This window comes from Tenrec ecaudatus, chromosome 16 (assembly GCF_050624435.1).
Source record: "Tenrec ecaudatus isolate mTenEca1 chromosome 16, mTenEca1.hap1, whole genome shotgun sequence".
NCBI lineage: Eukaryota > Metazoa > Chordata > Mammalia > Afrosoricida > Tenrecidae > Tenrec > Tenrec ecaudatus.
Window position 1 is genome coordinate 24,710,218 of NC_134545.1, and position 140,225 is coordinate 24,850,442.

The 140,225-nt window shown below is 51.3% G+C and overlaps 4 protein-coding genes and 1 pseudogene across 6 annotated transcripts; all 5 read left to right on the forward strand.

Moving 5' to 3' along the window:
* Positions 1-1,118: 1,118 nt before the first annotated feature.
* TBC1D10A (TBC1 domain family member 10A) lies at positions 1,119-39,243 on the forward strand. The gene is made up of 9 exons (XM_075534081.1): positions 1,119-1,383; positions 28,207-28,306; positions 32,950-33,057; positions 36,085-36,191; positions 36,791-36,905; positions 36,991-37,056; positions 37,492-37,681; positions 37,782-37,936; positions 38,560-39,243. The coding sequence occupies exons 1-9, from the start codon at positions 1,175-1,177 to the stop codon at positions 39,001-39,003; spliced, it is 1,494 nt and encodes a 497-aa protein (XP_075390196.1). The 5' UTR covers positions 1,119-1,174; the 3' UTR covers positions 39,004-39,243.
* A 1,899-nt stretch (positions 39,244-41,142) lies between these two features.
* Positions 41,143-65,404, forward strand: CASTOR1 (cytosolic arginine sensor for mTORC1 subunit 1). Of its 2 annotated transcripts, XR_012780397.1 has the most exons (15): positions 41,143-41,358; positions 41,941-42,011; positions 43,105-43,298; positions 43,383-43,515; positions 43,769-43,892; positions 44,239-44,352; positions 44,526-44,608; positions 44,703-44,797; positions 44,885-45,905; positions 46,778-46,899; positions 46,973-47,205; positions 48,919-53,590; positions 54,738-54,873; positions 57,213-57,323; positions 61,601-65,404. XR_012780397.1 is itself a non-coding variant. In XM_075533376.1 (9 exons), exons 1-9 carry the CDS (start codon positions 41,246-41,248, stop codon positions 44,951-44,953), a joined length of 996 nt encoding a protein of 331 aa, XP_075389491.1. In that variant the 5' UTR covers positions 41,143-41,245; the 3' UTR covers positions 44,954-45,919. The 2 variants fall into 2 exon arrangements, 1 of the variants encoding a protein (XP_075389491.1); XM_075533376.1 differs by lacking the exons at positions 46,778-46,899; positions 46,973-47,205; positions 48,919-53,590; ... (1 more) ...; positions 57,213-57,323; positions 61,601-65,404 and having other exon boundaries at positions 44,885-45,919.
* Positions 65,405-66,356: 952 nt separating this feature from the next.
* On the forward strand, positions 66,357-68,850 carry OSM (oncostatin M). The gene is made up of 2 exons (XM_075534509.1): positions 66,357-67,373; positions 67,857-68,850. The coding sequence occupies exons 1-2, from the start codon at positions 67,278-67,280 to the stop codon at positions 68,433-68,435; spliced, it is 675 nt and encodes a 224-aa protein (XP_075390624.1). The 5' UTR covers positions 66,357-67,277; the 3' UTR covers positions 68,436-68,850.
* A 19,377-nt stretch (positions 68,851-88,227) lies between these two features.
* On the forward strand, positions 88,228-94,200 carry LOC142429131 (leukemia inhibitory factor-like). 2 transcript variants are annotated; one of them, XM_075534117.1, is made up of 3 exons: positions 88,228-88,367; positions 89,819-89,997; positions 91,087-94,200. In XM_075534117.1, the coding sequence occupies exons 1-3, from the start codon at positions 88,349-88,351 to the stop codon at positions 91,495-91,497; spliced, it is 609 nt and encodes a 202-aa protein (XP_075390232.1). In that variant the 5' UTR covers positions 88,228-88,348; the 3' UTR covers positions 91,498-94,200. The 2 variants fall into 2 exon arrangements, with proteins under 2 accessions (XP_075390232.1, XP_075390231.1); XM_075534116.1 differs by lacking the exon at positions 88,228-88,367 and having other exon boundaries at positions 89,385-89,997.
* A 2,083-nt stretch (positions 94,201-96,283) lies between these two features.
* Positions 96,284-96,660, forward strand: LOC142428553 (nucleoside diphosphate kinase A pseudogene; annotated as a pseudogene).
* Positions 96,661-140,225: the final 43,565 nt, after the last annotated feature.

Below are 140,225 nucleotides of genomic sequence, written 5' to 3' on the forward strand. Positions count from 1 at the left end.
TGGGTTTGTTTTTCCCCCGTGTGAGCTGTTGGTATGAACTAGATTCAAATCCTGACTCTACAAGCTAGTAGATCTAGACCTTACACAACTGACTCACTTTTTAGCATCACAGTCTAACTGTAAATAGTTCTATCAAGAGCTAAAAGTTTGCAAGAGAACGATGCAACCAATTTGGAAAGCAGTTTGCCCTTTTTCTGAAAAGCTTCAAACAGTTAAGGAATGAACTAATAATTCCACTCCTTGGGTGGGATCTGCCCGAGAGAAATGAAACTATGTCCACACAAAAACTTGTGCCTGAATGTTCCTAGCAGCTAAAAGGTGGAACCGCTGTGGCGTTTCTTTGGGGGACATTAAAAATATCCTAAATTAGATTACGGTGATGGCTGTACAGCTTTGTAAATAGCCTAAGGGTCATTGAGTTGTACACTTTTAAAAGGGCGAACTTTATAATCCAATATATCTAAATTGACGGGAATTATATCTCAATAAAGCTGTGGAAGAAAAAAATTGAAAGTAGGTCGATCTTGGGGCAGTGCGTGGCTCAATAAACGTTGGTCATTATTCTTAATAATTAAATGTTCACAAAGCAAATTTCAAGCTCCCAGAGGAGCGCTGAGCAGGGGGTCGGGGCGGCCCAACTTTGAGCTCAGGCTGGTTCTTGGGCAAGTCCCTGAAGACAGGTATGTGAGTCTCCTTCGAGCGCGTCGGAAATGAACGGGTGAAACAATCCCCACCCGCCTCCCTGGGGCCTCCCTGGGGCCTCCCGAGGCGCGGAGGCCCAGAGGCAGCTGCAAACCTGGGGCTACCCGCCTGTGCGCGGCGAGGGAGGCCGGAGACCCGCCCGGGGGAACCCGGAAAGACTGGGGGAGCTGGTCCAGGTGAGCGCTGGCGCTCCTGATTGGCAGCTGGGCGAAGGCGGGATCCGGGTGACGGCTGCCCCGCCCCCTCCCGTCGAGCCTGTTGGCGCCATCCTGGGGAAAGTGGGCGGGGCGAGGGGGGTCCGGAGCGCCCATTGGGCGTGGGCGGGAGAGGGACGCCTAGAGTCCCGCCCCCGGCAGTGCGGTGGCCAATGGGCTCGGCGAGTGGGCGGGGCGGCGGCGGCGGCGTCTGCAGCTGCCGGGTGGCTGAGGTGGCTCAGGCGGCCGCGGAGGCTGAGGCGGCGGGCGCGGCCGGGATGGCGAAGAGCCGCGGAGAGAACGGGCCGCACGCGCCCGCGGCCGCGGGCAGCCTGTCGGGCACCCGGGAGAGCCTGGTCCCGGGCCCCGACGCCGCGGCCGCCGACGAGCTCAGCTCTTTGGGCTCCGACTCGGAGGCCAACGGCTTCGCCGAGCGCCGTATCGACAAGTTCGGCTTCATCGTGGGCTCTCAGGGCGCCGAGGGCGCGTGAGTAGCGCGGGGGCCGGGCCAGGGGTCGGGCGTGCTGCGAATCGCGAGGCTCGGGGCTCGGGATGCGCATAGATCCGCCTTCAGGACTGACCGCCGCGCCACTTCCTAAGCAGGGGGTGACCCCCCAGTCCCCACCCCATTGCCCCCTACACCACCGCCCTCCGCGGGTCGACTGACCCCCCAAACCGACATCAGACCTAGGAAGCGACCGACGGATCTTCTCCCCTCACCGCAGACGGGCAGACGACAGTGCCCTCCTCCCACCTGGGGACCGACTGACGGTCACCTGCACAAATCCCACCCCGATCCCAGGCTTTGCCACACTGGGCACCCACTCAGGGCTGACAGACAGGCACCTCCAGGAACGCACAGAGCCGCAGATTCCCCGTGCCACCGCCCCACCACTCCGCTCTAGGGGACTCCCACTGTGGTCACCCAGATGGCCCCACCCAGGACTGACAGTCCCGCCCGGTCCTGGGACACCCCCTTCCCTCCCTGCTTCTTACTAGTAGGAGAGAACATCAGCCTAACTCTAGGTGTGCTGTGGGGCTGGGCACCTTCCCCCCACCCCCAAACTGCTCTGGGGGAGCAAGCAGACAGCTGGGTTTCTGCTCCCAGAGCATCTAGGTCCCCCGCCCCCAGGGCCCAGAGGCCCTGGGCTGGCAAGTCAGAAATGTGAGTCAGGGGAGTGGCCCTCTCTCCCAGAGCTGGGCACACTCTGCCCCCCAAAGTCCTCAGAGCCCAGTCCTTAGCTCCTGTGTGCATAGGCTGGCGGTCCCCTTAGAAAAGGTGGAGGCCAGATCCTGCTCGAATCCAGGCTACCTGGTCACATGAGAGGGCCCCAGACAGAACTGATAAGTCTCATCTTATGTCTCTGTCAGCAGGGAGTCTCACCAGCCCAGCTATGATTCTTCCTCCTGGTTCTCTGACCCCTTGTGACTGTCCCAGCTCCCCCAGCCTCTCGGGTGGCTTATGGACATGCCTTGGACTCCATGCCCCACAAGCTGCTCTAAACAGGCCACTTCCGGAATTCCCCCCCAGCCAGAAAGCCTCTTCTGCATCAGGCCTCCTCTTCCTTGGAGAAATGGAGTCCCCACCTCTAAGGAGAAGTCCCTCCCACCTACTGACTTCGCCTCCTCCAGCCTCTCCCCATGTATTCATAGGAGCCTAAGCCCAGTCCATTCCAGCAACCTCACCCTGATCTTTGTCACAGTTCCCCAGAGATTAGTTTGTGAAAGCCCAAAGGGGACATGGGGTGTGTTTCCGAGTTGGGGAAGAGTCATCAGGGATGAGAGCCCTGAGAGAGGTGGAGTCTGGCAAACCGGGAATGGTGGTCTCAGTTGCATTTGTGGGTTCTTAGGAGGAAAAGCCCAGATGTGTGAGTAAATTCTAAGAGAATTCATACTACCTCTGTCTTGGGGGCAGTTAGTTAGCCAGAACGTTCTTCGGGTGCAAAGCAGTGTGATACAGTGAGAAAAGGACTTTGGAATCACACTTACTGGCTGTGTGACCTTGGGCAAGATCATGAGAATCTCTGAGCCTGTTTACTCATTGTTAAGGGTAACCCTAACACCGACTTTCACGGTTACTCTGGGGAGTCCGTAAGGTCAGGTGGGAGAAGGTGTCTAGCACAGTGCTTGGACTAAGTAGTTTTCTCTCTATGGTTCAGAGAATTGAGAAAAGTGAGGGAATACCTCTGGTATTTGTGGACAGAGAGAGACCCCAGTGGGAGCACCTCCCTTTGGCTGTCATCCGCAACCAGGCCGCCAGACATCTGTCTTTCCCAACCCCCAGCCACAAACCCGGGATGTGGCTCCGCAGACGCCTCCTACATCACTGGTGTTTGTAATGCTGACCCTGAAGCCGGGTCCCAGGTCTACTCCTCTCGCCCTGCCACAATTTTCTTGGCCTTGTTGGTCAACCTAAATTCTCTGGTGTCTGCAACTTGAATGCTCCCCGCTTACCTTAATATTGTGGTTCCAGAAAGGCCAAGAATAAGGCCCTGCCCAAACCATAAGAGGGGAAGTTACAAAGTTTCAGGGTGACTGCCCTAAGCCCAGTCTCGTGTTTGAGGTTTCGGAGCCCATGTGCTCTCCCCAAGAAGTGAAACATTAGCGCTGATGGCAGCAGTGGAAATGGCGGGGAGACTCTGGCTCCAGATTAAAGGTCCAGTTCAGCCACCACCCTGGTCCAAAGGTTGTCTCAAGACGGTCAGTTTGGGCAGTTGCTAGGGGTTTGGGGGTGGGGGAAGGAAGCAGGACAGAGGCCACCCCAGCTCAAGTGCCTGGTGTGAGGAGATTGTAATATCAGATTGTTTGAGCTGGAAGGAATTTTAAGAGATTGGCCAGGGTAGGCCTTACTTATGGTACAGATGAGGAAATCGAAGCTAATAGGGATGGACTAGCCAAGGAAGGCGCATTTTGTCATTACCAGTTCATTAACCGATCAACCTCTGGTCTGGGACCTTTTTTCTCCTCAGCATCTAATGTAAGACTTGTAGCAGAGTAAATACCCAATTAGTATTTATTAAAGTTAATAATGCTTCAAACATTCCAAGTCAGAAATCTGTGACCTTAGAAATGGCTGTCTTTATATAGACATAAATCTATTGAGGCTTGAGAGAAGTGATTAGCCTCAACTCTTTATTCTCTTAGGAGTGAAAATAGGAATTGGACCCAGATCTCCTGATTCCCAGTCCTGGACTTTTCCCACTTTCTTGCTCTGTCCTTTGTGCTTACTGTGCAGGGAACCTTTGGTGGGACTGAGATGGTTATGAACTCTGGGATCCCTTGGGTGTCTGCTTCCTGTGAGAGGAGGGAGGGATCAGAGCTGGGCCCAGAGAGAAACATCTGGAGCAGCAGTCTTGCCTTCTGCAGTTCATCTTCCCATCCTCTAGGCCCTCCACTCCTCCTAGCCAACTCTGATAGCCCCAAGACTTTGGAAATCTTAGAACTGGCTATATTGGTATCTCTATAGTTTGGGGAAGGATTTCTGTGGCATAGTGGGTTGCTCATTGGGCTGTTTACCACAAGGTCAGCAGCTTAAACCCACCAGCGCTGCACGGGAGAAAGATGAGTCTTGCTACTCCTGTGACGAGTTGCCGTCTGGAAACCCACAGGAGCAGTTCTACCCTGTCCTGTGGGTTCGCTGTGAGTCAGAATGGACTCAGTAGCAGTGAGTTTGAGTTGATACTATGCTCTGTGCCAGTTTTTGTTGGGGTGAGGCCAGGGCCATCTTGGCAGGCCTCCCTGTCTCCCCACTACTTTCTCCAGTTTGTAAGCTCAGAGCATCTTCTTTTTTTTGAGCTATTATAAATCCCAGGATAGCATAGAGCTGGCAGTGCAGTGGTCCCTGGGTGGCCCATCTAGAAGGAGGCAATGGTATATGTGGGTCCCTGTTCTGTGACTCTAGACCATAGGCCCTCCCATTCTCTCTCCTCTTTCCCTTCCCTAGCCTCAAAGGAAAATCCGGTTTGGTGGCCCTGTGGGTGTTCTAAGGCTTCAGACAAGACCTGACTTGGCAAGGGTGGGGGCCAGTGTGCCAGCTGCTGCCCTGGGAAGGTGCCTCTGTGTCCGCCTGCTTGGAAACCCTAAGCTGTGGGAAAGAGATAAGGCGGTGGGGCCTGCTTGATGTTTTGTCCGCTCAGCACCTGCAATAGGACCTCCAGAGGCCAGTCTGGCCTGGCCATGGTCCAGCCACCCAAGTGGTTTACACTGAGCTAGGGGAGAGAAAGTGCTCTCTCCTTGACTGAGCTCTGGAACCCGACTGTCTGTGTGCCCTTCGACATGTTGCTTCACTTCTCTGAGCCTCAGTTTCTCACCTGTATAGTATGCTAATACTGGCATTTTAGAGTTCATGTGAGGTTGAAGAGAGTTTATGTTTGTAACTCACTCAGTGCCATTGAGTCAACACTGACTCAGGGACCCTATCATAGGACAGACAGGGTAGGGCTGCCACTGTGAGTTCCCGAGACTGTGACTCTTGATGGGAGTGGAAACCCTCATCTTTCTCTCTGAGAAAGGCCCATTGAGGAAGATCTGTAAGGAGCGACCCCCAGGGAGAATGGCCAGAGTCGGTCTGGTTTTAGCCATCCCATAAGCCAGAGTCCACATTGCTTTCGTCTTGCCTCCAAAATGTTGCATTGCATTAGGGCTGTTTGACTTTGCTAGGATTGTGCTCCTTGTACAGGTGAGGAAACCAAAGCTTAGAGATTACTTATAGTCAGTAACAGAGCCAGCTCGGAGAGGATCTTCTACCCTGTGCTTCACCTGCATGGCACTCTCCACTCTATTCTGTCTCGCTCATCAATCCAGTTGAGCCTCCAAGACATGTTCAGCAGAGCAGATTCTGTCTCGTACCCATGGGCAGTCCCTAGCTGATTCCTCATTTAAACTTTCAGGCAGCACACCTGAGGGGAGGAGGCCGCCCTTACCTGCTTTGCTTGTTCTGGGCCTATTTTCTGTTCTCTTGGGTCCCAGCCAGGGAGAAACTACCTTGACCACCTCACTGGCAAATCAACCTCCCAATGCTTAAGCAAGCTCCTTAGAAGCCAGCAGTCCAGGAGTTGGGGGGCAGCTGTCTACTTTGGGTTTCTTTATTTCACCTGTCTCCCTTTTCCATCCCTCCTGCCTGTACCCCACTCTACCCCATTTCATATCCCATTCAGCTGCACAGAGGGCTGTACAGCTTCAACAGCAACCTGGCCGCGAATACCCAGTCAGCTCATCCACCCAAGTAGTGAGCTTATCGACCAGTTATTGAACACCTCCTTTGCCAGACCCTGTGACTGGTACAAGGAATACAGACCTGAATATGACATCTGTGTCTTGTTATCTTCAAGTGGTTCACAGACCAGCTGCAGAGTAGACTCATAATATTATCATTACAGTATTGAGTGATACAGTCGTTGAAGTGTATGGGTGTGCTCAGAGTCCAGAGCAGTGGTTTTCAACCTTCCTAATGCCGTGACCCTTTAATGTAGTTCCTCATGTTGTGATGATCCCACCCCAGTCATAAAACAATTTTTGTTGCTACTTCACAACTGTAATTTTGCTACTGTTGTGAATCGGGTGACCCCTGTGAAAGGGTTGTTTGACCCCCAAAGGGGTTCTCGACCCATAGGTTGAGAACTGCTGGTCTAGAGGAAGCAGCAACCAGTGTTGTTTACAGAACAACACTGCTCCAGGAGGACCCTTAGTTCTCGAGGGCTGCTTCAGAAATACCACAAGTGCATGGCTTTAACAAACACATTTATTCTCTCAGAGTATAGAAAGGTTAGAAGTTCAAACCCAGGGCACCGGCTTTAGGGGAAGACTCTCTGTTGGCTGAGAGCAAGTGCTTGTCTCCCTTTAGCATTCGTGGGCCTGGTGTCCCTTGGAGACCTCTGTGGTCTCTGGGTCCAAAGGAAGTGCTCCACTCCGGCTCTTTTTTTCTTGGTAATATTGAGATGTCCCTATGATCTTGGCTTATTTGTTAATCTCTTTTATATCTCACATGAAGTTGACTCAAGATGCAACCCAATCTTGTCCATTAACATAATTGCCTCGAATGCATAAAGGTGTGATGTTTTACAGTAGAATAATTGCCTCGGATCATAAATTGGAGGAGTTTGACTACTAAGAATCATGGCTTAACCAAGTGGACACAGATTTCATAGGGGACACAGTTCAGTCCCAAACCGAAGGGAATGTGCCAAGTGCCCCAATAGTCAGGTGTTTGGGAAATGTTGTGGACCAAGCGTACAGGTGGCAAGAAGATGGGGAGGCCTGGGAAGCAGGTTGGGCAGACTGCTTATTCTTGAATGTCAGCCCGAGGCCTCGTGTGTTTTTGTGGAGCAGAGGCAGAGGGTGGCAGGAACACCAGTTAGAAAAGTCCAGGATGATGGTAGGCCTGGAAAAGGTCTGGAGCTGTAAGGATGGAGAGACTGGCTAATTGGCTGTGTGGACTGAGCAAGAGCTGGAAGGCCCGAAAGCAATTCTGACCTTGTAGTCTCTGTCCAGATTGTATGGTAGGGCAGCCTGTAAGGAGAGCTACTTTTTTCTCCAAGCAGAGAGGAGTGAGGCCTAAGGGCATGGAACACCTACCTTAGGGGGTTGCAGCTGGAGAGAGTGGGTTTGGGCCCTGGGGACAGCTTGGGTGGGTCAAGGAGAGGCTGATGGCCAGCTTGGCCTAACCTAGTCATTCTGGTTCAGGGCCTGTGAGAAGGCAAATCCTCAGTATGTAGCGGTACTGCCAGTAGTTTCTCAAAGAGATGAAAGATTTTGGCTAGAAATAGGGATTTAGGATTAAGAATTGCGGCCTTCAGTATGGGATTACAACTCAATGTAGAAACAAACAAAAAACCAAATTCGGTACCCTCGAATTGATTCTGACTCATAGCTACCCTATAGGACAGGGTGGAAGTGGTCCCATGAGTTTCTGAGTCTGTAACCCTTTACGGGAGTAGAAAGCCTCATCTTTCTCCCGTGGAGCAGCTGGTGGTTTTGAACTGCCAACCGGTGGTTACCAGCTCCAAACCCTCACAACTGGACCAATAGGTAACATTATGATAAATGGAAAAAGATTGGAGTTGGCAATAATTTCATTTTACTTGCATCCACAATGAATGCTCATGGAAGCAGCAGTCAAAGGATCATTACATTGGGTAAATCTGCTGCACAAGAAAGCCTCGTTAAAGTATTGAAAAACAAGGATGTTACTTTGAGGACTAAGGTGTGCCTGATTCAACCCATGACATTTTTAATAGCTTCATATCCATGTGAACGTTGGACACTGATTAATAAGGAAGACCAGAGAAGAATCAATGCATTTGAATTACGGTGCTGGCAAAGAATATCAAAAGTACTGTGGACGGCCAAAAGAACAGACAAGTCTGTCTTCAAAGAAGCACAGCCAGAATGCACCTTAGAGGCAAGGATGGCGGGACTTTTTCTCATATAGTTTGGACATGTTGTCAGGAGAGCACTCCCTGGAGGACATCATGCTTGGTAGAGTGGACGGGCAGTGAAAAAGAGGAAGGCCTTCGACAAGATGGATTGACACAGTGGCAGCAACAGTGGACTCAAACAGAACAATTAAGTGGATGGTGCAGGACCGGGCACTGTTCCATTCTGTTGTACATAGGGTCGCTATGAATCAGGGCCAACTCAATGGCACCGAACAACGGAACAACCATGTAGACAACAGCACAGGGGTCGGCATGGCAGTTCCAGCTCCACCATGGGGCCCTGGTAGCTTATAATTAGCTCTTCATGGGTGTGGGTCTTTTAGGCTCTGGCCTACCAACCTGGTCCCTCAGAGAATTTTCAGCTTAGGAGGGAAACCAGACATTCCACAAGTGGTTATAGATGTGGCATATGTACAAAAAGACTGTGAGGATTAGAGAGATAACTGGATTGGGAAGAGACTGTAAGCCAAGATGGCTGAACAGGAATGGGAACATCCTAGTGCTGGAATTCACTAGTCACCAACCCAGGTGTGCCCTTGAGAGAGCTGCTTAATCTCTCTGTGCCTTCATTAGAAAACCAGGCCATTTTACTAGGATGATGTTGAAGAGCACTTATGCTTCCAATGTCTTGTACCTGACCTTGGTGTATAGGAAGATTACTTTGAGAAGATCTTTCTGAGGCACCATGTAAGGACAAGGAGTCAGCACGGCATAGCCCAAAGAGGCCAGCGCTTCCAGCATGTTCTGTTCTCGCTCCCTTGTGTGGGCCCAGTCGCCCTTGCTTAACTGAGCATGTAATCAGAAAGTATTGAAAAGCAAGGTTGTTACTTTGTGGACCTGATCCCCCCATGTGCACCTGATCCGACCCATGGTATTTTTAATAGCTTTATATCCATGTGAAAGTTGGACCACCCTTTGCAGCTGGGCTCACAGGAGCCCCGGTAATGGCTCAGAGATGATTTTACTCTGCTTACCAAGAAGGAAACTGAAGGTGGGACCCAGGCTTGTTCCTTCCAATCACCCAGCTTGGTAAAGCTGGCGACCCCTTGGTGGCCCCCCTCTTCTTCCTGTCCTAGCCTTAGGACTTCAGCCCAGCCTGAAGTGTCTGCACTTCTCCAGATGTCTTGGGTTGTTTTTGTGGCTGAGCTATTAGGTGACAGTGGCACCCTTAAGCCTATAGAAGGCCGGAGATGGATGACAAATATCCTGTCCCTGGTTTCTACACACAGCCCCTCTCACGGGCAGGGTGGCTGGGTAGTGACTGGACCAGGAGCGCCTCCTCAGTGTGCTCTGTGATCTGGGTTTTGTGTGACCAGATGCAATCCTGCGCAGACAGCCACTTCTGAAGATGGGTCCGCTCTCCCGGGCTTCACAGAGAAGGAGAACCTACTGTGGGGTCTGGGAGAGCCCAGAATTGAGAGACCACTAGATTTGGCCTTGAGTCCTGGCCCTATCACTTTGCAGCCAGAGGGTGATTTTGGGAGTAGGGTGGAACAAGGGTTAGGATTTCGGGAAGCGATATGTAAAACAAACATGCTGCAATATAAGCACTCCCTGGTACAGTTTGGGCCCCTGCTACGTTGGTGATGGAGAGCCAGATTCTCTCACAGGTTCTGCCCTCCCACCCAGGGCTGTGGGAGTCAGCCGGAGTCAGTCCCACTCAGCCTGTGGTCCTGGTCTACATGGCAGGTTGGGAATTCCCCATCAGTTGCTTATTGAGTACTTTGAAGCAGATAGTATGCCAGTTCTCTGGGGAGGCTGTTTTCCCCTACCCCATCTCAATTATCTCTGGCTTTCAATGATCTCTGAGGTGTACTGATCACCGGAATCCCCATTTTACCAGAGAAGTAAAGGGACTTGTCCAACATCTCATAGTTTGTTACTCCAGTCCACTAAACCCTAAGCTCCCTGGGAACAAGGTTTATGCTTCTCCCTGCCTACAGTTAACAACACTCAGTGCAGCAGCTGTGTAACAGCAGGAGAGGAGGGGGGTCATAGGAGTTAGACTAACTGGGCTCCCCTTCAGTACAGCCGCTGTCTCACTCACTCACTCACTCACTCAGAATCCCCAACTGCCCACCCAGTTACTGGTTTGTTTCATCATCTGCACATGGAGGAGACTAATTAGAAGACCTGTCTCATAGCTTGTGGTCAGGATTAAATGCAATGATGTAAGCTAAGTGCTGAGTATAACGTCTGGCACATAACAAAGTGTTACAACAGACATCAGTTAAGTTAATTTAATATTACAGCGGTAATGTTGTAAAAGGCTTTCCCCAAGCACATCTCTGGGCAGCCTTGTGTAGCACAGTGAGAAAGATCTCTCACCCGGCTATCAGGCCTGATAGGGAGTGCCCTCTATCAAGCTCAAACTGTGCGGTCCTCGTGTGACTGCAAGGCAAAGGGCAGTGTTCTCACCTCACTGCTGAGACAGCTGGAACTCAGAGAGTGCTGGAGGTCACAAAGCTCACGGTCCATCAGCCTGGTTCCTCAGCTCCCGCTAGGTACCAGCCTCTGTCCTAGCCCCTCCACACACAGCCATGGGTGTCACTGGGAGAGCCCTGCCCTCCAATGCCATACCTTCCCTCTGAATGCTGCCTTGGCAGAGCGGACAGCTGACCAAGAAGCCAAACCCACTCACTGGACTGTCCCCATTCCCCAAACAAGTTGTGCCCTCTCTTGCTTACGCTGGGCATTCTGCCCACTGTACCTGTGCCTCTTTCTCAGCCTGGCCATTTCCTGGCACCTTCAAGGACCACTCAAGAGACGACTTCCCTTTAAAGCTTTCCCCAAACCTCTCAGCCTTTTACCCAGGAAGCTCATTGCAGATTCCCAGCACCCTGTCAAGCCGTCTAAAATGTGCACTTGTACGCATGCTTCCCCAGCTGACTCCTCTGCCACACTGCCTCCTTAAAGGCAGGCACAAGGTTTTCTCCGCCTTTCTGGATGATGCAGGGCCTAGAAAAATGTGTGTGGGATATAATGATGTGCTGGTTGCATAGTCTTTGTAGAGAGGAAAGGGAGTTCTGAATAAGGTCTTGGAAGGGCGGGGGGGGGGTGGGTGGTGGGATTGAAGCAAAAGTGGAGGGGCTGGGAGGAGGCAGCTCAGAGAGGTACCTATAGGTAATAAGGCCAGGGGAGAAAGGAGGAGGTGTACAGGGCACAAAGGGGGCTGGAGAATCAGGATCTGAGGTTTCGATTGGACTAGGAGGGCAATAGGGAGCCTTGAAAGGACTTTAGGCAGAGGCCTTATTTAAGCAGGGAGTCAAGATGACTTTGACTATATCCCCTAAGGCCACTACTGATTTGGTAAGGATAGGTGAGGAGGGCCTATTCTTAGATTTAGAGTCCGTGGCCCCCAGGCGCTTGCAGTGAGATTGGGAGTCCAGTCATGGAAATGCAGGGAATTGGAAGCATTACTCTGCCTAGAAGGGGAGGGAGTGTCTTCTATTGTAAGTAATCACCCCACCTTTTCTATGCTTATCAAGGAGAGCTGTCATGGGGTTTCTCCCTTGGCCAGCTTCCTTCCCTAGCTAAATGGCTTTGAGGAATTCCTTGCTTTTGTTTTATTTTTCATTGTGATTTGGGTGAAATTTTACAGAGCAAATTGGGGTTTCCATTAAACAATTCATAATTTGTGTGTGTGTGTGTGTGTGTGTGTGATATTGACTGCAGTCCCCACAGTGTTACAGCACTCTTCCCACTTCCTTCCTGTGTTAGCCGTTTCTCTTCCTCCTCCTTTCCTGTCCCTTCCTGCCTTCTGGGCATTGTGTCTGGGCAGGTGCTGCCCTGTGGATCTCATGGACGATTGTTCCAAGGAGTGCTTATCTTCCTGGTGTTATCTTTCCACTTATTTATCATTTGGCAGAAAGTTGAGCCAGAGGATGAGCTCGGTTCCAGGCCTGAAGGGTGACTAAGTAAGGCTGTACTTTCAGGGTTTCTACCAGTCTGTCAGACCTGTCAGCTTGCTCTTTTTCATGGATTTGAGTTTTGTTCCACACTTTTCTCCCATTCCACTCAGGACCTCCTATTGTGATCCCTTTCAGAGCTTTCAGCAGTGGTGGTCAGGTACCATCTAGTTCAGGGGTCCTCAAACTTTTTAAACAGGGGGCCAGTTCACTGTCCCTCAGATCCGTTGGAGGGCTGGACTATAGTTTTTTTTAAAAAACTAAGAACAAATTCCTATGCACACTGCACATATCTTATTTTGAGGTAAAAAAATGGGGCAAAAACACCCAGTGGGCCAGATAAATGTCCTGGGCGGGCTGCATGTGGCCCGCGGGCCGTAGTTTGAGGACGCCTGATTAGTTCTGCCTTTCGGCTTTGAGGGCTGGGGTTGACATGCTTTATTAGTGTTTTGGACTAATTGTGTCTTTATGTCTTAGATATTCTTCACGCTGTTTGGGACAGGGAGAGGCTAATAGTTGCCCCCCAGATGGCCAAGGAGTGTCTTGCTAGAAAGAAGCCAGCAGTGCTGGTGCCTGAAGGAACCATTTCTTCCATCTCATTTCAAATAGGGTGGAGCTGAGTAGAGTGGAGAGCTGGGCAGTGGTCCAGGGCACCGAAGCCAGCAGAGGGTGGAGAGAACCTGTTTACCATTGTGCACTGACCCAGGGAATCCCTCCTGGGAAAGGGAGGCAGGCCCAGAAATAGGCCTTGCAAGTTGGAGAGAGGAAAGCAAGCCAAGCTCCTTTCTCCCAGACATGGAGCCTGAACATGGCTAGCCCCTCCAAGGCAGGGCAGCCAGGGCCATAAGGAGGAGCACCAGCCTGTGTACAGCCCTTTCCACACTGGCCTGGGCAGATCACCCTCTAGGCTGCAGCCTTCCCAGATGTCTGCGGGGGTAGATTCATTGGAGCCGCCCACATCTCACCGGACTGGGCTCCCAGCCCTGACACTCAGTTTCAGCCCCCTCTCCCACAGCAGAAAACCCTCTTTCTACTTCTAGTTGTTGTCACCTCTTAGAGCAGCGAGCACCTGGAGTTGTTAACCAGGTTGCAAAGTAGCTCAGCCTTTTGTTTGCTGACACTTGTCTTTTGTGCCCTGGGTAGGGAGGGGAGCTCCCCAACTCTTGCTATTCTGGATCAGTGACTGGGCGAGCTCCCTCTGCCATCTACGTGATAGTTTTTACCCTTGGTTGAGACTTTGCAGGCTGCCTCCTCTCCATCCTGGAGACCCAAATGTAAACAAGAGGCCACTCTTGCCCTTCTCAGCCCAGAGGGTGCTGGTGGCTCGCTCCGGGGCAATAAAAAAGAAGGAAAGGAAATGGGACAGGCATCTGGCCCTGTTATGTGTGGGCACTTGACGTTTATTAGATCCCTTGGGTGTTCATGTGCAGCCTTACTTCTAGGCTATGTTAACGTTGGGCAGATTCCTCAGCCTGGCGGAGCCGTAATTTTCTTGTCTGGTAAATGGAGACAATACAACCACCTTCCTTAGATGATGGTGTGGGTGAGGACTACAGTAACGCCTACCAAGTCCGTGCCTAGTCCACAGCCTGTGCCTCAGCTCCTCTTGCCTCTCTGTGATCCCAGGTGGTGGCCTTGCCCCACCTTACAACCTGCCCCCTCGCACAAAGCTGTAAAGCAGTAGAGCCCCTGTTAGAAACCCAGATTCACAGCTAGGTGTTTTAAGGAAATTACTTCCATCTCTGGAGCCTCACTTGCCTCGGAGTTAAAGCCCATTGCCCTTGAGTCAATTCTGACTCACAGTGACCTTGTGTAAGGTTTCTGAGGCTGGAAATCTGTATGTGAGCAGATAGCCTCGTTTTCCTCTCTTGAAGCGACTGAGGGGTTTGAGCCACTGACCTTGTGGTTTACAGCACTGACCTTGTGGTTTACAACCCAATGCTTACCTGACAGAGCCACCCAGGCTTCCGGAGTACCGTGGGGTTAATCTGCTCTGCCAGCTGCAGAGGGCAGTTTATGTGGATTAGTTAGATGAGAAAAGGGATGTGAAAGTGCTAGGTAATCTACACATACCAACCACTTTAAAAGACAACACAAGAACTTGTTGCTTAATAGCTCTCATTTGTTCAATAATCCCTATAAAAATATGAGAGGGTTTCAGAATGTTCATGGAAGAATTCCATTATCTTTTAATTCCATTTCTCCACAAACTTTTGGAAGCATCCTCATATGAGGCCTGATTTAAAGATAAGGAGCCCCCAGGGGTAATGCAAACAGTTAAGTTCATGGCTAATAACGGAAATGGTGGTGGTTTCAACCCACCCAAGGGTAGGGTACCTTGGAAGGAAGGTCTGGCTGTCTGTTTCTGGAAGGTCACAACCCAGTTCTACACTCACACATGAGGTTGCCATGAGGATGGAGTTGACTGGATGGTAGTTGCTTGGGTTGGGTTTATTAAAGAGGAAGAAGTGGGTGCTTAAGGATACATAGGTTGACTTCAGAGACCCCGCTCTGCTTATTCTCACCCTGCCCACGAGGCTTCGCTGCTGCCTCAGCTTTCTGCCTAGGGTGTTAAGTGATGAGGCTTGGAAGGCTGGAGAAGTGAGTGAGGCTGGGGAGGAGTGGGCTAGAATGGTTCCTTGGGGCATAAGAGTCTGTCAAGCTGGAGGGACGGAGGTATGCTTGGGCAGACAGCAGCTGTTTGGAAGGAGGGGACAGAGAGCCCCAGTCCATGGTCTCAGCAGCTTTGAAACCTGTCTTGACCCTCAGCACTTAGGGACAGCTCCTCCATTTAGGTTTGGGGAGAGGGCAGGGGTAGCCTGTGAGCTTGCAGATCAGGTAGTCAGTGGAGTGTCATTGCCTCCTTGGGCCATGGCTTGGCCTTGATACAGCATGGCACACCCTGGCCAAACCTGGCTCAGCAAGGGAGCCTGACAGGATTCTCCCTGACTGTCCACTTTTGTCTCTTTTGTTCCTCTCCTGCTCAGGCAGCCAGGGACCCGCTCATGACCCATGTTTGATGTTTCCACCTGTGCTTCCCGCTGTGTCTGTGCAGAACATTGGCCTCATTGAGCATTGACTGGGCTTGGGCAGGCTTCTCAGGACAGTCCCAGTGCTGGGGCTTGGATATGAGGGGTAGAGCCACCCTGCACCATCTGGAGAAGGGCCCAATTTCCCCAGAGCATTCCCTGTAGGTCAGGCCACATATGAGTCACTGTGGCAGAGGGGAAGTCCTGCTTCCACCAGCCACTTAGGAGCTTGCTGATTTTGCCCCAGTCGTATTACAACCTGACTTCTCTGAATTGTCAAGTTTCTCCTGGGCCAGATGGAAATAATAATCTATGGAAGATTTGCCTCACTAGGTGATTACAAAAACAAAAACAAATGAACCAAAGCCATTGCTATGGAATTGATTCTGACTCATAGCGACCCTCCAAAACTGATGTTTTCTCAGAAACAGAGTGCAATATCTTTCTCCTGGGGAGTAACTGTGGACTTCAGCTGATGACCTTGTAGGTAGCAGGTAGCAGTTCAATGCCTAACCCAGGAATCCTACCAGGAATCCTTAAGGCACCTTATCCTGCAACTGCACCCCCCTCCATAAAACCCCACTGCAATCAAGTCAATTCCTATTCTTTTTTTTAAACCATTTTATTGGGGGCTCGTACAACTCTTATCCCAATCCATACATCCACCCATGTGTCAAGCACATTTGTACATTTGTTGCCATCATCGATGATTCTTAAAACATTTGCTTTCTACTTGAGCCCTTGGTATCAGCTCACTTTTCCCCCCTCTATCCCCTCCTACCACCCATGAACCCTTGATAACTTATCAATTATTGTTATTTTGTCATGTCTTACACTGTCCAACATCTTCCTTCATCCACTTTTCTGTTGTCCATCCCCAGGGAGGGGATTATATGTAGATCCCTGTAATCGGTCCCCTCTTTCTACTCCACCTTCCCTCCACCCATTCTCACCACTGGCCCTGAGGAGTTCATCTGCCCTGGATTTCCTGTGTTTCCAGTTCCTATCTGTACCAGTGTACATCCTCTGATCTAGTCAGATTTTTAAGGTAGAATTGGGATCATGATAGTTTTAAATATGTTTCATTGTTGCTACACTGCACCCTCACTAACTCATCTCCTCCCCATGACCCTTCTGTAAGGGGATGTCCAGTTGCCTACAGATGGGCTTTGGGTCCCCACTCCGTACTCCCTCTCATTCACATGATATGATATTTTGTTCTGATGATGCCTGTTACCTGATCCCTTTGATGTCTTATGATCACACAGACTGGTGTGCTTCTTCCATGTTGGCTTTGTTGCTTATCAGCTAGATGGTCACTTGCTTATTTATTTATTTTTAAAAAACATTTTATTAGGGACTCATACAACTCTTATCACAATCCATACATACATCAATTGTATAAAGCGCATCTGTACATTCTTTGCCCTAATCATTTTCAAAGCATTTGCTCTCCACTTAAGCCCTTTGCAACAGGTCTTCTTTTTACCCCCTTCCTCCCCACTCCCCCTTCCCTCTTGAGCTCTTGATAATTTATAAATTATTATTTTTGTCATATCTTGCCCTGTCTGATGTCTCCCTTCACCCCCTTTTCTGATGTCCATCCCCCAGAGAGGAGGTCACATGTAGATCCTTGTAATCGGTTCCCTCTTTCCAACCCACTCTCCCTCAACCCTCCCAGTATCGCCCCTCACACCCCTGGTCCTGAAGGTATCATCCGCCCTGTATTCCCTGTGCCTCCAGCTCCTATCTGCACCACTGTACATCCTCTGCTCTATCCAGACTTGCAAGGTAGAATTCGGATCATGGTAGTTGGGGGAAAGCTGTATTCTTCATCGGTGCTACATGGCACCCTGACTGACTCCATCTCCTCTCCTAAACCCCTCTATGAGGGGATCTCCAGTGGCCAACAAATGGGCTTTGGGTCTCCACTCTGCACTTCCCCCCTCATTCACTGTGGCACTATTTTTTTCCCTGATGATGCCTTATACCTGATGCCTTCGACACCTCGTGATCGCACAGGCTGGTGTGCTTCTTCCATGTGGGCTTTGTTGCTTCTGAGCTCGATGGCTGCTTGTTTACCTTCAAGCCTTTAAGACCCCAGACACTATCTCTTTTGATAGCCGGGCACCATCAGCTTTCTTCGCCACATTTGCTTATGTACCTGTTTGTCCTTGGGGATCGTATCTTGCAGGTGTGCACCCAATGATATGATTTTTTTGTTCTTTGATGCCTGATAACTGATCCCTTCAGAACCACGTGATCACACAGGCTGATGTGTTCTTCCATGTGGGCTTTGTTGCTTCTGACCTAGATGGCCGCTTGTTTATCTTCAAGCCTCTAAGACCCCAGGTGCTATATCTTTTGATAGCCGGGCACCATCAGCTTTCTTTACCACATTTGCTTATGCACCCATTTTGTCTTCAGTGATCGTGTCCGGAAGGTGAGCATCATGGAATGCCAGTTTAATAGAACAAAGTGTTCTTGCATTGAGGGAGTGCTTGAGTGGAGGCCCAATGTCTATCTGCTACCTTAATACTAAACATAAATGTATGTACATAGATCTATTTCCCCATCATCATATATAAATATATTTACATATGTACAAGCCTGTATTTAGAGCTCTATAAATTCCGTTTGCCTCCTAGTTCTTTCCTCTATTTCCTTTTACATTCCTCTTGTCCCACTATCATGCTCAACCTTCATTTGGGTTTCAGTAATTCCTCTCAGTTACATTGCCCTTGATCAAGCCCTACCAGGCCCCTTACACCCTCCTGCCATTGATTTTAGATCACTTGTTCCCTTGTCTCCCATTCCCTGCCAGAACAGTTGGCCGATTTGTTTTCTCCTCCAGATTTTTTATGTAGCCTATCTTATCTAGATAGACCTGCAGAGATAATAATATGCACTAAAACAAGACAGAGCAAAAGAAAGCAACACAAGAAAACAGCAATAACAACAAAAAAGAAAAGCCTGTAAATACTTTAAGATCTGTTTGTTGACCATTAGGAGTGTTTTCTGGTGGAATCTGATGGGGTGCCACGCCCTGGCCCCAAAGTCTAGTTTTGGTACTCCCTCGGGACTTCCTTGCTCTGCTCCCCTTGCTGTTCTGTTTCACGCCCTTAGTGTTTTCCTCGGTGTGGTGGGGTCAGATTGGGCGTATTCCCACACAGTGTCTCCCGTGTTGTCCCCTGTAGGGCTGTGGGTCAGTGAGGGATGTCGTGTCTCATAGTGGGGCTGGCCATATCGTCCTCTCTGTGCATTGGCTGCTCTGAGTGGGGATATTGTCCTCAAGGCTTGGTGGGCCCAGGATGTGCTCTACTCTCTCTCCCTCTGGCTTCATTTGCTCCTATTTGCTCTGGTCAAACATGTCCCTCTCTCTGAGCTGTAGCTTCAGTGCTGTCCTTTGAAGTAAATTCTTCTGGGGGGAGGGACAGCTGTCCACATAGTTGGGATTGGGGCCCCTCAGACCTCTCCACTGCTTCCCTACTCCATGCCAGCAGCAGAGACTCTTGTTGCTATGTCAAAACCAGGTATTTCAGGGCTGGTGGTATATGCTATTTCTTTCATCCTTTGAAAGCCTAGGTTATGTCATAGGACACAGGGCAGAAACCATCCAAGCCTCCCTGAAGAAGTTCCTTGAGGGAACTAGCAGGGAATCTAGCAGAGTATTGTACATTTTAGTAATAAGGCCTTTGTCTGTCAATTCCTATTCTTAAAGACGCTGTAGTTACCATTTCTGAGACTGTCTTTAGGGGAGCAGAGAGCTTCATCTGGTGAGTTCAAACCACAGACTATAGTTCTGTGCTTATCCCACAGTGCTACCAAGGCCCTTTTAGGGCTTCTTAGTGGAACACAAGTGAAGTTGCTATAGGCAGACGTGGCCTGTAGCCCTGAATATAAAGCCGATGAAAGTAGTCAGGTTATGGTGAAAACCAGGTAGGGATCTGTTAAGCGCTTGTGAGGGGGATGGTGGGAGTTACCGAAGAAGGTCAAGATCTGGTGCTCTGAAGGAAGGAACTGTGCTGATTGACGTATGCAAGTTTTGGTGAAGTGCTCAGGTTAAACTTCATGTCTTAACCCATTAGTGTCAGTGCTAAAATCACTTTTTAGGAGCTATGACCAGCACTGAAAAAATAAAAATGAGGAGGGCAATGAGTGTACAAATGTGCTTTACACAATTGATGTATGTATGGATTGTGATAAGAGTTGTATGAGCCCCCAATAAAATGATTTTTTTTAAATCAATGGAATATAATGGAGAGTTCAGAAGGAGAACAAAACATAATCCTTTGAATTTCAAAAAATAAATAATATGAAAATTACACAAATAATATCAGAGTAAGTTGTTTAATAAAATGTATTTTCCATTGTATATACACCTATGTATAGGTTCATTGGTAGAATCCTCCCCTTCCATGTGGAGACCCAGGTTGGATTCCTGGCCAGGGGACCTCATGTGTACATAGCTACCGCCATGTTTCTGTGATGCTGAACAGGTTTCAGTGGACAGCCAGACTTGGGCTAGGAGGAAAGGCTTGGTGACCTCTTTCCCAGAATCAGCCAGTGAAAACCCTTTGGATCAAAGTAGTCTCTTATCGCAATGGCTGTAGTTCATACTCAGGCTTGGGAATTGTTTCCTTCACTTATGCATGTTGTCACTGAGTTGGCGATTACGTCAATGGTGTCTAACTACAGAATGTGTGTGTGTGTGGGGGGTGGGCGGGGTGTCTCAGTATAAAATGTATTTTTTTTATTAGGGATTGTAGTATAAAAATGGCGTTCTAACTCAGGATAAAGTTTTTAAGTTGAAGGCCAATTAATGAAAGCCTCCTGGAGGCTGAGGGTTCACCCGGAGAGCAAGAGTCAAGCACGTGGACTGTGGAACCAGTTAGCCTGGGTTTGAGTCCTAGCTCTGTCACTTACAGCTAGGGCATGGCCTTGAGCAAGTCACAAGCGTAAAACTTGTATTCTACTTATGTAAAATGGGAATAATGACATTATGGTGCAGTTCTCCATAACACTTGGATCTCTGTGATAGCAGCCAGTGTTTGTGTAGATAATGCAGATGAGGCATGTAGGAAAGGAACTGGTAAACAGTAAACATCCGTGCTCATGGAAGCAGCAGTCAACAAATCAAAGACATTACCGCATTTGACAGATCTGCTGCACCAGGCTCTTTAGAGTGTCAGAGAGCAACAATGTCACTTTGAGGACTAAGGTGCGCCTGACCCAAGCCATGGTATTTTTCCATCGCCTCACATGCACGTGAAAGTTGGACGGTGAACAAGGAAGACGGGAGAAGTATGAAGCATTTGGATTTATGGTGTCAATACTGGAAAGAACCATGGACTGCCAGAGGAACAAACAAATCTGTCTTGATGCCAGTCCAACCAGAATGCTCCTTAGAAACGAGAATGGTGAGATTTTGTACATGTTATCAGGGAAGACCAGTCTTGTGGTTGTTAAAGTAGAGGGTCAGAAAAAAGAGGAGGACCCTCGCTGAGGTAGATGTACACAGCGATTGCAACAGTGGGCTCGAACAGAACAGTGACTGTGAGGCTGGAACAGGACCAGGCAGCATTTTGTTCTTTTGGACATAGGGTCACTCACTGTAAGGCAGAACAACTTGATGTGCTGAATGGTAACTCCACTGCGTTTGTTGCTGCTGTTGTTGAAGGTAAGGTTTTTGTTGTTATGTTAGTCCCTGAGGGGTTACTGTCACTAAGAAGGGCATTCCAGGTAGGGACGGGTAGATACCAAGTGACAAGCCTCTGTGTGTGTCTGGTGTGAGAGGGAGTGTTGAAACTATAAGTAGAAAATAGCCAGAAAAAATTGGCATAGATTGGTGTTTTCATTATCTAAAGTGCTGCTATATCAAAAAGGACCAAGTGAGTGGCTTTGACAAAGAGAAAATTATGTTCTTACAGTTTGTTGTTGTTAGATGCTATCAAGTCACCTGTGCACAACAGAAGGAAACACTGCCTACTTCAAAGCTCCACCCTCACAATTTAGGAAGCTGGAATTCTGAATCCAGGATGCCAGCGCTAAGGGAAGACTTATCGCTTGGCCTTCTGCTCCCGGGCAGTCTTCATGTGACTTTGCATCTCTCTTCTCCCATCTCTGCTGGTTAACTTTCATTTAATGTCTTATATCACAAAGAGAGTGACTCACGACATATGCTACATTAATACTGTCTCATGTACATAACAAAACATTCCCCAGTGGGATTATGCCACGTACATAGACAGGAGGAGTCCTGGCGGTGTAGTGGTTACGAGTTGGGCTACTAACTCTGAGGTTAGCAGTTCAAAACCACCAGCCAGCTCCTCAAGAGAAAGATGGGACTTTCTACTCCCACAAAGAGTTACAGTCTTAGAACTCGCGGGAGCAATTCTACCCTGTCCCAGAGGGTCACTCTGAGTCAGAATTGACTCTGTGGCAGTGAGTTTGGTTTATAGATGGAGACTACGATTTCCAACACATTTTTTGGTGTGTGTGTGTGTGGGGGGTGGGGTTGGCACAGTTCAATCCATAACATTCTTTGTTCCCTCTCAAATCTATATCCTTCACACATGCAGAACACATTCTTCCCATCACATCATCCCCAAAGTCTTATCTCTAAGTCAGGAATCTCATCTTCTGTATCCTCTGAGTCAAAATGGGTGAGGTATGAGTAGTCTATCCTGGGGGGAAATTCTTCTTCATCTGGAATACATGTAAGCTGTTTTCAAAGTGCACTGGTGGAGCAGGCACAGGGGGACATTGCCATTACAAATGGAAGAAATTAGAGGAAAAGAAGGGAGACAAGGCACAAACAATTTCAAAACCTTATAGAACATATGGCATCAGTTCTCAGAGCGTGAAAATATTCCTCTGTTCTCTGAAACCACCTGGGCATCGGCTCAATGCTCCATACTCCGAGTGTTTGCCATATTCTCTAGACTTTGATTGGAGACCCTGTTAGGTCTCTCGGCTGGGAAATACCTCGGTTCTTGGCTTTGCACGAGAAAGAACTCACACTGAAGTCTGCTTTGTGATCTTAAGTGGGTTTTTATAAAGGACGAAGAAGTTTCAGGTTTTGCTGTCACTGAACACGGGCAACTCACGGGACTGCACACCCACACGTGGCGTCCTGAGGCCCGAGAGACCGCGATACTGCTGAGGAGCACTGGTGGTGGTCTCCAGGTTCCGGCCTTTAGGGCCTTCGGCAGGGTGACTTGGTCGACGGTACTGGTTGACCCCATTGACTGAATTAAGCCCATCTGGCGTAGTGTGGGTCCACCCCCTGGTTCCTGTTTCTAGCTCCCTAACAACCCTTCATCCCGATGGCAACTCTGCTCCCTTTGCTTTGGCTTTGGGCAGCCCCATTCTCCTCCTCCATCTGAGTGGTGACCGCTGCCCCCACCCCAGGAGTTCCCATTCTCCTGCTGCTTGGTCATGGCAGTCCTACTTCCTCAACATGGGGCAGCAGCCCATCCTCTGAAACCACAGTGGCAAGCGCCCCACTCTCCGCCATCTGGGAGACCAGGGTACAACTCTTTCTTCCCGGGTTCCTTCCCACAGCTCTGCTGTTCCATGCTGTTCCAGGGTTGGTCCTTTTCCTTTCTGGGCATCATCAGATGGGACTCTTTTGGCTGTTCATTGCCTAGAATTCCAAGAGGCAGTCAGCATCCTGACCCGCCTACCTGCTTTTCTCTCTCGATTCTCTCCCTTTCCCTTTCTCCCCTCTCCCTTCTCTCCTCTCCTCTGCCCCTTCACCCCTCCCACCTCCTTCTCTGTCTCCTTCACCCTTTGCTGATGGCTTTTCTGCTGTGGTAGTCAGTCACAGGTTTTATCTTTTTATCTTTGGCGAGCATTCTAAGACACGTGTCCTTAATTTGTGCAGAAGACTTTTCCAAAGCTTTAAATTCGGTTTTTATTTTGCACAGTACATTTTAAATCCATCTCTTTCCTGTCACAGTTTACTATAGGCAGCAAGGAGAAGCCATACAGCCCTTTTAAGATCTTGCTCAGAGCTCTCCTCAGCCAGAACTTCAAGTTCATCACTTTCAAGTTCTATCTTCCGCCAAACATTTGAATGTGATTCACCCAAGTTCTTAGCCGCTGCATAGAGAGCATCGCCCTTCCTCCATTGCCCAATCACGTCCATCACTTTCTTTTAAAGCTTCCCCAGAAGCATGTGTAGTGCCCACATTTCTGACAACATATGTGTTATCTCAGACGACAGGCTTTCCCTGTGGCTCTCCTCACTTCCGCCTGCTTCCTCACCAGAACTGCCTTTGACATCGTCCACAATTCTAGGACTGGTTTCTTAGAAACAATCTAGGCTTTTAATATTAGTTCCTTTCAAGCTCTTCCAGCCTCTATCCGTTAGTCAGTTGTAACGCCACTTCCACATTTTATTTATCCATTAGAACAGTACCCTATTATTCTTGCTACCGAACTTGCCTTCGTAGAAGATACCAGAAACGTTTTGGCATAGTGGGGCGTTTTAGCTGTGTGGTGCTGCTGGAACAAAAATCCCACAAATGGGTGACTTTAACCAAACAAAGGTATTTTCCCACAGTTCTCAAAGTCAGTATGGAGTGCTAGTTCTAGGGTGCTCTTTCTTTGGGCTCTGAAGGAAGGTCCTTGGCTTATGTTTGTTTTTCCTCGGCAGGGTCATTTTAGTCAGGTGTCCCAAGGCACCTATGCCTACTTCCATCTTCAGATGTTTATCAGGTTGCCGCTGCTGTGTTCTTCCCCCCCCCCCCCAGACTAAATCCTTGAGCCCAAGGACTACATTTTATTCTCCTTCACATCTATCTCACTATCCAGCAGATGGAGTGATTCATCTTAAGCTTTCAAAACACATTTCTTAAAAAAAAATCATTTTATTGGGGGTTCCTACAACTCTTATCATAGTTCATCCATCCATCCATTGTGTCAAGCACGTTTGTGCATCTGCTGCCATCATCATTCTCAAAACATTTGCTTTCTGCTTGAGCCCTTGGTATCAGCGCCTCATCTTTTCCCCTTCTTCCCCACTTCCTCATGAGCCCTTGATAATTTATAGATTGTTATTTTGTCATATCTTGCCCTATCCGGAGCCTCCCTTCCCCCCCTTTTCTGCCTTCCATCTCCCAGGGAGGAGGTCACATGCGGATCCTTGTAATCAGTTCCCCCTTTCCAACCCACTCACCCTCCACTCTCCCAGCATCCCCCCTCACACCCCTGGTCCTGAAGGTATCTTTTATTATTTTTTTTAAAGCTTCTGCCCCTGGGAGACCTTGATGTGGCTTGGCATCTCCTCCCTTCTATGCTTGCTCACTTGCTTGTTAATCTCTTTTCTATCTTGTAAGAGATCAACTCTATTCACCCTACACTAATCTTGCCTCATTAACGTAACAGACAACTCATCCTAAACGGGGCTGATAACCAAGGGGGGTGATAACCAAGGGTTTGGAGGTTCGGATTGACAGCACATATTTTCAGGGGTGGAGGGAGCAGTTTAGTCTGTAACACAACAAAGAAGTTCCACAGTAGGTGGCTTCACCCGATGGTAATTGGGCCCCACCCTGGAGGTAGCTAAGCAAATAGGCCATGAAAGAAGGTTTGCATTAGACTCTTGGTTGTGGAGACTCCCTCAGCCTCCTCTGCTGTTGGAAAAGAAGCCAGTCAGCTGCCATATTTCCTTAAAATGGAGCTTTCACTTGACATGCACATTGAAAGTAGCGGTAGTGGGATTTTGTTGGCTTCTGAGCTGGTTTACGCCAAATCTGTGTAGTTTGAAATCAGTGGTGGCATAGAATCCAGGAAATATGGTAGCTTGTTTTGTACCCTACTGAAATTCCGGTTTGAGGTTTAGTGTCAGTGCTTTGAAACTGCCAGAGTTGTTATCTGGCCTCTGTTAAAAGCACACTTCCGTGTAACCAGCTTCTGTGGGGATCTGCAGTTTGGGACAATGGGTATCTCTCAGGCCATTGGCCAGATCTTATCCTCAAAGCCCATCTGAGGAGTTGAGTTGTCAGTGGGCACTTACTTAATCACAAGTGAATTCTTTGGAAACTGGTAATCCCAGCCTTCCCCTCCACCAGGCCTCAGTTTTCTTGTCTGTTCATTGGATTGGATCAGATGTTATCTACTATTAAAATGGCTAGAACTTCCTGTTGAGTCAGTGTTAGCACCCCTTTCTCTTAATTAACTCAAAAGCTCACCCTCTGGCTTGTGGCAGAAGCAGAGCATTGTAGGTGGTGGGAGGCAGCCTGGCCCGGGATGCGTGGGCCTTTGGCTTCCGCTCTCTGCATGTTTGGGTGTTGCCTGGAAACGTGTGTTCCTTTGTATAGCACCTGACCCAAAAGACTTGAGGCTTGAGCCCTGTTCTTTCTTCATCCACCAGCATGGGGGTGGGGTGGAGGGTGGAGAGGATGGGGGGTGGGGGGGACTAGGGGAGTGGCCTTGGGCCCAGTTCTGCTTCTAGGTTGTCCGAGGGCAGCAGGCTAGAGGCTGGTGTTCTAGAGGCTAGTGGTTTGTGTCAAGGGGGCCAGCTCGTCTCAGGCTGTAGATACTTTAAAGCTGCTCTTAGCCGGTGCTGTTCCTCAGATAAACCCTCCCTGGAGGCAGAGGACCTGCCCTCCTGTGTGTCTCTGAGGCCGGGGGCGGGGGGTGTTGCCAGGGCCCCTCCCTCTGCTCTTCCAACCAGTCAAAGTCAAAGCAACAAGTTTCCTTCCGGCCTGGAGAGAACAGGGCCTGAGCCCAGCCCTCCGGAGCCACGTCCTGTTACTGAGCACCTCCTCGCCTCCAGCTGCCTTGAGTATCTTAGCCTGCTCTGGCTGCCCCTGGGATGTCCAGACCCCTGTGCCAGCTCTTGGCTAGGCCCTGCCCTCAGTCTGGGTTTTTCCACTAATTTTCTGATTGGCTGTGAGCAAGGTCCCCTCCCTAACCTTCACTTTGCCCTTCTGAGCTTCTGTTTCCATATCATTAATATTTTATTTTGTCAAGTATTTTTTTAATAAATCATTTTATTGGGGCTCCTTACAGCTCTTAATAACAATCCATACATCAATTGTATCAAGCATGTTTGTACATGTGTACAATATGTACGTATGCCATCATCATTTTGAAAACATTTTCTCTCTGCTTGAGCCCTTGGTATCAGCTCCTCTTTTTTCCCTCCCTCCCCCACCCTCATGACCCCTTGATAAATTATAAATTATTATTTTCATATCTTACATTGCCCGCTGCCTCCCTTCACCCATGTTTCTGTATTCGTCCCCCTGTGTGTGTGGGGAGTTGTTATACATCATTATTGTGGTCTTTCCCCTATTCTAAGCCCCCCCACCTTCACCCTACCCTCTTGGTATTGCTACTCCCATTATTGTTCCTGGGGGGGTTTAATCTGTCCTGGATTTCCTGTGTCTAGAGCTCTTCTGTGGACCAGTACATGCTCTGCTCTAGCCAGATTTGTAGGGTAGAACTGGGGTCAAGATGGCGGGTGGGGAGGAAGCATTAAAGAGCTAGAGAAACATTGTGTATTTCTGCTACACTGCACCCTGGCTGGCTCGTCCCTCCCTTGTGATGCTTTTTGAGGGGATGCCCAATTGTCTACAGATGGGCTTTGGATCTGCACTCTGACCCCCCTCGTTCGCTTTGATATGATTGTTTTGGGTGGTCTGATACCTGATCCTATTGACACTTTGTGATCACTCAGGCTGGTGTGCTTCTTCCATGTGGGCTTTGATGTTTCCCTGCTACATGGCCACTTGTTTAATCTCAATCCTTTAAGACCCCAACGCTATATCTTTGAATAGTGGGGCACCCATCAGCTTTCTTCACCACATTTGCTTATGTACCCATTTTTGTCAAGGATTTTTAATTGAAAAAGCATATCTGTAAGAATAAGAAAAGGTTTCAAAGATTCATGATCTACTATTTTAGAATAGTTTTGAGTGTGTGAATATGTGTGTATAAAGAGACACACACACATACATGCATTTTTTAAAACTGTAATTGCTCTATAGTCTAAAAAAGAAAACACAAGTAGCATGCTCAGCCTCCCCCTCCTTTTTCCCAATTAGTGTGTGAACCCATGGGTTCCCAGAGAATCAACCCTTGGAGGAAGCCTGCTCCCTGGATAACTGCCCCCCCCCCCACGGTCCAGCACCCCCCTCTGTTAGCGCCCCGCTCAGTCTGTTAGTGCTGCTCAGCCTGCCTGGATGAGTCTGGATACGGAAGTGTCCTGTCCCCTGTCCTGTTACCCCTCCTACCTCAGTCAGCACCCACTAGAATGGCAACTCCATGAGGGCAGGGAATTTGTTCTGGTCCCCAAGTGCTTCTCCACAGCTCTTCTGAGACCCTGGCCTCAGGACAATGCATGCCACGTGACAGTAGATGTTGAATGAAGACAAAAGGGGGTGTTTGGCAGGGCTTTGAAGTGTGTGTGTAGGATGTTGATAGATAACAGCTTGGAGAACATTCCAGCAAAGGGCCTGGCGTGAGGAAAAGGTCAGAGGTGGGAAAGGGGAAACTGTGAGTGACTAGCTTTCCTAGAATGAGAGGTGAGCATGTTACTTGTCTGCTTGTTTGACTGGTTTTTGTGCCCGATCCTGCTGCACCTTGCACACAGGCTCTTTGAAGAGGCCTTTTTACCAAGTCCAACCCAGGACAGGTATGCACAGGCTTCTGCCCCCGAGAGGCATGGCGAGGCCTGGCCCTTGGCACATTGGGGGCATGGGTGCCTGAACCCTGTGGTTTTCTGGCTTGTACCTTCCTGGCAGGGCCAGCATTCAGCGCTTCTCGACTTGAGGGACTTGATGAGCTAGTAGTTTCCAAGGGAATGGCGGGGGTGGGGGAACAGGGAGAGGAATGGTGGTCCAACCAGGCTGATGGCCAGGGCCCAAGCCAGGGCCTTTGCTTTTCTTGGCACCTCTGATGGGCCCTGCCCTCTGCTCCACAGGCTGGAGGAAGTTCCCCTGGAGGTGCTGAGGCAGAGGGAGTCCAAGTGGCTGGATATGCTCAACAACTGGGACAAATGGATGGCCAAGAAGCACAAAAAGGTGAGCAGCCTGGGCCTGGGGAGGTGGAAGCAATCGAGGGCACCTCATCAGTTCGGAGGAGCAGGGACTTCTCCAGCAGCCAGACTGCCACAGGTGTGCCCCCATTTGCCCTCCAAAAGGGGGCCAGAGGTGGCTCGACCCCCACAGATGACTTTAGATACACTTAGAACTTTGTCCGAGAGCCAGATTTCAAAGTTACTTTTAGCCCAAAGCCCTCGTGGACTATTTTACTCCAACCCCCCTGGGAGAAATCCTTAAGTCAGGGCGGCCTGTATCGGGCCAGTGAGAGCTGATGCGTGTTGAACACAGCATTGCTTCAGGAACTTGCCTCCGACAGTCCTTGGTGTGCCACACTGAGGTGGGTGGTGGTTGTAGCCCTTCTTCATAGGTGGGGTGGAGATTAAGCAACCTATAGAATGGAACGGCTTTAATCCGGTGCCTCAGCATGCTGGTTTCTCTCTGGCCTCCTGGCCAAAGCAAAAAGGAAGACAAGTAGCTGTTCACATTTAAAGCACCATCATCTTATAAAGATACAAACATTCAGTGGTATTTTTGAGTCTGGCTGTCTGTAGGCAAAGGCACCCTGGTGGCATAGTGGGTTACAAATTGGGCTGTTAAAGGCAACATCAGCGGTTTGAAACCACCAGCCATGCCACAGAGAAAAGATGAGGCTTTCTACTTCCATAAAGATTCACCGTCTCAGAAACCCACAGACGTAGTTCTGCCCTGTCCTACAGGTTCCCTGTGAGTCGGCATTGATTCGATGGTAGTGATTTTGATTTGGTCTGGTCTCCAGAGGCTAGTCCTTCCTGTCCCCTGACCATAGCTTGCTAGCCCACCACCAAGCTCTTGACTACCCTCTGAGGAGCTCGAGCTGGCTGGACAAGGCCTGTCTAGAGACTCCTAGCTTAGAATTCTGTTTCCCCTTATTGTTAGCTGACACATTAGTCTGACCAGCCTGGCCCAACCATGGGCAAGGAGTGACACCAGAACAGACAGCGTTTTTAAAATTTGGGTGAACTGGAGTGATAGTTGGAACAGGAAAAATTACCTTTGCCGCCTCTCGGTTGCCTGGCAACCAAGTCTCTGGCCCACAGAGTGGGCAGCATTGGGGTCTGGCTCAAAGTTGGTGACTGGCCACAAGAATTAAAATGTCAAATGCGTGTTGCTTCCATCTCCACCTCAGACTCTTGAAAAGGCTCACTGTGCCTCTCCTAGTCGGGGCTCCAGCTTTTTCCATTCCAGTCATCGTTCCTAATCACTCACATTGTGAAAATGCGGGTCTCTTGTGGCGTCAGGGCCTGGCTGAAAGCACAGGCCACCAGCCAGATGTAAGGTGAGCCAGCTCTACACCCTTCCTCTTGTCTCCTCCAGAGCTAGCTGTGTGACTCTGGGCAAGTCACTTCCTGGCTCAGCCTCAGTTTCCCTTGTAGAGCAGGAGAGATAATTCTGCTGCATGGCTCCCGAGAGGTGGTGACTAAAGTGCCAAGGAGAAGAAAGGCCCAGCTTGGACCCCCCACCCCGTGGCTGTTCTCTGCTCCAGGCCGCAGTGTCCATCTTGGCGTAATAGAAAACCTTTCTCTTGTTCGACCGAGCTTCCCTCCACTGTTTCCTGTCTGACACTGGGGACTGCTCTCCTGCCTCCTCGCCCTTGGGCTCACTCCACAGCTGTCTCTTGTGGGGACCTGTGGCTGCCAGGGATGTATGGCTTTGGCCTCGCCCCAGGCTCTTTTGCACACAGATTCCAGAGGGGAGCCCTGGGAGCTCTCAGCAGGGCAGTCAGCAGCACTTCCTCTTCCCTTTCGCTTCCCTGCCCTGTGGTGAGAGCCTGAGGGCTGCCCTGCCCAGCAGAACCACAGGAGTGCTGCTCCCCACCCCACCCAGAGGCCCAAGCCCTCTGCTCCCTGGGAAGCCTGAAGCCTGGCCACTGCAGGGCGCCACTGCTGCTGCCGCCTCCCCTTCAGCCACACTGGCAGACTCTGGGAGCTCATGGGCCCTCTCTTTGTTTGTTCAGGAAGGGTAATACCTGTCTCAGGAAGTGGGCCCAGACCCACGCCTTCTCCTGGACTCATCCCAGGACCCCAGAAGAAGGCCAGGCCAGCTGGGTCTGAAATGCTGTCTTCCCCTGGGGCTCTGCCCCAACCCAGCAAGCAAGGGTGTGGCCTCACTCAGCCGCTTGCCCACACCCAGACCCAGAGGCTGGTAATCCCTTGGCTTTCTGCTTGCCTGGGCACTTTCTCATTCTTATCCCTTCTGATTCTCAGGGCCGCTCCCACTCCCTCCCTAGGACAGGCCGGTAGCTCTCCTGAAGCCTGAACCCCACGGGGTGGTGGAGGGATACTAGCTAGAGAGGACCTGCCTTACTCCTGACTCTCCAGCCCCCAAAGGAGCTCTCTGATCCCTGGCATCTGTGGGGCATGGCTGCGTCAGGATTCTCCTTTACTAAATGTGTTCTGAGGCTCCCCCTGGATTGTGATGAGGAGGGCCTGTCCAGAGGAAATGGCTTCCTGAAGGGAAGACCCTGGTCCCATAGCAGCAGGAAGCTCCCTGGCTTTCCCGGGCTTGCCTCCATGACAGCAGCTGCCCTTCCCCCCACTACCCTCTGCCTGGCTGCCTCTTTCCAGGGTCTTGACTCCCTCTGACCCTTGGGAAGTTTTCTCTTGCTTTTCTGGTCATCGGGAAAGCCAGGACTTTGTGCCCCTCCTCTTCCCGGAGCTTCCACAGAGACTCTTTGAGGGGGTTTCCAGCAGAGCTTAAGGCCCTGGGCTTCTGTGGCAGCCAAGGAACTGAGGTGGAGACGAAGCCATCATTTCCTGAGCACACGCCATGGGTCAGAGCTGCCACAGAGCCCTCTCAGCAATCACACAGTCGTACAGCTGAGATGTGATTGGCCAACCCAGCTGTCGTTTGGTAAAGCTGGAGAAGCTGGAGTCAAACCCACGGCCCTGTACTCTTCCCCCTACCCTGTGCTCCCCATCTCCCTTCATCTCAAGCCAGGCCAGGGGACAGCAGGTGTGTGTGTGGTGGTGGTGGGGGGGGTCGCGTCCTTGGTCAATGCCTCTGGACCTCCCCTCCACATTACATTGGTGTGATGCTTTCGTTCCTGCCCTTACTTTCCTTGACCTTTGACTTTGAGATCAGCCTGGATGGGTGGGGTGGTGGTGAGAGTGAAGAAAACACAGGTCTGGATCCCACCAGCCTGAGAGTGCAGCTAGTGTAACCCAAGTTATGTTATTTAATGTTAGGGAAATCCCTGTACACAATACAGTTAGCCGAGAGTACACTACGTAATGCAGTCTGTGGAAGTTTTATAAGTTGCTACATTGCTCAAAAGGAGATCATTTGGATGCAGATGTCATCTCAAAGGACCAGGCAATGCTGAGTCTTCTCTTATTTCCCTGACCTTTAGTGATTAAAAGCTAGTGAGTCAACGAAGACATCCTGAGACTGGCCCGAGACTTAAGGAACCTTATTGTTTGTTCTGTTTGCTTGCTCATGGTCAGCAGCTATTTCCCATAATTACCCTGAAACCTGGATTTCTAGACAACATCCATACGTGACTCCCAAAGTGAACCTTCCGAAGCCAAAGGAATATATGCTCTGTGTTGTCCTTTCAGACAGGCCACCCAAAGGCAGTCTGTTTCACACTGCTGTGGGCTCCTCACGGGTGCACCTTCCCCTTAACGGTTAACCTCTCTTTTGCCCCGGACTTGGAGCTGTGGAATTGGCTGCCCACCTCAGGGTGAAAGACCCGCATTTCAGGCGCCAGCAGGAGGCCATACTTTCCCACCCCCTGCCTCAGTTTCCCACATCTATAAGACTTGGCGGTCTTCCACTTGGGGTGTTGAGGCCACTGCCTGCCTTCTGTAAGAAGAGCTAGCAGGCCCTGTGCAGCCACTCTGGGTCATAAGCCTCCCTCCCTGCTCCCCTCACTCCCATAGACAGTGAGTGCTGGGGAGGATGGGGCTGGACCCAGGATGCCAGGGAGGCCTCTGTCGGATGGCCTTAAATACACTGGTGGCGCAGTGGTTGTGGGCTCCCCTGCTGAACCAGCAGTTGCTGGTTGGAAGCCACCAGATGCTCACTGGGAGAGAGGTGTGCAGTCTACTTTGGTCAAGACCGACAACCTTGGAAACCTGTGGGACAGTTCTCCTCTGCCCTAAAGGGTGGCTCTGAGTTGGAATTCAACTGGATAGCAATGAGTTTGGGCCTTTTGGTTGGCCTTCTAACCCTTACACCCTACCCCAGCCTGCCCAAGCCCCACACTTCTGCCTCGGCCAGTTCCCCTGACCGCAACACTGCTAGTCTCTCCCTGGAGTACCCACGGCCATGCTGGCACCCATGATTCCATTTGGATTTTTAAAACAGGGGGTTAAGGTTGTCAGTTGCCACTGAACCAGGACCAAGGGGACCCAGCCAATACCTGCAGGCAGCTTGCCTACGTAGTTGCGGTCACACCACCCTACCTACCTCACCCCTGGGACCTGCAGTCTACAATAGTAGGAACATTCTTAGCCCTTGTTCTGCTCTTGCTGACCTGCACCCTGAGACCCAGCACACACTAGCTGGGGGTGCCCTGGTGCCTCTGGAGGAGCTGCCTGGGTGGGTGGGGCATGAGCACAAGCCCTCCTTTTGATTTCCAGATCCGCCTAAGGTGCCAGAAGGGAATCCCACCTTCTCTTCGAGGCCGGGCGTGGCAGTACCTGTCGGGAGGCAAGGTGAAGCTCCAGCAGCACCCTGGGAAGTTTGACGTGAGTTCCTCTTCCTCTCCTCTCTGTTGGGCTGGATTGTCTAGAGCAGGTGTTCTCAAACTACGGCCTGTGGGCCACATGCGGCCCGCTGGGTGTTTCTGCCCCATTTTTTAAAATTCAAAATAAGATATGTGCAGTGTGCATAAGAATTTGTTCATAGCTTTTTTTTTTTTGAACTATAGTCCGGCCCTCCAACGGGTCTGAGGGACAGTGAACTGGCCCCTGTTAAAAAAGTTTGAGGACCCCTGGTCTAGAGAAACACATACAGTGATGCTCAGATCTGTATAAGAAAGAGCTTTTTAGCAAGAAGTAATTAAGACGGCATCCCAGCACAGACATGCTGGCCATGGTCATTCTTCAAGGTCCGTGGTCCATGAGGTCCATGGTCCGTGGTCCATGAGCCACTTCCACCAGCTCACTCTGTCTGTTGCGCCTGCCCCATTGTAAACCTCTCCTCTGTTCTAGAGCCTCTTGGTGCCCACCTGGACCAGGCATCTCTTCCAACCTGCTCTCTGAGGGAACTGTGGGTTCCCCGGTCATACCGGTGAGAGTGGCCAGAGTTTCTCCCAGGCCCTTGGGGCTGATGACAGGCAGACAGTGAGACAGAGCTGCCAGCTCTTCATGCTTCGGTGAACACTCTTGTCCTGCCAAATCTGTTCTCTGAGAAGTGGAGGTGGGGCAGGGCCTGGCTGGGCAGGGCCGGGAGGGGCATGGTAGTGGGGCATAGAGTTTGTTGACCAGGAGAGAGAAAGAGCTGCTGATGGAGTCATGCTAGGGCAGGCCCCAATCAGGGTGGCTCTGCTGTCGCTCAGAGCACAAATGCTAGGCTCCCCGAGTGGCCTCTCAACTCCAGACTCTTCCTCTGAGTTGCATGTCCCTCTCATTTCAAGGAACTGCGGCCTGGGTGGAGGGGGAGCTTCCTCCAGTGGTGCTTAGAACCCCAGGTCCTGTCTTCTGCCCTGAGGCTGCCAGAGGACCGGCCTGAGAGTCTAGCAGAGACAAGAGAGCCAGCGTAGCTCAAGCAAATGTGAACCCACCCTAAGTGGGAGAGCAGAGTGTGGAGCTGCGTGTGCAGGGGCAGAGAGAAATGGGCCGCTGCCATGGGTTCCTGGACACAACTGGGTGATTTAGTCAGTTGGTTTGTTGAGAAAGGCCTTGTAGATGGGAAGTAGCATGTGCAAGAACGCTCAGTGGTGGGTCCCCACAGCAGGCCGGAACCCAGACAGTAGATTCGGAAGACACCTGGTCGAAGGATTTTACCTGTCGGCAGTGATGGCAAGAACCACTGGGTAGCAGCACTTGGCCCTGAGGGGGTAGGAGGCCAGACAGGGTGAGATGCTGCCATGGGTGTGTGAGCCTAGGGGTAGGGACACGTGAGGGGGCTGGTGGTGCCAGCATGTGCATGTCCCCGAGCCAGCTCCCCAGGCTCTCTGTTCACGTAACATAGCCAGGTGGCTGCTCCCCAAGGCTCGGGCCTGTGGCTGGAGGCTCCCTCTCTGGCACATGTTCGTCTCTGCTCCTTCCCCAGGCAGGGCAAGCAGGCCCTTCCCTGTCCTTTCTTCCTTTACCTGATTTTTCACTCTGGCTTCACCTCAGGGTGACACCAGCTCCTCTGGGGCTCTCACTGACTCTGCAGGCCCCCAGGTATCCTCTGCGAGCAGCCCCCACCACTCACCTTTCTCCGCACCCCATCTGCAGGCCTTTGGCTGCCTCTTCTCCTTTCTCACACATCCGTGGGTGGTCCTGCACCGTGGGCTGCTGGCATGCCAGGAGAACACGGCCTAGGACCTGGCACTGGGTTCTCAGGACCCCAGCTCATGGGACCCATCAGGAGACTGTGTCTAGAGGTCCTTCTCCCCTTTCCAACAAGAGCAAACCTGCTATGTACTTAGATAGACACCCGCCCTAGGCCAGATTTGAGGGGTAAACACCCCCATGAGCCCCAGTCTTGAAGGTGTGTGCCTCTCAACCTTGAACACGCCTTTGCTGTGTCCAGAGCGTCAATCTAGTCAGTGCCTGACACCCTGGTTTCTTTAGTTTTATGCTGGAGAGCTTTGTCCAAAGTCACCTCCTGGGAGCAGCCTTCCAGCACTGCCTAGCCCTGCTGTCACCTCACCCTGCCCTCCTCCAGGCCCCGCCACTCTGTCTGGGCTGGACATGAATGCATCCAGGTGGAATCTATTGATCTTTTGAAGTGTGCTCTTCAGGGGGTTTTAATACATGTAACTAACATGCAAATCAAGACCTGAAACATTTAAAATGTAATGATTTTCTGTTTGTAATAGTGCTTGGGGTTGTTGTTGTTTTGTTGTTTTTTGAATGGTACTTAATGCTAAAATGTATATAGAAGTTCAAAGAAAAAAAGTAAAACTTCCCTGGGACCCCAGCCCCAGGGATGGGTCCGCCTCCTACACCTGTCTTGCACTGGCACGGAGAGGTGGTAACAGGAGGCACATGGGTGCTCAGGCGCACGCCTGGCTTCCAGCCCCAGCCGACACCATTTTCCTAGCCATGGCACCTTGGGCAAGCCACTTTTCCTGGCCCTGCAGGCTCTTCTGTCGTTGAGGCGAGGGCTCAGGGAAGGCCTGGTGTGGTGACCGGTGGGAGCTTGGCTTCCACAAGTTGCCTTCTGCCCTACGGATGTGATGACTCAGGGCCTTCCTAAAGGCCGTGCGAAGAGCCCAGGGTCTGTTCATTCCATTTTCTACCACCGTTTGCGAAGCCCCTTGGATGTGTTTACCTGCATCCTGAGCGAAGTGTTTCCACGTGATTTCCAGCCTGTTTGTGTTGTTCCCGTGGGCCTTCCTGAAGCCTGCCTCACCCCTGGGTTCCCAATCTCTTCTCGTATTGCTCCTTTGCGCCTGCCACCGCCTCTTCTGCCCTGGGAGGCTGAGACCTGGACTGGGATTAGATGATTGGATGGGCCCTGCCCTAGGTCTCCTCCAATTCCTTGGACAGCTTCATCTTGCCAACAGAGGCCGTCCAGCCTAGCCTGGTCCCTAATATGTGCCTTGAATTTGCATTTAGGAGCTGGACATGTCGCCCGGGGACCCCAAGTGGCTGGACGTGATTGAGCGTGACCTGCACCGGCAATTTCCTTTCCACGAGATGTTTGTGTCCCGGGGAGGCCATGGGTGAGCAGGCTGGGCCTTGTGGACAGAATGGGGGGAGGAGGTGTTCTCGTGGACCAAGAAACAGGGTGCCCCAAACTCCACCATTGTTGGTGTCACACGTGTGGTTTGTGTCTAAGGCCCTCTTAGCTCTCCTCTTCCCTCCAGAGAAACTGGCATGTTTCCTCTCTGAGGGCTTCTGCTCGCCCACCTAGCCCTCTCTCTTCTGGGAGCAGGCTTGGGTCGCAGAGAAAGAATTAGAGTTTGGCTGGAGAGCTGGGTGCTGTGTGGGAGGGGAGCGATGAGGGGGGCAAGAGGACCAAGATAGACAACTGGGACAAGGCTAGCCCAGAGCTGGCAAGGCCAGGCCTGGCCAAGAGGCCACACTGCACACAAGGGGCCTGTACTTTCAGTGCCCCCACACCACCCCTTCTGGCCAAGTGAGAGTCTGTGCTGCAGAGGAGACAGACCCTCTTAGGAACCACAGGCAGGGATACATGCACCTTGAGATGCTTTCTCCCTTCACTCCCGAGACCCTGGCCAGGGCAGTGCTTGTAGTCACTTGTGTGGTTTGTGTCTAAGGGGGTCACACCTGCACTGTGCCCTGTTCCCTCTCTCCCCAGCCAGCAGGACCTATTCCGGGTGCTGAAGGCCTACACGTTGCACCGGCCTGAAGAGGGCTACTGCCAGGCCCAGGCGCCCATTGCAGCCGTTCTGCTCATGCACATGCCTGCAGAGGTAGTGCCAGACCTGGGTCTGGACATGGGGGGCAGGCAGGGTGAGCCACCAGCATCAGGGCCTCATGTGCCCATGTCACCCACAGCAAGCCTTCTGGTGCCTGGTGCAGATCTGTGAGAAGTACCTGCCTGGCTACTACAGCGAGAAGCTGGTGAGTCCAGCGGCTCCATCTGGGCTGCCCGAGCACCAAGGCCCTTCCGGCCCGCAGGCCTTGGCGTGGGTACTTCCTCTGCCTGGAACTCTCTTCCCGCTCCTCCAGCTCCTTCCCCTCAGCGCCAGCTCTCAGGAAGCTGTCCTTGACCCCTGGCATGAGGCCCTCCCACATGTTCCCTCAACCTTTGCCTTTATTCCCTTTTCTGCTGTGTTCAGGACTTTTGGCCCCATCCTCTTGAGCCTCAAGCCCCTTTGCTCATGTGACTCATGTGTGTCTGCCCTGTGTGGGGGACTGGGGTGTTGGCAGGGTATCCCCTGCATCTCACAGAGGGTTGGCCCCCAGCAAACTCCAGAGGAGGAAAGCCAGCCTGCCTGCCCGCTGGGTGGGGGAGCCTGGGGTGGTCCTGCTCATGAGCATGGCCTCTGCCCGCAGGAGGCCATCCAGCTGGATGGGGAGATCCTTTTCTCGCTGCTGCAGAAGGTGTCCCCCGTGGCCCACAAGCACCTCAGCCGGCAGAAGATCGACCCGCTGCTCTACATGACTGAGTGGTTTATGTGCGCCTTTGCCCGCACCCTGCCCTGGAGCTCTGTGCTGCGCGTCTGGGACATGTTCTTCTGTGAAGGTGCTGAGCCGGGGCTGGGGGGTGGATATCGCCCCAGCCCACACACAGGACCCGTTTCCAGAGGGACCCTCTAAGGGCCCCACCGCCCTCCCCCTTGCAGGTGTCAAAATCATCTTCCGGGTGGGGCTGGTACTGCTGAAGCATGCGCTGGGTTCCCCTGAGAAGCTGAAGGCCTGCCAGGGCCAGTACGAAACTATCGAGCGGCTGCGGAGCCTCAGCCCCAAGATCACGCGGGAGGCCTTCTTGGTCCAGGAGGTGCGAAGCAGCCCCTGCCCTTTGCCACCCACCATCAGCCTTTCGGAGAGGCCTGGGAACCGGTTGGCCCCAGGATGGTGTGGGTGGATATCCTCTTCTGTCCAAACAAAGCTCTTCCAAATGAGGAGGAAACCACTGCCCATAAGGCCTCCTCTGCCTCCTTGCCTCCCATCCCGGCACCATATGAGTTTTCCTCTGTGACTTTGTTTCTACTTGGTTACCAGTGGCAGCTCTCTGAGTTAAGGCCAGGGCCAGGCCCGGGCAGGGCTGGCCTCGTTGGATAAAGCAACCAAGCAGCAAGCAGCACGTTGCTCAAACTAGCAGTCACAGCCTTGGGGTGACCCCATCTTCCACCCAAGGGACTGGGGGTCACAAAGGGATGGTGGATCTTGCCTCAGTGGCCAGCTGCCCTGACCAGGGATGGGCCCCTGTGGGTCACCCTTCACCTCCCTACCTGCCGTTCAGATTCAGTGCTTGTGCCCGTCTTCTCTGAAGCGCACAACTCTGGTCCTTAGGACCACTGTAGGGAACAGACCACCCATCCTTCCTGGCCAGGGAGGGAGGATGTTGTTGGAGGTGGGTAACCCGCTCCCCATGCCCACCTGCCCCTTGCCGCCCTACAGGTGGTGGAGCTGCCTGTGACAGAGCGCCAGATTGAGCGAGAGCATCTGATTCAGCTGCGGCGCTGGCAGGAAACGAGGGGCAAGCTGCAGTGCTCCTCGCCCCGGCTGCACGGTGCCAAGGCCATCTTGGAGGCTGAGCCTGGCCCCCGGCTGGCCCTGCAGCCATCACCGTCCATTCGCCTGCCCTCCGACGCCCCGCTCCCTGGCTCCAAAGCCAAGTCCAAGCCTCCCAAACAGTCGCAAAAGAAGGAGCAGCAGAAGCAGGCGGCAAAGGCAAGCCAGCAACTGGACCAGTCCCCAGCCCCAACTGAGGTGGCCACTGCTGCGGGAGATGCATGCCCACCACGGGACATACCCCCAAAGGACCCAGCCCTCCAGGACTCAGTCCACCACCGCTCCCAGGAGAGTCTGACGTCCCAGGAGAGTGAGGATACCTACTTGTAACCCCGGCAGCTCAGGCTCCGGGCGGGGTCTCTCCACACCTCCGTGGTTCACAGACAGACACTCCAGGGCTGACCCCCTCTCAGGGCTGGGTGCCGGCTGGACGGGCCTTCACAGAATCTGCCTGAGGTTCCTTATTTATTTTCTCCAGAGTGGCGCGCAGGCTGGCACTAGGGCAGGCAGCACTGCGGACCTCCAGCGGGGTGATGCTCCCCAGGGCTGGGGCACTTTTGGGAGGAGAGGGTGGGGTGAAGGGTGGGGGGTTCTCTTTGTGTAATATAACGTGGTTTTGTACATAAATAAACAGCCTTGTGTAGAGTGCAGGTGTTCAGCTAGGGGCCGGAACGGAGTGCCACCCGGGGCCCAGCATCTCTTTTCCATGCCCTGCAGAGCCCCCAGCCCAGCACCAGAGCCTCTCTGAGGACATGTGCAGAAGGGGGCGCCACCAGGCAGGAACCTGGGGTGGGCAGAGCTGGGCCTCTTCCCAGGCCTTGGTCCCAAGGTGGGGGCCTCAGGGTCTTTCCCCTCCAGACCCAGCCTGGATGTCACATCAGCAATGGTTCATTAATGTCCTCACACTTAGTCCAGGCCACTGTCTAAGTCAGGGCCCAGGGGAGAAGGCTGCAGCCTTGAGAGGTGCTGCCTCCCACTGACTGAGCACACTGGCCTGCCTGCTCACCCTTATCCTGACCTGTTATCCCCAGTTTACATATGGGGAAGCAGAGGCACTGAGGATAATGGAACCTTTTGGAGAAGGAACCGCATTTGCACCCTCAGCTGCCTTTCTTAGGCTGGGGCCCCAGGCCTATCTGAGGACCATTGAGGGCCTGCAGGCTTGGCGATCACAACCTGGTGAGGGCGAGGACAGGGTGTCCCGGGCAGAGGCCTCCCCCTTCTGCTGAGGAAGCAGCTTTTCCAGTCAAACAATAGCCGCTGTTCCTGGCAGGGGACCAAGCTGGGCCTGGTGGGGGTGGGGGAGCCTCCCAGGGAGCTTGCAGGCAGGGACCTGGGATGGCTTGTCCTGGTCCGGTCAGGGATACTGAGACCTAGGGAGCCTATTGGCAGTCCCCGCTTCCTGCCTCACCCCTGTGATATCCCACCCTGTCTGTACCTGCATTGATGAGGAAAGCCAACTTTTGAGCAGCACCCAGTCCCCAGCCCTCCAGGGGCCTGCAGAGGTGTGGCAGCATGTGGGGAGTCTGGTCTTTGCTCCAATTTGCCCACAGGGAGGCTCTGGAGGTGGCAGGAGGCCTGTTTCCCTTCTTGGTTCCTGTCTAGGAGGATTCTCCAGATTGCTGGCTGAGATCTGCAGTCAGAGGATGTGCAGCCCAGGCCCGCTGAGGCTGCTGAAGCCTCCTCCGTTTGGGGGTCTCAGACCTGGGAAGGCTAGGGCAGGACCCAGTCTTAAACTTGAAATGAGCTCAAGTTGGCCCTCCCAACCCTCAGGTCTGTGGTGGCTGCTATTTCTGGGGGCCTCCTTGGGCCTGTGCTCAGGCCACCTGGGTTTTGCCAGCCTGTAGGCTTTAGTACCCAGTCAGCTTTAGGCGGCCCCAGTGGCATAGTTGATAATCCAAGGTCAGCAGTTTAAGAAGACAAAGATGAGGCTTTCTACCTCGCAAAGAGTTCGCCTAAGAAACCACAGGGACTCGAAAATCCTGAGCTTTGAGCTTTGGGCACGCTATAGATTTTCAAAGGGCTAAGTGCTGCTCTTGGGACGCTTGCCCTAACTTGCCCCAGGGAAGGGTGGGGGTTAGCTCGCTGGTTCCCGCTGAGCCCCAATTTGACCCGGGGCCCTTCCGAACGTCTTGACCGCAACCTTAAGACCCACGTGGGTTCCCAAAGGGAGACGACCCTAAGAGCATAAGAAAAACTGGCAGAACACATCGCTGCCAGCGTCCGTGGAAAGACCTGAACTCGAGGAGGCGCGGCAAGGGCGGGGACTGGAGGACGTGGAGGGGTGGGGCCAGCCGGCGAACCAGCAGCCAAACAAAAGGGGCGGAGCCAGCCCAAGTACGGAAGCAGCAAGGTGAAGTCCAGGCCCCCGGGGGAGGCGTGGCCACTGCGGATAGGACTCGGCCCGCGGGGCGTGCCCATCGGGGGCGGGGTGGGGCGGGGCCAGGCCGCGGCGTAGCGGGCAGCGTGGGCGCGTCCGCGCGGCAGCTCCCTTCCCCGGCCCCGGCCCCGGCCCCCGCACGGCCTGGGTCTGGTCGACGGCGGGGTCCGCTCCGCGCGGGCCTACAGCACGATGGAGCTGCACATCCTAGAGCACCGGGTGCGGGTACTGAGCCTCGCCCGTCCCGGCCTTTGGCTCTACACGCACCCGCTCATCAAGCTGCTCTTCCTGCCCCACCGCAGCCGGTGCGCTCCCGGGCTTGGGGGGTCAAATGGGGCTGGGGGGCCCCGCTGTCCCTCCAGGCCAGAGCTGGGGTGTTAGGGTCACCGCGGGGCTGGCGGGAGCGGGTGAGGAGGATTCTCTTCCTCCGGCTACCACCGGGTCTGAGCCCTCTCTCTGGGACCGCCGCCTATCCGGCCCGCGAGGCCCGGGTCCCATCGCCAGTCGGGGAGCTAACAGCCCCGGGGCGGGTAGTGCTTAGCTCCAAGTGGTGTCAGGTGGGGGCATTCCTTCGTGGCGGCTGCGGGGAGCTTCCAGGCTTCCAGGGGAGCTTCCCACGTCTGGCCGGAGCTCTGCCTGGGAATCCAAGGCCCGAAACCCCGGGAGCTCTCTGCTGGAATGGGGAAGGGGTGAGTGAAGAAGCCGCGGAGGGGGTTGAGGAGGTCGCCGCTGGGCAGCAAAAAAGCTCGCACCCCGGTCCCCTGCTCCGGGAAGGAAACTGATGCTGGAGCAGAGCCCAGCCCCAGACCACTCGATGGAAAGAAAGGACCCGTCAGGCCAACGGAGCTCTCTGTGCCACGCTGAAGGTTGCCCTCCTCCCCAACCAGGTGTAAGTTCTTCAGCCTAACGGAGACCCCCGAGGATTACACGCTCATGGTGGACGAGGAGGGCTTCAAAGGTGGGAACCGGGCTGGGAAGTGGGAGCACGGGGAGGGACTGACTCACCGAGCCCTGAAGGCACTGACTGTGTGTCGGTGATCAAGTCACTTGCCCTCTCTGAGCCTAGTTCCTCTTATGTAAAATGGCCAGGGTTCACGGGAGATCTTAGCCACCCGGCTTTGGGTGAGGGGGCTCCTGCAGCTGCTATAAACCTTTGGTTGCTATTGCTCCTTGGACTTTTCTCCCCTGGTGCTGGTTATACCCTCCCCTGCTGGCCTGGGGATGCCAGGACTTGGAGGACTGGAGAAAGAATGCGGGGGCAGGCAGCCAAGCCATCCAAGGCTGGGTCCTAAGGTGCCTCCCTTCTGTGCTGGGTAATCAGCAGTCACTCAAGCCCGGCCCATGTTCTGGACTGGACAGCGGCCTGTTCCCTCCCTGGGCTCTGGAGTTGACGGCAGCCTTGCCCATCCTCCAGGCCTGGAATCTCAGGATGCTTGGCCCATCCTCCTCTGTTCAGCTTCAGGCCTTGGTTTCCCTGTTAGGTATCATGGGCAAGTCTGGCTGGCAGGGAAGAGCCTCCCCAGTAAGCCTGGTGTGCTGGCGCACCCCGGTGGTGACAAATGGAACAAGGCCTGTTTACCCTCAGAACGTCCTGCAGGATAAGCCAAAAAGCTCCATCGACTGACCCTTGTAGAGGACAAAGTCATGCCAACCCCTTTTAGTTTTTTTTTGAGACTTTAAATCCTTTCGGAAACTGACAGCCACATCTTTCTCCTACGGAGCGACTGGTGGGTTCAAACCACAGATATTTTGCTTAGCAGCTCAATGTGTAACCCACTAAGCCACCTTGCTGTTATTCCACTCCACAGTTGAGGAAACAGAGTCAGGGTGAATAGCAAGTGGTGGTGACATTGAGATGAGTCCTTAGCCGGCGCTGTCATAGGCTGTGAGTACACCCAGATCTTAGGGGGAAACCTGGTGTTGGAGCAGCAGCCTCGGTCTCCAGACCTGCCTGTACCTTCACAGGGAAACTGAGGCTCAGAGAAGGACAGAGGCCAGCTCTGTGCACCCTGAATGGGCATGTGTTTCCTCCCCCCCACCCCCGCCCCCAGAGCTGCCCGCCTCGGAGTTCCTGCAAGTGGCCGAGGCCACATGGCTGGTGCTGAACGTGTCCTCTCACAGCGGCACGGCCACGGCGGTGCAGGCCGCTGGGGTCACGAAGATCGCACGCTCAGTCATCACGCCGCTGGCTGAGCACCACGTGTCCGTGCTGATGCTGTCTACCTACCAGACGGACTTCATCCTGGTCAGTGTTCTGCAGGTGTGTGGGCAGGGCGGGTGGGCCCAGGTGCCTGGGCACCTGCGTGACGTGCCATCTCCTTGTGGCCAGGTGCGAGAACAGGACCTGTCTGTGGTGATCCACACACTGGCCCAGGAGTTTGACATTTACCGTGACGTGGGTGGGGAGCCTGTGCCCGTTGCCGGTGATGAGTCTAGCAACGGCTTTCCCCGGGCGCAGCATGGTGAGCTGTCCCCTGACACTCACTCTCGGGCAGGAGTTCCTCTTCCCTCTCCTTCTGCGGGCAGGCCTGTGGGTGTGGGGAGACAGGGCCCCAGGACATATAACACCCCCACTCCCACCCCCTACCCCCACGCCCAGTTCCTGGAGAGTGGGAGACACCAGGAGGAGGCCCGGGCGCTTCCCTTACTGGCCACCAGAGGGAGGCCCAGCCCATGGCTCCCTGCTTACCAGCCGGCCCTGTCCCTCCGGAGCAGGGCCCAGCCCCAACGTGCATCCGGTCCAGAGCCCCCAGAATCGCTTCTGTGTCCTCACCCTGGACCCTGAGACGCTGCCAGCCATTGCCACCACGCTCATAGATGTCCTCTTCTACTCACATAGGTGGGCCCTGGTCTATTTCCCCCAGGCCCGACCCACTACCTCCCACCTGCCTGCCTGTCTGTCCTGCAGTTCTGTGTGTCCTACATGCCCCCACTGCCCCCCTCCGCCCAGTGTGAGCAGAGCCACCCCAGTCAGACCCCGCCAGGCCCCCTTCTCCTGGATCCTGTGTCTTGGGCATAACAGCCGATCCCCCCATCTGTACCAGCAGGGATCGGGGAACAAAGCGTTTTTGGAGGTGGGAGGGCCAGTTCTGCCTTAGGGTCTGGAGGGCACTGTGTGGGAGATGAGCTGGCCCGGGTGCCAGGCAGAGCTCTGAGCCCCTGCCCTCCCCCTCCCCCACCCCCAGTGCTCCCAAGGAGGCTGCCTCAGAAGGCCCCGAGGCCAACTCCATCCCGTTTTTTGCCTTCTCCCTCATTGAGGGCTATATCTCCATCGTCATGGATGCCGAGACGCAGAAAAAGTACGTGACTGCTCCTCCCGCTCATCCCTACCCTGGGCCCTCAGCCAGCGGGCTCCTACTCCCACGCTGCAGGCTGCACACCCTGGGGACCCACTGTGCACCCAGGGTTGGGGTGCCTTGCCCACTACCTGTTGCGTAACACCACCACCCCCTCCCCCCGCCTCGCTCCCAAGGTTCCCCAGTGACCTTTTACTGACCAGCTCTTCCGGGGAGCTGTGGAGGATGGTGCGGATCGGCGGACAGCCGCTGGGCTTCGGTGAGGGCCGCTCTGGGGGCTAGGCAGGCCCTACAGGAGTGGGTGGGCGGTGGAAGGCACAGGAGGCTCACGGGTACCCCTCCTCCACCTGCAGATGAGTGTGGAATTGTGGCCCAAATTGCAGCGCCCCTGGCTGCGGCGGACATCTCAGCCTACTACATCAGCACCTTCAACTTCGACCACGCTCTGGTGAGGGCTGGTGCCGAGCGGGAGGGGAGGGTGGGCTGTGCTCCCTGGTCCAGCCAGCCCTGCCATGACCCCACCCCCTGCCCACAGGTGCCTGAGGATGGGATCGGCAGTGTCATCGAGTTACTCCAGCGACGCCAGGAGGCCCCGGGCTCCTGAGCCCAGAAGGAGCGCCCTCTCCACTTGCCTCAGGCTTCTGGGCATGAAGTGTCTCAGCGGTTTCCTCCAGCCCTGGGACTGTACCCCGCTCCCACTCTGTATGTAAGCTGCTTGTGGGCACCGGCTTGCATGTGGATGTGCGTGTGCACCCGCACACTGGGCAGGTGCTGGCCTGACTGTATCTGCCCACATGGGGGAACATGGTGCTGGGGGGCTCCACCCGGAAGCCCCCACCCCATCACTGCACGGCCTCGGCATTTGCACACTTCCTGCCTGAGGCTGGAGCCACCCCCCACCCCTACCCCAGCCCCACCGGGTCACTGTGCCATAGACAGAGGCCCTGATCTCCGTTCTGCTGCTGGCCGGGTGGCTTTGCCTAGCCAAACAAGTTCTGACAGTGCCGCCCTCCGGGGCCTCTAAGAAAGGTATTTTTGCATCTCTCCCTTTCTCCTTTTATATCAACTTCTTAATAAAAGACTTTGTAGTGACTTGGTTGGGCTGCAGTTCTTGGGGGCCTGGGTCTAAGCCACAGCTCCTCCTTGGGGTCCCTGCACCCCCATTGGTGGCCCTGGCGGTTGGTTTGCCTGGCCTCAGCACACTCCTTGCTCACTTGGCGTCCTGAGCAGTGCGTGAACTGCTGACATTGTCTTGTGAGGTGAGGTGCCAGCCCAGGGTCACCACAACCATGAGTCCAGTCCAGAGCTGTCAGGTTTCGGAGCCTGGGGCCTGCCTGCCTTGCCACTTCCAGAAGAACCCAGAAGCTTCTCAAGGGGACCAGGAACTCCCAGACTTCTGCTAGAGGGGCCGCTGTTTCCCACCCCAGCCCCTCTGAAGGAGCCTGCTGAAGGAACACTTCCTGCCAGCCGGTGCCTGCGTTCTCTTGACCCACCGCCCAAGCTCTACCTGTTCCGGACTAGCAGTGGCCCTGTTAGAGTCATGGGAAGAAGGCCAGGTAACTGGAGGTCTACCCGGGCATCTCCCAGCTAAGGTGCCCACCTAGGAGCCCAGAAAAAAAGGACCTGGAGGTCCCCCTAAGCCCCCTCAGCTGAGTTTCTTGTCAATGGAGGGGCTGGGGTTTGACTGTGGCCTGCGAGGGCCCCACAGACGAGCCAGGGAGGTTATCAGGTACCCCCAGCCCAGACCCGCCCGTGCTGGGGCAGTGAGAAAGGGTGTGACTTCGGCGTACTAGGAGGTCGGTAGAGGTGGCTCCCGGGAAAAGCCTCAGCAGGGGCCAGGCCTCTGGCAATGCGCCTGCCGGCCTGCCCACCCCCAGGCCTGGGGCCTGGGCTTCAGGCTGCAGACCATGGGAGCTCTGAGCACAGCCTGACTTGGGTGAGTCAGTGGGGGAGGGCTGGGGGACCAGCCCCTTCCCTTTGGCCCCAGTTTTCCCATGTCCTCTGTCAGGACCCTGTGGAGGGGGCGTTTCCCTGGAGCCAATCATAGGGGGCCAGGGAATTCTTGGCTCCAATCCCCACCAGGGTTGTGTCTGGGGCCTGGTTGGGGGAAGGCAGGATCTGGAGCAGGAAGGAGTCTCCCACTTCAGACGGGAGGCTGTGCAGACTCTCGGCAGTCTGCGAGTCACTGTCTGGGTGTCTGTCATCCTCAGGCTGGGGCCATGCCCCTCAAACCAGGCCTGACCTGGTCTTGGCTGGTTCGTGGGGCTGCCCACAGGCTGGCTCAGATGGGGTACCACAGACACACCCCAGTGAGCTGGCGTGGCTCAGTCCCAGTCCTAGCAACTAGCCGTCCATGTGTGTCTTCATGTCTAAGCATGTGTGTATGTGGTCCCGGGAAACCACTGGGCCAGCTCTGGCCCTTCATCAGGTTACAGATGAGGAGACCCAGAGGCCCGCCGGGAGTCAGGGACACAGGACCTGGGAGATTCGAAAGTCCTCAGAGAGACTGGAGCCAATACCCACGCACAGGATCCCCAGAACTAACCACCAGTATGTCAGTCCTCCTTCCTGAGGGGGGTTCCTGTTTCACAGACTTTCTACCAAGCATGATGTTCTTCTCCAGGGACCGGTCCCTCCCAATGGTCTGCACTTTGTGAGACAAAGTCTCGCCATCCTTGCCGCGAAGGAGCATTCTAGCTGCACCTCACCCAAGTCCGAGGCGTTTGATCTTTCGGCAGTCCATAGCCCTTTGCCATCTCCACGAATGCCACAATTCGACTGCACCGCTTCTCCGGTCTACCTTACGTACTGTCACCTGCATGTGTGGCTTGGGTCAGGCATAGCGTCGTCGTGAAAGTGAGTGACAGTTTGGCTTCTCCGACTCTTACCACGTAGGGCTGGGTGAACCGGTCACACCACCTGATGCTCTTCCCCGCCTTGTGGGAAGGACCTGGGCAGGAGACCAGTGGCCTTGCCTGCCGCTCACCGCTGTGTGAACTCAGTTACCTCATTCAGTTACCTCATCTAAACGTGGGAGCATGGAGTTATCTTACTTCCCTTATTCAGCACCCACCTTACTACCCACTTGCTGCGGGGGAAGCCCTGCACAGAAAGGAGCAGTGACTGGCGTGGTCCTGCGGTTGGGCCTACCGAACCAGAATTCATAAGAAGGCAGGTAACCCCCTCTTTCTGCTCTCCTAAGGAGCGACTACAGCGGCAGTTCTACCTTATTCTCGAGGGCCACTATGTGTTGGGATCAACTTGGTGGCAGCGATCGTTGCCCACAGGAGCCTGGACAGTTTCCTGGACAAGGGACATGAGCTGAACCCTGAGGGAGTTGGGGGGTGGGGGTGGGGAACGGTGATTTTGCAAGATCCCTTGCAATCCCAGCTGTCTGTGTCTGTGGCCGGGTGTCTGCTGCTGCTGGCAACGGCTGTGTGGGTAGGCACGCGAGGTCTGGCCCTGGCTCCTCCCTGACCCCAGCCTGGGCAGGGTGGGGTGTTGGGCAATGGCCGTGGTTTGTGTCTCACTTTCCCCTGGCAGGCCCTTGTGCTGGACTTCCGGTGGGGCTTCTGGAGCTTCCTTCCTGGGGCCTGGCCCTGGCTTTGTGCTGGCAGCCAGTGTAGGCCTCTGTGCATGTGTGCACGAGGTCTCTTGTGGCAGGACTGTGTGTATGTGCATGTGTGTCTGTGTCTGGGACCATATGCAAGGTCTGCAGTTCAAGTCCACCAGCTGCCCCTTGAGAGTAAAATGAGGCTAGTCTCCGAAACCCGCAGAGGCGGTTCTACCATACAGGTTCTGTCCTATCTGGTTGCTCAAAGTCAGGATGGACTTGACAGCAGGGAGGGTTTTGTTGAGGACTGTTGATGTGTGTGCCTGTCTCTTCGTGTGTGTGTCTTACGTGTCTGTCTGCCTGTCCTGGATCCAGTCCTTGTGCACATAGATGCTTTCTGCCTGGACTCCCTGCTGAGTCATGGATCCCATGTCCCCTCTGCCTGCACAGCCCAGGCTCCTCCTTGCCCTGCCCCCTCCTCCCCAGGGCCCTGGTGCGGCCCACAGTAGGCTCCTCCCCTGCAGTGCTGTCTCAGCCTTCCTGCTGATTTCTCTCTCTCTCTCTGTCCTCTATTTACCTGGCAGTCCTGTTAGGTTGTCTGCATTATTTTTGAAAACGTATTGTGCTTTTGGGGAAGGTAGACTGAGCTCACAGGCCCTTCATTCAACGGTTGATAGACGCTAAGTTTTGTGACATCAATCGCAGTCCCCACGGTGTGACCGCACGGTCCCCACTTCCTCGTTGGCATATGACCATCTCCCTTCCTCTCTTAGCCTCTCCTCCTCTCCTAGCCCTTCCTGCCTTCTGGGCCTCAGCCCTTGGCAAACGCTGCCCTTTGGGTTTCTCAGCTTTGATGACTGAGTACCTCCCTGGGGTTACTGACCCCCCCCCCCTTAGAGACCTGTCGACGATGTCATGGAGGGGCGGTGTCTTCCACACCTGCAGATTGATAAGGGCCAGACTCGAGTTATACAAGTCTCTGACTAGGGTTTTGATGTTTCCCCCACTCCATCCAGGACCCCCTCTTGTGATACCTCTCAGAACTGTCCGTCGTGGAAGTTGGATGCCATCTTGGTCTTCTGGAGGCCCACACTTTCATCTACCAGAGAGGAACCCCCAGACTGTCAGTCCTTACTGCCCATTTCCCTTCTCCCCATAACCCCAAGCCCCACAGTCACCACCCTCCAGTCGATTCCAACTCCTTGCAACCCCATTGGATGGGGGGGAAAGTGCTTCTGTGGATTGCCAAGGCGATGACTCTTCACAGGAGTAGAAAACCGCACTGCTTTCCCAAAGAGTTTCGAACTGCTGACCTTGAAGTTACAAGCCGAGCGCGTCATACATCTCAAACACCACGTGACACTTTATGCCTGTCCCCTGTCACTGAGCATGCTCTATTGGAGTTTCAGCCACATCATAACAAGCACAGGACTCCCCTTTTTATGGGCGGACCCCTTTGGCTTATTCCATATTCCAGTAATATTTGGGCTGTTTCCCACTTGGGGCTACTAAACTTTGCCTTCTTGAGTGTGAGGTACCCAGATTTTGCATTCAATGCCATGTTGTCCTACCTCTTTTCCTTCCAGCAAGAACTGGCCCTTCGAGATCCATCCGTGGGTGAAGTGACCTGGTCCCAGCTGGCCCTGCCCCAGTGCCCATTGCGATGACCCTTGGAGAGAGCCGGTGTGGATGGCCTTTCTCCCCTGGAAATGGCGGGGTTTCTGTTCTTTCTCCATTAAGGGAAATATTCGGAGTTCTCTCAGGGCCTCCCCAAGATTAAGCACTTCCATGGCCTCTGTCCTGGCAATTTACTCCAGATGCCCCTGTGTTGCAGGGAGCCGGGCCTAGCCCTACCTTTTTAGCCAGTGATTCTCTTCATCCAACAGAGGCGCGGACTCTTGGCTGAAGGCTCCAAGGCCCTGCCCTTGGCATTCACCCTGAAGGCTCCAACGACTGCACCATCACCTTTCCCTCCATGCCCTCAGAGCTCTGTGTAGGACTCAGAGACTGCCAGCTGCCAGGAAGCCCCTTCAGCTAGGAAAGAAGGACATATATCCTGTCCCATTAGTTAGGACATGCCGGGGATTGGTGCTAGTTCCAGCAAGGTCAAGGGCTTAGAGATCTCTTAACCCCATTCTCATTGTAGGAGTGACCCAAGTCCATGTCCACTTGAAGATATATAAAAGTGTAGGGGTGGAGTTTAGCCTATCAATCAGGTTGTAGCCCACTTGGAGTTCTCTCTCTCTCTCTCTCTCTCTCTCTCTCTCTCTCTTTCTCTCTGCCTGCCTTCGCCATCCTGCCTGCTGGCCACCAGGAAAGCTGCTGGAGCCCTGCCATGTATCCACCAACCTTGGATCCACAAGACTTTACGCCCACCAGCCTGTGATCTTCCTGCACCTTGCATCATTGTTTGAGACTGTGAGTCTGAAGAGGGACTTACAGAATAGTCTCAGACTTATGGACTTGAGTTGGACTGGGCTGGACAGATTCTGCCTGTCTTGCCTGAGGGAAAACTCTACTGTCTGTCTCCTTGACCTTGGACTGACAGCCCACATGAGTTGAAGAACTTCCAGTATCTCAACTGTTCCATGAAAGTAAGTTGAACTGAGCCCTCTGTACTGTTGTGTGGACTAATTAGCTGTTATATCCCTTCTCACTGTGTATATCTATATCTATATATATATCTTTAGAGTTTTACACATATATGAGTGTCACTGGATTTGTTTCACTGGTCAGCCCAGCCTAACACATTCACCTACTCTACAGATCCCTCCCTATCCCTGTCTCGTGAGATTGGGATGATGCCCTTCCACAGCTCTAGGCTGATGTCATGGCAGCGCGGGAACCCCAGCCATCAGAAGACGGCATGTCTTTTGGGCCTGATGTCAGTCTGTGGTGGTTACATAATCTGTTGTCAAATTGAGACTTATGAGTGATGTCTCGTAAGCCTGTCAATTAGGTCACAACTTGATGACCTCATTTGGAGGCACTAAGGAGATAAATAGCTTGCTGGAGGCAGGACACACACACACTCCCTGCGAGGCATGCTTGCTGAGAAGACATATGGAGCTATCATAGAGCCCAGGAGCTGAAGAAGCTACATGGAGACCCCTGCCAGCGCTGAGATGCCTTTACCGCCACTGGATCCACAAGACTTTCCACCTACTGGCCTGTGATCTTCCTGCATTCGGTGTCATTGCATGTGTTTTGTGAGTCTGAAAAGGACTTTATAGATTGGTATCAGACATATGAACTAATATCGGACTCATGGATTTGATCTGGACTGGGCTGAGATATTTTCTTAATATTCAACTGTTCTTGTATATAAGGCTCTTTCTTTTTTAAAAATTAATTTTATTTATTTTTTCTTTTATTGGGGGCTCTTACATCTTGTATCACAATCCATACATTCATCCAGTGTGTCAAGCACATTTGCACATATGCTGCCATCATCATTTTCAAAGCATTTTCTTCCCACCCTTGAGCCCAATATCAGCTACCCATTTCTTCCCCTCCCTCCCCCGCCTGCCCTCCCTCACAAACCCTTAATATGTTATAGATTATTATTTTCCTATCTCCCATCATCCTCCATCGCCCCTCACCCACTTTTCTGTTATTTGTCCTCCTGGAAGGGGGTTATATGTTGACCCTTATGATTGATTTTCCCTCCCCCCCTCCCCTAATCCTCCTGGTGTCTCTACTCTCATTGTTGGTCCTGAGGGGTTTATCTATCCTGGATTCCCTGTGTTGCAGGCTCTTATCGGTAGCAGTGTGCATGTTCTGTTCTAATCAGATTTGTAAGGCAGAATTGAGGTCATGATAGTGGGGGGAAAGGAAGCACCAAGGAACTAGAGGAAAGTTGTGTATTTCATCGATGCTATAGTGCACCCTGACTGGCTCATCTCTTTCCTGTGAACTCTGTATGAGGGGATGTCCAATTGTCTACAGATGGGTATTGGGTCTTCATGCCTGGCCCCACAACCATTCACCTTGGGTGTGGTTTTATTCTGGGTCTTAGCTGCCTGATACCTGATCCCATCGACACCTCATGATCACACAGGCTGGTGTGCTTCTTCCATGTAGGCTCTGTTGCTTCTGAGCTAGATGGCTGCTTATTAATCTTCAAGCCTTTAAGACGCCAGATGCTATATCTTTTGATAGCTGGTCACCATCAGCTTTCTTCACCACATTTACTTATGCACCATTTTGTCTTCAGCGATCATGCCAGGAAGGTGAGCATCACAGAGTGCTGGATTGTTAGAACAAAATGTTCTTGTATTGAGGGAGTACTTGAGTTGAGGCCCAATATCCACCTGCAACCTTAATTCTTAACATACAGATATGAGTACATAGTTCTATTCCTATCTCGTTATATATGTACATATCTGTTTTTAGGTCTCTATAAGTGTCCTTTGCTTCCTGATTCTTTCCTCTATTTCCTTTTACTTTCCTTTTGTCCCACCTGCATGTTTGGCCTTCATTCGGGTTTAGTAATTCTTGGCTGCTACAGTGCCCTTGATTAAGCCCTACTAGGCATCCTGTACCCTTTTTCCCATTGATTTTAGTTCACTTGTTATTTCCTTGTCCCTGGGTTGGTCCCCGCCCCCCCGCTTCCTTTCTCCCACCTCCCCTTCTCCCATATCCCCCCTGGAACCATTGGTCCTGTTCTTCTCATCTCTGAATTATTTATCCCACCTATCTTATCTAGATCGACATGCCAATATATTAATAAGTGCAAAACCCAGGCAAAGCCAAAAAAAACAACAAAGGAAGTAAAACCCCACAAAACAACAACAACAACAACAACAACAAACCCATAACAAAAAGAAAGTCATTGACAAAAATGGAAAAGCCTATAAATAGTTCAAGGTGTGTTTGTTGGCCTTTACAAGTGTTTTCCAGTCGAGGCTGATGGGGTGCCACACTCTGTCCCCAAAGCCTATTTTTGGGCTTCCCCGGGGAATTCAATGCTTTGCTCCCTTTGCTGCTCTGTCTCACGCCCTTAGTGTTTCCCCGCAGTGTGGCGGGGTCAGATTGTGCACAATTCCCGCACTGTGTCTCCAGGGTTGTCCCCTGCAGCACCATGGTTCAGTGAGCGACGTCGTGTCTGGTGGCGGCCCTATGGTCCTCCCCGTGCATTGTCTGCTCTGAGCAGGAACAGCGTCCTCGGAGCTTGGGCCGGGATGTCCTCTCCTCCCTCTCCATCCCTTTTTGTTTCTCCCGTATCCTCTAATCAGACGCGCTCCTCTCCCCAAGCTGTAGCTCCAGTGCTGTCCTCTGAAGTGCGTTCTTCTGAGAGGGGGCCAGTGTCCACATAGTTGGGACTGGGGCCGGCCCTGTAGACCTCTCTCTTGGTTCCCTGGTACATGCCGGTGTGTTGTATTCACATCTTGGTGCATCGGGTTGAAGCCTGGTCTCTCCCCCTCCTGTGGTGATGTAAACAACACCCTCCCTTTGGATGGGTTAGTAAGGCTCTTTCTTATGCACATATGAGTGTCTATGAATTTGTTTCTCTAGTCTACCCGGACTAACACTCAGTCCCAGGGAAGGCTCCTGATGGGTCCTTCTCAGAGTACAGGTACACCACTGGAGCCCAGGCTACCTGGAAGGCGAGGTCCAGTGAGACATGGACACGTGCTCCTGTGCCCTCTGGTGAGAGCTGGAAAGCCTGACCAAAGGGTCTTCCAGGTACTTCCATGTGCTGTGTGTTTCTTTGTGTGTTGGTGTGTGTAGGTTGTGTGTGTGTTGAGGTGTTGTGTTAGGCCAGGTTGACTAGAGGAATGAGCCTAGAAAGCATCCTAGCCCCATCCAACTCAAGTCCATATGTCCAGCCCTAGTCCATAAAGTCCTCTTCAGACACACAGTCACACACAATGATGCGACATGCAGGAAGATGGCAGACTGACAGGTGCAAAGTTGTGTGGCTGTGAGGTTGGTGGCAAACATGAGCGGGCTCCAGCAATTTTCAGGGTGACCAGCAAGCAAGCAGGAAGGTGAAGGGGGAGAGACAGAGATGCTGGGCCCCAGGTCCTCCCTTATAAGAAGGTCACACTCACCAAAGACACAGCATCAGGCTGTGACTTAATTGACATGTGTGACTCGACCCCTAGCCAGGTGTGTCTAGGTGACATGAAATCATAGGTATGTGTGTGTTGGAGTTTGTGTGTGTTGGAATGTATGTGTAGAATGTGATATGTGCTGTATGTGTGTGCTATAAGGTGTGTGTTGGGTGTATGTGGATTATGTGTTGGAGTATGTGTGAGTGGTGTGGAGGATATGTGATTATGTGTTTGGTATAAATGGTGTTCACATTGGTGTACATGTGTGTTTGGGATGTGTGTTGGTAGATGTGCTGGTGTGTGTATGAGTTTGGTGTATGTGGGTTGTATGTGTGGGGTAGAGTCATGGGTGTGGTTATTTTTTAAATCATTTTATTGGGGGCTCATACAACTCTTATCACAATGCATACAAATATCAATTGTGTCAAACACATTTGTACATTCATTGCCCTCATTCTCAAAACATTTGCTCTCCACTTAATCCCTTGGTATCAGCTCCTCTTTTCCCCCCCTCCCTTGCGTATGTTTTATACTATGAGTAGTTGTGATATGTATGGGTATATGTATATTTCATGTGTTGGAGTATGTGTATGTAGGGCATGGGGGTGTGGGGTGTATGTGTATTGAATAGGATGTGCTGTGTGTGTGTGGTGTGTGTGTATGTGAGCGGGTGTGTACCACGGTTTTTTTTCACTTTTTCACACCCAGGCATGAAAGGGGTGCTCTTAGTGACCCTTCTCCTGAAGGCTCTGCCTTTCTTGTCGCTTTTCTTTCAGCTTCCAAAGCAGATACTTAGGTGGAAGCTGAAAGAAGAAATGGAAAACCGCCCCGAATGTGTTTGCTTTTGCAACCGATAGGCCTTACTCTCTAGCAAAGACACGCCTCATCTATGAGACTCTCGGGACAGCTCAGGTGAGACTTACATGTATTTCATGAAAAAAAAAAGATATATGTAGGTTGGGGTATGTATTGGCTGTATATGGGGTGAGGTACATGTTGGCAGTATATGCATTGGGTGTGTATATGTTGGGGTACGCGTTGGTTGAATGTATACTGGTGTGTGTGTTGGAATATGTGTTGGTTGTGTTGGGGCATGTGTTGGCTGTATATGTACTGTGTGTGTTGGGTGTATTTGGAGAACGTGCTGGTTGTAAGTGTACTGTATGTGTGTGTTGGAATATGTGTTGGTTGTATATGTGTTGGGTGTATATGTTGGGCTATGTGTTGGCTGTGTATGTGTAGGGTGTATATGTTGGAGTACGTGTTGGTTGTATATGTGTTGGGTGTGTATGTTGGGTTATGTGTTGAGTGTGTATGTTGGAGTATGTGTTGGCTGTATATGTACTGTGTGTTGGGTGTATTTGGAGTACATGTTGGTTGTATGTGTACTGTGTGTGTGTGTTCTGGAATATGTGTTGGTTGTATATGTGTTGGGTTATGTGTTGGGTGTGTATGTTTGGGTATGTGTTGGCTGTATATGTACTGGCTGTGTATGTGTAGGGTGTATATGTTGGAGTACGTGTTGGTTGTATATGTGTTGGGTGTGTGTTGGGTTATGTGTTGGATGTGTATGTTGGAGTATGTGTTGGCTGTATATGTACTGGGTGTGTGTGTTGGGTGGATTTGGAGTATGTGTTGGTTGTATGTGTACTGTGTGTGTGTATTGGAGTATGTGTTGGTTGTATATGTGTTGGGTGTGTACGTTGGGGTATGTGTTGGTTGTATGTGTTGGGGTACATGTGTTGGGTGTGTATGTTGGGTATGTGTTAGCTGCATATGTATTGGATGTATGTGTGTTGGAGTATATGTTGGAGTATATGTTGGGGGGTGTAGGTGTTGGATGTATATGTCTTTATTGGGGGGTGTTGGAGCATGGGTTTGGGGTACGCGTTGGGTGTATGTGAGTTAGGGTGTGTAGGTGTGCCTTTGCTCTATTCTTTTGGGGGAGTGTGTCTTCCAGGAAAATGCTGAAATCTGTCTGCAGAAAGTAAGAGAGCAGTTTGAATTCATGTAAAAATACCCTAAAGGGAGAGTCAGCGTCTTTAATACAGACACTTCCCAGAAGCAGGCTCAGATGTTTCCGTGCAGTGTGCTGTATGGTTCTGAGTTTCTGTAGGGAGGGGCCAGGACAGCACCCAAAGGCGAGTGAGGAGCTGCCCCACCCTGCAGTGACCCAGGGGAACCAGGGGTGGGGGCTTCCAGTCTGTGCGTGAGACCTTCCCTGGCCTTCAGGAAATGGTCGCTTGTGGCTGGCCCTTGGCTCACCCGCTCAGCATGGATTTCTTGAGCACCTTTTGGATCCAGGTGCCCTCACTCTGGACAGGTAATGGGGGACCATGCCCACCGGGAGGAGCCAGCCCCCATTTGTTAAAAACATCCAAATCTGAAGAATGCTGAAGAGAGACACCTGGGGCTCGGGGGGTGGGGGGCGGGGGCACGGGACACCCATGACCAGACTGGACTCTGGTGTCGGGTGGCAGTTAGGAGGTGGAGGGTTCGGGGCCATGGTAATAGCACGTGCAAAGGTCCTGCGAGGAGCCTTGGCTCCTGTGAGGGACCGAGCAAGGTCAGAGAGGTGGCGTGTGAGGCTAGAGAGGTGGCCGGACCCAGGTGTTTCTGGTGATGGTTCTAACCCCATCCAAATGGCAGCAGAGAGTCAGAGAGGGGACCGTGGGGCCAGGCTGTGGGGCGCAGGCCCTTCCAGAGGAGCTGTGGCCATCCTGAAACAAAGCCCAGTAGGGGGAAGAGAGTCTGGCTCACCCTCTCCTTCCTCTCCACCTCCTCCCAGACCAGCACCCACCACCCCACGGGCCAGTCCCCCCCTCATCCCCCCCGCGGTCTTCTAGAGCTACAGGGATAGACATCACGCCCTGGCTGGCTAGTAAGGGCAGTAATGAATTCATCAAGGAATCGATTTTACAGTATAGGGTTTTTTTTCTTCAATTTTTAAAAATTGTGACTAGGTGGGGGGCGGTTAATATTTCGGATCATCAAGGTCGTTGTCAACAGTTTAAACTACTCACCCAAGTCCCCAGAGGCTTATCGCTCACCCTCCCCTAGATTTGCCTCTTCCTCTTCTGGGCGACTGCTTTCCATGACACCCCAGCGAACACCCCTCCCCAGTCTTGCCGCCCTTAAGAGCAGGCATTCATGTCTCCTAGTTCCCTTGCTAGGATCCCATCCTTGGTTTGCAGCTGCTGTGAATCCCCCGTTCCTCCTGCCTCTCTCTCCTCTGTGTGTTTCTTGATCAGGAAAGGCATCCTACACCTACACGGAGGACCGCCGCCCCTACTCCTGTAGGACCTCGAGTGTACGGATAGCATCTTCGAAGACCCTGCTTCGAAGCAAGCACATGCTCACAGGTCTCGAGGGTTCGGGTGGATGTTTGGGGGCTGTAGGGGTCACAGTCAAACCCTTGATGTTGGGGACCTCCCTGCAGCCAGGGTCAGCTGCTCATTTCCAACTCTGTTGAGCCAAAGGATGGCTCCTTCCAGACACGTCCTGGGTGTCTACGTGCTGGTTGATTTCTCAGGTGCTGCCTGGAGGACTGTCTGAGTCCCACGTGGCTCTGCCCTCCCCACTACAAGCCCTTCAGCACATGACTGCCTCAGTTTCCCTATGTGCTGCACAGAGCTAACTACTTCCGCCTCCCTCGGCGGGGATCTATCGACATACATTCGTGTGAAACACTCAGCAGGAAGCCCAGCGCGGAGGCTTTGGAAATATGCCTGTACTCCGCTGGGCAGGCAAGCGTGTACTGAGACACCAAACATGGTTTTTTGGCAAGGAGTTGATGTTTCAAAATAGGCACTGGGTGCTGTCATCAGGAGGGCAGTCGAGACTTGATTGGACTTCCTTTTCCGCATCTTGTTTGGTGCCGCTTTTATTTCGAGTGGTGTTGCAGAGATTGGAGGTGGGGACCCCTGCCTGGCTCTGTGGGGTCCAGGTTGTTGGGGTCACCTTGCCCGGCCCTTCCCCTTACAGACAAGGCTCCGGGGCTCGGAGAGCTGGCTGGGGCTCCTTGGAGGTCAGCCATTAGCCAGCAGGCCAGGTGGTGCTGGTATGCTCGGATCACCCATCTCAGAGCAGACGTGTGGACCCCACCTGCCTTCCCTTCGGTTGGAGAGGTGGCCTGGTCTCACAGTGAGGCGGAGCGGACAGTGAGGCAGAATGGACAGATGCTTTCTGAAAGGGGGTTTAGGTCCCTGGGTGGGGGGGTTAGCATGGGGCAGAGGCACTGGGCTGGGGGTCGGGGGCAGGAGGGTCTTACCCTCCAGGTCCCAGGAAAAGTCTGCTGGGGCCGTGCCCACGTGGGTTGAGGGATCCCCTAAAGAGGGTGGCCTTGCCCTGACCTTGTGAGTTTACGTAACTTCGCCTTACCCAATTGCCCTCAAACCCACGTTGTGACCTAAGCAAGTGTGAACTCTGTCTGTACCCGTGGTCATCGGGCACCAGCGACGGTCAGAGGCAGGCCGGCAGCATCTCGGCGCAGAGCCCTGGCGGGTCTGCTGGGAGCTCTGGCCACATCATTTATTATTTTTTAACCCTATTTAAAAAATTGTTATTGTTGAAAAATAACAGCAGACCATTGCCAATTCAACAATTTCTGCCTGTACAATTCACGTTGTGATGGCCAACCGCTCCCTGGACCCCTCCCCTCCACATGCCTCCCATTGAACCTTTCCCGTTGCTGCTGACAATTCCCTCCTCCCACGGAGTTGATTTTTCACTAGAGCAGGATGCGCCCCAGTCTGCCTTATTTTTTCCTTTTTTGAAAAAAACCGTTATTATTCACACATCTTACGTACATCGTACAATTCCACCGTTCAGTCATATCAAAGGGAATCGTGTAATAATGACCACAATCAAGTACAGAACATTTTCTTCTGCTTTGTACATTGTTTATTAGTGTAATTATTTTTTTAGTTGTGGCAAAAATACACACAACAAAACATTCGCCGGTTCATAACCTTCTACATCCGCAGTGCAACCTGTGGGTTGTGAGGCCTTTGGGGGGTGTCAAACGACCCTTTCACAGGGGTCGCCCGGTTCATAACAGTAGCAAAATGACAGTGATGAAGTAGCATCGAAAATACTTTTATGGTTGGGGGGTCACCACAACATGAGGAAGTGTCTGAAAGGGTCATGGCGTTAGGAAGGTTGAGAACCACTGCTTTGCATCTATAACTCGGTGTCATAACTTAGACTCTGTCGTGCAACCTTTATGAATATCTGTTTCAAATTACCCCACCACCATGAACGTAAACCCAGTGTCCCTTAGCAAAACCTCTTCCTCCTCCACCCATTGCCTTCTGTTTTTTCATGGAGACGTGATTCTCCCCCAACGAGGGCACCACTCTCAAGGGCTTAATTCTACACTTTTCAGAACATCCAGGGCATCCTCTAACCACCACCTCCCCCTCCCCGCCCCAGAAGGAAACCCTGTCTCCATTGACAGCCACTCCCCTTCCCACTCAGTGTCCTTTTTAGGATCATTGCTCCGTGGATTTGCCTCCAGACACTTCATGGCGGAGCCCTGGTGGTGCTGATGTTCGAGCTCCGTTAGTAAGCAGCGGGGGAGGGGGGCCGCGGGAGTGGGGGTGGGGAGCAGTCTGAACTCACCGGCTGCCCTTTGAGAGGAAGGGGAGGCGCAGCCCTGCTCGGCAGAGCCCCTCTATCTGATGGGGTCAGTCTGAGTCAGAATTGACTCAACGGTAGTGGGTTTGGGGTCAGCTAGTTCATGGCGGTGGAGTCAGACAGTGAGCGGCTGGTTCTTTGCTGAGCAGGATGTTTGGCCAGGCTGATGCTGGAGCACAGAGCAGTTACAGGCAGGAGAGAGATGAGACTGCTGTTTATGTACAGATTTGCAGCCTGCGAAAGCCCTCTGTGAGTCAGAATGGACAGTGGGTCAGGGTGTTGTCTTTATCCATTTATCCACTGACGGGCATTTGCCTTGCTTCCACTGTGATGAAATGCACTACTAGGTCCAAGTTTTGTTTGTTTTTTAATCATTTTATTGGCGGCTCGTACAACTCATCACAATCCATACATACATCAGTTGTGTAAAGCACACTTGTACATCATCATTCTCAAAACATTTGCTCATCATTGCCCTCATCATTGCCCTCATCATTCTCAAAACATTTGCTCTCCACCTAAGCCCCTGACATCAGCTCCTCATTTTCCCTCTCCCTCCCCGGTCCCCCTTTCCTCATGAACCCTTGATAATTTATAAATTATTTTGTCATATCTTACACTGTTCAACGTCTCCCCTCACCCACTTTTCTGTTGTCCATCCCCCAGGGAGGGGGTTATATGTAGATCCTTGTAATCGAATTCCTCTCTACCCACCTTCCCGGCATCATCACTCTCACCATTGGTCCTGATCATCCATCCTGGATTCCCTGTGTTTCCAGTTCCTGTCTGGACCAGTGTCCATCCTCTGGTCTAGCCAGACTTGCAAGGTAGAATTGGGATCATGATAGTGGGGGAGGAAGCATTAAGGAACTAGAGGGAAGTTGTATGTTTTATCATTGCTATACTGCACCCTGACTGGCTTGGTTCCTCCCTGTGACCCTTCTGTAAGGGAATGTCCAGTTGCCTATAGATGGGCTTTGGGTCTCTACTCTGCACTCACCCTCGTTTACAATGATATGATTATTTGTTCTTTGATGCCTAATACCTCATCCCTTCAACACCTTGTGATCACACAGGCTGGTGTGCTTCTTCCATGTGGTTTTTGTTGCTTCTCAGCTAGATGGCCACTTGTTTACCTTTAAGCCTTTTAGACCCCAGATGCTATATCTATTTTTTTTATGCTATATAGTCAGGCACCATCAGCTTTGATAGCTGGGCACCATCAGCTTTCTTCATCACCTTTGCTTATGCACCCATTTGTCTTCAGTGATCATATCTGGGAGGTGAGCACACAATGATATGATTTTTTTGTTCTTTGATGTATGATAACTGATCCCTTTGATACCTCGTGATCACTTAGGCTGGTGCGCTTCTTCCATGTGGGCTTTGTTGCTTCTGAGTTAGAGGGCCGCTTGTTTACCTTCAAGTCTTTAAGATTCCAGATGTTATATCTTTTGATAGATGGGATCCATCAGCTTTCTTCACCACATTTGCTTATGCACCTGCTTTATCTTCATCAATTGTGTCCGGAAGGTGAGCATCATGGAATGCCAGTTTAATAGAACAAAGTATTCTTGCATTGAGGGAGTACTTGAGTGTAGGCCCAATGTCCATCTGCTACCTTAATACTAAACCTATAAATATATGCACATAGATCTATTTCCCCATCGTCATATATAAATATATTTACATATGTACATGCCTTTATTAAGACCTCTATAAATGCCCTTTGCCTCCTAGCTCTTTCCTCTATTTTCTTTGACTTTCCTCTTGTCCCACTATCATGCTCAGCCTTCATTTGGGTTTCAGTAATTCCTCTCGGCTACACTACCAGGCCTCCCATACCCTCCTCACCACCGAGTTGGATCACTTGTTGTCCCCTTGTCCCTGGGTTTGTTAACACCACTTCCTTTCCCCCACCTCCCCCTCTCCCATGTCTTCCCGGAACTGTCGGTCCTGTTGATTTCTCCTCCAGATTGTTCATCCAGCCTATCTTATTTAGACAGACCTGCGGAGATAATAGCACGTACCAAAACAAGACAGAGCAAAGCCAAGCAACAAGAGAAAACAAAACAACAGCAACCACAACAAAAACCTATGACAAAATAAAACAAAACCAACACAACAAAATCCCAAAAGCTCCACAAGGGGAGTACTGGAAGCAACAGAGGAGTTTGGCAGAGTGGCAGGATACAAGATCAACAAACAGAAGTCCATAGGACTGCTATACATGTAGGATAAGACCTCAGAAGAAGAGATCAAAAAGGTGGCACCCTTCACAATAGCCAACTACAAATTGAAATATCTAGGGATATCCTGACTAAAAGAACAAAAGGTCTATATGAGGAAAACTACAGAACACTATTACAAGAAACCAAGGGTGACCTCAACAAATGGAAGCATATCCCATGCTCGTGGATGGGACAACTCAATACAGTCAAGATGTCAGTTCTGCCCAAGGCACCATATTAGTGTCATGCAATCCCAAAACAATGATACTCATCTTTCTTCAAAGAAATGGAAAAGCGGATTACCAACTTCAGAGGCCCAAGTTTTGACGCAGTTCGGTTTTCACTCTCTGGGGCATGGACCTAGAAGACCAATGGTAAGTCGTATGGTGATTCTGATCAGGTCACTGTGGAAATCCTCTTGGGGTCACGTAGAAGACCATTTGGCCCCGGCTGCCCTGCTCTTGCCTCATGGAAGCCTGAGAGCGTGAGACCAGAGCGGTGCTCTAGGGATGTCAGGGGCCGGTCTCTCGGGACAGCACCCACGTTTTTCATCATCTGCACCTCCGGGAGTGCTGGACCGCCAACCAATTCTCCCTCGAGCACATGACAGCTTGTACCAGCCGGGACTCTTGGTCAAGCTGATCTCACCAAAACTCACTGCCGACTGGGAGCGACCCTGTAGGACAGGGCGGACTTGCCTGTGAGTTTCTCAGACTATAAGTACTTTCGGGAATGGAAAGCCCTGCCGAGCTGCTGGTGGTCTCGAACTGCTGACCATGTGGATCGCAGGTCAATGTGTAACCGCTGCACCAACAGGGTAAGGTGGATGGTCAGCAAACCTGAGCGAAACCCTCAACGCGATGGATGGACCCAGTAGCCACACCAATGAATCAAAACACCGAGGACGTGGAGAAGGGGGTGATGTTCAGCACCTAAAGTCACCCCGAGTTGGAACCAGCTCTCAGTCACTCATGGCAATCGCGTGGTGGTTCTGCCCTTGACTTCGTGAAGAACCACCAAACCATTTCCGCAGCAGCGGCACGCTCTGATACTCCTACCAGCAACGTTCCAAAGGGCCCGTGTCCCCACATCCTCGCCAACACTTGTTGTAATCTCTCTTTCTAATCACAACCCGCCTCGTGGGTGGGATGCGAGGCCTCGCTGCGGTTCCGATATGAATTTCTCTTCTGACTAATGGTGCGCATCTTTCTTGGGCTTGCTGGCCACTTGAGTTGCTCGTCTCTGGAGAAATGTCCATTCGGAGCCTCCGCTCATTGCCCAGTGGGTTTGTGGCATGTGACGGAGAGGAAACCGAGGCTCCGGAAGGGGATATGACTACTGGGTCACGGATGCTGGGATAGAGACTGGAACCAGCGCATGGGGCAGCCCCTTGCAGCTCTGCGTTCTCCCCACCCACTGGTTCTGCCGCCCAGGTCCATCCCAAGTCCTGTTTGTGCTTCTAAAGCTTCCTTCCCCCCTCCCCCGCTGGAGAGAGAGCCAGAAAGGCAGGGAGAGAGGAGTTCTGAGGAACCAGAATCACGCGGTCCTCGCTGACGTGGCCCGAGAAGAGGAGGCAGCCCGGCCCTGTGGTCAGAGCCTATTTATACTGACGGAGCCGTGTTGCAAGCTTTTCCTGGTGGCGAGAGGGACGTCACTGGGTGCTGACCTCACCAGAAAACGCTGACGCATTTTCCCCTCACGCTCTGCTTGGATGGGCAGCCCGCTGTACTCTGCCTGGGAGCTCCCACCGAACTCTGGGCCTATGCTCGAGAATCCCAGCGGACTGCCACCTGAAACCACACCCTTCTCCGGCAAGTCCTCCCTTGTCTTTGGTGAGCTGGTGCCCAGGGCTGCCCACGGCACCTCAATAACCAAGTGCCCCAACCCCAAACCTCAGATCCACTACCATCGAGTTGACTCTGACTGTGACCTTCGTAGGGCTTCTAAGATTGTCAGTCTTTACAGGGACCAGCCAGCCTCCCCTTTCTCCCAAGGAGCTAGTGGTTGAAACTCCTGACCCGGCAGTTAGAAGCCTAGTACCTGACCCTCCGTGCCACCAGGGCTCCGTCAGGGTGCTCTGAGTGCTCACACGAGGCAGCTGGAAGCTCTCACGCCTCTGCATCGCAGGCCGGCCCGCTGCACCTCTCTGAGGCGTGGGGGCCTGTGAAATGGAGGGGACCCCGTGCCAGGTGGACAGCTGGAGTCAGCAGGACACATGGCTGCAGGAGTGAGTGTGGAGGTGGAGCAGCAACTGCCTTGATGGGGTGAGACCCTCGGTGCCCAGCCCTTTATAAAGCAGGTTGCTTTCGGGGTCTCACCTTGGTAGCTGGTGGTGTCCTAGCCCACCCATGAGGGCCTCTGCTGACCTGAGGCCCACCCGGCCCTGGCCTGTCCAGGCTGGGCAACCTGCTTTCCTGTCCCCTCTCCCCACTGGGAAGGTCCAGACCACTGTCAGCCCCCAGTCCAGGTGGCCCACACGTCTAGCAGCCCTAGCACAACGGGACGGTCTGGCCCCATCCCCGGGCTCGGTTGTGGGGTGGTCACTTGGGGTCCAGAGGGTCTCCACCGACTGCCTTTGACAACAGTTCCCCAGGCGTCGGAGCTTGTCAGGGACCATCACAGCCACACAGAGCAGACTGGCCTGGGGGTGGCCTCCGTCTTCCCCTTGAGGTCTGCTTCTGGCTTGGCATCACCAGAGAGAGCTATGCCAAGCTCGAGTCCCAGGCAGCCTCTCCAGAGAAGAGACTGGGGGTGTAAAATGGAGCAGGATTCGTCTAGGCAGGAGGCTGCAGGGAAAGCCCCTAGGAAGCGGGCGGGGGGTGCAATGAACAAGGAATCCAGCAGGAATAACATTCCGGGGTGCTACCCCAGGAGCAGCCCACGGGGTAGCAGTGCATCAGTGAGGACTGGGCCTGGAGTGGGAACCTCATATTGGGGTCACAGGCTGACAGGGGAGGCGGCCTCATGGGTGTTGGGGTGCATCTACTCGGTGATGGCTGGGCCCTAGGCAGCTGGGAGTAGCCAGCAACCTGGGCCCAACAGGAGCTTGCTGAGAGAGTTCACCCACCGTGGTCCTGCCCTCTTGCCCAGCCCCAGCTGATGGCCGGTGAAGCAGCAGTTGACAGGCGAGCCACCGTCTTTGGGGCCCCTTCACGCTGTCATTCTGAGGTCTGAGAGAAGCGAGGGCCGCCCCACGATCGTTATCTTTCAGAGAAAGTGAAACCTGGTCCCCAACTGTCACTGCAGCGATTCAGCTTCCCTCCCTGGTTTCCACTCTGAGCTCACAGCTTCCCCGTCCCCGCCACCTCCCGCTCCCGACCCTGCCCCCACCGACAGCCAATACTTGGAATTAGACATTCATCTTTTCCTTTCACGTCAAAGGTCTTTGCCTTTTATGTCCATGACGGGAGGCCCGGTGAGGTGAGGTGAGGTGGGCCGGGAAATGCTTTCCCTTCCCCGTATCACAGGTGGGGCCTTGGAGGCCCAGAGAGGGCAAGTGACTTGCCCCAGGTCACACAGCACGCCAATATGGCTTCCCCTTTTCCCTGGGGGGACAGGAAGACCGTCTGGGTGGGCTATGCATTGTAGCTGAGCTGATGAGGGTGGGGGTGGGTGGGAGGGGGTCATACCACAATCTCGGGGCTGCCAGCCGGAGTCTGGCTCTGTGCCCAGAGCCTGGTGGTTTCCGCTCACAGATGTCCCAACAGCCCGGGCGGGAGGGCACCCAAGAAGGAAGATGTCTCGTCCTGAAGCAGTCTCAGACTGCACGGTGACCCGGAGGTGCTGGCCCCCGGGCCCTGAGGGAAGGGGGGTGGTCTGCCGACAGCCTCGGCCCTTTCTATGGCCCGGCACCCGGCATGTGGTATGGCACCCTGTGCTCCCCACTTGCCCAGGAAAGCTGAGGCTGCGGTTTGCATCATCCCTGGGCGTGGGGCTGACCTCGAAGAACAAATTCGAAGAAAATAGGAGGAGGAGCAGGCGTGGACTGCGCCTAGCGCCCATTGGCCGCCCGTGGGGACTTTGGTTTTTGGGGTCATGTTCCCAGAAGGCCTGCCCTCCCCCTCCCCACCCACCTCACGAGGTGTTGGCCAATCACCCCGGCGGGCATAAAGTGACAGCCGGCCCGTGGGGCACCCAAGAGGGAGCTGTCACCCCAAGCAGGCACGGCCGGGGCACCGGCACCCAGCATGCGGGTCTTGCTCACCCAGAGGACGCTGCCCGGTGAGTGTTTCCTTCCTCCTCACCAGCACCACTTCTGTACCTACTGGCACCGGCTGGTCGGTCGGCTGGCCGGAGTAGGTAGCACCCTCTGGCCCCTGAGAGCTGGGCTGAGCGGGGCGGCCAGACCCAAGGATGCTGAGAAGGGCGAAAGCCCGGTCAGGCCAAGAGCGGGACACTGAGACCCTAGTCCCCACAGGGCTGAGCACCTGGAGGCTTCCAGGGGACAGGGATGCAAAAGACAACTGGGAGCAGGGGGGCTGGGAAGCTCTCGGGGGGCGGAGGGGCCACAGCAGGGCGGGGGCAGGAGGTGAGCGGCAGAGGAGGAAGCTAGGCAGTCAGGAAGGAACATGGTGCAAGCCTGCCTGGAGGGGCTCCAGGGTTTCCTGCGATCAGGTGCAGGGCATCTTCTCCCCAGGGGGTCTGGGTGACTTGGCAGTCTGACCCCCCCCCAACCACATAGTCCTTGTAGCCCCGCCCACCAGATGGCATGCACACTGGAGCCTTGTGATGTCATCGAGAGCCCCAAGCTCACCAACCAGGGACTCCGCCAGCCGGCCTGTCCATAGCCTCCCACCGCTGTGTGCACGGTGCACAGTGGGCTCACATGGACCCTCCACCAGAGCTGGCAGCAGGCGGTCAAGGGTCCCTGTCATGACCAAGCAAGGGAGCCCAGCCAGGGGAACTGATCAGTTCTCAGGAAGGGGCAGTGGTGTGACTACCTTCTGGGGTCCTGTGCCCAGGGCCCTTCAGACCACGTGGTTGCCTGTGCCTGGTGAGGAGTGGGGGACCCACGGAGCTGTAACTGCCTGACCTCGGGGGGTGTTCTGAGTGTCTCCCAGCATTGCTGGCGGGTCTGACAGAGGAGAGAGAGGGGGGAAGGTTGGGAAGCAGCAGGGCAGCCCCTAGATGGCCTCGAACACGGTTCAGGTAACCCACAGCCTCGGGTTAGGGGCCCGGCTGTTCCCGAGGGTGCTTGCCTGAAGCTTCCTCCTGCCCTGTTGCTGGGGACCACTTGGCAAGTCAGCCACCATCCTGGTGTCCTCGGTGGCAGTCCCCAATGGTGCTCATGGGCTTACCTGCACACTGTTCCCCGGCTGTGTGTGTGTGTGTGTGTGTGTAGGGGGGATGGTCCTCAGAAAGCTGTGGCTTTCTTGCCACAACATGTGACGCTCTCCCCTCGCTGACCCAGGTCTTGTCCTCGGGCTCCTGCTGCTGGGCACCACGGCCATGGGCGGCTGCTCCAGAGACTACAAGCTTCTCCTTGGCCAGCTGCGGCACCAGGCGAGCATCATGCAGAACACAGGCACGCTCCTGGACCCCTACGTAAGCACCTGCCCCCTGTGGCTTCGGGATTGGGGGTTGGGCAGGGGCGGGGCCAGGGTTAGGGGCGGGCTGGAGTGAGCTCCCGCAGGCAGGCTCATGCTTCGCTGGTCCAGCACAGTCCCTCTGGGGCCAGGGAGGAAATGGAGTCCCGTGGTCTTCCCAGGCCATCTTGGCTCACCACAGTGTGACTCCCCAGCCCACATCTGGGCGGCCCATATAGGTCTGGTGAAGGGCTCGGTGCTCCCCACACGGGGAGGGGGTGAGGAGTGGAGAGTGAACTAGAGGGGCCTGCCCTGCAAGCTTGCAGTCACTGCCCTACACGCTGCCACCACACCCCCTCCCACAAGGTGCCTGCCTCCCTCTGACCTGCCTGCTTGACTATGGGCTTCTGGGGTGAGGTCTAGAACATGGGTGTGTGTGGAGTGGGGTGCTCAGCCCTCACTGCCCGGTTCTCACCATACCCTACCTCCCCCACCCCCACAGCTCCACATCCAAGGTTGGTACAACTCAAACCTGAAAAAGGAATGCAAGGGGCACCCCAAAAACTTCCTCAGCCAGCACTCCCTGCAGGGGCTCAGCAGACAGGCCTTCCTGCGCACCCTCAATGTCTCCCTGGGCCTCATCCTGGACAAACTGGCTGCCTACCTGGAGATGTACCATGTCGACACGGATGGGACCTGGAAGCAGCTGAAAATGGAGGAGGCCTGGGAGAGCCTGGCCCAAGCCCAGCGATTCCTCCGGGGGTTTCGGAACAACATCTTCTGCCTGGCTCAGCTCCTCAATGATTCCGCAGAGACGGCCATACCCACGCAGGCCAGCGAGAGGCGCTCCACGCCCCCCTTCGACCCTTTCCAGCTCAGGTTGAAAGACTGCCAACTCCTGCAAGGCTACCATCACTTCATGTACTCTGTGGGGCAGGTCTTGGACAGGTGGAAGGAGGGCCAGAGCTGGAGGCGCAGACGCAGCCTCCGCCTCCGCCGGGCCCTTCGGGGACAGGCTTACAGGGCGAGACCCTCCCTGAGGACCAGGACGCCTCTACTCAGGAGGCGGTTTCCCCAGTAGCCCTTGCAGTGTCCCTGGAAGGTGGAGGATGTTCTGTGGAGGGGAGGAACCCATTTAGGGTAGGGTCTCCAAACCTGCACCCATCCACTACCCGCCCCTCAAAAGTGCACTTTCAGGGGCGGCCCCTGAGAAGGCCTGCACCTCGACTTCCCCCGGATGGCGGGGGGAGCAGGAGGGCTAGGCCAGGAGGCCCCCAGGCCCCGAGCTCCCAGTGGGTGGTGTGGCTGGGTCAGGCCACTTGGGGCCGACTTTCCATCGATTCAGGTGTCTGATGACACAGGCTGACTCATGGCTGGGCTGACTGCCCCCCTGCCCAATCGCCAGAGGCCTGTGGCCCTTCCCTCCATGACTGGCAAGGCTGTGGCTCCCAGACTTCCTCCTTTCCCTGGTGTGTCTTCGCTCCAAGGAGGGGGCGGGGTGGGGGTGGGGGTTGTCAGGGCCTGAACTGGCCTTCTATGCCTCAACTGCCAGGCTGAGGCTGGATACCTGGACACCCGGGGGGACCCCACTTTGGCAAGCTGTAGCAGGTGGGGTATCTTAGAAGCGGCTCTGATCTAAGAGTCCAAAGCTCAGCCCCTAACTAACTCCCACTTTACCTCTCAGGACCCCAGTTTTCTTTCTGTGAATGCAGGGGGGTCACAGAGCTGGGACTCTGCGACAGACCGGGGTGACTATCTTGGTAAATCAGCAGTAGGAGACTTCTCAGCACCCTTAAGGTCTTGGGTCCTCTCTGCCAGCAGCTCCCCCTGGTGGCGTGTTATGGATGTTCCTCAGGCAGAAACCAAGGCCCTCTTGGAGCGACCCCCGCTCAGGTCCTGGGGCAATTCCCGGGAGGGCATGGCTAATTTATTGATTTCTACCAGTTTAAAAATCAGTTTTTATTTATAAAGCTTATTTATGATGTGTATTTAATGCTAATATGGTGCCAACAGGTATTTAAAAGTTTATATATTTTAAAATAATGCTTCTGTGTATCTGTTGCCAGGTGGGAGGGGACTTGGGGAGTGGGGTCCCTGGGTGACAAGGTTGCAGGTGCCCCCCAGTCATCACGGGCTCTGTCTGCAGATGAATTTTAAATACAACGAGGGCTCTTAGGGTTCCCCAAATCTTTGGAGTGTGTGTGTGTGTGTATGTGTGTGTGTGTGTGTGTGTGTGTGTGTGTGTGTGTGTGTGTAAAACTCTCCTGAAGCCTGGGTGTGGGTGTCTGTGAGAACATGTGAGCTAGTGTGTGTGTGTGTGTCTGTGTGCGTGTGTGCATACGAGCACATTTCTATTGGCATGCTTACTTGTGTGTGCCAATGCAGACGTGTGCTTGCGTGCTATAGTGTACTCACAGGCATTTATGCTCCTGTGTTACTCTGAAGGAAAATGGGTAATGTGTCTGGGACTTTGGAATACAAAGCTTGGCTGTGTGCACAGAGCAGGTAGGGGCACCGGGAGGAGGAAGCAGCATTCCGACTCAGACACAACAGGCTGGATTCAAAACTGCCAGCTTAGCCCCATCCCATCTGTCTGTCTACACTGGGAAAATGATTTATAGCTCTGAGCCTCAGCTTCCAAATCTGTGAAATGGGCAAGATCGGAGCAGAGCACACCGCAGACAGGCTTATGACAGTGCCTGGCACTTAGTATGTGCTCGGAACTGCTCCGTGATGAGGCTGAGGGGGAGAAGGCACCCATGTGGTCAATGGAAGGAGCATGGAGGGGCTTGGCTGGGTCTTCGGGGCCCAGAGCCCCTGTCCAGGTCTAGCCTGGAGTGCTTGTGGGCAATGCTTTGCTCTCTCTGCTGGTCCCCATCTCTGTCTCTTGGAGGATGGTGAGGTTTCCTGCCCCTCCTGCCAGATCCTAGGCTGAAGGAGTGGTTCTCCTTCCGTGGCCTCCTCCCAGCTCTTCCCTGGAATGGAGGTGTGTGTGTGTATGTGTGTGTGCGTGTGAGTCTGACTTAGGCCCAAGGCCTGGGGTGAGAGGGTATATAGAGACAGGTGAAGTCAGAATTTCCCTAGGGCTGAGAGACCCCAGTGGCCCCAATCTCTTCCAAAGGGGTAAGTGTTGCCCCTTTCAGGTGCCTCCTATGAGGTGCAAATGTACAAACAAACAAACAAATTCCAAACTAAACTCACTGCCATCAAGTGGATGCCAACTCATAGCAACTCTCTAGGACAGGGTAGAACTGCCCTGTGGGTTTCCAAGACAGTTCCTCTTTATGGGAGCAGACAGCCTCTTCTTTCTTCCATGAAGCAGCTGGTAGTTTCGAACTGCCAGTTTCAGGGCTCCAGGATGGGAGTATGTGCATTTGCCTCGAAGCCTCTGGGACTTGCCAGCCACCTTGGTGGGTTCCTGCAGGCATAGAGCTCCTGGCCGAGGACCAGCTATGTTGATTAGAGTTTCTGTCCATTGGACAGAGCTGGGTGAAGGTGGTTGGTGGAGCCCAACCTTTCAATCAGGTCTCAGCCTGGTGACACCTCTTTGGGTGTGTGGCTTGTATATAAGGAGAGACTGAGCAGAGGCAAGCTCTCGCTGGCCTCTTAGTCTTCTGCTGGATCTGGTTCATGGAGCTCTTGCGGTATCACCTGCTGATCTCAGGAGCCAGGGTGGACCGCCGACCTTGGGTTCATTTGGCCAAGCTCGGATTCATTCAGCTCTGCATCCACCAGCCTGTGGGCCTCTTGCTTCATTTTCCCACTTCCTGTTTGCCAGCTTCCACAGCTACCTGAGTCAGGAGAAGCCTCCAGCTTAGATCTGACCTACCGACTTGAACCAGAGTGGACTTACCTACCGAGCCATTTCTTGATATAGATCTCTTTTGTGTCTACATATACGTAAAAGCAGCATTGCTTCTGCTTCTCTCAGACATTTGCACTGGCAGCGGTGCTAGGGAAGCAAAGATGAGCTTCCTAAATTGGTTCTCATGTCGGATTACGTCTAACAGCACCGAGCACTCCACCGGTCTCTGGAAGCCTGCATAAAGCTGCTCTTGCATCCGGCCCTTCTCACAATTCAAAAGGAGGCGCAATGCCTGGTGGGCATTTTTTGGATTTGGGCAGAAGTGGGGCACAAGATATCCCTCAATCAGGTGTGCTACTCTGGCCTCTATTTCAGTGACTCAAAAAGTTGCCAGCCTCACTGGGCCCTAGAACACGAGAAGGCTCTTCAACAGGCTCAGGCTGCCAGGCAGGTTACTCTGCTACTTAGCCCATAGGAAGATGATCAGTGGGGCTTGAGGCAACAGTGGCAGATTGTGAGGCCGTTCGGAGTCTTTGGCCCGTCATGAACAGACTGCTGTGTGACCCTCAGAGTCATAAAGTCAGAAGTGCGCGGCAGCACTGCATGTGTTAGTCCGGGTCGACTAGAGAAACAAATTCATAGACACGCATGTGTGTATAAGAAAGAGCTTTATATAAAAGAACAATTATATATGGAGAACACATCCCAGCCCAGTCCAGATCAAGTCCATAAGTCCGATATTAGCCCATAGGGTCTGTTACCAATCTGTAAATTCCTCTTCCGATTCATGCAACGCATGCAATGACATGACATGACGTCAAGTGCAGGAAGATCACAGGCCCTGGGAAGTTTTGTGTGGATCTAGTGGCAGTGAAAGCATCTCAGTGCTGGCGTGGGTTTCCACATGATTCCTCCATGTCAACATTAATGTCAAGCAGCGGGTCTGTGTTTATCTGGCCTCCAGTGAGCTTATTATCGCCATAGGGCCTCCAAATGAGGTCCTCAAGCTGCGACCTGACTGACAGGCTAGACTCCACCCCTTTGCAAGTTGACACCAGATTATGTAACCATCACACTGCATTGTTAATGAAGTCGTGTATGTAAGGCCAGGCTGGGACAGGACCTGGAGTGAGGCTCTGGGTGCTGCAGTGCTTGATGTCTTTCTACAGTTCTGTTTACTTACTATGAAGCGGCTGCTTGAGGAAGCAGCCCACATGCCTATGGTCCCCACTTTTACCACTGTGCCTTCTTTCTCCTGCTGTGCACCTAGGGCCCCGTGGGCCATTTCTTATAACCAGTTGAGTGAAGAAGTGAAAACACGTGCTTGGCTTACTGTAGTAAGTGCTTGGCCCGGTATGCAGATGCCACTTGAAAGTGCTGAGGAGTTCCTTTCTGGGACCTCTCTGAAGGACAGCGGTAAAGGGAAATCCTTCCAGTGGGCAGAACTTTGAGTGGTTCCGTTTGCTTGGAAGGAGAAACGGCCAAATGTGCGACTGTACACTGACTCCTGGGCTGTGGCCAATGGCTTGGTTGGATGGTCAAGGACTTGGAAGACTGATTGGAAAATCACTGACAAAGAAGTGCAGAGAAGAGGTATTGAATAGACTTCTCTGAATGGGCCTAAAAAGTGAAGCTATTTGTGTCTCGTGTGATTGCTTACCAAAGGGTTACGTCTGCAGAGGAGGCTTTTGACAATCAAAGGGAATCGAATGGCACATTCCGTGGAAACCAGTCGTCCTCTTTCCCCAGCCCTTTCTGTCCTCGCCCAATGGACGCAAGAACAAAGTGGACATGGTGGCAGGGATGGGGGTTATGTGTGGGCACAGCAACGTGGATTTCCACTCAGCCAGGCTGACTTGGCCACTGCCACTGCTGAGTGCCGCATCTGCCAGCAGCAGAGACCAACACTGAGGTCAAGATTGGGGAGCATCCTCATAGCGATCAGCCAGTAACGTGGTGGCAGGTTGATTACACAGGACCACGTCCTTCATGAAAAGGGCAATGTTCTGCTCTCCCTGGAATAGGCACTTACTCTGGAGATGGATTTGCTTTCCCCGCACATAATGCTTCTGCCAAAGCTGCTCTCCATGGACTTACAACGTGTCTCATCCACCGGAAGGTCTCCTGCACAACATCGCCTCCGATGAAGTGACGCACTTCCCAGCCAACAAAGTGTGGCAATGGGCCCATGCTCATTGACCCCGCTGGTCTTAACGTGTCCCCCATCATCCTGAAGCCACCGGCTTGATAGAACGATGGGATGGACTTCTAAAGACACACTTAGGGCACTTGCTTGGTGGCAACACCTTGCAGGCAGTGGGGTGTGTGTGTGTGGGGTGTGTGTGTGTGGGGGGGGGGTGGCAATGTTCTCCAGGAGACTGTCTAGGTGAGAAACCAGCATCCAACATCTGGTATTGTTTCTCCAGTTGCTGGGATTCACTGGTGCAGGTACCAAGGGACAGAAACGGAAGTGGCACCACTCACTATGGCTCCTGATGACCCACCCACCACAGTTTTGCTTCCTGTCCCTGCCACCCTCTGCTCTTCAGGTGTGAAGACCTTATTCCAAAGTGAGGCCTATTCCCTTGGGAGAAACAATACTGATCCCACCAAACTGGAAGTGGTTCATGCCTCTGGACCAGTTTGGGCTCCCCATGGCTCATGAATGCACATGCAAAGAGGGGTATTACTGACCGGAGTGGTGAGATTGATCCTGGCTACCCAGGGGAAATTGCATTCTCATTGCATAATGGAGATTTAAAGCCAGGAAAGGTGTGCATCGAGGCTGTATCCTCTCACTGTATTTGTTCAATCTCTGTGCTGAAAGAAATCATCGGAGAAGCTGGATTATGTGAAGTAGAATGTGGCACTGGGGGTGGAGGAACGTTTATGATGTCTTTGTGACATGCAGATGACGCGACCTGGTTTGGGAGGACTTGAAGCATTTCCTGAAGATTAAGGATTGCAGCCTTCAGGATGGTAAGGAAGACCAAAATCCTCACAACTGGACCCATAAGTAACATCCCGATAAATGGAAAACAGATGGAAGGTGTCAAGAGTTTCATCTTGCTTGGATCCACAATCAATGCTCATGGAAGCAGCAGACAAGAGATCACATGGCACGTTGCATTGGGGAAATCTGCTGCATAAGACCTCTTTAGGACAAACGGGTGTGTAAGCAAATGTGGCGAAGAAAGCTGATGGTGCCCGGCTATCAAAGGAGATAGCGTCTGGGGTCTTAAAGGCTTGAAGGTGAACAAGCAGCCATCTAGCTCAGAAGCAACAAAGCCCACATGGAAGAAGCACACCAGCCTGTGCGATCACGAGGTGTCGAAGGGATCAGGTATAAGGCATCATCAAAAAATAATCTTACCAGAGTGAATGAAGAGGGAAGTGCAGAGTGGAGACGCAAAGCCCATTTTTCGGCCACTGGAGATCCCCTCGCACAGGGGTCTAGGGGAGGAGGTGGGTCAGTTGGGGTGTGGTGTAGCACCGGTGAGGAGCACGGCTTTCCTCTGGTTCCTGAATGCTTCCTACCCCCCAGCTGTCATGGTCCAAATTCTGCCTTGCAGGTCTGGATGGAGCGGAGGATGACACTGGTGCAGGTGGGGGCTGGAGGCACAGAGTGGATCATACCTTCAGGGCTAGGGGTGTGAGGGGCGGTGCTGGGAGGGTGGAGGGTGGGTGGGTTGGAGTGGGGGAGCCGATTGCAGGGATCTGTGTGTGGCCTCCTCCCTGGGGGATGGACAACGGAGGAGGGGTGAGGGGGGACGTCGGACATGGCGGGATATGAGAAAATAATCATTTATAAATTATCAAGGGCCCATGAGGGAGGGGCAAAAAAGAGGACCTGATGCAAAGGGCTTAAGTGGAGAGCCAATGCTTTGAAAATGATGAGGTCAAAGAATGTACAGATGTGCTTTGCACAGTTGATGTATGTATATGTATGGATTGTGATGAGAGTTGTGTGAGTCCCTAATAAAATGTTTTTAAAAAATAACTAAAGACCTCTTTAAAGCTTTAAAAAGCAAGGATGTTTGCTTTGAGGACTTAGGTGTACCTGACTCAAGCCATGGTATTTTCAATCACCTCATATGCATGTGACAGTTGGACATTGAATAAGGCAGAACGGAGAAGAATCAATGCATTTGAAGTATGATGGTCCTGGCAAAGAATACTGAAAATACCATGGCTGCCCAGAGAATAAACAAATCCTTCTTAGAAGAAGTACAGCCAGCACGCTCCTTAGAGGCAAAGATGGTGAGCCCTGGTCTCGTGTGCTCTGACCAGGTTGTCCGGAGAGACCAGTCCCCGGAGAAAAGCATCGTCGTGCTTGGTAAAGTCTTTGACAAGGTGGATTGATACAGTTTTCGCAACAACGGATTCAAACATGGGAACAATCGTGAGGGTGGTGCCGGGCTGCATTCTGTGTGACACACGGTTGCTGAGAGTCAGAACCGACTCTGTGGAACCTAACAACGACGACAACACTCTCAACCACCACCACCACCACAATACTGGAGTCCAGGGAGTTCCTCGGATCATCTCTCAGCACTTCCACGCCCCGCGATGAAGGTCAATGCTAAGCCAAGTCTGACACCACCACTGGCAGTCCTGGCGCTTCAGGCATGATGGTACGAGCAAAGGCTCTTGCCCGGCGGAGGTACTCTCTGAAGGTCAAGGCAATCCAGAAAGGTAGTGGGAGAAGGCGGTTCTCAAGACCAGCTACGGCCACATGATCAGCTGCAGAAATGAGGCCTATAATCGTTATGAATAATCCCTATGTGTATGCATGCATCCCTCATTATCGTGTCATTCGCTTGCCAACTCTAAGATGAAAACGGCGTTACCGCGTTTGGTGTTGCGCACATATCAGTTGTATCTTACGAGGTGTACATATTTTATTAGTGTTTTTGTTTGGGGAATAAACAGTTTTGTTCAGGTGCCACGTTGACCAGGATGGTCTGTGATGCTTAGCTTTTACGTCGACTAGACAAACCTGGGTGAAGGTAGTGGTGGAGCCTAACCTTTCTATGGGGCCACAGCCTGCGGGGTTGCTAACCCACAAGGCCAGTCATTTGAAATCACCAGCGGCAACCTGGCAGAAAGACGAAGTTTCCACTCCCATGAACCATCCGGGGGGCAGTTCTGCTCTGCCCTGGTGGCACACTGGTTGTAAGTGGGGCTTCGATACACAAGGTCAGCAGTTTGAAACTGCCGGCTGCTCACAGGAGCATTCTACCCTGACCTACAGGGTTGACAGCAGGCAGCTGCTGTCTGTCTGAGGCTTGCTGCTGTCTGTCTGAGCCTTCTTTTTATCCACCCAACTCCCTGCCTTGTGAGACCTCAGCTCACAGCATGTCCCCAGAGGCTCCTCCCCTAGTTCTTCACTAGCCGGGACCTGGGTCCCACCTGGGCAGTGGCTTGGGCTTCCCCTTTGTGTCCTCAGCGCTGGCCATCATATCTGCCCCCCTGCCCCAGGGGTTGCTCTGCCCCCTTGTATGGCAGCTCCCAGGACAGGATCAACCTTAGCCCACAGGGAGGGCAGAGCCAAGTGGGGGTTCTGGGGAGCGTGGAGGCCTCAAGACGCAAGCCCGGTCAGTGTCATCAGGGCCAGCCTTGAGGGCTCCAGGCCCGGCCATCAGCAAGGGGCTGGCACCCTCATCTCTGCCCTGCACTGGTCAGAGGGTTTTCTCCGGCTGGGCTTCTGAGAATTCCTCCCAAGTGAGGCCCAGGCCCAGTGCAGATGGGGCGCTTCGCCGTGGTGGGTGCTGGGGCTGCCCACAGGGAGGATAGGGGTCACCTGTGGAGTAGAGCCGGGAAGCCCTGCCACCCACCTGCTCCGGCTGGGCCCTTGCCAACTCCCTAAGAGCTGGGGTGGCATCCATCCCGCAGGAGGCCGAGCAGGGCACTCCAGACAGGAGGGCCCGCACTGTCACCACTGCTCTGTGCCCTGACCAGCCAGAGCTGCAGCCTTCCTCCCCAGCACAGACTCACAGGCCCAGCGCCAGGGCCATCTTTGCTGGGGTGTGTGGGCAACTCAAAGCCAAACTCACTGTCCCCTCCCTGCCCTCTCCTGCTCTGTGCTTCCCTCACCTCATCCCTTGCACACACACCCTCCCCTCCCATGCCAGAAAACTCGGTCCCAAACTCTCGCCCTCACCGACCCCCCTCCTACCCTACGACACGCAGCTGCAAGTCCAAAGCCTCGTGGTCGTGGTCATGGTCATGTGCGAGATTCCGGCTCTCTTGTTGGGTGGACTGCCGGACCCTCTCTGCATTCTCTCCTGCCTCCAGTGGGTTCTCCAGCACCCCCTCATCACTGAGCAAGGTTTGCGATGTTGCTCGCTCCTCCCATCCCTCCATGGGGGCAGGGGTTGCCCCCTGCTCCAGCATTCACCTATGGGGCTTCCCTGATGATGTGGGCAGCAGCGGGGGTCCATTCTGGGGTCTGTATCCCCCAAGAGCGGAGTACGTCCACCTGATCCCAAAGCTGGTCCTCAGTGCTCATTCAGCCCACCCTGATGCATGGGGACATGGGCACAGGGGCCTGCACCGCTGCTGCCCGCTGGGGTGATCTGCCGGACTTTCCCGGGGCCTCTCCTCTCTGCCTTGCTTCACCTTCGGGCCAGGTAAGAGGTATTCCATCTTACAGCATCCCGGAGAGAGAGGACGAGGCTGCCAAGGAGGCCCGTGCATGAGGAGGATCCAGTTGGGCCTGCCACAAACAGGCGTTGAAATCCCAGTGTCCACACCTGTGGTTGTAACCCTGTTGGAGGCAGCCTTGGTAGAGGGGGTGTCTTGAATCAGTCTCATGTGAGCTCTAAAGACATGAAGCAAGTGGGAAAGCAGCAATGGATGGGGGCGGGGGGCAGATGCTAAGGCAACGGAAGATCCCCGACAGAGGCAAGGATCTGCCCCCAGAACCCACAGAGAGAACTGGCCTCCCCAGAGAGGCAGAGAGAGAGCTAACTCTCCCCAGAGAGACAGAGATCTGACCCTCCCCAGAGAGAGCTGACCCTCCCCAGACAGACAGAGAGACAGAGAGAGCTGACTGACCTCCCAGAGAGACAGAGAGAGCTGGCCTCCCCAGAGAGACAGAGAGAGAGCTGACCCTCCCCAGAGAGACAGAGAGAGAGCTGACCCTCCCCAGAGAAACAGAGAGAGAGAGCTGATCCTCCCAGAGGGACAGAGAGCGAGCTGACCTCCCTAGAGCAGGCACCATGAGCTTGAACTTGGAGTCTCCTAAACTGTGAGAGAATAGATTGCTGTTTGCTAAGCCACACACTGAGGGCTTCCTGTTGGGGCAGTGCTGGAGAGCTCGGACAGGTAGTGGCCCACAGAAAGATTTCCTGGGAAATCCTGTAAACACAGCTACGTCAGCGCCAGCTCTGAGCAGGCAGGCACAGGGGTCAATGTCCTCTTCCTGCCTCCCTCTTGTTTCCTCGTCCTTTCTTTGTCCCGCTCACCCCCGTTGGCCACACTGTACCCCAGGGTGCCCATGGACACCTTCTCCAGCTAGGGAAGGAAGAGCCACAGGTCCCATGCAGGGAGTCCTGGGTGAGGTCAGCCCACTCCACTTCCGGGGCTCCCCCAGGGCTGGGCCCTCGCTCAGGGCGGAGCTGGGACCTGGGGCTGGGGTGGGGTGAGGGCTGGACAGGTGGGGCCTGAGCCTGTGAGGGGAAGGGCAGATCAGAAGGGGCCGGGATGGCTCTTGGAGCTCTGAGGTGGGTGCTGGGGCAGGGTGGGGGTAGGGGGGGCTGTAGAGGTCACTATGCTCAGAAAGGCAGCTGTAGCTACTCAGGGACGGGGACCAAGGGGGCCTAGCTCTGGTGCACACGGTCTGTGGCAGGTCTGAGTCAAATCACCTACGGCCCACCCTGGCTGGTCATGTGCACGGTTGCCCAGTCATCGCCTTATGCTGGCCTGGGTCAGCCAGGCTGGGCGCGGCTGCCAGAGGTGACTCAGGCCCCATTAACACTGCCACGCAGCTCAGGAAGGGGGCCCTAGCACAGGGACACCCCCTCCCCACCCTGGCCCCGAGACTCCCTCTGCACCCCAGAGACCCTGCCCCACCTGGGCCGGGTGCCCATTGAGCCTATGCCCGGGGTTCCTGGACCTGCTGCCTCCAGCTCTTTAGCAAGGGGCCAGGGTGGAAGTGGGGGACCTCAGGGCCACCGGAGGGGAAGTCAGGTGGGGGGCGGGGTGAGGAGCTGTGTCCAGAGAAGAAGTGGCAGGAGAGGGAAGCAGAGAGGGCCTGGCCCCTGGAGACGATGCTGCTGCCCTGACGCCCCCAGAGGCCCCAAGACTGGACACTACAGGTAGGCTCTCTGCTGGGCGGGGTGGGGGGGCGGGGTGGGGGTAGGATAGCTTGTCCTCAGCATGGCAGATACCAGGCCCGCCCTGTCCACACAGCTCTCCAGGTCTCGGTGTCCCATCCTACCTAGTCCGGGGCACCTCTCACCCAGGATCTGACCCAGAGTGGCAGGCTGGCTGTGGCAAGGTAGCTGGACCTAGGCAGGGCTAAAGGTTACCCAAGTGTGGAAGGGTAGGGTGAAGACTGGGAGGTCGGAGACCTGGAGCCTTGTGGATTCCAGGAGAGACCAGCCCTCTGGAGGCCTCCTCTCCTGGATCCCAAGGGACCCTCGATGCAGGCCCAGGTCCTTGTCCCTGAGGCAGGGAGGGTGGCTCTATGCTCTTAGGAGAAGGGAAAGAGGCTTGGTTCACCTCTCTCCCTCCCTGATGGAAGGCTCTGGGGTGTATGGTTGGTCAAGGTCATGGTCCCTAAGCATTTGCCCTTGGGTGGTACAGGATTGGACCACTCTGCTTACTGCCATCTGCTTCAGCAGGGTGGATTGTGGAAGTGGCAGCTGGGGCTGGGGCTGGGGGGTGGGGGGCACAAATAGCTGGAGGAGGGGCTCAACCCCACATTGCTGTTAGTAGTTCCTGGGGACTTGGGAGGGGTTTGGGGGGCAGGGGCTTTGGTAGCTCCGTGGGAGCTGGTGTCCCTCCAGGTCCTTAATACTGGTGACCTCAGGCAGTGTGCTGCACCTCTCTGGGCCTCGAGTTTGCCCATCTGTAAAGTGCGGATCATAATCTTCCTCTGGAAGCATTCTGGAGCAGGCGGGGTTCTTCCGGGTCTGAGGTGGGTGGGAAGGGGCAGTGGGGAACAGAGGTAGGCGGCTGCCTACTAGCCCCATGTGGCCTTGGCGCCCTCTGGTGGCCAGTCCTCAGGGCAGGGGGCCCTTCAAGGCTCATTCAGTCCCCCTCCTCCCTGACTTTGGCCAATGCCTTGGCTCAGCCCCATTCCGAGCCTCAGAGAGAATCGAATCCAGCTCATAGAGCGCCTTTGGCTTTCCGAACCTGCAAATCTTTTTTTTTTTTTTAAACTTTTTTTTACCTGAAAATCTTTATGGGAGCAGAAGGTCTCATTTTTCTGCTGCAAAGTGAAGGGTGGGTTTGAACAGCTGACCTTGCGGTGATGGGTATACACTTCCTCAAATCCTAAATCCCACCCTTGCTGACCTTGTGGGAGGCACTGGGCAAGCACTGGATTTGGGACTGGACTGGCTGGGGCCGTAGTGTCTGGCGTCCACTGGGCAGTGGGGGGCGCTGCTGCCCATGGTTTGGAGCCGGTCTGGGTGTGGGCGGGGCCAGCAGCCAGCTGGGCGCACAGGCCTCACCTGCCAGGCTCTGGGGGGCCGGCCTGTCCCTCCCACGGGCCCGCCTCCCAGAGCCTGGTGGTTTTATTTGGCTGCCTGGGCCGGCGGGGTGATGGGTCCTCAGAGAAGCTTAAGGACGGACACCCAGGGCTGCAGCCCTGATGACAGGGAGTCCCAGAGTCTCTAGTCTGCTGTGTGCTCTTAGGAAAATGACTTCCCCTCTCTGGGCCCCCGCCATTCCTTTTGAAGACTCAAGGTACTAAACTCTTCAACAACAGAAGTTGACACTGAGCAATGAGGTCACACAGCTTTTAAGGGGCAGAGTTCGGCGAGGACCCTAGGTCTTGCCGGACTCTGCCCACCCCAAACCCTCGCGGGACCTTTTGGCTTTAGGAGTGGGGACAGAGGCCAGCAGGGCTGGGCTTGCCAGGGATGGCCAGTGGACCGCCCTGCCTTTGCTGCCAGTCTGAGTGGGCGCAGGGGTAGGGTGGACCTCAGCAGGTCAGGACCTCACAGAGACCCTGGCTCTCTGAACAGCCCACTGTGCTGCCAGCAGCAGGCATGGTCCCACCCAGAAAGGGAGGAAGTGGAAACCGAGACCAGGGGTGGGGCATGGGTGGGGGCCGGCGGGCAGGAGATCAGAGTGGGATTGGGTCATGGAGTCCCAGAGCTGATAAGCAGCGGGGTGGCCTGGCTCAGGCCCAGGATGGGGTCCCCTTGCAAAGACTTGTCCATGGGGACCCCAGGGGACTCCTTGCTGCTGGTGAATCCTCCCTGGTAACTGGAGTAGGCCTTCTGTTTTAGGGGGACCGTGGCTCTGTCACTCTCTAAGGATCTCCCAATGCCCCCACCTCTCTTTTCTTCCCAGGGACGGGGGTGGGGGGGTGGTTTCTGGCCCCATCCTCCCCATTGCGGGGCATGGATCCCTCTGCTTCTTCCACCGCTTGCCCCACCAGCCTCTGTCTCCTCTGGGCACGCAGGGAGTGTGGAGCGGATCCTGGGTATGTCCTTGGCAGTGCCGCTGGGGGAGGAGGGCAGGAGGCAGCCCGGGTTCAGGCTGAGTGGGCCCTGGCAGCTTCCTGCTCTGTTAATTGCCTGCGCTGAGGAAATCATTGAGTGAGACATTCTCCCGCCCCCTGCCCAGGGCTGGTTTAGCAGGAGCAGAGCTGTGGTCTCCCTCTTTGGGAAAATCCAGAGGGAGAAGGAAGCTGTCAACTTGGTTCTGACATCAGCTTTGTCCCCAGGCCAAAATTCAGGGTGGCCAGGCTGGAGGAGGGGGACGGGGAGGAAACCAGCTGCTAGTGGCCGTGACAGGAGCGAGGTTGTCTGGAGGTTCCCAGGGGCGGGGCTGGCAGACACACAGGTAGGCACGCATGCACACACTCTCACACACGTCTCTGTTCACCCCCTTGCGCCATTCACAGACATACAGGTATGGTCGCACGCATACAACAACAGGCCTCCGAGGTATAGCCAGGCTGACACACACACACACACATGCACACACACATCAAAGTCCAGCAGGAGCCCTGACAAACCTGGGTCTCTGGGTGCCCCAGGGTGGGGGCGGGGTTCTGCGGTCATGTCCAGCTCCTACTTCCTGTGTGAGGCTGTAGGGCTTGTGCCAGTGACTACCTGGGGGCCACACCTGCAGGGTGGACCAGGGTGGGGTGCCTGGGGGTCTGAGGCTTCCAAAGGGAGTGGATAACAAGAGGCTGGCTTTGTTCACCCCAGGCACCTCCCCAGGGCGGAAGGGTGTCTGCTAGGTGGGAGCCTGGAGTCCCACGCTGCTGGGCGACCTTGGGCAAGTCCCTACCTCGGTCCCCGCCTCTAACCACGACCCACAGTGAGAAACACCAAGCACTCACCTGCGGCCTAACCGAGGAGCTAACCCCTTGTCCTTGAAGTCGGTTCTGACTCATAGCAAAACCTCTATGGGTGGGGGGGGGGCAGTGGGCCTCATCTTTCTTCCTGGGAGCAGCTGGTGGGACTGAACCCCCGACTTTGCGCCGAGCAGTCCAACCTGCAGCCGCACCGCTGAAAAACGGGGTTCTTGTTCCACTTCATTAAAACAGTGCCTGCACCATTGCTCTGCACCAAATTCCCGGCCCAGGGAGCGTTAAGAAATCGCAGCTGGAAAATGGGGCTGCCCACCTGCCTGAGGTCGACTCAGCTGGTGCTCTCCTGAGAGTTGGAAGAGGGAGAGGCCACATTGCCTAAGTGTAGAGGGGCGGGTGGCAGCCCATGCTAGAGATGGAGAAACTGAGGGCAGCGCCCGGAGTGCAGGAGTGGAGTGGAGCCCGTGCTGATGGGCAGGGTGCGGTGGTGGTTATAATGTCTCTGATACGCATCCACCTCGGACTCTTGGCACAGAGCCTGCTGGGAAGTGCCAGGGGGATGCTGGGGGTAATTGGCAGGGGACCAGGGTGGCATCTGGCTCCTCCTTGGTCCGGATGGGTATAACGGTACCCGCGGACATTTGATGGGTTGAGGATGGGGGAAGAGGCAGGCATTCACCCACAGCCCGGCCCCAGGGAGCCCCAGGGAGTGTGTCTAGATGCTCAGATCACAGTCAGGCACAGGGCCCTGCACCCATCGCGCCTCAGGAGCAAGAGGAGGTGGTGCGCTCCTGGAGAGATGGGCCACCATGGTGCTCCTCCAATAGGGTACTGAGAGTCAGGATCAACTGAGAGCAGAGGGTTTGGGTTGGTTTTGTCTCTTGGGGCAGAAACTCTACTGCTGGGCTGGGAACTTCTGAGGTCAGTGCCCTGCCTCCCTGGTCTCCTCTGGCCATCCCTCACCAGCCTTGTCGTGGGCTCCGCACACTCAGCCTGGCTCAACCTTCCTCCTCAGGGCCTCCCAGCCTGCCTTGTGCTCTTCTCTCCACTGGGGATATCAAGGTTGGGGCTGGGCACAGCGGATGGTTGGGTTTCTGGTTGGGTTTTCAGAGCATTAGGATCTTGGGGTGGGGGTAAGTGGGAAAGCCAGCCTGGGCAGTGGAGGGTGCCTGAGACCAACTCAGTTTCTGGGTCACTGGTCTTGGGGAATTCCCCAGTGTCCAGAGAGCTGCTTACCTGGTGAGTAACTGCCAGCTGTCTACACAGGATGCCAGCGGGCAGGGTGCTGCCCGCTACCCCCCACCCCCAGTCCATTCTCCCCTGCCTGCCCCTGGGGCCAGAAAGAGACAGACAAACAGGCAGGGGGCCAGCTCTCACCCCCACAGCCTCTGGGTCTCTACAGGGGGCGGCTGGTGATTCAAAGCCCCCTGAACTGAGCTGTGTCTCCTTCCTTCTCAGATGGAGCCTGGGGGTGAATCAGCTCCTGGGGGCGGCAGGCCAGGTCAGCTGCTGGCCTCAGCTCTGGCCTGGGGGTGGGTGACCAGGAGGGGCACAGGGAGAGAGCCCACCCCCACCACATAACCCGTCTGATCTTTTCGGATCCCCATTCTCCCTCAGAACAGAATGGAAAATTCTTCTCCTGACCAGCTTACCCCCTCAGCCCTGGGAGTGACCCATGGGATAAAGCTGTAAAATGGGGGCAGGAACCAAGGCCTCTGAGAGAGGTCACAAGGAACAGTGCTACCGTGGAGAGGGGCGGCCGGGGCCCAGGTTATTGCTGAGCTCTCATAGCATACCCAGAACCTAGGACTGTCATTCCCATTTTACAGACATGGAAACTGAGGCCAAACAGTTACCTGGTTCTTTCTGGCAGATCCAAACCTCAAACAGGACTCCTCAAGCTATCTGCTCTGCCTTCTAGCCACGAGAGACTGGGCACAGGCAGCTTTGGGATGTCATCAATGGCTTTAAAAGCAGCATCTACTTGAGGGGTTGCCATGAGCCAGCGGTGTGAGGAGTACAAGGAGCATCCAACTCCTGTGGGGCCTGGAGCAGCGGGTCTCCACCTTCCTCACGCTGTGACCCTTTCACACAGGTCCTCACGTGGTGGTGACCCCACCCGCCAACCATAACATTATTTTCGTGGCTACTTCATCACTGTCATTTTGCTACTGTGATGAATTGGACGACCCCTGTGAAAGGGTCATCTGACCCCCCCAAAGAGGTCGAGACCCACAAATTGAGAACTGCTGGCCTGGCGGGTGGAGGCATCAGGCTTGTCCCCACTGGGCCAAGAGCAGCGGGCATACCGAGGCTGCTGTGGGGCGGCGCTGGGGCCACCTCCAGGTTTCCTGGAAGTGGAGGATCCTCTCTCCTCCCGGAAGCCACAGCCTGCAGGCCAGGGGCCTGGGTTTCAGACCTACCTCTGCTCTGCCCTCTGAGTGGCCCCGGACAAGCCCCTTCACCTCTCCGAGCCTCAGTTTCCCTTCCTGGCAAACAAATCCGCTTTGAGGAGAGAGTTGTGGATGGCGAGTGAGACTCAGCAGAGGAGGAAGATGGGCGGCCCCATGCGCAGGTGTGTGAAGCTCGTTCTTAGGGGCCCCCCGGGGGCGTACCCAGGCCAGCTTGTGTGATCACTTCCTGGAGCGGGGAGACCAGTCCGCTGGGGGCGTAGACACCCAGGAGCGTTAACCTCAGGCCTCCGACTGGGTAGCCCCCAACTCCAGGCAGGTCTAATCCCCACCAGACACAATCAGCAGGAGCTGGACAGGCTGAGGATGAAGTCACAGCTGGAAGGGGCCGGGCCGGGGCTGCCACTCCAGGGTGGGGCCTGGGGTCACAACCCAGGAGCAGGCAGCCAAGAAGGGAGGGTACCTCTCAGGGGGGAGTCAGGGGGAACACTGCAGCGTGGAGGGAGGGAGGCAGGGAGGGAGGGACGCAAACAAACGCCAGGAGACCAAAGCAGGCTTGGAGCTAGGCCTGGGCGGCCGTTGTTCCCAGGGGCCGAAGCCACGTTGCACGCAGCTCACGGACCCACGGCTCCGAGACCCTGACCAGCCTGCCTCCAGAGGCCCAGCGCAGGGCTCCTGGACATGACAGGAAGGGGAGGCTGGGTCCGGGGGAGCACGGACCACGGCAGGTACCGTGAAGGGGAGGCCAAGGCCCTCGGTGGGGCCAGTCAGAGCTGGATGAAGTGGCCCAAACACAGTGTCTTCAAGACCCTGCCCCCCACTTCCTGCTTTACTGTGGGGTGGGGCTTCGATGAAGTGGTGGACCAGGGAGTTGGTGTGGGGTTTCTGGAGCACAGGACAGGGCCAGTGCCCGTCGCCTGTCGTCCACTCACAAGAAGGGATGGGGAGAGATGGGGCTGGGATGTGGTAGGGCCACCCCCAGGGCTGGAGCCCCTACAAGATGGGGCTAAGTAGGACTCTGGTCTAGTGGGCTTTGGGTCCCTGTTAGGAGAAGCTGGGGGGAGATTGGAGGCTGACCTTACATCTTATGCTCGGAATGGTCAGGTCCTCATGCAGAGAGGCTGGGAGGGGGGTGCGAGGGGGGGGTGGGGGCGCGTCTAGGAAGTGGGAGGGAAATGGTGAGCACCTGGGGTGTGGAGTTGCAGTGACATGCTGGGGTTGGTGGGAGGAGGGCAGGTGCTCAGTCCGTTTCTAGGGGGTGCACCCCCATCTCATTACAGGTCTGTGGGACGGGGAGGGGCCTGCCGGGACCTCACAGCCCCCAAAGGAAGGACAAGGTGTGGGACAGGGAGGAGGAGGAAGAGGAGGGAAGGCTCGTGTGGGCTTGGCCCACTTCCTCCCTGCTGGGCGGTGCCAGCTGGGATGGGCAGCTTTATCACCCCATGGAGAGGCCCTGCTGTACGCGGTGGGCTGGCAGAGCTGTGTGGCTTGTATGTGTGGGGGGCAGGGGACAGGACAGCAGGAGCACATGGCTCCTTCTGGCATGATAAGGGAAGGACTCGTGGCTGGGTAGGTCTGGATACAGTGAGAGGTGGGAGCTGGGGGCATGGAAGGTGGGAGTGGACAGGCGGGGGGGGGGCTAACCACTAGGGAAAGGTCCTCCTCAGGAGTAGAGCAGGACCCCTGGGAAGTGAGGCACCTCCAGGATGGGGGGGGGGCCAGGAGGTGGCCCCATCAGCACCTGGGAGAACAAAGGGGATGGAGAGGCAGGGGGCTCTCGGATGTGTGCCGCACTCTCAGCAAGGCCCTACCCTTCTATGATTGTTCTGGCCTCTACCTGGGGAGGAGGTCCATGGATGATGTCCAGGATGCACGCTTGGCCACTAACCGAAAGGCTGGCCACTTGGTCCCACGGAAGAAAGGCCTGGCAGCCTGCTTCTGTCAGACTCCAGCCAGGAGAACTCCCAGGAGCCCAGGTCCTCTGTAACACAGGTGGTCACCGCGAGTCAGCAGCGACTTGATGGCAACCAATGGGCCCCGGGTATTTTTGGGTGTGTAGAGATTGGGGACGAGTCTGCACTCATTTTGCCGGCTCCCCTCCCCACGACTGTGAAAGGCACCTGTCTTTATGATCCGGTCGGTCGGTTGGTGCCAGAGCCTCCGGAAGCACCTTGGTCTGGGACCACCAGCTCTCTCCGAGACTGAGTCCTACCTAGGGAGGGCTGGTGACAGTCCCCAGCACCCCTCGGTGACAGTCCCTCTGCGCCTCATGGAGGGGACTTGGGACTGACTTGAAGAGTGAGACTAGGCCCTACACTCAGGTGTCCCTTTCAGAATGGACCTGCTCGACCCACCACCTTCCACCAAAGTGGAAGATGCAGCTTCGAAGAGCCAAGAGCTCCCCACCCCCCGCCACCAGAAGATCTCCTGAAGCCCTCCCCAGGCTGTCCCCAAAGGGCTGTCCCCAAAGGACTGTCCCCAAAGGACTGAGGCCTAGCGGCTCTGCTCCATCCTCTGTCCTCAGCCTCACAGGGAGTCACAGAGCAGGTGTGCTGATGGGGGCTTAGGGGCCTAAGCCTGCAGGGGGTGGGGGGGTGGGGGGCCCAGGCAGCCCATTTCTTCAGGGCCTGACTCTGCCCTGTGGAAATGGGCAGGTTAGAAGAGGCCACCTCCAGGGTGGCTTCTAGCACCCACATTCAGTTTGCTTTATTACTCTGTCTAAAGTCCACGCCTGGCCCCAGCCCCTATTCCTGGGAACCTGCTTCTCAGCTGGCTCCAGCCGTCCTCCTCCCCACTGTCCCCTAAAGCCTCTGCCCAGGGGCTACAGGTGCCAGCTCCTCTACTTGCCCAGGTGAGTCAGGGCCACATCTAGGGCATCGGCTGCCCGTCGTCCACATGGGACCCTGCTGACTCAGCCGGTTGTCCCCCCACCCTCCCCCACATCTTAAAACAACCCCAAGGGCAAGTCACTCAGGGAAACCACAGGACGTTTGGTCGAAGACCTCTTTATAATTTTATCAATCAAATTCTTAGAAGAGGGAAAAAGTCTGCCCTCCCCCTCCCCCCCTCGCCTCCCCCCTTCACTCTCACTTTCATTCATAATTTCCTATGATGCACCTCAAACAACTTCCTGGAAGGGGATCCCGGCTAAATATAGCTGTTTCTGTCTTACAACACAGGCTCCGGTATATAAATCAGACAAATTCCCCGTTTGAGCATGAACCTCTGAAAAGTGCCGGCGTCCCAGGGCTCCCAGTGCCTCTGCAGCCCGGCTCAGAATGAAGGCCTTGGCCGCAGGTAACCCCCCCGCGCCCGCCCCGGCCGCCGGGCCGCCCGGCTCGGGCTTCCGCAGGCTGGACGCGCGCCCTCGCCGGGGCACCCACTCACCGCACCCCCGCCGCTCGCGGCGCCACCCTGCCCCGCGCCGGGGCAGCCGCTCGCTGCTCGGGCGGCCGCGGCACATGGTCCGGGCACGGCGCGCCGGCCGGCCAGCAGGTTGCCCACGGCGGGAGGAAGGCGCCGGAGCAGCCCGCCCGCTCCGCTCCCTCGCCTGCCGCTCCCGGACCTCCTCTCGGGGCTCCCGGTCCGAGTCACCCTCCCTCTTTCTCTCTCTCTTTCTCGTCCTTTTCCGCTTTCTCTTTTCCAACCGCTGCCGGGCTGCTCCCTGGGAGGGGCGCAGGCCTCCCGAGCGGCTTGCAAACTCCGGCCCGGGACGGGAGCAGGTGTCGCCTCCAACGCTAGTGCCTGGAAAGCGTGTGCTCTGTGCTAGGTGAGATGGGGCGCGGGGACCCCTCCCTGGCCCCCGCGGGGCCTCAGCACCGCCTGTGGATGCCGGGCCATACCGGGGGACCCCGTGGAAAAATGTGTGTACTTGGCGTTGCCACGGGCACTCCGATTCCAGCAGGGGGATCCAGGCGGGAGGCTCCTGCCTCGCTGGCCTGCTGCCCCCCCACCCCCAGTCCCAACTGCATGGGTGCTCCCCAGCTGAAAAGAGTGAGGGGGGCGGGCACGGGGAGGACGACAGGGGAGGGGCCGACCGGGAAGGCTCCCAGCTCTCCTGTCACTTTTCACTCTCCTTCCTCTCCGCCCACCCTTTCTCTTTCCTGGTTCCACCGTCTCCTCTCCCTCCCTAACCCTGTCCCTGCACTGCCCCAGCCCTGAGGGGTGTGGGACCCCTCGACTGTCCCCTGGACAGAGTTGAAGGACAGGGAGTTTTAAGGATGATTCAGGAAGGAATTGGGGACAGAGTTACAGAATCCGGATGGAACCCCCCTCCCCCCGTGGGAGGGGAGTTGGGGGTGGCGGGGGGGGGGGGGGGGGGGGAATCGGCCAAGTCACTAGCCCAAGGTTTTGAGGTTCAAACCCAAGCAGAGGCATCGTGGGTGGTGCCAGTGGAACTTGGCTGGAGGGTAGCTAAGAGCCACCTCCAAAGCAGGGAAGTCGGCCTCATCTGGGGAAGGACAGAGATGCAGGAGATGTGAAACTAGGGGGACAATTGTCCTGGAGAGCCCGCATCAGGTGTCAGATTGGAGAGGGAGAGGGATCTGCCCCACAATGGTTCCCATGGGAGCCCAGATGGGGATGGACAGCAGACACCTCCTCTTCCAGTAGGGTCAGAGGGCCAGGAGGACAGGGTGACAGCGCAAGAGGGAGATATAGATTGAGCTGTCAGGGGGGACACAGTGTGACTGGGCCTCAAGCTGCTGTCCCCGCCTTCCGGCTCATGGTAGCTTTCTGCCGGCTCCCAGGATTCCTGTCACTGCTGCTTGTTCTGCACTGGAAACCTGGGGCAGGGAACCCCCTTCTCATCACTCCCGACAAGGCCACCTGCATCACAAGGCACCCATGTCCCAGCAACCTCATGACCCAGATCAGGAGTCAACTGATGCAGCTCAACAGTAGTGCCAACACCCTCTTCATCCTCTATGTAAGTTCCCCTCCCACTCCCAGAGGACGAGGGAAGAGGGGGAAGGCCCGAGTCCCCTGAGCCAGCACAGTGGGCAGAATTCCTACCTGATATCAGGAAGAGGCTGTCCTGGCATGGGCTGGGAACTGGGGAGGGAGGGAGCAGTTTTGTATCTGAGAGGAGAGAAGGGGGGCTGGCTAAGCCCCACCCAGATTTCCCCACACCCACCTGCAGCCCAGACTGGCACAGCTTCCCCAGGGGTAGGTCAGGGGAGAGCTGGGGTGAGAACGTATGGGGCTTGGTGCTTCAGGTCTTGGGATTCTTCCACTGGGTGGACTGAGAGGCAGACGGAGATATCCAAAGGAGGACCAGGCGGGAAGGTGTTCAGAGAGATGCATTTGGTCCAAGAGTGGGTGCAGAGAGATGCCCAGGAGGGCCCAAGGCCAAGCGTGTGTGGTGCAGCTTAGAAGGGGAGCCCCTGAGCTGTCTTCCTTTCTCAATAGGATCAGGATCCTGTCAAAAGCTGCTTCAGACTCATTTGGGCCCCAGGGCTGTCAGGGTCGACCAGTCTCCCTTAGGGCTTGCAATAGCTGATGTTTTTGTCACGCTGATCACCAGTTCTTTCTCTCGAACCCCTTTGGGTAAGCTCAGAGGATCCCGGTAGCGTAGCGGTCAGCAGTTTGAAATTACCAGTTGCCCAGTGGGAGAAAGACAGGGCTCTATACGTTCATAAAGAGTTACAGAATCGTCTCAGCACCTCACAAGGGAGTTCCTCCCTGTCCCCTCGGGTGGCTTTGGGTCAGCATCGACTCATTGGAGTTTGCTTTCTGTTTGTTTGGTTTTGGTTTTGGGTAGACGCAAATCTCCAATCTATCCATTAGCAGCCACACATACACCAACTGGGGTGCCTCACAGGGCATCGCACGGGCAGCCCTTGCCCAATAGATGTCTCACAAGGACCCTGAGATGCCAATCAGATCCAGAGGGGACCCCATGCGAGAGGTGGAGAAGTGAACTCCCAAGAAGAGCTTTCCCCCGAGGGTAGCTGGCAGGGCCGGAACCCCGATCCCTGCCTCCTGGCTCACCCGCCTTCTCCCTTCTGCTCCTCAGTACAAGGCCCAGGGCGAGCCGTTCCCCCGCCGCTTGGACAAGCTGTGCGGCCCCAACGTGACGGACTTTCCGCCCTTCCACGCTGACGGCACGGAGAAGGACAAGTTGGTGGAACTCTACCGCATCGTCGCCTACCTGGGGGCCTCTTTGGGCAACATCACCAGGGACCAGAAGGCTCTCAACCCCAAGGCCCAGGACCTCCACAGCAAGCTGAACGCCACGGCGGACACCCTGCGGGGGCTTCTCAGCAACGTGCTCTGCCACCTGTGTAACAAGTACCACGTGGGCCACGTGGACGTGTCCTACGGCCCCGACACCTCAGGCAAGGAGGCCTTCCAGAAGAAGAAGCTGGGCTGTCAGATGCTGGGGAAGTACAAGCAAGTCATCGTCGAGTTGGCCCAGGCCTTCTAGCCCCGGCTTGCGACGTGTGCTGTGGACCGAGGGATCTGGGCAGTGGGCTCCAGATGTCGGGGTGGGGGGGCTCCCCGCCGGGGTGGCAGGGGGTTGTGGCTGGACTCAAGGGGAACTTGCTGGCAGACCTTGAGGGGCTCTCTGTCAGTCCTGTCCACACCAGGGTGGGCTGGGATGAAGCCGGACAGGGTCCAAATGTCCACAGGCAGGCCCTCAAGACTGCCCCTTTAGGAACCGGTGACCAAGCCCCAAGGGGTCAGGCTGGCGAGGAGCGCATGAGCTGGACTTCTGCCCAGACCTGACCCTCGGGGGGGGGCAGCGGGGGTGTAGCTTTTTGTAGTGAACAGACAAGCTGTCTTTGCAGACCCTAGAGCCAGAGCAGGAGAGGGAGCCGCCCGGGTTAGGGCATTGCTCGCCCTGCAGACCCCATACCTTCAGCTTCCTCTGAGGGAGACTTTGGAGGCTGGAATCCCAGGGAACTCCTGGCCCCTAGAGGTGTGTGCGTGGCATGTGGCAGGCAAAGAAGGCAGCTCTGGGATGGGATGCTGCCTTCTCATGGGAATGGTTGGAGGTGCAGGTTTCAGAAAGAGGCCACTGGCATTCAGGCTGCAAGGGCTCTTGGGGGGAAATGGAGAGCCACCTTCGGCCTGGAAAGGAAACCTGCTCAGACTTTTCCATGGCCTAAGGTGATACTTCCTCTTCCCTCCAGGCTCCCCCCGAAGCCTGAGATGGGCAGGAGTTTGCTGCCGGGCTGGCAGAGGGTCAGTGGTCGTGACAGAAGCAGGGATAGGCTGCAAAGTCAAGTGAGGGGGCACTGAGATTGACCCAGAGCCCTCCTTCTATGCAAGGACCTATAAGGGTATGGGGATGGAGTACTTCAAAGTGGCAGCTGACAGCCAAGGCTATGCAAGCTTGGTGAGGTCACAGGAAGGGACTCAAGGGGTACCCGAGGTGGTCTCTGGTCCCTAGACAAGGGGGCAGCCGAATCTGAGGTCAGGGTCTCAGGAGAGTCTGGGATCTGAGAGTGCTGTGTGTTTGGCTCAGAATGATTGTCTATTTATTATAATAACCTATTTATATTAACTTATTGGTGCTTTAAGTAGCAAAGATAGTTCCTCCTTCCTGCTCCTTAGCCAGCAATAGCAGTACAGTGGCTCTTTACCCAGGAGCCAGGGCCAGGCCCGAGCCTGGACACTGATGATGTTACAAGTCGAAGCTCAGAGAAGGGTTGTCGGGGTAAGAGTGGGGCACCCGGCTCTCTTATATGGACCCTGACCGAGACCCACTTTGGGGAGCCAGGGTCAAGCTGCAGGCTCTGGCCAGATGGTGGAGTAGCCGGGTGCTTTCCTCTGGGGGACCTCATTCACACGGTGTTCTCTGATGCCTCTTGGAGTTGTGCAAATCTCTTTCCCACGGGGCCTCTTAGCCATTAGCTGAGGGGACCTGCCGCGGTCCTGACCCAGAACCTTCCCTGAAGAGAAACTCCTTGGGCATCCCAAACTCCACTCAGGGTCTGACCCAGGAGACCTCAGGAAGCCCGAACAGTGAGGGAGAGACCCTGCCCCCTGCTGTGGAGTGGGGGTGGGAAGGGACAGGAGCACAGTCCACCCCCAGACTCAGACCAGGAAGCTGTGCCCCCACCCGAGGCCCCAGCTCCCGTATGCCTCCACCCAGTTCTGCACTCCGCTCCCAGGCAGGAACCTGATCCCTTCCTTTGAGCTGGGGCAGGCAAGTCTAGAAATGCCCGGGTCTGGGAGCTGGGGCAACCGCTGGGCGGAGTGTGTGGGCTTCTTGGGAAACCCTCAGCAGGCAGCGGTGGTCCTATCAGTTCAGTCAACTAGGCTTCCATGCTTCGTCCTCATGCTGTCCCCTTTCTGCCCTTCTCTGAGCACTTTTGGCAAGCACACTAGCTGGCCGCTGGCAGGCAGCCAGCCAGCCCCAAGACAGCCAGCGTTCTCCATTCCATGGGGAGACTAGGGTGTGGATGCGACTCTGAGTTCCGGGGTCCCAGAGCTCAGCTGCCCTTCCCATCGATCTCTCTGCTCTGCCCCTGGATAGCTCTGGGCTGAACGACAAGGAAGTCAACCGCATCCTGGATAGAACTCACAAAGGCGTGTTTTTGTTGCTTTACCAATTTCCAGGTTATTCAGATGGGAAGCAAGATCACAGAGTGCTTGATGTCAGGGGGGTGTTGTTGGCTGCCGCCCAGCTGGCCCACCAACGCCTGCTGTCAACAGGGCTATAGCGTAGAAATGCCGTATGATGTTCTTGGCTGTGAGAAAGGAGAATCTGGACTCTGTTTTTGTGTCACCGCTGTGTGGGTGGGTGCCACCCGCCTGCCCTTGGTTTAGGAGCCCATTGCCAACCACTTGTACCCTCGGGCTCCTTCAATGGTACCGATGTTCTCACCTAACAATCATCTCCAAGCCCCCCACCGCACCCCGTTCCCATGCACTCGGCTAGCTCAGTGGGACCCACTGTGTGGCCTTGTCCATAGACGTCTCCCTGTCGTGCCTTTCCACTGGAAAGGACCTCGCCTTGGGTGACCAATCCCTGTTTGATGAATGTACCTGGGCAATGTTTCATACTGACAGATGATTTTTATTTATTCAATGCCGTATTTAAAATATTTATTTTTTATACTGAAGGAAGACTTTTGGAATTTTTTTTTAAGAAAAAAGAAAATAAAGAATCTGCTCTCGGCACGCTCTCCAGCATATGCTGATGGAGGGGGTGGGGCAGGGGTGGGGGGTAGGGAATTGTCGCTGCCTGAGTGCCCAGCTGAGTGGCGCTGTACTGGGAAAGGGCCAGGGGCGGTGGGAAGAGGGTCTTTCCACAGGCCAAGGGTGCTGATAGGGGCTGGGGTAGGACTGGGCTGAGCTTGGGCACTGACAGAACCTAGGCCAGACCACCATCTGGCTCTCCTCTCCTCTCCCCTTCCCCTTTCCTCTCCATCCCCACTCCCCACTTCCTTGTGGGTTTGGAAGGTGGGGGATCCCAGAATTCCCCTTGCCTAAACCCATGGCCTGAGGCAAAACTCAAAACCAAACTGACTGTCATTAAATGGATTCCGACTCACAGTGACCTTGGGGGACAGGCTAGAACTTCCCCTGTCGGGTTCTGAGGCTGTCATTCTGTTGGGGCACAGAAAGCCTTGGCTTTATCCCTTGGAGCAGCTGGTGGGTTTGCAGCCCAGCGCAGAACCATCGTGCCACCATGGCAACTGTTTGGGAACTTGTTACCAAAACAAAATCTAATTCCAACCCAGAAAACTTGTCCACACACACACACCAAAAAAAAAAAAAAAAAGGAGAGAAGGGAAAGTTTTATTATGGAATATGCATTCAACCAGAATATAATGCATCCCAGAGAATCTGCTAAAGAGAATGCCAAGACAGAAAGCATTCTTATTCTTTATATAGTGGGGTGCATGCAAGTCCTGGCCCCTGTGCTTAAGAGAGCATTGCTCATTTTTCTGCACCTTAATGCAGGGGACTTGGAGATAGAGGCGTGAGCTTTCGTGATGAATTCATTTCAAAAGAACCAGTTGCTAGGTCTTTGAGGAAATACCCTTGCTTGCCACCACGTTCAGAAAGGCAACGTTTACAATGACAGTGAAAACCAGGAGAGTCGGAATTCCATAGGGTCACCTTGCATCTTCCCCCCAGGTCTCTGTACATTTCCTGCATCTGACAGGGTCTCATCATTGCTTTGCTGTTACTTTCTATTGAATGAGAAGTCTTTGCATTTTCTATCTCTGACAGGTTCCCAGCATACACAGATTCTAGCTTTTTCAGGTTATACTGTACAAGTTATTGAACTCAAACAAAACAAATGAACAGGGGAGGAGGGAGCTCTTTCCTTACTTTCAACAGGCAGAAGGAAAACTTTTCATTTCAATTTGCCTGCTACTATAAAACCTTACAGTTCTTCAAAAGATGTCTATTGCTGCTTCACTTTCCTCTGAGCAATTTTTGGCACCGTTTTATTGGCACGCAATCCACATACCGTACAATTCATTTGCTCACGCACATCAAGAAGAATTGTACAATCATTACCACAATCAATTATAGAACGTTGGCTTTCTTTTTCTTCACCCATGATTAAATCGTCTTTAAAATGAGTTGTGTAATCACCTTCAGTTGTAGTGCTTCCTCCTCCAACCTTCGTTGTTTACTCCCTAAACCCTCTCATTCTCCCCATCTCCAGACACCCCCCCCCCCACACACACACCCTACAAACCCTGGCATCAGTTAGGATCTCTGTGCACCCGCTCCTTCCTTGCTTTACAGACTGGTACACCCAACAGAAACAAGCAAGAACAAAACTGCAATGAAGCGGCAGGATGAAACAATAGGACCACAAACATAAAAATACAAACGATGACAAAGAAAGGAAAGACCACCATCAATATTTACAAAGCCAGGGAAGGAGCTGTTGTCATGGAACAATTCTCGGAGCAATTTTCAGCGGAGGAACTATTTAGCAAAAGCCATACTAAACTCCAGAGCAAAGCAACTGCCAGTGTTGGATTACCTAATAGGCAATGTAAGCACATACTTAATTGTGCTTACTTACTAAGGGTCGAGAGCAAGCTGAAGCTTTTATTGCAATTCAGTAGTTTATCGAAGGAATAAAATCAGGACTCACCAAAGTACGAGAGTGAAGGGAATTTTTTCACAGAGCGCAAAGATGGAAGATCCAGGAACGTATAAGGAAACAAAGAAATAGCTCTGCTCGCACGCTCCACCGACCCGGCCGCTGCCCCCACCACCTGACTTGCTCCATGGCCAACAGTGAGCGCACCTTCATCCCATCAAGCAGCAAGGTGTGCAGCGCGGCAGGTGACATCATCAAGCGCTTTGAGCAGAAGGGCTTCCACCTGGTGGCCATGAAGTTACGGAAGTTCAGGCCTCCGAGGAACACCTGTAGAGGCACGACACTGACCTGAAGGACCGCTTGTTCTTCCCAGGGCTGGTGAAGGACACGAAGTCGGGACCCATTGTGGCCATGGTCTGGGAGGGGCTGAAGGTGGTGAAGACGGGCCGGATGATGCTGGGGGAGGCCAACCCAGCGGATTCTAAGCCAGGCACCCTCCGAGCAGACTTCTGTATTCAAGCTGGCGGGGACATCACTCGTGGCTCTGGCTGGATTGACCAGTAACAGGCGGATAAAGCAGTCCCGTGCCCCTGGGCCCATTGGCACTGTCTGGTTGTGTACAGCGCTTCTTCTGGGGTTGGAAGCAGTAGGACTGATGTCCTGTCTCCTTCGAAAGCACACGGAACAATAAAATAAAGCCTTTGGAGACTGGGGAAAAAAAGAAAACAAACATTTACAAAATCAGACTTTCAAATATCGGAAATTGGGGAGACTCCTTCAACATTACTCTGTCAGTTGTAACATTTGAGTCCTTTAACAGCCGGATCTGTGGCTCTCTACGGATGGTTCAAGGCCAGCACCGGTGAATGCTCTGCCTAGGAGGAAGAAGGACAGTGGGAGCCTGGAGGCGACCTGAGATGTGATGGTCGCTGACTTTTGAAGGTCAGCTCAGAATAAACAATTTAAAACATCTGCCATCTATATGATTGCTGTTTTCTTAATTTTTAAAAAAATAAGCAGTTTTGACATAATACGCACACCATACAATTCAAGGGTTTGAATATATTAAGAAGAGGTGCAATTTTCACCACAGTCAATCTTAGAACATTTCCTTCATTTTTGTGCTCATTGTTACTAGCTCCCCACTCACCCCCAAACTCCCCGGCCATAGCCCTAAGAAAGTATTCATCAGGTTACTGTTTCTATAGATTCACCTACGCTGGATTTCGCATGAAGAAAATCATCTAGCATCCCCCACTACCCCTCAAAAACAAAAACAAGATAAAACACAGAAAGACTTCAATAGAAAACAAGGCAGAAAATAATAGAAACTAGAACAAGTTAGAAATGTGTCACAAGGGAACACAAAGCCACTCGCATCCCAGGTCATGGTCCAAAGGAATTCAATGGAGGCTCAATCCTCATAGAGACTCTTCACATCAATTGTGGGCTTCCATCGTCCAGCCACAGCCTTCTGAAAACCAGGTGCTCAGGATTTAAGCTCTAAGAACACAATTCTCTCCTCTGAGCCTGGATTTTAGGATTTACAATCCTTGGATCACACAGGCCGGTGTACTTCTTCTGTGTGGGCTCAGTTGACACTTCACTGCTTATTTTAAGACAAGGTTTTAAGACTCCAGCTGCTATTCTTTCTGATCACTGGTCCCCTCCGATGTCTTCACTACACCCATATCTTCAGTGATCCCTTTGTGAGGGCAAGTATCAAGGCAAGGCTGAATCGTAAAAACTGGCTGTTCTTAAGTTTGAGCCATTACAGGTAAGTGCAAACTCAATATATATATATATATATATATATATATCTGTTCCACTTTGGTGGCAGGATCATCAGCTTTTTGAGAGACAATGTAAGTAACCTCCATGTGGTCTTTGGTACATCTGATAATCATATTATTTAACTAGCAACTGGCATAGAATTAAAATATAATTGAGAAAAGGGCAATATTCATCTATGGGAGAGATTTTTAGATAAAAATACATGGGCTGTGCCCTTATACATACTAAAAAGCTTAAGGGACTGAATCTTGTTCAAGGAAACAATGAGGATTAGACATAGGGGGCCAAGTTCAATAACACTCATCCACTAGGACAGAACCATGCCCTGTAGATTTGGCAGAAACCTCTTATGAGACCAAGCTCCCCTGGTGGCTGGAGTAGGTAGTGGTTATACGTGGAACTGCTAACTGCCAGGTGAGCAGTTTGAAACCACCAGTTAGTTGCTCCTTGGGATGGGGCTCTCTGCTCCCATAGAGAGCAGCGTCTCGGAAACTCGCACGGGTTGTTCTGCCTGTTGGGCTGGGTCTATATCGACTTGATGGCAGTGGGCTGGTCTTTTTGGTTTTCTCAGCACGGCAAGCACCTAGTTCTTTTGAATACCTTAGTAGATGAACCCCAAAGGATCCTTGTCCAAATGTGCCCAGCGCACACACAGAAAGAGAAAGTAGCTTTATTGTAAAGCACTGAGCAAGGAGTCTGGAGGCTAGTTCCTCAGGCTGACTCCATGAATACTGGAGGATTCGCAGACGTAGAGGTAAATGAACAGCTAAGTAATATTTGCTCATTCAGAGGGATGGAGTAGGACTGGGAATCTGTTGAACTCATGTAGCTTTGATGTAAAGGGCCATGCAATTTCAAAAATCACTGGGCAGGTGTACAGGACATGTTCCAGGTTTTGTGCTCTGGGAAATCAGGCCTTTTTGCTGGGGAATTTAACGACTCAGTTCCATCGGCTCACAGGCTTTGCCCATGCGTGGTAGCCTGAACTAGTTTAATCTGGTTTTGGCTGATTATCTTCTGAGTGTGACTGCTGGTATCTGAAAGACAATTAAAAGGGAAATCATCTATAGCAATGAATTAGCACAAGAAGAGGATAACAGCTCCCAGAAGTGACCATTTTACCTTCGTGATCCCCACTTCTGATAAAAATTTCTATAGAAATTCAGTGATAATTATTTTTAAAATTTTTATTATTTTTGTGTGATAATTGTCTTGAGTATCTCCTTCTACATCGACTTCCTCTACATCAACTTCTCACTGGGTTACATGTAGAGTCTCATCTTCAGGGTGAGCAGGTCTTATATCAGTCATAACGGAGCAGCTCATCTTCTACAAGGGTTCTTTTCATATGTATTAGATGGCTGCCTATGCTAAACAGATTTTCAAGGCCCCAGACCCTCCTTATGAAAGGATGTCAGGTATCATGTGTTCACAGGTCACTGTTCAACTTGATAAGCCTTTAAGATTTCAATCCCTATTATGTAGCTAGCCAGGCACTACCACCACCATCTTCACAATGCTGTAGCTTGGGCTTTGACTTCTGTGATCTTTTTCAAAGAAGAGTTGTGTGGGAGCGGGGCCAAGTGAATAGGAATCCTTTGGAGAAAGGGCACTGGCCAAAGGGAAGAGCCACGCTATTTACTCAGGAATTTCCATTTCTTCAAAATCCATGGTCTTTCAGAGGTAAGGTTTCTTTCCCATCATCCATTCTAATAGGAAAACAAATTACTCATCATATGTTTAAGGCGGGAACAGGATCGTTAAGATGAGCTACTACCTATTGCATATGATTAATGTAGAGTGCAGAGTTAGCACGATCGTCAGGAATATAGACACAACAATCAGATTTCATTAGAACACAAACATCTCTCCCTGGGCTGCGGCGTGGAGGTCAAGAGCGATTCTAGTTTGGATTTTCTCATCACAGCTCTTTCAATATTGTTTTAGGCTGGGTTCTCTAAACAAGCAAAGCAAGCTTATATATGAATATATATAAAAGTCCAACCCAAACTCACCGTCATTGAGTTGATTCTGACTTACAGTAACCCCACGTAGAGCTATGGCTGTAAATCTTCATGGGCGCATAGGGTCTCCTAAGGAGTGGCTAGCAAGTGTGAACCATTGATGTTGCAGTTTGCAGTCCAATGTCTACCTGATGCCAGAGAGGTTGATATCAAGGATGCGCTCACACACTTGCAGAAGCAGGCAAGTTTTAACTCTGCGGGTCAGATGTTAGGTTGAAGGCTTCTGATTTGCATAACTGTAGGGGCTGATCGACCCCCAGAGCAGCAGATTGTAGCTGCACAGGTAAATGAACCCAAGGTCAGTAAGTATGATGGGAGACTGCGGATGACTGCCAGGATTGGCAGGCAATATGGCAGGCCATTAACTCAAACCCAAAGGACTGGAGGAGGGCTCATTATAAGGGATCACTAGAACTTAATTGCAAAACCACTGATAAATCCCAACCCACTCAATCTGACACGAAACCTTAACTGTCACAGATATTGATGTCTTAAGTCCCTGAGGGAAGTTTGAACGTACTTAGGAATGCTTCTAACGTGCCGTAACAGCTTCAAGTCCTAACTGAAGCGCAATAACTACTGCTAAATGATCAAACCAATGAAACACTGATCGAGGATGCCAAGCTCTTTCGATAGGAGCTTTAATTGGTACAGCATTCCCTTAAAATTGTCTAACTCAGGCCCAGTGTACTACTTCCTATTCAACCTGGTAGAGTCAGGGTCCAAAGTTAGCTTCACAAAAGATGCCATCAAGGTGACCCAATTTTAAATGCATTGTAGTCAGTAGAGGTGAGCCAATTGGTAGCTCGTGAAGTTATTAACTGGTGCATTTTAATCATATTTGGACATGAGAAGCCATCATCTCATAGGTCTGATGAGCACTGGGTTAGTCATATGAATATGGTTGTATTATTCCCAGCAAAGGGGAACAACTTGACTTAGTTTCCCTGCTGAGGAATTTAACTAGACATATCTGTCCCACAGTTGTAGATATGGACCTACAATGTGGAAACTACCATTAATTGGTCTAGAAGATTCTGGTAATGGAGATTTCTTGTAATAGTACAGAGACCCACGAGGGAAGGCCAGATTGACTTGAGTTTGGGAAGGCATCAGAAACCCAACAATTACATCTTTTTAAATGGTGAGCATAAATATTTGTCCAATCCAGGAAAATATTAGAGACAGGACTATAGCAAAAGTTAAAAAAAAAAAAAAGAAAGGAAGAAAGATAAAGAGGTGCACTTTCAGGGTTTTGCATAAGCATCAATCTCAGATAGCATTTGCTTCTGGCCATGGCCATAGGGGTGTGTGGTCGTTACATAATCTGGCGTCAGTTTGAGAGGATTATGAGTGAAGGGGTGGAGTTTGGCCTGTCATTCAAGATATAACCAATGAGGCCTCTGTGTGGGCATGGCCTTCTCCTAAGAATTCTGGGAACTCCTGGATTTTCGTCCTTGGAGGCGGGAGACATTCTACTCTCTCTCTGCTCACTCCCTGAGAGATGCGCTACTGAAAAGACACCTGGTGCTATGCTGTGGGAGCTGGAGAAACCACATGGACCTACCCTGATGCAACCAGCCCTCTGGAGCCGGAGAAGGCACTTAGAGACCCCTGCCAGCGCTGGGATGCTTACAACGCCACTGGATCCACAAGACTTCCCACCCACTGGCCTGTGATCCTCCTGCATTTGATATCATTGCATGTATTTCATGAGTCTGAAGAGGACTTTATAGATTGGTATCGTACAAATGGACTTTGTACATACGTACATATCGTACATTGGACTTATGGACTTGATCTGAACTGGGCCGGGACATTTTCTCAACATTCAATTGCTCTTGTATATAAACCTCTTTGTTATACACACGAGTGTCTATGAATTTGTTTCTCTAGTCGACCCTGACTAACACAGGGTGTCTGAATTGTAGTTTAAGTCCTTACATGCAGTGCTTCTCAACCTGTGGGCCGTGACCCCTTTGGGGGTCGACCGACCCTTTCACAGGGGTCGCCCAATTCATAACAGTATCAAAATGACAGTGATGAAGTAGCAAAGAAAATCATTTTATGGTTGGGGGGGCACCACCACATGAGGAACTGTATGAAAGGGTCGCGGCATTAGGAAGGTTGAGAACCACTGCTTCAGCGGATTGAATGGTCCAGGAGACTGCTTTAGTTCTCTTCAATTGAGATTGGTGGATTCACATTTTAACTCCTTGTAATTTGATAGCACACTGATTAATGAGAAGGATCACAAATTTTCTTTCCCAATAATACTCCAGGAAACCTTTTCATTGGTGCCTCTTCCGGTGTACACAATCACCTGGTTCAATAGTAGATTTTGGGTTTTTTTGGGGCGTGTTTCTAAGCTTTGGCTGTTGTTAAAAGCTTCTTTGACTCCTGAAAGGTTCTCTTTAGAGTATTGAATCAAAGATGGACAGTATCTTAATTATTTAGGTTGAACTAAATTGCAATCGGAATAAATTTTAAAAAGAAGATAGTCATAGGCTTTCCAGGACTACTTTCATGGGAGGTTAATGTATTTGGCTCACACAGTGTGCATTTCACATTTAGAAGGTCCCAGGGAAGGACATCAGTCCTGGATAAGGTTAAAGACTCAGAAAGGTTGGCTAATTGGATTTTTATCATATCATTAGTTCTTTCTATGACAAGACCAAGGATCATAAGGGCAATGAAGTCTCTGATAAATGTGAATTTTTAAAATATATTTTTTAAAATTACTTGACCAGTAAAATGGGTTCCCTAATCACGGAAAATAATTGTTGGTTCTCCCCAGATGGGACTATGTTTCCAAGAAGTTTCTTAGCTCCAAAGGTCGCAGGGACACAGTTCTTGGGAAAGGTCTCTACCCGATGTAAACACCTGCAAACTATTAGCAATACGTATTTTTTTAACCATTTGAAGGTGGGACCTGGATAAAACCTAATTGCCCATTCAAAGAGAGGTTCTGAAGGTAATGGTTCAAGGACAGGATCTGCAGGAAATGGCCATTTCTCAGATGGCGTCTCAAACGATTTGCCTAGGATGTAGTGGAAACAAATAGAGCAGTTGTCCCTACCAGTATTTCTTTAAAATCTGTATTATTTTCACTCATCCTAATCTTTCATGGAGAGTTTTAAACATAGGGACATGAAATGGTTTAGGTAAGATAGGCCTCTGATTCAGCCCAAATAATAGTAATATGTTGTGGGATCCTGAGAACAATCTGTTGCTTGCCATTTCTTAATTTCCTTCATTTTAGTGAATTGTTTAACTCTTTTCCTAGAGTTAATTCATTAAGCAAATCAGAGTGCTCTTGTTTGTTTGTTTCCATCAGAGTCAAAATAACCCGTGAGAAGCAGCTTGTTTGGTGACTTCATCCACAAGTTTTTTTGTTTTTTTGTTTTACCTCCGATCCCGGCCACCTAAAGGACTCCTTTAAGCTGATGAGCACATGCTTTTACTACAGAAATCTCAGACAGGAGTAGTAAAGTATTGAACAAGTCTGCTCTTGTTATTTATGGCAGCACCAGAGGGAGGTTAGGAGCCATGATAGTGTTGTGGGATCATTGTTACTAACTCAGGGATCAGTGGTTCAAGCCCACTAGTTGCACCATGGGGAAAAGATGAGACTGTCTGCTTCCATAAAGAGTGACAGTGTCAGAAACCCGATATAAGGTCACTACGGGTTTGAATGGACTTTATGGCCAGGGATTCGGTTCAGCTGTTCAAGCCCATCCACTGCTCTGGAGACAGCTGAGGGCATCTGCTTCCATAAAGATGGACAGCCTTGGGAACCTGACGTGGGCCCCTGTGAGTCAGCGTGGACTCGATGGCTGTGCGGTGGGAGCCCCCAGGGCAGTGTGGAAAGAATCTGTTCAGGAGTTTTCACATATTTGTACAGGGATTGGACTAACAAGAAAAGGTTAGACTTCAAGTGCTGTAGTAGCCCCAGAAGCCCATGCAATTTAAAATTTTTTTCTAGTTTTGGGGACAGAAAGAGCAAAAGTAATTCATTTCCAATTAGAATAATAGAAATGCCTTCTTCAGAAATCAAATTGCCCCAATATGTAACAGAAGTCTGGGTTAACTGAGCTTTTTCTTTAGAAACCTTATGTGCTCCAATAGTTAAATATTTCGATAAGATCATGCGGTCATCAATGCAGATTGATGGGAGTTGAGCGGATGAGTAAGTCATCAACATAGTTCAGCAATGTAGACTCATTTTTAAAGTGCAAGGGCTGTAAATTAGCATGGGAAATTCTAAAGAAATAGCTGAGTGATTCAGTAAAATTGAGACATTACAGTCCAGGTAAATTGTAGGTTTTCCTAAGCCCTCTCAATGCCATTGAGTCAATGCTGACTCATAGTGACCCTGGTGGGTTTCCAAGACAGCAATTGTTTACGACAGTAGGAAGCCCAGTCTGTCTCTGGTGAAGCTGCTGGTGGTTTTGAACTGCCAGCCATGCTGACTGCAGCCCAACATGTAACCACGACACCACCAGGGCTCTTGTAGGTTTCCCTCCGTGAAAGGAAATAAATATCAGCCCTCTGATGGACATGATTACTAAGGAGAAAAGGCACTACAAAGCTTACAGTAAAATGTGGACCATCTGCAGGAACATTAAAAAGTGATAACAAAGAATTTAGGACTACTGAAAATCTAGGTATAACGATGTGGTTAAAATACTGTACATTTGAAGGTAAACAAGTGGATATCTAGCTCAGAAGCAACAAAGCCCACATGGAAGAAACACACCAGCCTGTGCGATCATAAGTTGTCAAAGGGATCAGGTATTAGGCATCATCAGAACAAAATATCATATCATTGTGAATGAGGGGGAGTGCAGAGTGGAGACCCAAAGCCCATCTGTAGGGAATTGGACATCCCCTTAAGGAAGGGTCACAGGGGGGATATGAGCCAGTCAGTGTGTGATGTAGCAACGATGAAACATACAACTTTTCTCTAGTTCCTAAATGGTTCCTCTCTCCCACTATCATGATCCCAATTCTACCTTACAAATCTGGCTAGACCAGGGGATGTACACTGGTACAGATAGGAACTGGGTGGATGATCCCTTCAGGACCAGGGGTGTGAGTGGCGATACTGGGAGGATGGAGGGAGGGTGGGTTGGAAAGGGGGAACCGATTACAAGGCTCTACATGTAACCTCCTCCCTGGGGGACAGACAACAGAAAAGTGGGTGAAGGGAGACGTCGGACAGGGCAAGATATGACAAAATAATAATTTATAAATTATGAAGAGTTCACAAGGGAGGGGGGAGCGGGAAGGAAGGGGAAAAATGAGGAGCTGATGCCAGGGGCTTAAGTGGAGAGCAAATGTTATGAGAATGATGAGGGCAATGAATATACAGATGTGCTTTATGCAATTGATGTATGTATGGATTGTGATAAGAGTTGTATGAGCCCCTAATAAAATGATTTTAAAAATACTGTACATTCTCCAGTCTCTACTGTTACATATTTTTTAACAGTAGAAAGCCTGGTGCAAAGAAACACCTAATCCTTTAGAAAAGAAGTTCTGAATAGTAGGGGCCAATCACCCTCAAATCTCTCACTAGTTTCTTGTTGAAGGGCGTATTGAGGAAATTGAGGTAAAGACTTCCAGGTGTCAACCTAAAGGTTAATAGATGTTAAAACTCATGCCACAGGGCTAGAAGAGGTGAAAGAGTTACCTTGTTGTTAACCAAAATACTAGAAACATAATTTAAGATTTAGTTTGTTCGAAATTCAAAATATAACAGCCCTTTCTTTGCAATAAAAATTCCTTTTAGGCTTTATCAATAGGATGGTCTCCTACCTTAGGAAGGTGGCGAGCAAGGTCATTAATATGGGTAACCAGGCACAAAGCATCGCTGATTTAGATAAGCGATGGAGTAGGGCGCTTCCTGGAATGGTTATCTGGTAACCCCTGCAGAAATGTATGTATAGATCATTGTTTCAGGTGATAATGGCAAAACCGCATTCTTGCCACGTAGTCTTGGATATTATTGACTGGTATTGACAATTTTGAATCAGAAAACCATATGGTCTACTAAGCCAGGAATGACATATCAAGGTGAATGGCCTTGCATTCATGATCAAAAAGGACATTTCAAGATCTAACTTGAAGTACAGTCCTGTCTGTGATAGAATAATGTCTATTCCAAACAAAAAACCAAACTCATTGCCATTGAGTCAATGCTAACCGAGTGACCCTATGTGGATTCCGGACACTGTAACTGTTCACGGGAGTAGAAAGCTCAATCTTTCTTCCATAGAGCTGCTGATGGTTTTGAACTGCTGACCATGTGGATCACAGTCCAACTCATAACCACTACACAACCAGGACTCCTGCTATATAAGGAAATCCAACCAATATAACCACCATGCACATTTATGCACTAACCACTAAAGCTAGTGATGAAGAATGGGAGAATTCTACTAAAGTCTTCAGCATGAAATTGATCAAACATGCAATCAAGATGAATTGAGCTTTGGAAATGGAATGAAAAAGTTAGGAATAAAGAGTGTCGCGCGCTCAGTCTCGCTAGCAAGAAGGACGTGCCACAACAGGATTCTTCCACAGGTGTTTAATGCGGATTCGATTTGCAGATGCGGAAAAAGACCCCGAAGCCCCAAACTACTGCTGCTTATATGCGCTCTATGGGGACGTGCTGTGCATTGATTGGTGTGTTTGCCAGAACCCTTATTAGCATACTCCAGGGTGGAGTTATGACTACGTCATCTAAGCAGTGCGCATGCTCTAAGTGGTTGTTTACCACTTAACTGGGCCACCGCCCTGACTGCCCGGCGCCATCTTGTAATGGCGGCGAGAGCTGCGGCTTCCCACATCTCCTCCTTTCTTATTTATTTTAGGCCTAATCCATCGATCCATCCCGGAGCCTCCAGTAGCCCCAGGAGATCAAGATGGATATAAGAACCCAAATCTGGTCACCGTGATGCGTGCAATGAGCAGAGCTCCGCATGGTGCAAGGGCTGGCCAAGATCCAATTTCTGTCACTCTTCCCAGTGCAATGGGGTCTTCCCCTTGGGGTGCGATTGCTGACAACTTATGGGGGTTAGTTTTCTTTTAACAAAGAAAGCCAAAGATCATGGGAACCACCGCGCTCAATCGCTAAGAGCGCCTGCGCAATGATGACCTTGTCACGCCTTTGCTGAGCTTTAAGTTTGCAGAGCAACCATAGCAACAACACTCCTCCACAGCACATTATTGCAGCAAATGTAAACACCCCCACCCACTCCTTAAAGTAGGAAAATGCAGATGAAAGCCAAGAAGAAAAATTTTCAAGGGTAAGGGGTTCCACGCGTGTTCCATTCAATCGGACAACTTGATTCAGGAGGTCTTCTTGCAGCTGGTTCAACTCTTTGGTCCATTGTCCATTAGCGTCAATAGTAGCGCTGGATGGATCGCTGTCCTCTTCATTCTTTCTGCTCCCACGATCTTCATCCTCCTTCTTAATTAGTCTCACCAGTCTCTCTGGCACCCAGATGGGGTTTTCTTCTTCCTGTGGAAAAACACAAATTGCTCCCCTGGACCTGATTAATATGGGGTCCGGGCCATACCATTTGTTGTCTAGGACATTTTTCCACCGGGCCATTTCCTTTGGTGGCTTTGGCCATTGCCCGTGTCTGTCTGCAGCTGATTGGCCTTTCTCATCCAAATTTTAAAAATTTAGGGTGAAAAGGGTTAGAGATAAAGCCATTCTAGGGGTAGTGTCCATCACGGTCTCTATTCCCCCTTTTTGCTAACTCAAGAAGCTCTAGTTCTCACCACGGGTACAAGGGCTCCAAATGGCGGGCACGGCTCTTCTTTTGTTGATCAACTTCCTCTTTTAATTTTAACTGCGCAGCCTCCTCATTTTTAACAGCTTTGTGCTGCTTCCTATGAGCTCCTTGTTCTTCCTCCCACTCTGTTTCTGACATGCTCTCCTGAACATCTTCTAAAGCCTGCTGCCCTTGGCGCAATGGCTGCTCACACTCTTTGTCCTCAATGCATGCTTTCACTAGCTTCCAAATGGGTCTAATCCCTGGCTTCAGGCGTCCGGCTTCAGCAGCTCGGTCTATGTCTCGCCCTAGCTTATTCCAGCTCGCGGATGTTAGTGAGCCTGTGGAAACAAACCATGGTGCTATCTCATCTATGTTTTTTACAAATTTACACAAAGTCTGTTCTGAAATTTTTAATCCTCTCTTTCTCAATAGGGCATCGAGAGCCGTAACCATAGTCTTTATTGCCACGTTCCCCATGTTGCCTGCTTATGTATACAAGGACTTAACACATGGGCGCGCACGGATTTATCCACACCCGATTTATGCGCGATAAAGAAAAGGCGGCTGGCTGTTCGCCGTTAAAATCGAAAGCGAAAGTATTCACACGCCAACACTCAAGCACCAGCAAGCGGCTTAACAATCATTCAGGCTCATGTCTCTCGGAACTTACCGTTTCTTCCCACGCCGTGCGGTTCTGAATCCTCCTTGATGACAGGGGGTCTCCGCTCGTGCCGGAGGTGGTCGTTCTCGGGTTTCGGCACCACTTGTCACGCGCTCAGTCTCGCCAGCAAGAAGGACGCGCCACAACAGGATTCTTCCACAGGCGTTTAATGCGGGTTCGATTTGCAGATGCGGAAAAAGACCCCGAAGCCCCAAACTACTGCTGCTTATATGCGCTCTATGGGGACGTGCTGTGCATTGATTGGTGCGTTCGCCAGAACCCTTATTAGCATACTCCAGGGTGGAATTATGACTACGTCATCTAAGCAGTGCGCATGCTCTAAGTGGTTGTTTACCACTTAACTGGGCCACCGCCCTGACTGCCCGGCGCCATCTTGTAATGGCGGCGAGAGCTGCGGCTTCCCACAAAAGAGGAAGGAAGAATTGTTGGGAAAAGATGGCCTCGGTGATAGCAACAAAGCTGGAGATCACATGATAGAATTTTGCAAGACCATTGATTTGTTCATAGCAAATACCCATTTTCAACTACCAAAACAGTGTCTATATAGGTGGATTTCTCCAGATGAGTTACAGCGAAATAAAATTGACTACATCTTTGGGAAGAGAGGATGGAGAAGCTCAATATCAGCAGCTAACTGGGCTGACTGTGGAACAGACTATCAATTGTTCACATGTAAGTGCAGGTTGAAGATGAAGAAAATTAAAATAAGTCCACGAGAAGCAAAATAGGACCTTGCATCTATCCCACTTGAGTTTCAAGAACATCTCAAGAACAGATTTGGCCCATTGAACACTAATGACAGAAAAAGATCTGAGGACTTCAAGAACATCATTCATGAAAAAAGCAGATCATTAAAAATACAGAAAAGAAAGAAAACATCAGCGTGGATGTCAGAAGAGACTCTGAAACTTGCTCTTAACCGCAGAGTAGCTAAGGCACATGGAAGAGATGATGACGTCAAAGAGCTGAACAGAAAATTTCAAAGGGCAACTCAACAAGATAAAGCAAAGTATATTGAAATGTGCAAAAACCTAGAGTTAGAAAATCAAAAGGGAAGAACCAGCTCGGCTTATCTTCAACGGAAAATCAAGCCTCAAGTTGCAATATCGAAAGATTCTATGGCCAAACATTGAATGATACAGGAAGCATTTTGGCACAGAGTCACTGTACCAGAGAGAATTAGCTGACATGCCATCTTTCAGGAGGTAATAGATGAGCAAGAACCAATGGTGCTGAAGGAAGAAGTCCGAGCTGCACCGAGAGCATGCGCCAGAAACAAGGCTCCAGGAACGAATGGAATACCAGTCGAAATGTTTCAACAAATTAATGAAACACCGGACGCACTTTCTTGTTTACCAGAGAATTTGGAAGACAGCGATTTGGCCAACTGTCTGGAAGAGAGTGATATTTGTATGGATCCTAAAGAACGGTGACCCAACCTAATGGTCAAGTTATAAACGAATTCATTAATGTCCCACGCAAGCCAAATTTTGCTAAGGATCTTGCAGCCGTACAATGGCAGGGAGTCGCCAGAGGGTTAGGCCAGGTTCAAGGGAATGTATCAGAGAATGTACTCAAGGGAAAGCACTGCTGGTGTCCGATGGATCTTGGCCAAAAGTAGAGAATACCAGAAAGATGTTAACTTGTGCTTTATTGACTATGCAAAGGGCAGGGGAACCAGTTTCCTACTTTGTGCAACTGTGTGGATCATAAGACACTATGAATAATCTTGAGAAGAATGGGAATATCGGGTTTGTGGAGAACATGTCCATGGATCAAGAGGAAGTTGTCCGGACAGAACAAAGAAATCCTACATAGTTTAAAATCAGGAAAGGGGTGCATCAGAGTTGTAACCTCTTACCAGAATTAATTAAATCTGCATGCGGAGCACATACCAGAGACACGGGATTATATGAAGAGCGTGGCGTCACGGTTGGAGGAAGGCGTAGCACCGGAGGAAGGCCATGTACGGATGACACAGCCTTGCTTGTTGAAAGTGAGGAGGACTTGAAGCACTTGCTGACGAAGATGAAAGGATCACAGCCTTCAGTGTGGATGACAACTCAATGTGAAGAAGACCCGAATCCTCACGACTGGACCATTAAATAGGCAAGATCATGAAAAAGAGAGACAAGCTTGAAGTGCTCAAGGATTGGAAGCAAAATCAACTCTCATGGACGCAACATTCAAATGACGCATCGTGTTGGACAGACCACTGTGTAAGACCTCTTTAGAGTGCTGGAAAGCAAGGTTATTACTTTAAAGTGAAGGTGTGCCTAGCCCAAGTGACGGTATTTTCAATGGTCTCACGTGCAAGCTTGATGTTGAGTAAGACTGAAGAAGACTCGATGCATATGGACTAGGGTGCTGACAAAGACTATTGAAAGTACTATAGACTGCCAGAAGAACACACACATCGATCTCAGAAGAAGCGCAGCCAGAGTGCTCTTTAGCGACAAAGACAGCGAGACTGCATCTCCTGTCCTGTGGACATGTGGTCAGGAGAGACCAGTCCTGGAGAAGGACATCGTGTTTGGTAGAGGGGTGGTGAAAAAGAGGAAGGCCCTTGGCAAGATGGATGGGCACAGTGGCTGCAACAAGGGGCTCACACACATCCCCTGTGAGGATGGCACAGGACCGGCCACTCCTTCTGTGGTCCATTAGTACACAGGGTGGCCATGAGTGGGGACCGACTTGCGGGCCCCTCACAACAACGACATAGCAAACTTAGACTCTAGTCCTTTTCGAGGGACTTGAATTTGATAGTATACATGTTTCAAAAACAAAGGAGGGCAGATTTTGGAGGGAAAATCAGGTTTCCTACCCTGTTCAGCCCGAGTCAGTTAATTCTAAGTAAAAATAAGCAGGCGACACAGCTGGTCAAGACCTGGGCGGCTAACCAAAATGCGGTCATTTGCCAAAGGTCGTGACCCTTTGGGGGGGGGGTCCAACAACCCTTTCACAGGAGTCGCCCGATTCATAACAGTAGCAAAATGACAGTGATGGAGTAGCAACGAAAATAATTTTATGGTTGGGGGACATCACAACATGAGAAACTCTATTAAAGGGTCGTAGCATTAGGAAGGTTGAGAATCACTGCTATAAATCAACTTGATATCCAGACTTTCTAAAGTTAAAATGTAGACATTTTAAATAATCTAAGAAAGCTAAACTTAGGTAAAATAACTTAGGAAACGCTTTAAAATAATTAAACATTTAAAAAGTAATTTTAAAAGGTTTTTAAATAAATTTTTAAAAATTTTAAATTTATTATTACCAAAACTTTACCCATCTGACTGAAAGTTCAATTACGTTTTTTCCCTGGTGGAGCATTAAGGAGTATTAACAAAGAACTAGGTCTCTTGCCATTGGGGGAAAATATTTTTTTTTTGGATTTCTGGTTTGAAAATCTAAGTCATTCTTTGAATTGTCTAGCCTTCAGGCAGAGGGTAGAATGGATTCACCAAGCCACATGGGCTCAAAATTAAAAAAAAATTAAAAAGAAAGAAAGGAAATAGAAAACTGATTCTCTGGCATTTTCCAAATCATTCCGGACATATCAAAATGCGTTGGGAAATTATGTGAACTAAACTTACTTCCTGTTTTGTTGTTTGTTTAACTGGGAGCCATGTTTACTTTGTTCCTCAGCGCAGTGTCCGTGGGACTCTTGGGTGACGTTTTATACTGCTCTGTGGCAGACAGGGTGTCTGGGTAGTTTGGCCTAGAGACGTATCTTAGACTATTCTCCCCACAGGGTAATTAAGACATCCAAGCAGTCTGCGTAAGCACCATAAATGTTGCTCTTATTGTTTTATCTGATTGTAATAGATCACTCCAACTATTTCTCAATTATACAACGACAGATGTAGAAATTAGGTTTGATGTTGCATCTGGAATTTTTAAGCATTATATTTTAAGATCTCTCCTTTGGTGAAAGGTCCCTTCTGACTTTTAATGACCCTTGTTTGGCTTCTCATTGGTTCAGAGAATATATGTATTTGATTGAAAAGTCGTATGTATATGTCCAATCAAATATATATTTCCAAGTAATATATATCCAGGTTATATGTATATATCAATTATATATGTGTATATATACACACACACATATATAAACCATGGCCGTATCAAGTGTTGTCATGTACAGATAAACTTCTGCTCTGTTGATCGTCTGAGACATTTGATAAAAAGTTTCCAACAGAAAGTGGATTATACTGGGCTTATATAAAAGAACTAATATCCTGAGTTGGAGTCCACCAGTTTAAATGAAGATTTCCAGAACTCTGGAAGGTAATGGAGTATGCATGAATTAGAACTGATCCAAAATATATTAAAAATAGAAATTTGTCACTAAATAGATTAAGTGTTTGTATAGGTTCCTAGAAACATTGTGAGCATTTTAAGATTATCCTCTGTACATAAGTAACTACTTTTCTCATTTCACCCAAATTTTTAAATTTATGGGCTTAAAATATCCTGACACTCATTCATTGAAAGCTTCCCTTAGCAGCTTTAACAAAGTCATAAAAAATGTTCTTAGAGAAGCTAGTGAGATTGGAGCGATAGGTTACAAAACAGAAAAAAATGGCAAGGACTTCCGGCTACGTTCCAAAGAGTCAGTTTTGTGTCTTAGATGAATGTGTTGATGCGCAGATTCACGTCCTTGCCATACACGATGTGAGGTTTTTGTAGAGTGTAGCTTTCGTGGTTGTATTTAGCTAGAGACAAGTATCTCTTGATACTTATTGTTATTTTCAACCATTTGGCCTCATATTGTTCATATTTCTGTTCTGTCTCAGGCGTTCTTAGAAGCTGGGATAATTCATGCACGAATCATTTGCCCCTAGATGCTCTTTCCTTCTTTCTTTTTAAACTAGGGGGCACTAAAATAAAAAATTGGTGCCTGAAACCATTTGGAATTTGAATGACAGTCATGAAAGAAATGTAGGTCACTTAGCTCGAAGCCCTGTACATTATTGAAGAATAAAATTCAGCGTGTTGTAAGGAACAGAACCCAGAAAAGAAAATCAGACTAGTCGTTTGGTTTTAGGGAAGTTCATGTAATCATGTAATCTTATCTCCCAAGCAACATTATATGTCTCTCTAATGCTTGTGATCCATCTGCCACTCCTTTCTCTGTACATTTTAAAAACAAATTCTTCAGACGAGGCCTCATCTCAGCGAGGGTCAAATTTCCAGGGGGAGAAGCCCAAATAATCCCTGACATAAATTATTGTTCCATCATCACCCTAATTTAAGAGATCCCCCTGCAATGGTGGTCCGTGGATTTCTATGGGAAGGATAGGGGTGGAGGGTGGAGTGGTAATCTCTCTCTCAGAGAAGCAGTTCACTTCTATGGGTGCGTAAACTAGGGAAGGCAACCTGCTCTTGAAGAAAACCCTAACGTTACTAGGATGTTCTTGTGTTGGTCTGACCCAAATGGACGGTGCACAACAACGAAACACTGCCCGGACCTGTACCAGTTCCACAGTTCCTCCTACGCCTGTACAGCGAGGGGATACAACCGCGGTGGACATCGTTCCTGATTTCAAACCAAGCAGTCGTCCCTGACTCCTTGTGAACAACTGGTTCTTGATCCACGTACAAGTTCTACATGAATACAGCAACGCACTGGAGTTCCCATTCTGAGCCTTAGCCATAGCTTGTTGGGATCCACACAAGCTAATGCCTTGGCCTCGCCAATAAAACACACATAAATCTCTTTCTGGTAATGTCTGCTTTCAGCCAAGATCGGTCTGTCATCGCAATCCGTGTCCTCTCCTGAACTGCCTGGACCTCGGGCTGCTCCCTGCTCCCTGTCATTGTTCTGCTGCAGCAACCCGTGAGTGATTTTCAAGCAAATTGTTCCTGGCATGTGATACCAATGAGATCGCCCTGTAGTTTGAGCATTCCGTTGGGCCACCTTGCTTTGGAATGGGTGCAAAGAGGCATCTCTTCCAGTCAGTTGGCCAAGAAGCTGTCTTGAAATGTTCCTGGCATAGACGAGTGAGTGCTTCCAGGGCCCCAGCAGCTTGTTGAAACATTTCCATGGGTTTTCCAGCAATTCCTGGAGCCTGGTTTCTGGCCAACGCGTTCAGGGCAGCTTGACTTGCGTCCGTCAGCACCTTTGGTTCTTGCTCAGGTGTTTCTTCCTGAAACAGTGGAATGTTGACGAATTCTTTTGGGTAGAGTGTCTCTGTGTACTCTTTCCATCTCCTTTTCGTGCTTCCTGTGTCATTCCGTATTTTGCCATACCATCTTCCAATGTCGTAACTCAAGGCTTGATTTTTCCCCTCGAGTTCCTAACTCCAGGTATTTGCACATTTCAATGTAATAGTTGGCTTTGTCTCCTTGAGCTGCCCTTTGCAACGTTCTGTGTAGTTCTTTTACTTCATCGTTGCTTTCATTGGCTTTAGTCACTGTATGATTAAGAGTCCGTTTCAGAGTTGCTTCTGACATCCACACTGGTTTCTTTCTTTCTTTTCGGTCTTTTTAATGACCTTTTGCTTTTTTCCCTTTTAATCATTCTATTGGGGACTTGTTCAACTCTACAGCTCTTATCAAAATCCACACCTACTATTTATTTCCCTCATCAGAGCTTTTTCTTTTCTTCTTCTTATTTTTTTACATTTTATTAGGGACTCACAACTCTTATCACAACTCTTATACATACATCAATTGTATAAAGCACATCCATACATTCCCTGCCCCAACCATTCTCAAAGCATTTGTTCTCCACTTAAGCCCTTTGCATCAGGTCCTCTTTTTTTCCCCCTCCCTCCCTGCTCCTCTTTCCCTCATGTGCCCTTGGTAATTTATACATCGTTATTTTGTCATATCTTGCCCTATCCGGAGAGACCTTTTGCTTTAAAAAAATTTTTTTTCCTAACCCTAACCCTCCTTTTGCCTTTTTCCATGAATAATGTCCTTGATATCCTCCCACAGATGATCAGTTCTTCTGTCAGTAGTCATTCTGTGATTCAATGTGTCAAATCTGTCGTTCTTTTTTTTTTCCTTTTCAGTTTATTGGCACATAATTCGCAATTCAATCGTTCAGTCATATCAAGAACTGTACAAGCATTACCTCAATCAATTTTAGAACATTTTTTTCTTCTTTTCCCCCATGATTAAATCCCCTTTAAAATGAGTGGTGTAATCCCATTCACTTCTAGTGCTCCCTCCTCCTCCGCCTCCTCCGCCTTCGTTGTTTACTCTGAAACCCCTCCCCCCCACCCAGAGCCTCTACAAACCCTTGTATCAGTTAATATCTCTATGCATCCCCTCCTGAGCTTCACAAACTGGCAAACTCCACAGAAACAGTGAAAAACAAAATAACATGGTAAGGACACAACAGCAGTAATATACAGATAACAGTATAAACAATGAGCACAAAGTGAAAAGACCACCATCAATATGTAAAAAGCCAGGGAGGAAATTTTTGTCATGGAACAAGCAAGAGATCCTTGCACCTAGAACAAATTCAGGTTGGGTCTAGAGGGAGGTCAACTGGCCCAGTGTCAAGTTCGATCCAGCATAATCAGGATGACAATGATCTAGGTTTGATAGTAAGGTTGTTCCTGACCTTTGCCTGCGGCTACAGGGCATCTGCCAGCAGCTTATTCTGACTAGATAGTCTGCAGAGGGGTTTTGGGCTCCCATATCCTCCAAACCGTCCACAAACTGGGTGTTCACAATTTTAGCTCTGATACTTTTCCCTTTGTCATATTTGAATTTTGTTATCGTCCTCTTTGGATCACACAAGCTAGTGTGCTTCTTCCATGTGGACTTTGTTGGCTCCTTGCTTAGATGGCTGCTTGTTTGAATGAAAGCCAGATTTAAAAGAAAAAAATTTTCAGAGCTATGTATTTGAATTTTTTTACAAAACAACTTTATCACCTCCAAAGTACTCTCCATTACACTTAATACACTTGTCAAATCGGATTCTGTTCTTGGAAACATTTTTCAAATTCATCCGCTTGGATGGCTGGCAGCACCTCCCTCGTTTTGTTCTTCACCTCTTCCACATCGTCAAATTACTATCCTTTGATGTCCCTTTTCATTCTCAGAAACAAAAAGAAGTTGCATGGTGTGGGGTCAGGTGAGTTAGGTGTGTGGGGCAAGAGAGGCATGTTGTTTTTTTGCCAAAAATTGGTGCACTGAGATGGCTCCATGAGCGGGTACATTGTTGTGGTGGCAAAAGCAGTTCCCCTTCTGCCACAAATCAGGCCTTTTTGGCCTCACACTGTTACGCAATCTTTTGAGAACCTCTAAATTGAAAGCTTGATTAACAGTCTGACCTGGTGGAATGAACTCCAAGCGCACAATCCCCCTCACCTCTAAAAAAGAAATGAGCATCGCCTTGATTTTGTATTTCACTTGACAAGCTTTTTTGGGGTGAGGTGACAAGGGCGTCTTGATTGATGTTTGCTTTCAGGGTCATAGGAACAGCATCATGTCTCACCAACAGTAATGACCTTGGGGGAAAAATCTGGGTCACTTCGGAGCTGTTCTTTCAAAGCATGGCATGTTTCTAGTCGACGCTCTTTGTCCTGGTCAGTCAGAACTGGAGGCCGAAATTTCGCAGTCACCCTTCTCATTCCCCAAGCTTCTGTTGAACTCTGCTGAGCCAGGCTCCAAGACAGTCCAGATCACTTCTTCATCTCTTCAATGATCCGCCGTTGGTCTTCGAGCACACGTGCATGAATTTTGTCAATATTTTTGTTTTCATTCAGGAAGTTGCCACACATCCAGAGGTTTGTCATCCATCGACATTTCATCTTTTTTGGAACAAGAAAACCACTCGTAAGCTTGAGTTTTCCCCACAGCGCTGTCCTTATCATCTGTGCTCAACATCCCAACAGCTTCTGCAGCATTTTTCCTGATCAGGAGACAAAATTTCACAGACGCACGCTGTTCTCTTAAATCAGTCATCACAAAAAATGAGCTTCAAGGAGAAACTGATTTTATGAAAAAACTCATTGTGAACAGAGGCAGCCTTCCCAGGCAACATCACTGGGTGCGCTAGCTTAGAGCGACTTGCTGGACGCTCGCCTAGCGGGGGAAATGTGTAGAAGCTTTTTTCTGTTGTTTTTTTTTTGGGGTACCTCCCAAAATGCGCTATCCCCCTCACATCTAAATATACCCAATGCAATTGATTGTTGTTTTCATGAGCATTGATTGTGGGTCCAAGCAAGACGAAACCCTTGACAACTTCAATCTTTTCTCCCTGTATCATGATGTCATCTACTGGTCCAGGAGTGAGGATTTTGGTCTTCCTTACATTGAGTTGTCATCCGTAATAAAGGCTACTAGACATGATCTGTGCCGGCAAGTGTGTCCATTACTCTCCACTTGCAGCAAGCAAGGCGGTGTCATCTGCAGAGCACAGTGTTAATAAGCCTTGATGCCACATTTTTCTTCATATGATTCAGCTTCTCTGATGATTTCCTCAGCATAGCGACTGAACAACCATGGTGAGAGGATACAACCCCGGAGTACACCTTTTCCTGATTTTAAACCAGGCCGTTTAGAACTAACCTACTCAGTTTGTTTGTTTTTATTTTAATCGTTTTATTAGGGACTCATACAACTCTTATCACAATCCATACGTACATCAGTTGTGTAAAGCACATCTGTACATTCATTGCCCTCGTCATTCTCAAAACATTTGCTCTCCACCTAAGCCCCTGGCATCAACTTCTCATTTTCCCCCTCCCTCCCTGCTCCCTCCTCTCTCACGAACCCTTGATAATTTATAAATTATTATTCTGTCATATCTTGCCCTGTCTGACGTCTCCCTTCACCCCCTTTTCTATTGTCTGTCCCCCAGGGAGGAGGTCACATGTAGATCCTTATAATCGGTTCCCCCTTTCTACCCCACCCTCCCTCCACCCTCCCAGTATCGCCGCTCTCACCACTGGTCCTGAAGGGATCATATTCAGTTTTAAATCCCCTCGACAGACCTCTTTCCAAAAGGAACATGGTTTTAATCAGAGTATCAGGAAGGGCCCACCAACAAGCCCATGGGTTGCTGCACTGTGGCTTACCAGATTAGAAATACCAAACGAGGGCAGAGCTTCCTACATGTGCTTGAGTGCCCCATACCATTCTTGGGATGGCACTTGCGAACCAAACTAAATGCTCATGTGACTTTTTCAGCCAGAAGATGCCAGGCTGAGGTGAACCTGATGTGACCACGCCAAGTCTCACTGGGCGCAGGCTTAGGAAACAGAGGCAGAGAATGGATGGAAGTGAAAAGGGAAAGGTGACCTTGGATTGATCAAGCAAATAGCAAGGCAGCACGAGAGTGGGCAAGGCAAGCCCCTGCAAAAAGCTGTGTGTGTGTTTCAGTTTTATACATGAAGTCAACTTATGAATATGTAGCAGATTTTCAAGGAATGGCAATGAACATGCATGCCTTAGGGTGGGGAGGGGGAAGATTCTTGATCAAGAAGTAGAGTCTTTGCTTCTAAATATTCTCTCAATTAGTCTGGGGATGTCTTTCTGGAGCTTTTTGGTTTCCTGGACCAAGACTATTTTGTTCCAAGGTCAAGTACAGGCTGTGACTGTCCTTTCTCTGCACACTTGGTGGGTCAAGTCTGGTTACTGCCAGTACTCTGAGGAATAAAGGGCTCAAAGGCAGCAGGTTCTTAGGAGGGAAAGAGCAGATTCTATAGGAGCTCTGGTGGTATAGTGCTTACGAGCTGGCTGCTAACCACCAGGGCAGAAGTTAGAAACCACGAGTCGCTCCTGGGGAGAAAGATGAGGCTTTCCACTCCCAGGAAGAGTCGCCGTCATAGAAACTCTCAGGGGCAGTTTGACCCTGTCCTATCAGCTCAGTTGGACTCAACTAGAGGACATCTTTCTTAGTTTCACATATGAGGCGGATAGACCAACATCTTGTGACAACATCGCTTCTGTATTCAGGGTAGGTTCTTTGGATAAGCTGTCATTCAGGGCTAAGTGAATTGGGGGCAGGTAGTCTGACGGACAAAACGAGGCAGCCCCTACTGCAACTCCCGACTACAGAGGAGACCTCCTTTCTGCCAGAGACCATGGACTGCAGTGTCACCTTAGAAGTACCGGCCACCAGGGTCCCTGGGAAGGCTAACCGTGTGAGACTAGCCCAGGAAAAGCACCGAGTTTCGAATCTCAGGCCAAACCCAAAGCAGCAAACTCAATGCCATCGAGTCAATGGTGACTCATAGTGACCCCTGGGGGGTTCTGAGACTGTAATTGTTTACAGGAGTCGAAAGCCTGATCTTTCTCCGGTGGAGTTGCTGGTGGTTTTGCAACACAGCCCAATGTGTAATCTGCGCAAGGACTTGTTACAACAAGAGGCTACACTAAGCCTACTGCCCATCATTAATATGTCTTAACTCATGGGTTGGGTCAACTTGGTTACCGCTACAACATCCTCAGTACACCAGTTGAAAAGTCTAGGACCAACAAAGTATAACTTTGTACAGGACCTAAGGGCTATAAATCAAAGTGCTGAAAATATTTACCCAGCAGTTCCTCATCCTTACACTCTGGTAACTGTCCCCCCAGGGGCTGGATTTAAACGCTGCTTTTAAAAAAATCATTTTATTTGGGGTTCTAAAAGCTTCTTTTTATTGTGTCTCCCTGGACAGAGGATCATGAGAGGTTTTCACCTTTTTGTGGAAGGATCCTGACACTGGGGCTAAGAGCCAATATTGCTGCAAAATGTCAACACAGGTTTCAAGATAGCAAACAGCCAAAGGCAACGTTTGTGCCTGCTAGAAGCAGGGGCAGCCAGGGGAGGTCACAATCCGGCACTGCCCTGGCTACCAAACGGGAGAGACTCACAATAAAAGGACACCGCCTTGCTTATCTAGCAGCCAAGCAGGGGGCCAAGACCCAGACCCCTGTGAGTCGCCTAGCTCAGATCCCTGATGTCCATCTGCTGGAAGTCTAGCCGGTGTATTCCAGCCAGGATATGAGCCATGCGGAAGAAAGGGGGCATGCTATAGAAAACAGAAACCAGAGTTGAATATGCATCCCCGCGGGTCTAGAATTTGTTCTAGAAAGCCTTAGGCAGCCCCTCATAAAGACAGCATATCAGAGCACACATTGTGGGAGAAATGCTCTGCATACTTGGTGGTAAAGGTTCTTTAGAGGAATCAAAATGCAACAGACTATCCGGTACATAATGTAGCGTTGCCTTATTTGTGTCCAAGAACAGCTCTCCATCCCATTAGTGGGAGTACAAGCCCGAAGCAGAGCCACGTGGATCCTGAAAAACAGACCGTGCTCATTAGCTTTCATGTCAGCTTGGCTGGACCAGGACCCTCAAATAGAGTGGTAGTCAGCCCTGCCCTCCGAGTCTGAAGTCTATTTTCAAGATTCCTTGGGAACTTTGTTGCTTTGCTCCCCTTGCTGCTCTGTGGCCCTCCCTGTGTGTGTCATGCTGGTGGACAGACTGGGCACAACTCCGCACTCTGTCTCCAGTGCTGCCCCAGGGGTGTCATGTCTTGTGGTGGGGTCAGCCCTACAGTCCTTTCTGTGCTTTGGGAGCTCTGAGCAGGAATGTTGTCCTCGGGCCTTGGTGGGGTGGTGGTCAAGAAGCGGTTCTCTCTTTCCCTCTTAGTTTGCTCCCGTGTGGTCTGGGAAGATCGGCCACTCTCCCCAGACCGTGTCTTCAGTGGGGTTCTCTGTAGTGCAGTCTTCTGGGGAGGGGGTTGATGTAGCTGGGATTGGGTATGACCTCACAGACCTCTCGGTTAGTTTGCTGCTTCGTGCCAGTATGGTGCCCTCAATTCTTGGTATACCAGGGTGAGGTCTTCTCCCTCTCTCCTTTCCTGTGGAGACATGAACAATATCCTCCCATGGATGGGTTAGTGCCCTGTCTCCCCCACTATTCACGTCCTTTTTTGGATCTCATTTCCCCTCCCTTTTAGTTGGCTGCCACATACATCCCTGGGTTGGGTCTTACCCATGCCAGAGTGCCTGGGCCTTGCCCCGGGAATTTTTGTATTTAGTGGATTTCCCCCTATCTCCCTTGTGCTTTTTATGCTTAACTCGGTGGACTCATGTTGTTGCTGGTTATTCTTTTTTTAAAAAAAAAAATCACAATCCATACATGCATCCATTGTGTCAAGCACATTTGTACATTCGTTGCCCTCATCATTCTCAAAACATTTGCTTTCTGCTTGAGCCCTTGGTATCAGCTCCTCATTTCCCCCCACCCCCTCCCTCCCCACTCCCCGCACTGGTTATTCTTATCCAGAGACTTTGAGGTCTTGATTTTGTGGATCATTTTGGACAATTGGCATACTATTGTTGATCTTTTTGTTCTAACGCCAGCTTTCATTAAAGTTGGGATAATTTATGCAGATCCTTTCCCATACATGGGACTTCTGGCAAGATGCTGAACTAGGCAGACATGATAGCCAGATGGCCTACAACACAGACGGTGGAAACCAATGGAGATTAATAGATGATGATCTTGGAATCCAGATGAAAGAATACAGGAGTAGTTGAATACGGACAGAGAGAAGAAACTGAGCAAGAGGCCTGAGAAAAGACAGATTAATTCTAGGCTGGTTTGAAGTGGTTCAGCTATAATCAACTTCATTTGCTTAGGGCCAACACAAGTGGCTGCACTGGTCGCAGCTGACCACAGAAATATGGACTCTTCCCTTGTTACACACACCTTCCTGTTGGCCAGGGGTGGCTGGTCCTCAATCTCCCTCACCCAGCAGTCAGTTACGTGCCCCTTGGTAGCTCTTTTGAGTCTGAGGTCAGAGTTGAGTCCTTGTGAATTGGCTTGCAGGGCATCACCCCTAGCTTTGGAAGTGTGTGAGGCTGCCTTATCGGCTGAGTGGAGAGCACAGTGCCAGCGGTGCCTGCTGCCAGCAAGCCTGGGTTGGCAAGAATTCCTTCCCCAAACAACTGCCTTGCCCCCTACTTCCCTCTGGACTCTCAAGATGAGAAGCTATCCATTCAGGAAAAACTCCAAACTCCAAACGAGAGAGATTTCGAAAGCAAATCACCACAACATACTTCCTGCATATGCCATTCTCAACCTTGAATCTCGGAGAAACGACAGTAACAAATGCTTGTTCCTTTTGTCCTGACGACTCAGCGATACCTAACAACATCAACAAACGCCTAGAACATGGAGCTTTGTGCATCCCACTCCGCTTTTGACAACTTCCAATGGTCCTGAATCCATACTTCGTATATTGCAAATTCCAATTACTACTTGATATTCGCAGCTGTTTCTTCTCAGCCTGAGTCCTGCTCCACCAGCACATGCAGGTCCTGAAGGCTTTACTCCTTTCAGGTCATCGTGGTTGACTCTGCTTTGAGAAGGCAGCTCATCCTCCATCACATTCTGAGTGCCTTCTGGACGGAGGGGCTCATCTTCCGACACTATCTCTGACGACGTTCTGCTTTTGTTAATGATGTGTTTGGTATCTGACGATGTATCGGTGCTATCCGTAAGATTAGCAGTGGCTAATTATTCAGAAGTGGACAGCTTATGCGTTCTTCATAGTCTCTTCTGAGTCTGGAAGCTCTGCTGAGACCTGGTCACTTTGGATGACCTTGCAGGCATTTGAAATATCAGCGACCTAGCTTCCAGCAGCACAGCTACAAACAAGCCCTCCCGGAACGACAAACGGACAGACCTATCCCCACCACATTTCGTGTCCTGCATTTGTCCTTGTCAGCCTTGATTCTTTGAGTTTGGGCTTCCCCTCTTGAAGAACTGCTGGAGGAAAACGTCCACCACACCACGAAAGATGAGAAGATACGCATTCAAGAAGCTGAACAAACTCCAAGCAAGATAGCTCCCCATGACGGATCACTTCCTGCATATGTCCTTTCAACCGCGAGTCTTGGAGGAAAAGCAGCAGTAAAAGCTCTTTGCCTAACAGACATGCTTTATTGAAAATTGACCCAGAGAAACTAGTGAGACCATTTTTCTCCCAGTGTTGTGCTTTTTTGAAGAATTCACTCTGTTCAGAAAAACAAACCCCAATAAAGATAATCATACTGAGTGTTGAGGTTTAGGGCAGGTCAGTAATCATTTTATTTGGTCTCCAAGACAATGTTATGATCGGTCTGGCTTATAATCAGATTTCTACCATTCCTTATTATACATCTTAACAGTAGGTCATCAGAGGAAATGTGTCCTCAATTTGAGTTAGTTGTGTGTGTGTGTGTGTGTGTGTTGAAACAAAATGGCTCTTCCACTATGGCCTTGCCGTGCAGTTCCCATAATTTGATGTCACGGAAGCAGAGTGTAGAAGACACTACAATGGTGCTCGAAGAATTTCAACAGAAATTCACGATCAGAGGAGGGGACAATATGTGAGGCCCCCCCGCCATTTTGTCTGTCTCAAGAAAGTAGCAACTTTTGGAGCACGAACTAGGAAGAACATGTGTTAGGCAAGGTTCTCTAGAGAAACAAAACCAGGACACTTATGATTTTAGATAGATAAATAGATAGATTTATCTAACAAGAAGGAATATAATAGCTGAGTTCACACAGCAGTGCAGAGGGCTCAGTTCAACTCACTTTCATGGAACAGCTAATATACTGAAGGTCCTTCAACTTAGGGGGGGGGCGGAGCTGCTGGTCCAAGGTCAAGGAAGCAGCCATTGGAGTCTGCCCTCGGGCAAGATCAGCAGAGTGGGGCAGCAACAAGTAGCAGAAGCCAGTAGCGAGGGAGCATGGGAAGAATTCTGATGGATCCTCAAGAAGCAGACTGAAGCAGGTCTCAATGGAGCCACAAGTGACGCATGCACGGCAAGGCTACACAATCCAATCCACAGGTTGGCTCAGCCCACAACAGTGCAGCACATGGCTGAGGCAAAGGACTAGCTCAGGCAGCAGAGCGCTGGCCCAATCACCAGGGAGAAAGAGGAAGGGAGCGGGGTCAGCCTTGGAAAGCCATTTATCTCATCGACCTCCAGTCAAACTGCGACCTGATTAAACTCCACCCACATGGTCCTACGGAAGCCTAGTTGGCACAATAAACCTATCACAGGACAGTTTAACATACTTTATATTTTTGTATTATTTTGCTAAACATATTTTTAACAGAATTTCTTTTTCTTCTGCCTTTGTTGGTTGAGGCATGAAGCCTTAGGCTACTTGGGAGTTGAGATTTGTCTTTGCAAAGTGTCATCGCGTCTTTCATACGTAAGAGAGGCTTGGTCCCTAGGCTTCCTTGATTACACCTCAAAGTAATTATACACCCACACATATGCCTACATATAATTAGTTAACGGAGGTATCAGAAAACTCAGCAAGAGCCCCACTAAAATAAACCAACTTTGGCTGTTTCTTTCTGAACACATTTGTTACAGATTAAAGGAATTAAAACACCCCTTAGGAATGGAAGCTGAAATGCTTTTAGTGGGCTGAATGGGACTTTGTCCAAATCCCTATTGCTTTCAAGGTTACTTTGCTTGACTTCTTTCTCACTATCGGCAGGTGAAGTAAAACAACGTTGTCCTCAGGTGGAGTGTGTTTGAAAGAGGATCACACCACTGTCCTAACTAGCCCAGGGAGGGGCAGATCGCCCTCAGGGAGAGCAAGGCCATGTGGTTGTGAATTATATCCAGATGAAGATGTTCAGAGTGCCCTGAGCCCATTATGTAAGCTTTCCTAATCTGAAATAGTGTGTGTGTGCCAATTATCGTCCCTTTTCATCTTTTGCGGTTCTGCCTGCCACTGTAGCGAATCGATCTGCCACCGATCATGAGTTTATGACGGTCTCCTTTGTTCCCCACATCCTGTTGAAGGAATGCGCCAGCTGTGAATCCTTGGATGTCGTTATGGCCTCATGTTGATGGTCGCCCTCGTACGAGAGAGTTGTCTTTGTCCTGTGGAAGACTTAATAGGTCTCAATAAAATATATTTGAACTTTGGGTCTTCCCTCCCGCTAGACATAGATTCCCCAACTTATTTGACCTACCACCTCTTTTACAGAACTCCACCCTCCTAATAAAACCTCTCTGTGCCTGTGTTGGGCTGAGTTGTCTAGAGAAACAAAACCAGCGACACTCACCTATGTCTAAGGAAGAATTTTACGTCAATATGTAATTTCAAGTAAGCATCCCAGCCCAGTGCAACTCAAGCCCATAGGTCCCATGAGAGCCAGGGTCCTCCTCAGACTCGTGCAAGTGCAGGTCAGTAATTCGGAACGGTAAATCAGGAGGCGAGGAGATCATAGGCGCGTGGGTGTAGAGTTGGGGGAGTCAAGATCAGGGGAAACATGGCAGGGCACCGACATGGGGCTGACCCTGGAGGTGGGCACCCAGCGTCCCAGCAAGGGGAAGGGGAAGTGCCAGAGAAGAAGGGAGTGCCCAGGGTCTCTCTTACAAAAAGGCCACGCCCCCAAGAAAGCATCCTCAAACTGTGACCTGATCGATAGGGTGGATTCCACCCCTACACTTTCACACAGGTGCAAATCCACAAGTTGACATAAAATCTATTATAGCACCATCCACAGCCCCCCTGGGCAATTACAGTGTTTTGGTAATACAGCCAGGATGAAGTGTAGGTATCTCCACCTTGGCGGGTCCTTGGGATCCTTCCAGTACCATCCATGGGGTGATACCATCCTCTTTGGGAAACATGGCCCTAGACACCAAACAGTGTAATTCAAAACTATCACAATTTGTTTTCTAATAAAATGTGATTATTAATGTCATTGAAGTAACCACTACTATGAATAGACAGTAAGATTTTCTTTCTACTTTAAAAAAATTAAATACTTTTATTGGGGGTTCTTACAGATATCATAACAATTCATAAATCAATCATATTAAGCAAACTTGTACATATGTTGCCATTGTCATTTTCAAAACATTATCTTTCTACTTCAGCCCTCATTATCAGCTCTTCCACCCCCCCCCCCCGCCATCCTCCCACGCTTCTGAACCCTTGAAAATATATACATTTATGGTTTTGTTATTCCCGTTACTGTTTCTGAGGGGTTTATCTGTCCTGACTTCCGTGTGTTGAAAACTCTTATCTGTACCAGTGTACATACTCCGGTCTAGCAGGATTTGTGAGGTAGAACTGGGGTCATGATAGTGGGGGGTGGGGGTGGGAGAAGCATTAAAGAACCAGAGGACTATTCAGTGTCTTGTTGGTGCTAAACTGCACCCTGGCTGAATCGTTCCTTCCATGTGACCCTTCTGTGACCCAATTGTCTACAGATGGGTTTTGGGTCTCCATTCCAACTTCTCTTCTTCACATCGACATAATTGTTTGTTTTAATCTTCTGATACCTGATCCCATCAACATCTCATGATCACACAGGTGTGTTTTTTCCATGTGGGCTTGTTGCTTCCCTGCTAGGTGGCCATTTGTTTAGCTTCAAACCTTTAAGACCAAAGGCACTATAAATTTTTAATAGCTGGGAACCATCAGCTTTCTTCACTGTATTTGCTTATGACCTATTTTGTCTTCAGAGACCCTGTCGGGAAGGTGAGTATCACACAGTGCCAGGTTATTAGAACAAAGTGTTCTTGTGTTGAGGGAAGACTTAAGTAGAGGCCCAACCTGCTACCATAAAACTTTAATATATAAATATATGTACGTAGATGAATACCCCTATCTGTATATATTAGCATATTTACATATGCACATGCTCATATTTATACCTCTATAAATGTCTTTTGCCTCCTAGTTCTTTTCTCTATTTCTTTTCACTTTCCTCCTGCCCACTATCATGTTCCCCCTTTTTGACTCTCCATAATTCCTCTCGGTTACATTACAATTGATCAAATCCCACCAGGCAGGCTACATCCTCCTCACTGTTGATTTTAGATCCCTTGTTGTTCCCTTGTCCCTGAGTTTGTTGGCCTCCCGCTTCCTTTCCCCCATCTCCTCCTCTCCCATGGCCCTCTGGAACCATTGGTCTTGCTGCTTTCTCCTTGGGATTGTTTATCCTGCCTGTCTTATATAGAGAGACATATAAAAATAAATTAAAAAACTATAATATGAAGAAAGAAAATAAAATTCTATAAATTGTTCCAGGTCTATCAGCTGACGTTCATGAATATCTTCCAGTTATATCTGATGAGATGCTAAGTACTGCCCCCTCACCCCCCCAAGTCAGAAGTCTATTTTTGGGATTCCTCCTGGACTTCATGATGTAGCTCCCCTTGCTGTTCTGTTGTGTTCCCTTTGTGGTTCACCCTGGTATGTGTGTGGGTGGGGGGGGGGTAGGGTGGATCAAGCTGGACATACTTCCTGCACTGTGTCTCCAGTGTTGCATAGAACTTCTGGCTGGTTAGGGGATGTCATGTCTTGTGTTGGGGCTGGCCCTACGGTCCTTTCTGATCTATTTATCAAGTGACACAATAGGCCTGCAATTTTGTGTGGGGTTCAGACAAGAAAAGGCTCTTCACCAGGTTCAGACTGCCGGGTAAGCTGCTTCCCCACTGGGACCATATAATCCAGCTGACCCGATGGTGCTCTAGGTGTCAGTCATAGATAGAGAAGCGGCGTGGCATCTTTGGCAGGCCCCTATTGGTGAATCACAGCATTGGGTTTGGAGTAAAGTCTTGCCATCCTCTGCAGACAACTACTCCCCCTTTGAACAACAGCTGTTGGCCTGTTACTGGGCCTTGGTGGAGACTGAAGGCCTCACCATGGGCCACCAAGTCACCATGAGGCCTGAATTACCTATCATGAACTGGCTATTGTCTGACCCACGTAATCATAAAGTTGGATGTGCGCAGCAACACTCCATTGTTAAATGGAAGTGGTATATACGAGATCGGGCCAAAGCAGGACCTAAAGGAACAAGTAAACTGCATGAAGAAGTGGCCCAAATGCCAACAGTCTCCACTCCTGTCACATTGCCTCCTTTCTCCCAGTCTGCACCTATGGCCTCCTGGGGAGTTCCTTACCATACTTTAAGTGAAGACCAAAAAAGTCATGCTTGGTTTATGGATGGCTCTGCACGATATGCAGGTGCCACTTGTAAGTGGACAGCAGCAGCACTACAGCCCCTTTCTGGGATTGCCCTAAAGGACAGTGGTGAAGGGAAATCTTCCCAATGGGCAGAACTTCGAGCAGTGCACCTGTCCATTCAGTTTGCATATGAGGAAAAATGGCCAGATGTGAGATTATATACTGATTCATGGGCTGTGGCTAATGGCTTGACTGGATGGTCAGGGAATTGGAAGGACCATGATTGGAAAATTGGTGACAAGGAAGTGTGAGGAAGAGGTATATGTATGGATAGACCTCTCTGAATGGGCCAAGAAAGTAAAGTTAATTGTATTTCACGTGAATGCTCACCAAAGGATTACCTCTGAAGAGGAGGACTTTAATAATCAATTGGATAAGATGACACGCGCTATGGAGACTGGTCCTCCTCTTTCCTCTCTCACTCCTGTTGTCGCTCAATGGGCACATGAACAAAGTGGACATGGTGGCAGGGGTGGAGGTTATGCATGGAAACAGCAACATGGACTTCCACTCACCAAGGCTGACTTGGCCACTGCCACTGCTGAGTGTCCCATTTGCCAGCAACAGAAACCAACATTAAGTCCAATATATGGGACAATTCCTTGGGGAGATCAACCAGCAACTTGGTGGCAGGTTGATTACATAGGACTACTTCCATCATGGAGGGGACAGCATTTTGTTCTTACTGGAATACACACCTACTCTGGATATGGATTGGCCTTCCCTACACACAATGCTTCTGCCAAAACTATCATCCATGGACTTACAGAATGCCTCATCCACCAGCATGGCATCCCACATAGCATTGCTTCAGATCAAGGAACTCACTTCACAGCAAATGCAGTGTGGCAATAGGCCCATTCCCATGGAATCCACTGGTCGTATCATGTTCCTCATCATCCTGAAGCTGCTGGCTCGATAGAACGATGGACTGGCCTCTTATAGACACAATTATGGCGCCAAATAGGTGGCAACAACTTGCAGGGCTGGGGCAATGTTCTCCAGGAAGCTGTATACGCTCTAAACCAGCGGCCAATATATGGTGCCGTGTCTCCAATAGCCAGGATTCATGGGTCCTGGAACCAAGGGGTGGGAGCTGGAGTGATCTAGTACCTAGTGATCCACTTGCAGCATTTTTGCTTCCTGTCACTGCAACCCTGTGTTCCTCAGGCCTGGAGGTCCTGGTTCCAAAGGAAGGAACTCTCCCACCTGGAAACACAGCACGGATTCCACTGAACTGGCAGCTAAATATTCCCCCTGGCCACATAATGCCTTTGGGCCAACAGGTCAGGAAGGGTGTCACTGTACTGAGCGGTGTGATTGATCCTGATTACCAAGGAGAAATTGGACTGGTGTTACACAATGGAGTTAAAGAAGAATATGTCTGGAATCCAGGAGATCCCATAGGCCGACACTTAGTGCTACCATGCTCTGTGATTGAAGTAAATGGTAAGATATAGCAACCCAATCCTGACAGGACGTATAATGACCCAGACCCCTCAGGAATGAAGGTCTGGGTCACCCCACCAGGCAGAGAACCATGGCCAGCTGAGGTCCTGGCTGAGGGCAAAGGTAATACAGAGGGGGTAGTAGAAGAGATAGTTCTATATATCAGTTACAACCATGTGATCAATTGAAAAAGTGAGGTTTGTGATTGTCTGTATTTCTTCTTTATATGTACTTATTGCATATATTTCTTTTGTTCATGTACAATGTACCAGATACAATTAGATTCAGTGTGTTTTCATTTATATGCATGATAGATGTATCGTGTTAAGTGTAAGTGTGAGTTCATTAATGTCTGGAAATGTTATATGTCTGACGAATTTTGTACAGGCGCCAAGTTGGCAAGGGGTGGACTGTGATAGGCTTATTGTGCCAATCTGACCAATAGGAACATGTGGGATTAATCAGGTTGGAGTCTGATTGGAGGGCAAAGAGATAAATGGCTCTACAAGGCCCACCCCCTCCACCACCCCCACTTGCTCTCTGGTGATTGGAGCATGCTGGAGCTTTCCTGCTGATGCAGCTAAGTTTTCTATCTCAACCTGTGAGCTACACCACCCGTGGGCCAGGCCAGCCCGAGGATTGTGTCAATAGAGCTTGAGGCTCCTCTGAGGCCTGCTTCGCCATGCTGCTGGTGCCTACATTGCACATCGCTTGAGCTTGAAGCTGGGGGATCCCGTCGCCTTGCATTGCTTGCGTTCCACATTCCATCCAGGCCTGCTTCCCTAAGCTCCCCAGTTACTGACTGTCGGTGACCCACCCTGCTGCTTGTTCCTGTGGGCAGACTCTGCCTGCCTTGCCCCAGGGAGGACTCTGCTGTCTGCCTCCTTGACCTTGGACCTGGCGGCCCATGTGAGCTGAAGGACTTCCAGTGTATTAACTGTTCCACAGAAGTGAGTTGAACTGAAACCTCTGCACTGCTGTGTGGACTAATTAGCTGTTATATTTCTTCTCGCTGTATGTATATGTGTGTGTGTGTGTGTGTATGTTTCTCTAGAGAACCCTGCCTACCACACCACCCCGAAGTCAAATTGCCCTCTCAGAGGGTCCATGTTCCGCTCAGCCATTGGCACTGAGAACCTGTAAACTGAGGTCCTAGACAAGCGGCACCTCCTGTTTCCACCAATCACCTGTGCTGGGGTCCTGAGGACCGGAAACACACCTTCTCCCCATATCTTCCTAGTAGGGGCCTATGGGCTGATAATATGTCCCTTGCATCACCTTTCCCTTTACACCGGTAGTTATGTGATGTCGTGTCAACTGATATATAAAGGTGTAGGGGTGGAGTCTAGCCTGTCAATCAGGTCACAGCCTGATGGTACCGCCTTATGAGTGTGGCCTTCTCATAGGGGGCGTCTAGGCTCTTACCTTACTTACTGCCGATGCCGTCACCTCCATTGGATCCACAGACTTTTCACCCACCGGCCTGTGATCTCCCTGCATTTGGCACAATTGCATGTGGCTGCGTGAGTCTGAAGATGGACTTAAGAGCCTAGTATTGGACTTCAGGACTTGAGTTGGACTAGGCTGGGACATTTCCTGATATACAATTACTTCCTTCTTTTTAAAAACAATTTTTTTAGCAATGATTTCTCGATATAAAGCTGATTTTTGCATAGAAATGAGTGGCACTGGATTTGTTTCTCTAGTCGATCTGGCCTAACACACTACCCTTGCCCCACTGCAGCTGAGGGCTGTGCTTGACCATCTTTGCACAGATTTGCCCACCCAGCACCATTGGTGAGAATCTCCATGCCACCTACGCAGCGACAAGTGACTTAGGAACCCTAGCCCTGGAGCCAACAGTGCACATGGGGGAGATAGTGATATGCAGTGACCGGCTCACAAGCTTTCATGGGTGGGCTTACAGTAAAATGATTTAAAAGGGGGAGAGTTAATCCTTCGTGTATTTTGCAGGACAACAGCCTGAAGAGACAAGGGTGACTTGCAGTGCAAGGAATTACTTGATATGGTTCCTTTAGTCATGGTCTTTGTTACTCCCACCAAATAACCTTTTCCTGATAGATGTGGTGAGAGAGCCTGATAGGACTAAGTTATGAGGGACGGTCAACAAGACTAATCGTGATTGCCATCGTTCTGGGAATAAAACAAGCGATCGCAGAAGCAGGAAGGGGGTGCTCACTACTAGCACGAGAGAACAACCAGGAGTGGAGCTCATCTTCTGAGCTGTGGACTGATCCCCTGCATGGGGAGGCAGCTGCATACCAGAAGAGCTACAGAGGAGTGATTGAGGGGAACTAGCAGTTGAACAAAGAGGTGGAGTAGTGGATTCCCAGCCCACAGAGCTGGTTCACATTTGTGGAAGCTGTCTTCCTTCTAGGAACTTCACTGGGGGAGGTAGGTTTGCTGCCCAAGGGAGTTAGAACTGAGTGTCTTCAGACTAAGGCTTATGGCAGATTAACATGACCATTGGCCATTTAATGACCACCTGAAAGTTCTTGGTAACATTGCACAAGCAGGGAAGAGATGAACAGGTCATCATTTTAGAGGCCATTGGAAAAACAGATTTGATACCTTAAACATTAACGATCAAAGATAAGTGGCTGTATAACATCAACCTCCTGCCTGAAGAGCAAAAGGCCATCATTATAAAGACGGGGAAGAAAGAAAAGACCAAATACGGATGTCAGAAGAGAGATTCTGAGACTTGCTCTTGAATGTAGAGCAGCTAAAGTGAATGGAACAAATGATGAGGTTAAAAAAAAAACCCCACTGAACAGATCATTTCAAAGTGCCGCTTGAGAAGATAAAGTCTTAGGGTGAGATGTGAAAGGGTCTGGGCAGAGCTTTCCTAGTATGCTTTTTTTTTTTTTTCCTGCTAGGCAAACATCCAGCAACTCACTCTGAGTGAGTGCATCCACTGGTATCACTTGGGAAGGTTCTCTCTGGTCATAGTGAATTTTTTCATAAAAGAAATTTTGCTCAAACCTCGTTTTTTGTGATGGCCAATTTAAGAGAACAGTGTACTTGGGGAAAATGCTGCAGAAACTGTTGTGATGTTGAACACAGCTTACACAGTCGATAACACGATGGGGAAAATTCAAGTGTATGAGTGGATTTTTCATTTCAAAAAAGGGTGAAATGTCTTGTTCTGGACATCTATCAACTTCCTGAATGGAGGAAATGTTAACAAGTAGTGCATTTGGAGTTTGTTTAACCAGATCAGATGGTTAATCAAGCTTTCTATTTAGTGGTTCTGAAAAGATTGTCCAACAGTGTAAAACAAAACAGGCCTGATTTGTGGCAGATCGGGGACTGGTTTTGCCACCCAACAATGCACCTGCTCATGCAGCCATCTCAGTGCTCCAGCTTTTGGCAAAAAGCAGCATGACTCTCTTGCCCCACACACCTTACTCACTTGACTTTGCTCCATGCGACTTCTTGTTGTTTCCAGGAATGAAGAGGGACAAGAAAGGACAGTGCTTTGGCGATGTAGAAGGTGAAGAAAAAAAACGAGGGAGGTGCGGTCAGCCATCCAAACAGAGGAGTTTGAAAAATGTTTGCAAGAAAGGAATTGTTGGTTTGACGAATGCATTACGTGTAGTGGGAAGTACTTTGAACGTGGGGAAAGTTGTTTGTAAAAAAATTTAGATACATGGCTTTGAAAAAAATCCGTTTTGGGGGCGTACCCCCTCATATCCTCTCACCATATTTATTCAATTTGTTCGTTGAACAAATAATCCAAGAAGCTGGGCTACATGCAGAAAAACCAAAATATCAGAATTGGAGGTAGCTTCATTAACAACCTGTGAGAGGCAGGTGATACAACCGTGTTTGTTGACTGCAGAGGATCCAAAGCTGAAGTACGAATTGAGTCCACGTAAAGAAAACAAAAACGTCCATGACTGGCTAAGCAGACGACGTCATAAGAAATGGAGCAAATGTGGAAGTTGTCGAATACAGCGATACTTTGGCTGTAGAACAGCCCCCAGCCCAAGCTTTCCGCGACTTGAACAGCCAGGCTCAGAAAAAAATCTGCTCGGTTTTGGTAACTTTGCTTGATAGCCAAACCCCAAACCCCACTTAACAAAATCTGTAAAGGTCAAGAGTGAGTCACAGATACAAGGGTCAAGTCTGACCACGGACACAGTGGGCGGGGGACACGTCGGTCTAAGCTCTGCTCCTGCTCAGACAACATATTGGGCGTGTGCTACTGCATGGAAGCATTTGTGACTGCGCTTTCTCTTGCATTTCATTTGCTAAAACATCGTAGTCATGGCTCCACAGAAAGTTAGTGATACCAACAGTAAAACAAAGGGAAGACGTCATCGGGAAATTCGAATCAGGTCACCGCTTGTCTGATTTGGCGGCTGAAGACAACATGACTAAGTCGACATGATCAACATTTTTTTGGGGAAAATGGTGATTAAAGTGATTAATGTATCAAAATGTATAAAATCTTTAACACTGCAACAAAGAACCCAGGCCATCAAAAAGACTGAAAAGTTACTGTTACTTTGGATCCCTCAGAAACAACTCGGTGTTGACAGCGTGGCTGAGACAGTGAGAAGTGAGCAGGCTGAAAGCGTCCCTGGCGACTGGATGGAAAGCGTTGCCGGAGCGAGTGCTGAGCCGCGCCACGTGTTCAAAGCCCGCCATGGCTGGTTGGAAAATCCAAGAGAACAGTCACGCACCGTGCGTGCGCCCGGGGAAGGGGCGAGGGCAAATACAAACGGCGCCGATCAATTTGTGGCAGAAATTCCTAATATGTAGAGCCTGAGGATTTCGTTCCCCAACAAGTGTTCAACTGAGATAAACCGGACTCTGTGGGGCGGGCGGGTTGGGGTGGGGGAGGTGTCTTGGAATGCTCAATCAGACCACAAATCTGGGAAAGACATGCGCACTCTGCTGTGTGGGAATGCTAGTGTGGATTTTTTAAAACAATCATTTTATCAGGGGCACATGCAACTCTTAGCACAATCCACACATATACATACATCAATTGTGTAAAGCACATCTGTACATTCGTTGCCCTCATTATTCTCAAAACATTTGTTCTCCACTTAAGCCCCTGGCATCAGCTCCTCATTTTTCCGCCTCCCTCCCCTATCCCCCATCTCTCATGAACCCTTGATAATTTATAAATTATTATTTTGTCATATCTTACACTGTCTGACGTCTCCCTTCACCCACTTTTCTGTTGTCCGTCCCCCAGGGAGGAGGTATATGTAGATCCTTGTAATCGGTTCCCCCTTTCCACCCCCACCCTACCCTACCCTTCCGATATCACCACTCTCACCACTGGTCCTGAAGGGATCCTCCGCCCTGGATTCCCTGTGTTTCCAGTTCCTATCTGTACCAGTGTACATCCTCCGGTCTAGTCAGATTTGTAAGGTAGAATTGGGATCATGATAGTAGGGAGGGGGGCGGGGGAGGAAGCATTCAGGAACTTGAGGAAAGTTGTATGTTTCATCATTACTACATTGCACCTTGACTGGCTCCTCTCCTTCCCGCGACCCTTCCATAAGGGGATGTCCAGTGGCCTACAGATGGGCTTTGGGTCTCCACTCCTCACTCCCCATCATTCACAAAGATATGATATTTTGTTCTGATGATGCCTGATACCTGATCCCTTCGATACCTTGTGATCGCACAGGCTGGTGTGCTTCTTCCATGTGGGCTTTATGCTTCTCAGCTAGATGGCTGCATGTTTACCTTCAAGTCTTTAATACCCCAGACACTATATCTTTTGATAATCGGGCACCATCAGCTTTCTTCACCACATTTGCTTATGTACCTGCTTTGTCTTCAGTGGTTGTGTCGGGAAGGTGAGCATCATGGAATGCCAGATTAATAGAACAAAGTATTCTTGCATTGAGGGGGGACTTGAGTGGAGGCATAATGTCCATCTGCGACTTTAATACTAAACCTATAAATATAAGCACATAGATCTATTTCCCCATCGTCATATATAAATATATTTACATATGTACATGCCTTTATTTAGACCTCTATAAATGCTCTTGGCCTCCCAGCTCTTTCCTCTATTTCCTTTGACTTTTCTCTTGTCCCACTATCATGCTCAGCCTTCATTTGGGTTTCAGTAATTCCTCTCGGCTACACCACCCCTGATCACACCCTTCCAGGTCTCCCACACCCTCCTCACCACCAATTTGTATCACTTGTTGTTTCCTTGTCCCTGGGTTTGTTAACCACTTCCTTTTCCCCCAGCCGCCCCCCCACCCCATGTCCTCCCGGAACTGTCAGTCCTGTTGTTTTCTCCTCCAGATTGTTTATCCAGCCTATGTTATTTAGACAGACCTGTGGAGATAATAACATGCACAAAATAAGACAGAGCAAAACCAAGCAACAAAAGAAAACAAAACAACAACAAGCCAATGACAAAAAACAAAACAATACACAACTACAAGCAATAAAAGCTTGTTGTTAGTTCAAGGACTGTTTGTTGGCCTTTAGGAGTGTTTTCCAGTTGAGCCTGATGGGGTGCCAAGCCCTGGTCCCAAAGTCTATTTTTGGTATTCTCTGGGGACTTCATTGCTCTGCTCCCCTTGCTGTTCTGTTGCACGCCCTTAGTATTTTACCTCAGTGTGGTGGGATCAGATGGGGTGCGATTCCCACACTGTGTCCAGTGTTGTTCCCTGTAGGGCTATGGGTCAGTGAGGGTTTTCGTGTCTCATAGTGGGGACGGCCATATGGTCTTCTGTGTGGATTGGTTGCTCTGAGCGGGAATCTCGTCATCGAGGGTTGATGGGCCAGGATGTGCTCCACACTCTCTTTCTCCCCCTTCATTTGTTCCCATGTGCTCTGATCAGACATGTTCCTCTCCCTGAGCTGCAGATTCAGTGGTGTCCTCTGAAATAAATTCTTCTGTGGAGAGGGGCAGATGTCCACGTAGTTGGGATTGGGGCTGGCCCTTCAATCCTCTCCACTGGTTCCCTACTCCATGCCAGAATGTTGCATTCACATCTTGGAGCACTGGGTTGAAGTCTGGGCCCTTTTTCTCCGTTGAGATATAAACAATATCCTCCCCTTGGGTGGGTTAGTGCCCTGTGCCCCTGCTACCCATTTCTTTTCTTTCTTTCTCCCCCCCCCCCTTCCCTCCTCCTTTTTAGTTGGCTACCATATTTATCCACTAGTGGGGATTTTAACGTGAAGCCCATGTTAGTCTACCATTCTGAAAAACCATGTTTTGTTTTTTAAAACAACAAAGCATAATGAACAATAAGTTAGTTTTATTGACTCTACTGTGCTTTGATATGTAATGTGCTGTATTTATCATGTTTTAGATATTTTAGAGGGTATTTCCACAACCTAGGGCTGTTAAATTTGTGTTATCGTTTTAGAAAAAATGAATTTGTAAGCGTAATTCCGGGGCCTCATAATCAACTGTTCGGTTTTCCATGATTTCTCATGGGAAAAATATGCTCAGCTCTCGAATTTGTGGCGCTGGAACACGAAGAGGGAACGGAATGAGTTTGACAACTGAGGTATTGCCGCGTTTCATTTTCCCGGGAGCTACAGTGCCGTTGTGACCGCAGGGAACACGACTCTGACTAAGCTAGACAGGGACTGTCGTGTATGCGGTGGGACAAGAAAAACAACACAAAAACCAAGAGGGAAAACAGCAAAACTCAACAGCAACCAAAAAAGAAAATAATTAAAAGAGGAAAAAGCAAAAAGCCCAAACCACCACCACCACCACCACCACCACCGAGCAGGAGAAAGCCAGCACACAAGAGCAAGACACCAATTGACTTACTACGAGGGAAAAGAGAGTTAATTAAAGACAGAGGAAAGGGAAGGAGGGTAAAGGAAAACCACTAGTAGCAAGAGGAGGGAAGAGGAGAGCGGAGAGAACAGTAAGGAAACGGCTAAAGAGGGGAGGGCCAAGGAGAAAAGAGGAGCAGAAGGGAAGAAAGTAAAAAGGAAAGCAGAGAAAGAACAATCAACAGGGGAAGGAAACAGAAACAAGAAAAGGAGAAAATTCAGGCAGGCACAGGACTCCGAGAAGACACACTTGTGGAGGGCTGGCCCCCTCTGCCCACCAAATGTTCACAGAGCCGGGCAGGGTGAGGAGGGAGGAAGGCCCATGGGAAGCGTTCCTGCCCGCCTGGTTATACAGGAGCAAGGATCTGATCCTCAAGTAGCTTGTGCAGACCCCGATGGGCTCTGATGTCAGGGCGCTTGTTCCCCAATCGACCTCCTGAGGGCTCAAAGGGCAGCTGGGAGCAAGGCAAGCGGTTCTGGAAAGAACTGTTGCCCACCCGGCTCGCAGGCATCAGGAGGCTTGGTTGGTACTGCACTTTCTTATGTTGGGATGAGTCAGATGCACACCCCTCTGGAGGTGGGGGGGCAATGCATCAGGGGCTTGATCCGTAAGGACACAGCTCTGGTGAGGTGTGTGAGGCTGAGGGCTGGGAGGGGGAACCAGGGAAGGTCCTGCCTTTCTCATCCTCAGCCATCACTGAGCTGGTCCTGACTGCCAGGAGCTGAGGCTAACTGTGCTGGGTCAAGCCAGCCAGCGATTCACTTGGTTCCTGTGTCCTGGTTGGAATCGGATCTGTAGAGGGCATCTTCCTAGTCTGCCATCTTGCTGGAAGTTCCCCCAGGAAAGGCTAATTTTCCCAACATGTGAGCAAACTTTGCTTTGCTACTGTGCTGGCAGCACTGCTCCTCAGGGACTGACACTGTTAATCTCCATCTCGTCTCCATCGGGAGACCCATGATCTCAGTTACTACAAGGTTCTGTCCCATTACCATGGCCGACTTCCTAGCTAGGCGGAGAGTCCTGGTCGGGTAGTGGTTACGTGCTGGACTGCTAACCTTAAGGTCACAAGTTAGAAACCACCAAGCTCTCCGGGGGAGAAGGATGAGGCTTTCTACAGATGTGAACATTTTTGAAAGCCCATGGGGCGGTTTTACTGTGTCCTACAGGCCCGCTAGGCATTGGGATCAACTCCAGGGCGGTGAGGGTGAGTGTGGGAGGTGAGGGAGTCTTGGGGGCGGTGGGAGAATCTAAGATAAGACACAAAGGGGGTGCTGACCCTAGTCGAGGGAGGCGTATGGGCTTATGATGAAACAGAGAGCATTGCAAACTCGATTACGGCAGACGTAGTTAGGTTAAATTTGTTCTAATTTTTGAATTTGTTCTAATTTTTTTAATAAAGCTTGCTTTACTTTTCATTGGAGATTTTTCCCTGGTTTATTTTGTTATTACTATTTTATTTATTTTTTGCTGGCAGTTCGGTATGTTTTCCAGTATATGAAATCCAGCATAAATCTATGTCAATGGTCACTGGATGGATAGCTTATTGGGGGGCACAAGGAAAGCTGTAGAGAAATGGGGAGCTGAGAACAATGCACACAAGAGGGAAGAGAATGTTCTAGAACTGCGTGTAGTAATCATGGGACAATGCTTGAATATGATGGAAATACTGAAATGTAGGACATGTGAATTGTATGTCAATAAAACTTTTTTTTAAAAGAGAGAACATGACCATCCTATAGGTAAACATCATTTTAAAGCCGAGAGAGAGAGAGAGAGAGAGAGAGAGAGAGAGAGAGAGAGAGAGAGAGAGATGGACGAGGGTGAAATGAAGACTCCTAGGTAGGAAAATGGCCACATTTGGGGAAGGTCCAAATTGGGGACCAGTTGCCAGGTGGTAGGATCTAGAATCGTTGTGTTAATCTGGGTACTTAAGAAAAACAAATCCACAGAAACTTAAGTATAACAGAGAGTTATATAAATGTTAAGTGCGCATCAAGAAAAACATTCCAACCCAGTGCTGCCCAAGCCCACAAATCCAACATTAACCCATATGTCCACCACCAATCCACAAAGTCCTCTTCCATTTCACAAAACAGACACAATGATGCCAACTGCGGGCAGAAAGCTGAGTCAGTGAATGTGTAAATATCTCAGCACTGGCAGGGGTCTCCTCACGGCTGCTCCAGCACCCAGGGCTGCATTGGGGTAGGCCCATGTGGCTTCTCCGCAGGGATGTCTTGCAGGAAGTGAGTCTTGAAAGCTGAAGCAGGGAACTGACTAAGGCAGCTGCACCCTGGTCCGACCATCACAAAACAAGAGACCCGAGAACTCAACAGGGGAGGCTCACTGAGCCATTTATCCCTCTGCCCTTCAATTAAACCCACATGTGTTTATCAGCCAGATTGGCACAAAAAAACAAACTCCCTCAATCAGTTTACAGGTTTAGGAGGGAGAGGACAAACATCAAAGGATCCTCCATACTCACTTATGGTTCCCACAGGGGCCTCAAAATCCACCCCCTTCCCCGCAGATCATTGCGTGCTTCCAACTCATCACAAGCCTGCAGGACAGGGTGGAACCAGCTCGGAGGGTTTCTGCAACGCAAAGCCTTTAGGAA

Bases quoted from the DNA above. Each gene is read 5' to 3' on its own strand.
- LOC142429131 (XM_075534116.1), top strand. From the start codon at position 89,794: ATGGTAGCTTTCTGCCGGCTCCCAGGATTCCTGTCACTGCTGCTTGTT. The intron at 89,998-91,086 runs GTAAGTTCCCCT...TCTGCTCCTCAG, and splicing joins ACACCCTCTTCATCCTCTAT to TACAAGGCCCAGGGCGAGCC.
- OSM (XM_075534509.1), top strand. From the start codon at position 67,278: ATGGGCGGCTGCTCCAGAGACTACAAGCTTCTCCTTGGCCAGCTGCGG. The intron at 67,374-67,856 runs GTAAGCACCTGC...CCACCCCCACAG, and splicing joins GCACGCTCCTGGACCCCTAC to CTCCACATCCAAGGTTGGTA.
- CASTOR1 (XM_075533376.1), top strand. From the start codon at position 41,246: ATGGAGCTGCACATCCTAGAGCACCGGGTGCGGGTACTGAGCCTCGCC. The intron at 43,516-43,768 runs GTGAGCTGTCCC...CCTCCGGAGCAG, and splicing joins CTTTCCCCGGGCGCAGCATG to GGCCCAGCCCCAACGTGCAT. The intron at 44,798-44,884 runs GTGAGGGCTGGT...CCCTGCCCACAG, and splicing joins TCAACTTCGACCACGCTCTG to GTGCCTGAGGATGGGATCGG.
- TBC1D10A (XM_075534081.1), top strand. From the start codon at position 1,175: ATGGCGAAGAGCCGCGGAGAGAACGGGCCGCACGCGCCCGCGGCCGCG. The intron at 28,307-32,949 runs GTGAGCAGCCTG...TTTGATTTCCAG, and splicing joins TGGCCAAGAAGCACAAAAAG to ATCCGCCTAAGGTGCCAGAA. The intron at 36,192-36,790 runs GTGAGCAGGCTG...CTCTCTCCCCAG, and splicing joins GTGTCCCGGGGAGGCCATGG to CCAGCAGGACCTATTCCGGG.